General features: G+C 44.9%; 4 protein-coding genes and 1 long non-coding RNA gene across 6 annotated transcripts; 2 read left to right on the top strand and 3 right to left on the bottom strand.

Annotated features, from left to right (window-relative positions):
* Nucleotides 1-1,823: 1,823 nt before the first annotated feature.
* LOC134293335 (uncharacterized) lies at nucleotides 1,824-12,983 on the bottom strand. 2 transcript variants are annotated; one of them, XR_010000313.1, is made up of 3 exons: nucleotides 12,235-12,983; nucleotides 8,592-8,778; nucleotides 1,824-8,142 (listed from the first exon to the last, which is right to left on the bottom strand). It is a non-coding gene; the product is annotated as an uncharacterized LOC134293335 (long non-coding RNA). The 2 variants fall into 2 exon arrangements; XR_010000312.1 differs by lacking the exon at nucleotides 12,235-12,983 and adding an exon at nucleotides 9,549-9,862.
* A 1,109-nt stretch (nucleotides 12,984-14,092) lies between these two features.
* Nucleotides 14,093-24,929, bottom strand: ncf1 (neutrophil cytosolic factor 1). The gene is made up of 11 exons (XM_062960620.1): nucleotides 24,338-24,929; nucleotides 22,707-22,787; nucleotides 21,857-21,932; nucleotides 21,576-21,741; nucleotides 18,861-18,916; nucleotides 18,426-18,548; nucleotides 17,406-17,513; nucleotides 17,194-17,311; nucleotides 16,438-16,548; nucleotides 15,975-16,120; nucleotides 14,093-15,612 (listed from the first exon to the last, which is right to left on the bottom strand). The coding sequence occupies exons 1-11, from the start codon at nucleotides 24,413-24,415 to the stop codon at nucleotides 15,491-15,493; spliced, it is 1,185 nt and encodes a 394-aa protein (XP_062816690.1). The 5' UTR covers nucleotides 24,416-24,929; the 3' UTR covers nucleotides 14,093-15,490.
* Nucleotides 24,930-28,262: 3,333 nt separating this feature from the next.
* On the bottom strand, nucleotides 28,263-33,720 carry LOC103282656 (putative methyltransferase DDB_G0268948). Its single transcript, XM_062960621.1, has 6 exons — nucleotides 33,388-33,720; nucleotides 30,729-30,886; nucleotides 30,364-30,577; nucleotides 29,958-30,058; nucleotides 28,956-29,093; nucleotides 28,263-28,508 (listed from the first exon to the last, which is right to left on the bottom strand). The coding sequence occupies exons 1-6, from the start codon at nucleotides 33,703-33,705 to the stop codon at nucleotides 28,394-28,396; spliced, it is 1,044 nt and encodes a 347-aa protein (XP_062816691.1). The 5' UTR covers nucleotides 33,706-33,720; the 3' UTR covers nucleotides 28,263-28,393.
* Nucleotides 33,721-37,551: 3,831 nt separating this feature from the next.
* Nucleotides 37,552-42,952, top strand: upk3bl2 (uroplakin 3B like 2). The gene is made up of 5 exons (XM_062960299.1): nucleotides 37,552-37,711; nucleotides 38,746-38,895; nucleotides 41,373-41,681; nucleotides 42,471-42,600; nucleotides 42,736-42,952. The coding sequence occupies exons 1-5, from the start codon at nucleotides 37,651-37,653 to the stop codon at nucleotides 42,839-42,841; spliced, it is 756 nt and encodes a 251-aa protein (XP_062816369.1). The 5' UTR covers nucleotides 37,552-37,650; the 3' UTR covers nucleotides 42,842-42,952.
* Nucleotides 42,953-46,996: 4,044 nt separating this feature from the next.
* zzef1 (zinc finger ZZ-type and EF-hand domain containing 1) lies at nucleotides 46,997-105,091 on the top strand. The gene is made up of 55 exons (XM_062959730.1): nucleotides 46,997-47,506; nucleotides 51,940-52,087; nucleotides 52,983-53,177; nucleotides 53,384-53,555; nucleotides 55,028-55,227; nucleotides 57,315-57,525; nucleotides 57,656-57,772; nucleotides 60,030-60,208; nucleotides 60,281-60,379; nucleotides 60,847-60,938; nucleotides 61,570-61,721; nucleotides 61,874-61,985; nucleotides 62,139-62,354; nucleotides 63,778-63,878; nucleotides 65,054-65,235; nucleotides 67,025-67,155; nucleotides 67,556-67,626; nucleotides 69,253-69,367; nucleotides 70,596-70,755; nucleotides 71,307-71,428; nucleotides 71,517-71,642; nucleotides 72,312-72,478; nucleotides 72,637-72,718; nucleotides 73,335-73,539; nucleotides 74,037-74,161; nucleotides 75,178-75,418; nucleotides 76,466-76,545; nucleotides 77,323-77,416; nucleotides 77,699-78,179; nucleotides 80,109-80,273; nucleotides 80,845-80,964; nucleotides 81,745-81,906; nucleotides 82,147-82,276; nucleotides 82,994-83,132; nucleotides 84,447-84,612; nucleotides 84,773-85,038; nucleotides 85,325-85,491; nucleotides 86,168-86,288; nucleotides 86,410-86,528; nucleotides 87,384-87,667; nucleotides 88,788-88,962; nucleotides 89,408-89,540; nucleotides 89,999-90,204; nucleotides 91,600-91,719; nucleotides 91,839-92,018; nucleotides 92,858-92,958; nucleotides 93,229-93,364; nucleotides 94,948-95,331; nucleotides 96,849-96,992; nucleotides 98,001-98,169; nucleotides 98,271-98,369; nucleotides 99,220-99,385; nucleotides 100,442-100,592; nucleotides 100,837-100,908; nucleotides 102,673-105,091. The coding sequence occupies exons 1-55, from the start codon at nucleotides 47,096-47,098 to the stop codon at nucleotides 102,745-102,747; spliced, it is 8,937 nt and encodes a 2,978-aa protein (XP_062815800.1). The 5' UTR covers nucleotides 46,997-47,095; the 3' UTR covers nucleotides 102,748-105,091.
* Nucleotides 105,092-112,500: the final 7,409 nt, after the last annotated feature.

The following is a 112,500-nucleotide window of genomic DNA, read 5'->3' on the forward strand; positions in this document are numbered from 1 at the left end:
ATTTTAATACATCGGAATATTATTATCAGTATTATATTATATGCATATACATTATAATATTAGTACAGCACAATATAAGCATTATATATTATTATATTGTACTATATTGCAATATTATTAGTAATATTACATTTAATAAAATTATACAATTATAAAAGTGTATTATTATTATTAAATTGTATTGCATCGGAATATTATCAATATTATATGTATATACATTATAATATTAGTACAGCACAATGTAAGCATTATATATTATTATATTGTACTATAGGACTATATTGCAATATTATTAGTAATATTACATGTAATATATATAATTATAATACCGTATTATTATTATTATTCTATTGTATTACATCGGAATATTATCAATATTATATGTGTATACAGTATATGATGAGTATAGTATAATATGAGTATTCTCTATTATTCTATTGTGAAATTGATACAGGAGACATGATGGACAGGTGTCTTCCTGGTCCCGCCTTCTTCCTTCTGGTCTACTTTTTTACTTTCTCAAACCTATTAGTAGAAATAATTTCTAAGCCGAAGCGCCGGCGTTGTCCGTAGACACCTCCAGGGTCATGTGGCCACTGGCACGACGGCATGGAGCGCCGTTGCCTTCCCGCTGGAGCGGTACCTATTGATCTACTCACACTCTGGAGGTTGGTGCTCACCTCCATTTATTTTTTTTAAATCATTTTTATTGAAAACTTTTTTTTGATACATAATTATTTTTAAAAAAAGGTCAGGAAAAAAGAAGAGGCCTGGGCGAACTTGGGACTCCAACTCCCACAATGCCTAGCAGCCAGCCTACGGGTTGGGAAGAGTCCCAAACTCCGGCAGGCAGGGAGGGCGCGCAGGCCAAGGGGGTTTTCCTGCCTGGGATTCCTTCCCCGCCTTGGCCTGCAAACGTCCGGGCAGGGAAGGGAGGCAGGCGCGGCCTCACGCCCAACCCCGGCTCGGTTTGGAAGGCCACGCTCCCGGCGCCCTTCCTCCTCCTCCCGGGCCTTGGCGACGAAGCCTCGACGGACCCGGGTCACCGTGGAAACGCCGCCCCGAACGCCTCTGACCGGGCCGGGCCGCCATCTTGCCGCCCTGTGACGGAGCTTCCGGTGACGCCGAGGAGGCCGCGCAGGCGCAGAAGGGAGGGAGAGGGATGCCTGTCGTGGGCGGGGCCACGTTCGCTCTCATAGGGAGCAGGCTGCGCAGGCGCATAAAGGGATGCCTGTAGTGGGCGGGGCCACGTTCGCTCTCATACGGAGCAGGCCGCGCAGGCGCATAAAGGGATGCCTGTAGTGGGCGGGGCCACGTTCGCTCTCATATGGAGCAGGCCGCACAGGCGCATAAAGGGATGCCTGCAGTGGGCGGGGCCACGTTCGCTCTCATACGGAGCAGGCCGCGCAGGCGCATAAAGGGATGCCTGCAGTGGGCGGGGCCAAGTTCGCTCTCATACGGAGCAGGCCGCGCAGGCGCATAAAGGGATGCCTGCAGTGGGCGGGGCCACGTTCGCTCTCATACGGAGCAGGCCGCGCAGGCGCATAAAGGGATGCCTGCAGTGGGCGGGGCCACGTTCGCTCTCATAGGGAGCAGCCCGCGCAGGCGCATAAAGGGATGCCTGTAGTGGGCGGGCCACGTTCCCTCGAATCGGGAGCAGGCCGCGCAGGCGCAGGAGTGTCTGCAGTGCCTTTTCTGTTGCATGCTTGCTGTGGGGCAGAGTGCTGGGCTTGGTGGTCCCTGTGTAGACTTGCCCACGGCTGCATGGGACAGGAAAGGCCCTGCAGACTCATCCTGCCAGAGAAGTCAACCATGAACCAACCTGGACACAGAATATTTATTTATTTATGACAGTATTTCTTCCCAAACCTTCTCACCCAATAAGGGGAGACTCAGGGTGGCTTACAAATAGAAAATACACATATAAACAATTACAATGACATTTCAATCCAATTTAAAATTCAGTGACATTAAAACTTTCATAAAATTATTATTATTAAGGCAAAAATTCAATGCCTTATTATACAAAGCAAAAAAAACATAACATAAAATCAATAGGAACAATCAACATATAAATACACTTTAGTGCCATGTAGGCAGAGTTAAATACTCTTTGGCACTTGCCAGAGGTACTTGGGGTGCAAGAAAATTATATATAATAAATATTATAAATAATAATAATAATACAAAATAATACTTTATTTTTATATTCCCTCTCCCATCTCCCCCAGGAGGACTCGGGGTGGCTCACATGGGAAACAAGCCCAATGACAGATGTAATAAACACTCATACATTAAAAATATAAACAATATAAACAATTAAACCATATAACAGCATATCAGAACAATGAGTCTGAGCATAGTACAATATATATATATAGAGGCAAAAATTATACAGGTACTTTATTTGTAAAAACAAGGTCAGGTGTATAAAATGCAGTAACATAAACTGTCCTGTAATCTAGATGTTTAATGCTGTCAAATATTGAACGTTGTGCCTTTGAATAATAACCAGAACACACTTTTTTGGGAAGAGTTTTATTCTTGAAAGCTGACATCGTTGGAAAGGGGTCGACCTCAGCAGCTCCGAAAAGGCAAGGCGTCCTGCTCTCCGCTCTCTCTCTGGGATCTCCGTCCGTCCGTCCTTGGCTCTTGTCCAGGAGGAGCCCCTCCCTCGGGGATTTTGGAGACATGGAACAAGGGAGAAAAGAGGGGTCAGGAGGGCTGAACCCAGGGGAGCATCTCGCTTTTGGGGGGCTCTTGGGAACGACGGGAGCAAAGCCACCGCTTTACGCACGTGGCTTTTCCTCCTGCTAAGAGGAGAGGATCCCCTGTCACCAGGCATTTGTGGGGGTCCCTGGGGGGGTGGCCCTGCACGGAGACAAGGGGGGGGGGTCCTGGGCCCCACGTTTGCATTCAGAAACAGGCTCCCGTGCGCCAGACCTTTGCGTGAGGAACGCGGCTGCCCCTGGGAGGGAGGGCCGTCCGTTGGCCCTGGGCGGATGGTGGGGGGCTTTCCTATGCCGTCGGATGGGGGCAGAGCGGGGGCCAAGCCCGGTACCACAGGGAGGCCTCTGGGGGCCCGGGCGGGGGGCTCCCAGCACAGGGCAGGGGCCGGGGGGCCGGGGGGGCCGGAGCCCTTCTTCCCACGGGAGGCCCGGAGGCCCCCTCCCACTTGGTTCTTGCCAACAGGCAAAAACAGTCCTATTTAAAAGCCTAGCCTGCCCTGGTTAGAACTGGGTTAGTAGGGTTAGCGGTTAGTGCAGGGATTAATCTGAGCTACTACATATCCCGGGGACGTTTTAAAATGCCCGTGACGTGGGCTGAGAGCGGCCCCTCGGGTCCCCAGGGGGGTGCCAAGGCCGGGCCCCCGCTCTCCCCCCAGCCGTGACCCCCTGCCTGTGCAGGGAGACCCCCCCCCACGACCTGCCCAGGGCAAAGGGAGGACCCGTCCGTCACCGAGTGGGGCCTCAACGCCACGCACAAGGGGAGCCGTGGGTGGTGTTCCTTGCGCAAAGGCCTAGCGCACTGCTCTTGAATGCAAAGGCCTAGGAGCCTGCTCTTGAATGCAAAGGTAGGCGTTAAATGCCTGGTCTAACATTAATGACAGGGGATCTCAGTGGGGGGGCCCTCTCCATCAGTGGGGGGCCCCTCCCCCTAGCAACAACATACTACTATATAACATACTAATATTGTGCTAGGATAATAATAGACTCTATTGTATATTAATGTCATATTGATACTAATATGAATAAATAATATGAACATACATACTACTATATAACATAATAACATTGTGCTAGGATAATAATATACTCTATTGCAGGGGTCCCCAAACCTTTTAAACAGGGAGCCAGTTCACGATCCTTCAGACCATTGCAGGGCCAGACTATAGTTGGCCACCAAGCAATAATAATAATTAATAATAATAATAATAATAATAATAATAATAATGAGGGTTGGAAGGGTTGGCCATTGAGTCCAATCCCTTTCTGCCTTTGTGCACCGAAAGCACAAGCAAAGCACCCCTGACAGATGGCCACCCAGCCTCAATGCTAATAATAATAATAATAATAATAATAATAATAATAATAATAATAATAATAATAATAAGGGTTGTGCTGTGGGGGCCGGATAAATGGCTTCGATGGGCCGCATCCCGCACACGGGCCTTAGTTTGGGGACCCCTGCTCTATTGTATATTAATGTAATATTGATACTAATATGAATAACTAATATTAACATCTAATGACTAATACTGACATCTAATAATTAAGATGCTCCTCCCCTAATAACATGCTATTCTAATTTTTATATACAGTAGAGTCTCACTTATCCAACACTCGCTTATCCAACATTCTGGATTATCCAACGCATTTTTGTAGACAATGTTTTCAAGACATCATGATATTTTGGTACTAAATTCATAAATACAGTAATTACTACATAGCATTACTGCATATTGAACTACTTTTTCTGTCAAATTTGTTGTATAACATGATGATTTGGTGCTTAATTTGTAAAATCATAAACTAATTTGATGTTTAATAGGCTTTTCCTTAATCCCTCCTTATTATCCAACATATTCGCTTATCCAACATTCTGCTGGCCCGTTTATGTTGGATAAATGAGACTCTACTGTGTGTGTGTGTATATATATATATATATATATATATATATATATATATATATATAAATAATTTAATATATAATAATTACAACATATTGTATATACATATATTCATAATATTATATTGTAATACGATATACTAATAATACAATATAATAATATTAATTATATATTATATTTTGCATGTAATATTACTAATAATACTACCATATATTGATATAGTACAATATAGTAATTTATTGCCAGTATTGTACTATGCTAATAATATAATATTGTATGTAAATTTAATTTTTAAGCCGTTCTGTGTTCCCTTCGGGGTGAGAAGGGCAGCATATAAATCTAATAAATAAATAAAGAAATAAAGAAATAAAGCAATATAATACTAACAATGATACAATAATATTAATTACATATTATATTTTAAATGTAATATTGGTAACAATATTTCTATATAGTGGTATAGTGCAATGTAGTAATATATAATGCTAATATTGTGCTATGCTAATGAGATAGTGTATGTAAATATAACTTGTAAGCCGCTCTGAGTCCCCTTTAAGGGAAAAGAGGGCGGGGTATAAATGTAGTAAATAAATAAATACATAAATCTCTTTTTACCAGGCTTCAAATTAATAATATGGGGTCCCTTCATGCCTGGCTATGCAGTCATTGAGAATAAGGCTGGACCCCATAGGCCTGCATTGAGGTTAAGATTCTGCCAGGCATCCTATTAAAAATGGAGGGTCCCTCCCCTTACGTTAACCAGAGGGGATCTCCTTTATCCAACAAGAGAGGTTCCCACCTGCTAGGTTTGGCTTTAAACGCAGCGGGTCCCTCAGAAGCCTGGTTTTAAATTAATTGCAAACCTCCTTTAACGAGGGTTTGCCTTACAAATAGAGTTTTCCACGTGCCAGGCCCTTTTTATCAAGGTTGGCCCGGGCTGTGGCGCAGGCGGGAGAGCAAGCCAGCTGCAATTATAACTGCAATGAATCACTCTGACCAGGAGGTCATGAGTTCGAGACCCGCTCGGAGCTTATGTTTGTTTGTCTTTGTTCTATGTTAAAAGGCACTGAATGTTTGCCTATATGTGTCATGTGATCCGCCCTGAGTCCCCTTTGGGGTGAGAAAGAAGGGCGGAATAGAAATGCTGTCAATAAATAATAAATAAAAGGGGCTCCACGTATACCTTGAATGGGTTCTCTTTGCGAGCGCTTGGCCGGAAGCCCCAAACTGCTTCAAGGCATTTACAATGGCCAATTGCCGGAGTGGGAGTCCCCGATCTATTGGGGGGAGAGTCCCTGAGGGCCCCCAGCTGTATATGCGTGTGTGTGTGTGTCATGTGTGTGTGTGCAAAGCAGCCGTGGAGGTTGGAAGGAACGTCTCACCTGGCTTTAGGGCTCCGCTGTAGGAATCTCCTTCCCGGAATCTTCTTCTTACCTGTGTAGCAGATGCTTTCCAAACAGGAAGGATCCCTCTCGGCCGATGGGAGACGGTGTCCGGCAGGAGCCCTCCGGGAGTCCAGGCACATGAAACGGGAGAGAAAAGAGAAGGTCTATACCTGACTTTTCATGAAAAAAGAATAGGGTATCTCCCCAGGCAGGCCTTAAGGGCTAAAAGAACCAGGGATCTCCCCACGGTTGGCCTTAAGGGTTAAAAGAACCAGGGATCTCCCCACGGTTGGCCTTCAGGGTTAAAAGAACCAGGGATCTCCCCACGGTTGGCCTTAAGGGTTAAAAGAACCAGGGATCTCCACATCGCCTGGCATTACCTTAAAGAATAGGAGATCTCTATAGGCCAGGCCACCTTAGTTTAACAAAAGGGGATCTCTATAGGCCAGGCCACCTTAGTTTAACAAAAGGAGATCTCTATAGGCCAGGCCACCTTAGTTTAACAACAAGAGATCTCTATAGGCCAGGCCACCTTAGTTTAACAAAAGGAGATCTCTATAGGCCAGGCCACCTTAGTTTAACAACAAGAGATCTCTATAGGCCAGGCCACCTTAGTTTAACAAAAGGAGATCCCTATAGGCCAGGCCACCTTAGTTTAAGAACAAGAGATCTCTATAGGCCAGGCCACCTTAGTTTAACAAAAGGAGATCTCTATAGGCCAGGCCACCTTAGTTTAACAAAAGGGGATCTCTATAGGCCAGGCCACCTTAGTTTAACAAAAGGAGATCTCTATAGGCCAGGCCACCTTAGTTTAACAACAAGAGATCTCTATAGGCCAGGCCACCTTAGTTTAACAAAAGGAGATCCCTATAGGCCAGGCCACCTTAGTTTAAGAACAAGAGATCTCTATAGGCCAGGCCACCTTAGTTTAACAAAAGGAGATCTCTATAGGCCAGGCCACCTTAGTTTAACAAAAGGGGATCTCTATAGGCCAGGCCGCCTTAGTTTCTGGATAGGAGATCTCTATAGGCCAGGCCACCTTAGTTTAACAAAAGGGGATCTCTATAGGCCAGGCCGCCTTAGTTTCTGGATAGGAGATCTCTATAGGCCAGGCCACCTTAGTTTAACAAAAGGGGATCTCTATAGGCCAAGCCGCCTTAGTTTCTGGATAGGAGATCTCTATAGGCCTTACTTTAAGAATAGAGGATCCCCTTTAACCAGGCTTTAATTAGGAACAGAGGTCCCCTGGGTGGGTGGCCTTACATAAATAAAAGGGGGTCCCTACATGCCTATGTTTGCAGTCAAAAACCAGGTTCTCCATGTTCTGGCGGCCACGGCTGGCCTCCCCTTGTGTGTGGCGCCGAAGCTCCGCCCGGGGAGGGAGGGGGCGTCCGTTGGCCCTGGGCGGACGATATACAGGCGGCAGGGGTCATGGGTTGGGGGAGAGCGGGGGGCCCAGCCCTGGCACCGTGGGGGGCACACTGAGGGCCCCAGGGGCTGCTCTCAGGACACCTTGCGGGCATTTTGAATGTCCTTCTAGGGGAGCCCTTCTATGGGGGGCCAGGAGGCCCCCTTCCCTCCCAGCTTGGTTCTTGCCAGCAGGCAAAACACAGTCCTATTTAAAAGGCCAGGCTGCCCTAGTTAGAATGGTGTTAGTAGGGTTAGTAGGTGAGTTAAGGTATTAATATTTTTATTTCTAGCCACTGTCTAAGTTTAAGGGAGCTTTTAAAATGCCCGTAAGGTGTGCTGCTCCCCGCGGTGCCAGGGCCGGGCCCCCCGCTGCCCCCCAAGCTGTGGCCCCTACGGCTTGTATAGGAAAACCCCCATCATCTGCCTAGAACAAAGGGAGGACCCGTCCGTTCCCGAGTGGGAAACTTCGATGCCACACACGAGGGGAACCGTGTTCTTCATGCAAAAGCCTAGCACACAGGTAGCCTGTTTTTTATTGCAAAGATAGACATTAAATGCCTAGCCTGACACCCATTACCCTGACAATGACCTTTTTGGGGGGGCGGGCGGTGTCCTTGCGAGAGTGTCTTCAAGCATCTTCTGTCTTCTGTCTCTTCGACCTTTTGTGTATATATATATATATATAATTTTCAGCATAGCATGTTATGGGTCTTAAGGCTGGAAATAAATCAGATTGGTAAAAAAAATGCCATTATTATTCTACTCATTTCCTCTGGAAAGCTGTGTGAATTTTCAAAAATGTTGCCATGTGTTGTCAAAGGCTTTCATGGCCGGAATCACTGGGTTGTTGTGAGTTTCTGGGCTGCCACCTCAAAAAGCAGGGCCAGCTAACACCTCCAAACACAGGATTCCCCCAGGCAGGAAGCAGCCAGGCCTTGAAACTGCAGGCCATTCAATGCTAATCAAGGTGGCCAATAGCAGCATTCACATCGGCCTCCAACAGACAAGAGTTCTTTCTCCCACCCTGGACATTTCGCAGATATATAAAAACTTCACCAGCAATCTATGGTTTCCTGCCATAGATGTGGGCGAAACGTCAGGAGAGAATGCTTCTGGAAACCAATTATTATTTCAGATTATAATAAATAAAATGCAACAATATTCACCTGGTCCCTGCAGAAAAAGCTGTGCTAATTTTCAAAAGTTTTGCCTTTGTTTCTCCCTTCCGTTTCACAAGGCTTGGCCATTTCTGAGGTAAAGTCTGAGATGACAATCTCTTAATAAATAAAATTGGCATTTTCTTCTTTCTATTTCACAAGGCTTTTCTGAGGTAAAGGTTCGATAAAGAAAATTCTGAAATAATAAGGAAATATACATGAATAAAGTGAAAAGAAGTTATCCAGATGACAGAAAAAACATATTCTGAGGTAAAATTTATTGCTCAGAGTAAAGCCACCTGGCTCTTTATGGCCCTTTATGGGTCTTAAGGCTGGAAATAAATCAAATGGTGTAAATTTCCAAAAATGTTGTTCTTTGTCTTTCTCTGGACAAAAGTTTTGTAATTTTTGAGGTGATAGAATAATAAACTATTCATCAATAAAGCAGGTATTTCCACAAATATTTGTATAATTTTTTGGGTGAATATTTTATTTCAATGTATGTGAATGTTTCCATGATTGTTTTTTTCTGAATACGTTTGTGAATATTTTTATGAATATTTTTGTGAATATTTTTCCCCAAATACTTTGCTTATTTTGGGCAAATGTTTCTGCAAATATTTTTTATGATTATGTTTGTCAATATTTTAATGATTTTGTAAATATTTCAGTGAACATTTTTTCCAACTGTATCTTCTCTCTTACTAGAGAAAGGCTTTGTGACGAGGTGATTTCTGAGGCAAAACCTCATGGAAGTCTTAATAAATGAAATAATTTCCTTCTTTCTGTTTCACAAAGCCTTTATCCACCTTTATCTGGAGAAAGACCTGGTGCTATTTGAGGCCGCTTTTGAAAATTTAAGACCAGAGTAATATAATAAAACAGGCCTTTCCTCCTGTTTGTATTTCACTTTTGAGGGGATTCCTGAGGTAATGAAAGAACCCCCAAAACAACAAGGAAACCAACCTAAAATCGAGTGGGAGAGAGAGGGTCGTCTGGACGGGAAGAAAAGCCTTTCCTGAGGTAAAAGTGACTCCCAAAAGGAGAGAGAGAGAGCCCGCCCTTCCCGGCCTGTCTCCTCGGGGCCTTCCTTCCAGCCACGGCTCTTCCCTCCTTCCCAGCCCGGCCTGAACCACGGCTGCCAGGCCAGGCGCCCTTCTCTCTCTCTCTCTCTCTCTCTCTCTCGGAGGGAAAGGAAACGCCTGGGCGCCAAACGAGGCCCCGTTTCCTGAGGTAAATTAACGGCTGAGGCGCCAAGAAGAAGCCCCGCCTCCACCACGGCCGCCTTTTCGGCCTTGGTCCCACCCCTCCTCCCTCCCTCTGCCGCCGCCCGATTGGACGATTCTCCCGCACGTCACAGGCTCAGAGAGGGCTTCGCCAATTTGGGCGGGAAAGCAGGGAGCTGCTCGACGCATGCGCACTCCCTTGTCATCTAAAATATAGACAGTAGTCTCACTTATCCAACGTTCTGGATTATGCAACACATTTTTATAGTCAACGTTTTCAATATATCGTGATATTTTGGTGCTAAATTCATAAATAAAGTAATTACAACATAACATTACTGCGTATTGAACTGCTTTTTCTGTCAAATTTGTTGTAAAACGTGATGTTTTGGGGCTTAATTTGTAAAATCATAACCTATTTTGATGTTTAATAGGCTTTTCCTTAATCCCTCCTCATTATCCAACATATTCGCTTATCCAACGTTCTGCCAGCCCGTTTATGTTGGATAAGTGAGACTCTACTGTACTTTTTCTGTCAAATTTGTTGTAAAACGTGATGTTTTGGGGCTTAATTTGTAAAATCATAACCTATTTTGATGTTTAATAGGTTTTTCTTAATCTCTCCTCATTATCCAACATATTCGCTTATCCAACGTTCTGTCGGCCCGTTTATGTTGGATAAGTGAGACTCTACTGTACTTTTTCTGTCAAATTTGTTGTAAAACGTGATGTTTTGGGGCTTAATTTGTAAAATCATAACCTATTTTGATGTTTAATAGGCTTTTCCTTAATCCCTCCTCATTATCCAACATATTCGCTTATCCAACGTTCTGCCAGCCCGTTTATGTTGGATAAGTGAGACTCTACTGTACTTTTTCTGTCAAATTTGTTGTAAAACGTGATGTTTTGGGGCTTAATTTGTAAAATCATAACCTATTTTGATGTTTAATAGGTTTTTCTTAATCTCTCCTCATTATCCAACATATTCGCTTATCCAACGTTCTGTCGGCCCGTTTATGTTGGATAAGTGAGACTCTACTGTACTTTTTCTGTCAAATTTGTTGTAAAACGTGATGTTTTGGGGCTTAATTTGTAAAATCATAACCTATTTTGATGTTTAATAGGCTTTTCCTTAATCCCTCCTCATTATCCAACATATTCGCTTATCCAACGTTCTGCCAGCCCGTTTATGTTGGATAAGTGAGACTCTACTGTACTTTTTCTGTCAAATTTGTTGTAAAACGTGATGTTTTGGGGCTTAATTTGTAAAATCATAACCTATTTTGATGTTTAATAGGTTTTTCTTAATCTCTCCTCATTATCCAACATATTCGCTTATCCAACGTTCTGTTGGCCCGTTTGTGTTGGATAAGTGAGACTCTACTGTACTTTTTCTGTCAAATTTGTTGTAAAACGTGATGTTTTGGGGCTTAATTTGTAAAATCATAACCTATTTTGATGTTTAATAGGCTTTTCCTTAATCCCTCCTCATTATCCAACATATTCGCTTATCCAACGTTCTGCCGGCCCGTTTGTGTTGGATAAGTGAGACTCTACTGTACTTTTTCTGTCAAATTTGTTGTAAAACGTGATGTTTTGGGGCTTAATTTGTAAAATCATAACCTATTTTGATGTTTAATAGGTTTTTCTTAATCTCTCCTCATTATCCAACATATTCGCTTATCCAACGTTCTGTTGGCCCGTTTGTGTTGGATAAGTGAGACTCTACTGTACTTTTTCTGTCAAATTTGTTGTAAAACGTGATGTTTTGGGGCTTAATTTGTAAAATCATAACCTATTTTGATGTTTAATAGGCTTTTCCTTAATCCCTCCTCATTATCCAACATATTCGCTTATCCAACGTTCTGTCGGCCCGTTTGTGTTGGATAAGTGAGACTCTACTGTACTTTTTCTGTCAAATTTGTTGTAAAACGTGATGTTTTGGGGCTTAATTTGTAAAATCATAACCTATTTTGATGTTTAATAGGCTTTTCCTTAATCCCTCCTTATTATCCAACATATTCGCTTATCCAACGTTCTGCCGGCCCGTTTGTGTTGGATAAGTGAGACTCTACTGTAATTTTTCTGTCAAATTTGTTGTAAAACGTGATGTTTTGGGGCTTAATTTGTAAAATCATAACCTATTTTGATGTTTAATAGGCTTTTCCTTAATCCCTCCTCATTATCCAACATATTCGGCCCGTTTGTGTTGGATAAGTGAGACTCTACTGTATATAAAAGCTTCACCAGCAATCTATGGTTTCTTGCCATAGATGTGGGCAAAACGTCAGGAGAGAATGCTTCTGGAACATAGCCATACAGCCCAGAAAACTCACAACACAACCCAAAAATTTAGCCTTTTTTTTCTTCTTCTCTGGAAAAGACCTTGTAATTTTTTTTGGTTTGATATAATAAAGTATTATTACCTAAAATAGAAATTGTTTTATATTTCACGAGGCTTTGCCGTTTCTGAGGTAAAAGTTTGAGGTAAAGAAAGAAATTACTAAAATAATCAGGAAACAGACACAAATAAAGTGAAAAGATCTGGATTGCTTGAGGTAAAAGTTGTGGCTGAAAGAAATGTGGCTCTTCTGGCTCCATGAGGGTCTTTGGCAAGAAATAAACCAGATTATAATAAATCAAACGCAACACTATTTATCTCGTCCCTTCAGAATAAGCTGTGCTAATTTTCAAAAGTTTTGCCTTTGTTTTTCCCTTCCGTTTCACAAGGCTTGGCCATTTCTGAGGTAAAGTTTGAAATGACAATCTCTTAATAAATAAAATTGGCATTTTCTTCTTTCTATTTCACAAGGCTTTTATGAGGTAAAGGTTCGATAAAGAAATTCCTGAAATAATAGGGAAACGTACATGAATAAAGTGAAAAGAAGTTCTCCAGATGACAGGAAAAACATATTCTGAGGTAAAACTTATTGCTCAGAGTAAAGCCACCTGGCTCTTTATGGCCCTTTGTGGGTCTTAAGGCTGGAAATAAATCAAATGGTGTAAATTTCCTAAAATGTTGTTCTTTGTCTTTCTCTGGACAAAGTTTTGTCATTTTTGAGGAGACAGGATATTAAAGTCTTCATCAACAAAGCAGGTATTATCTTCTATGTCGCCAGGAGAAATGGCACAGCTGAGGCAAGTGTGACAACTGAAGAGCCAAGAAGAAGCCCCGCCTCCCAATCCGGCCGCCTTTTTGGCCTTGGTCCCACCCCTTCCCCCTGGGCCGCCTCCCGATTGGACGATTCTCCCGCACGTCACAGGCTCAGACAGGGCTTCTCAAAATTGGGCGGGAAAGCAGGGAGCTGCTCAACGCATGCGCACTCCGTTGTCATCTAAAATATAGGTTAGCCTGCCAATCCGGCCGCCTTTTTGGCCTTGGTCCCACCCCTTTTCCCTGTGCCGCCTCCCGATTGGACGATTCTCCCGCACGTCACAGGCTCAGACAGGGCTTCTCAAAATTGGGCGGGACAGCAGGGAGCTGCTCGACGCATGCGCACTCCGTTGTCATCTAAAATATATGTTAGCCTGCCAATCCGGCCGCCTTTTTGGCCTTGGTCCCACCCCTTTTCCCTGTGCCGCCTCCCGATTGGACGATTCTCCCGCACGTCACAGGCTCAGACAGGGCTTCTCAAAATTGGGCGGGACAGCAGGGAGCTGCTCGACGCATGCGCACTCCGTTGTCATCTAAAATATATGTTAGCCTGCCAATCCGGCCGCCTTTTTGGCCTTGGTCCCACCCCTTCTCCCTGTGCCGCCTCCCGATTGGACGATTCTCCCGCACGTCACAGGCTCAGACAGGGCTTCTCAAAATTGGGCGGGAAAGCAGGGAGCTGCTCGACGCATGCGCACTCCGTTGTCATCTAAAATATGTTAGCCTGCCAATCCGGCCGCCTTTTTGGCCTTGGTCCCACCCCTTCTCCCTGGGCCGCCTCCCGATTGGACGATTCTCCCGCACGTCACAGGCTCAGACAGGGTTTCGCCGAATTGGGCGGGACAGCAGGGAGCTGCTCGACGCATGCGCTCTCCGTTTTCATCTAAAATATATATTATATATACTGCAACTTATGATATAGCACAGTATATTATGTAATACTAATCCTATAATATACCGGTGGTGTATGATATACATCGTGTTATAATACTATAGTGCAATATATATAATAATATAAAATAATTGGGTTGCTGTACCAGAAGCATCCTCTCCTGACGTTTCGCCCACATCTCTGGCAGGCATCCTCAGAGGTTGGGAAGTCTGTTGGAAACGAGGCAAGAGGGGTCCGATTTATCTCTTGATAAAATGTTTATTTTGTCCATTTTGGTTACAAGTGAGTTTGTGGCCCAGATCATATCGATTCTGGACCACGATTCGTGTCTATATTTGAATAAAACGTATAATCTCTTGTAGTTGGGTTTTTGATTATTTTTAGTCTATGTACACGTAAGAAAACTTCAATAAAAGCATTTTAATAATAATAATAATAATAATAATAATAGTAATAATAATATTGAATGGAGAGGGCATCCTCCTCCTCCTCCTCCTCCTCCCTCTCCATTGAGGGCAATGCGGGGAATTTTCCAGTCCGCCTGCAATGCGCGCCTTTCACCACTGGATGGAGACAAACACACACAGCGGCTTATTCCCTATTCATTTTCTCTCCGCCTGCAATGCGCGCCTTTCACCACTGGATGGAGACAAACACACACAACGGCTTATTCCCTATTCATTTTCTCTCCGCCTGCAATGCGCGCCTTTCACCACTGGATGGAGACAAACACACACAGCGGCTTATTCCCTATTCATTTTCTCTCCGCCTGCAATGCGCGCCTTTCACCACTGGATGGAGACAAACACACACAGCGGCTTATTCCCTATTCATTTTCTCTCCGCCTGCAATGCGCGCCTTTCACCACTGGATGGAGACAAACACACACAGCGGCTTATTCCCTATTCATTTTCTCTCCGCCTGCAATGCGCGCCTTTCACCACTGGATGGAGACAAACACACACAGCGGCTCAAAAACCATTGACTCTCACTTATCCAACACTCGCTTATCCAACGTTCTGGATTATCCAACGCATTTTTGTAGTCAACGTTTTCAATACATTGTGATATTTTGGTGCTAAATTTATAAATACAGTAATTCCTACATAGCATTACTACGTATTGAACTACCTTTTCTGTCAAATTTGTTGTATAACATGATGTTTGGGTGCTTAATTTGTAAGATCATAACCTAATTTGATGTTTAATAGGCTTTTCCTTAATCCCTCCTTATTATCCAACATATTCGCTTATCCAACATTCTGCCGGCCCGTTTATGTTGGATAAGTGAGACTCTAGTGTACAACAATCTCTGGGACCTCTTGCAGTTTCTACGCTGATTTCTCTCTATTGTAGTTTCAATGTAGTCACAAATAATGAATATAATAATAATAATAATAATAATAATAATAATAATATAATAGTAATAATATACTACCATAATAATAGAATAATATTGATTATATATATTGGATAAGTTTATGTTGGATAAGTGAGACTATTGTGTGTATATATATATATATATATATATAATATCATTCTATTATTATGCGCAATATAGAAGATAGAAGATTATAGATCTAGATTGTTATTATGGCTGCCGGGTTCTTTGTCCTTGGAGGCCGTCCTCCCGTCCTCACTTGACCCTGCTCTTGGTGCTCTCGGAGCAGCGGGTCAGGATCAGGTCTTTGCTGGGCCGCGGAGGGATGGCCGGCTGGGCCTTGGGCTGCTTCCCGTCCTCCCTCTCGTCCTTCTCCACTGGAAGGGAAGAAAAGGCGAGGTTGGACTTCCCAGAGGAGAGACAGACAGACAGACAGACAGAGAGAAAAGCTTCCACACCATGGGTTGAAGAAGAGAACTTCCAGAGACACTTGGGAGAGAGATGAAACTTTGCAGAAAGGGTTGTTGCAGAAAGGGAGTCACTTTTCAAGGATAGCAGGGCATCAGGACACAACGGGTTAGATAGTAGTCTGCGCCATGGCATCACAGAGTTGGAGGAGACCCCAAGGGCCACCCAGCCCACCCGCTTCTGCCATGCAAGAAAAGCCCCATCGAAGCACTCCCAACAGAGGCCCGCCCACCCACCCACCCTCTCTCTGTTGACTGATGGTGCCACTCACAGATCGCACCGCCTTTGTTCAGGAGGTTGTTGCCTCTCAGCCTCTTCCGGCTCTGCATGTATTTCACGCTGTTTCGCCTGTACGTCTCCTGGCTGATCTGCTTGCGGCTCTGGCTGTGGATGCTCTTGATGTTTCGGATGGTGGATCTGCCAAGACAGAGAGAGAGAAAGAGAGAGAGAGAGAGAGATTCCTTAACCCAACCGTCAAGCCCAGCTCACTGTTTACCTAAGCAGTTCGAAGCCTGGTTGGGGTGAGCACCTGACCGTCAAGCCCAGCTCACTGTTTACCTAAGCAGTTCGGAGTGTTGTTGTTGTTGAGTATGGATGTGAGTGAAAGCTGAGTGTATGTGGTTTCTCCTTTTGTCTGTGAAACCAATATCGTGATTATAAGACCCAGTCCTGGGGTCTGTGTGTCCCCTTCTATCGTCCTCTTTCCCACGGATACCAAACGCACAGGCACCGACCTTCGTGGTGGGGCGGCCTTGTTCCTCAGCTGGTGGTTGTTCTCCGGGGCCTTCTCCTCGCCCGCTTTCTGCAGGTACATGGAGGGATAGTAGCCGGTGGCCTCGTCCTTCCTGCAATTTAGGGAAGCGCATGGCTTTACTTCCAAACAAAAAGAAAACAGCAGTCTCCCAGGTGGCCATGCTGATTGCGTGTCTTGATCTCCGATCTTATGACATCTCCGGACACAGAGCAAGCGCTGACAAAGAACAGATGCCATCCATAAAACGGGCCAGCCATAAAACCTCAATTGCCCTCTGGTATGTGGGAGCCCCTACATAAATGGGCCAAAGAGAAGGTTCTGGTATTCTGTACAATAAAACCTGTTATGTCATGATCTCCAATCTGTGACATCTCCGGTCGGCTGACAAAGAACAGATGCCAGCCATAAAACCTCAATGACCCTCTGATATGTGAGAGCCCCTATATAAATGGGCCAAAGAGAAGGTTCTGGTATTCGGTACAATAAAACCTGTTATGTCATGATCTCCAATCTGTGACATCTCTGGTCGGCTGACAAAGAACAGATGCCTGCCATAAAACCTCAATGACCCTCTGGTATGTGAGAGCCCCTATATAAATGGGCCAAAGAGAAGGTTCTGGTATTCGGTACAATAAAACCTGTTGGAATCTACCAGCGTGTCTTGGTGCTCTTTCCTTTGGGAGACTGACCCACAGCACAACTGGGAGAAGAGAGCCCGACAAGAAGGGACCCTCACCTGACGACCCACCACCCGTCCAGCAGTTTGTGGATGACTTCGATGGTCTCTCCTTCCTTGAGCGAGATCTCGTCCTCCTGGGCAGCCGTGTAGCCTTTGCGGACGACGTGGAGCTCGCCTTGGGAGAAAGCAAGGAAACAACAGCTCAGGTCCAGGGCTCGCTTTCTGGGCTCCTTCGTAATCATTGGCCCAAACAGAGGCAGTCGGGTTACCCGCGTAATTGGGCTCCTGCTCTTCGGACTCGTCGGGGCCGTCCATCGGTTCCAGGTAGGCAGCAGGGACCCAACCACGTCTGTTCTTTTGCTGACAGAACCACCAGCCTGGAAAGGAAGCACGGGAGTTGGGCCATAAAGACGAAATGGTATGAAAGGTGCACGGCTGGAGTCTGACGAAAACACTTCCCAAATGTCTAGGACTGTGTGATGTATTATTATTATTATTATTATTATTATTATTATTATTATTATTTGTCCTGATGTCTTGCTCCTGGGCTGCAAGGATCAGGCCTTCTGTCTCCTTCTTCAGGGTCCCATTCGTGAGCCAGAGCCAGGTCTTCTCCTTCTCAGCTTTTCCTTCAATTTTGTCAAGGAACTTTCCCTGCAATGTTTTGTGGTGCCAGCTGTCAGCTCTAGTTTGTAGTGCGGTTTTCTTGTACTGATTCTGCTCTAGTTTGTAGTGCGGTTTTCTTGTACTGATTCTGCTCTAGTTTGTAGTGCGGTTTTCTTGTACTGATTCTGCTCTAGTTTGTAGTGCGGGTTTCTTGTACTGATTCTGCTCTAGTTTGTAGTGCGGTTTTCTTGTACTGATTCTGCTCTAGTTTGTAGTGCGGGTTTCTTGTACTGATTCTGCTCTAGTTTGTAGTGCGGTTTTCTTGTACTGATTCTGCTCTAGTTTGTAGTGCGGTTTTCTTGTACTGATTCTGCTCTAGTTTGTAGTGCGGTTTTCTTGTACTGATTCTGCTCTAGTTTGTAGTGCGGTTTTCTTGTACTGATTCTGCTCTAGTTTGTAGTGCGTTTTTCTTGTACTGGTTTCTTGTCTGCTGTGCTTTGAGGAGTTTCTGATTTTTGATTATTATTATTATTATTATATACATGAGATATACTATCGTAGATTTGGAAGGGACCCCCAAGGCCCCTCCAGTCCAGCCCCGTTCTTAACTGCCATTCGTTTGTAAGTCTCATGAGACTCAGGCGTTACGGAGCAGACCCCCACCGCTCTCTCTCGCTTCTTACCGCTCTCGCTCTTCTCCACAACGTCCACGGCGTCCCCCGCCTTGACCCCCATCTCGGTGCTGGAGCTCTTCTCGTAGTCTGCAATCGCCCGGTAGGTCTGCAGGATGATGGGCCCTGTGATGTCTATAAGAGGAGGAGGAGGAGGAGGAGGAGGAGCAATAAATCACTACTAACCGAGAGGTGATGAGTTCGAAGCCAGCCTGGGTCGGGTTGAGCTCCTGACCTTTAATAGCCTAGCTCGCTGTTGACCTAAGCAGTTCGAAAGACAGTTGCGTCTGTCAAGCAGGAAATTTAGGTACCGCTTTATGCGGGGAGGCTAATTTAACTAATTTACGACCCAAGCTTAAGAAATCCTATCAGTTTGGGGTTCAAAGGATGCAAATTCCTGCTTCTAGTCCTGATGGCAATCTGCCAATTAAGGATCCACGTCCTTACCTTCTGCGATCTTCTTGGAGTCCTTGGGCATTAAATAGGTCTCTGGCTTCTTGAGGCTAAGAAGACAAAAGCAGACGACGAGGAGAGCCCACAAAATGAGCCTGTGGCAAGCAGTGGCACGTTTTCTATAATCCACAATATGTCGTAATTCTATACTCTACCCGCTTTGTCCTCAATTGAATTCCATTGCTACAAACTTAGGGTGCATCCCCACTGAGGATTTAATGAAGTTTGACACCACTTTAAGCTCAATTGTTTGCAATTGTTGGGAGTTGCAGTTTTGCAAGGTCTTTAGCCAAACAGCAACTCTCCAAAATGAGCATTTAAATATTCAGGAAAAAAATGTTCACTGAAATATTTACAAAATCATTAAAATATTCACAAACATAATCATAAAAAAATATTTGCAGAAATATTTGCCAAAAATAAGCATTTAAATATTCAGGAAAAAAATGTTCACCGAAATATTTGCAAAATCATTAAAATATTCACAAACATAATCATAAAAAATATTTGCAGAAATATTTGCCAAAAATAAGCATTTAAATATTCAGGAAAAAATGTTCACTGAAATATTTGCAAAATCATTAAAATATTCACAAACATAATCATAAAAAAATATTTGCAGAAATATTTGCCAAAAATAAGCAAAGTATTTGGGGGAAAAAATTCACAAAAATATTCAGAAAAATAATCATTCACAAACTATTCACAAATGTATTCAGAAAAAAACAATCATGAAAACATTCACAAACATTGAAATAAAATATTCACAAAATACTCGCAAAATATTCACCCAAAAAATCATACAAATATTTGCGGAAATATTTGCCAAAAATAAGCAAAATATTTGGAAAAAATATTCACAAATATATGCACAAAAATATTCAGAAGAAATAATCATGAAAATATTCACAAACATTAACATAAAAATATTCACAAAAATCATTAAAACGTTCACAAAACTTGTAAAAATATTCACAGAAATATCCACCAAAATAAGCAAAACATTCAGAAAAATATTCATAATTATATGCACAAAAATATTCAGAAAAAAACCATGAAAATATTCACAAAATATTCAGAAAAAAATATTCACAAAAATCATTAAAATATTCAGAAAAACAATCATAAAAATATTTGGAGAAAGATTCACCAAAAATGTTCACAAAAATAATCATAAAATATTCAAAAATAATCATAAAAATATTCACAAAAAATCTTATATACCGTATATACTCGAGTATAAGCTGACCCGAATATAAGCCGAGGCACCTAATTACCACAAAAAAACTGGGAAAACATTGACTCCAGTATAAGCCGAGGGTGGTAAATTTCAGAAATAAAAACAGATACCAATAAAATTACATTAATTGAGGCATCCGTAGGTCAAATGTTTTTGAATATTTACATCAAGCTCAAATTTAAGAGAAGACTGTCCAACTCTTTTCAAATCATTATTCTCACCTTCTTCAATATAAATGTGCTTATAATAATAATAAATACAAGAAAATAATACAAGTCATAATAAACAGAGTAGAATAATAAATGTAATAATAATAATAATAATAATAATAAGAAGAAGAAGATCAGAGTGAAATAATAAATGTATTAATAATAATAATAATAAAACAGAATAATACATGTAATAATAATAATAATAATAATAAATACAGGAAAATAATACAAGTCATAATAAACAGAGTAGAATAATAAATGTAATAATAATAATAATAATAATAAGAAGAAGAAGATCAGAGTGAAATAATAAATGTATAATAATAATAATAATACATGTAATAATAATAATAAATACAGGAAAATAATACAAGTCATAATTAACAGAGTAGAATAATAAATGTGATGATAATAATAATAAGATCAGAGTGAAATAATACATGTATTAATAATAATAGTAATAAAACAGAGTAAAATAAACGTAATAGTAGCAACAATAACAGAGAAAAATAATAAATGTAATAATAAGAGAGAAAAATAATAAATGTGATAATACCAATAATATAGAGAAAAATAATAAATGTAATAATAAGAGAGAAAAATAATACATGTAATAATAATAATAATAATAATAATAATAATAATAATAATAAATACAGGAAAATAATACAAGTCATAATAAACAGAGTAGAATAATAAATGTAATAATAAGAAGAAGAAGAAAAAGAAGAAGATCAGAGTGAAATAATAAATGTATTAATAATAATAGTAATAAAACAGAGTAAAATAAACGTAATAGTAGCAACAATAACAGAGAAAAATAATAAATGTAATAATAAGAGAGAAAAATAATAAATGTGATAATACCAATAATATAGAGAAAAATAATAAATGTAATAATAAGAGAGAAAAATAATACATGTAATAATAATAATAATAATAATAATAATAATAATAATAATAATAATAATAATAAATACAGGAAAATAATACGTCATAATAAATGTTCACAAAAATCATCATAAAATATTCAAAAAAATAATCATAAAAATATTGACAAAAAATCTTATATATTTGGAAAAATATTTACTCAAATAATCAGAAAAAAATATTTGCAGAAATATTAATAAAATATGAATATCCCTCCCGGGGCTCCATAGCTTACAGCAGGGAAAGTGGTGTGGAACCGCATTGATTTGAGAGTGTAGATGGCCCGCGTGACACCCGCCTGTTCTCCCAGTGCAAACCAGTACTCACTGGCCTGTGTTGGGAGGATTGAGGTCGTCCGGTCTGACTTTGAAGAAACCCAGGACGAGTTCGCACCGGGAGATCTTGCGCGGGAGGTTGATGAGGGCCGAGAAGTACTCGGAGAGAGTGTTCTGCCTGTTCTGGGTGGATCGCTGGCTGTCAATCCACTTTGGTGCTGGAATGACAGACAGCGAGAAGGACACGCGGGACCGATGTGGGTTAGAACTTGCCTACGAGTCAAAAGCATATTCACAATGAATGGCAAAGGGCCCGGCAATGGGCCCGCTCACCTGGTAAGTGTGGAATGATCCGATTCTCGATATTAATATCCCCGGATTCAATCGGGAACATCTCCTTCAAGGTTTTCTAACGAGGGGACGGAAGAGAAACACGTTCTTTAAAAACTAGGTTAAAGTCATGGGAGGAATGTGAGTTAGCCATGCGTGTGTTTCGCCCTGGCAAATAACAATATAAGCCTGGTTGGCTTATATTTGGGTCAGCTTATACTCGAGAATATATATTTTTCCTCTATCGCGTGGCCACCACGTGGTTTCGTCATGAGTTCGAGCCAGCCCGGGTCGGATTGAGTCCCCGACCATTAATAGCCTAGCTCGCTGTTGACCTAAGCAGCTCAAGAGACAGTTGCACCTGTTGAGTAGGAAATCTCGGTACCGCTTTATGTGGGGAGGCTAACTTAACCAATTTACGACACCATAAAAATAGTCCAGCAGTGTTTGGAATGAGGAAGTACTCCATCAAGGGCTCGGGTCATTCTATTATTATTCTCTTATTACTACTAAAAGAACGCTTCCAAAACTATGCTATATGTGTGTGTGTGTGTGTGGTTTTTTTGTGGATTGACATATCTTTGTCCCTAAGAGTTCAAAGAGATACCAAAGGTACATCAGTCTAACAACTGAGACACCTAACTGCCTTGCATGAATGCCATTTTCCCAAAAAGTTTATGGCATCATTTTTTCCAAAAGTTTTATGATTTCTAACTAGGTTATGGCTTTTCAAAGACTGTAATTTCTCCCAAAAGTCATGGAGATTTCCATTTTCCGAAATTCAACTTTCCTTCGCCCTTATCGTGGCAGCTGCAATGGCAACCCTACAAGTTGGGCTCACGTTTCTACTTACATGGAACTCGTATATCTCGGTGAACTTCCGATAGACGACTTTTTCGGTGAGATCGTGCCATTTCACCAGAAACATGTAAACCTGGCAAGAAGAATGAATGGACATTCAAAGCAGAATTAATGGACGTTCACCCGCAAGGTTGCCGTGATGTCTTTTCTCGTGCTCATTTATTTATTTATTACAATATTACCTTAATACTTTATAATTATTACCTTAATATTACCTTAACTACCACCAATTCCTCAATATTTTATTTCCCAGACCACCAGACTTTGCCACAGCAACGCCTGGCCGGGCACAGCTAGTCTATATCTATATATATATAAAAGAGTGATGGCATCACGGCGACCCACAAAACAACAAAACGACACATCCCAGAAACTCTAAACTTGGCAGCACAACCCCTCATCCATGCCTCTACGTTCATACAACAAAAAGAAAAAGAAAGTAAACTCCTAATTAGAGGGAGAGGAAGAATTGTTTTTATCCAATTGCTGCCAGTTAAAAGGCTAAGCTCTGCCCACTTGGTCTCCTAGCAACCCACTCAGCCCAGGGGACAGGCAGAGTTAGGCCTCACTTAGGCCTCTTCCCCACTGCCTATAAAATACAAATTATCTGATTTTAACTGGATTGTATGGCAATGTAGACTCAAGGCCCTTCCACACAGCTCTATAACCCATTTATAATCTTATATTATCTGCTTTGAACTGGATTATCTTGACTCCACACTACCATATAATCCACTTCAGTGTGCATTTTATACAGCTGTGTAGAAGGGGCCTCATATAATCCACTTCTAAGCAGATAATATAAGATACTTTATTTTCCATACCACCAGACTTCGCCACAGCAACACGTGGCCGGGCACAGCTAGTTTATATATATACAAGCTGTGCCCGGCCACGCGTTGCTGTGGCAAAGTGGTGGTGGTATTGGTTAAAAAGTGTTGTGTGATTTTTATTTGACGTTATTTGTATTTTTTTAATTAATTTTATTGTAAGTTATATTTTTATTTATTATATTTTATTATTTTCTTGCATTATTTTTAGTTATTTTCTGTTATTATAGTATTTTATTTTATTAATTTTAGTGTTTTTAATTATTTTTTATTGGGTTGCTAGGAGACCAAATTGGAGGAGCTTAGCCTTCTAACTGGCAGCAATTGGATAAAAGCAATTATTCCTCTCTCTCTAATTAGGACTTTATTTTTCTTTTCTTTTTGTTGTATCAACCTAGAGGCGTGGATGATGGGTTGTGTTATCAAATTTCGAGGTTGGGGGGCCTGTAGTTTTGTTGTTTTGTGGGTCGCCGTGATGCCATGACTCTTTTATATATATAGATATATATATATTGGATAAAAGCAATTATTCCTCTCTCTCTAATTGGGACTTTATTTTTGTTTTCTTTTTGTTGTATCAACCTAGAGGCGTGGATGATGGGTTGTGTTGTCAAATTTCGAGGTTGGGGGGCCTGTAGTTTTGTTGTTTTGTGGGTCGCCGTGATGCCATTACTCTTTTATATATATAGATAGATTATTATATTTATATTTATTTATTTATTATTGAGTATATTTTTAAAAATGAGTATCCCAACCACCACTACCACCACGGCATGAAGTTCCAGGTACTCACATAGTGTTGACTTGGGAGAAACCTCTTCTCAAAGCCAAGAAGCTCAATGTGTCGGATGTAGGCTCCCCGGTCACCCATGACGGCCTTTCCCGGTGCTTTTGGTCCCTCTTGCTCTCTCTCCCGCTCGGTGTTTCTCTCCGTCTCGGTCTCTTCAGAAGTCAAGCGGACACGGCGCTTTTATCTCCGGCAAAAAGGGAAGTGCGATTTCCCTGCGCTCCTTTCCTTCCTCTTCTTCTTTCTCTCGTTTGGCCCATTTGCTCCTCTGTCCGTTTCACCTGCATCTGTGGCCACGGGAGTCAAGCAAGAAGCGACCACGTTCACCCTCCTCCGGGCCTCTTAAGGGGACTTCTCATTCCCTCCAAAAATTCCCCAGAACTATTGCAAGTGGCCCTGAAACGGCCCCACAGGGAACCAAGGCCAGGCCACTTCCATGCAGATGCCCTCACTTATGGACTACGCCAGGGAGGGCCAACCTAGGACACGCGTGTCAGCACTGACACGCCTAGCCGTTTTTGCATGCAGATTGATTGGATGACTATGTCTTTTGTGGCCAAATTTGGTGTGATTTGGTCCAGTGGTTTTGTTGTTTACTCCATGGGAATTATGAAATATATATGTGTGTGTGTGTGTGTGTGTGTGTGTGTATATATATATATATATATATATATATATACACACACACACACACACACACACACACACACACACACACACACTAGCTGTGCCCGGTCACCCATTGCTGTGGCAAAGTATGGTAGTATGGGAAATAAAGTATTGAGGAATTGGTGGTAGTTAAGGTAAAGGGTCCCCTGGGCTGAGTGGGTTGCTAGGAGACCAAGTGAGCAGAGCTTAGCCTTCTAACTGGCAGCAATTGGATAAAAACAATTATTGCTCTCCCTCTAATTAGGACTTTATTTTTCTTTTCTTTTTGTTGTATCAACTTAGAGGCATGGATGAGGGGTTGTGCTGTCAATTTTCGAGCTTGTGGGGTGTTTACTTTTGTTGTTTTGTCCACTGCCATGATGCCATCACTCTTTTATATATATAGATCTATATATATAAAAGAGTGATGGGATCCTGGCACCGAGCAAAACAACAAAACTAAACACCCCCCAACCTCGAAATTTCACAACACAATCCATCATCCACGCCTCGAGGTTGAAACCACAAAATATCATGTCACGAACCTCCACAGGGCCTAAAAAAACCCAAAACCGGAGCTATTCCGTGCAATTCCAATGGGCCACAGCAACGCGTGCAATACTAAAAAGTGCAATACCAAAGGATTCGTTGGGACCGTTGTGATTTCTCCTAATGTTTTGCAGCTGTAGAAAGCAACATCACATCACACTAAAGCAATGACCGAAGGCAACAAGTGAATTTCCAAGGGAGTGACAATGAGCCACTTTCCAGGGACAGGGATGAGCCACAAGTGACAGTTGAGTTGCGCAATCCCTCCTGGAGTTGTGTTTCCCACATTGCACGGCCTGGTGTCGTAATGAAAGGAATATTAGTCGTGGCAACTGAGAACAGGAAACACTAAACATGGTGGGGTTTTTCTATAATAAAAGAAACAAAGCAAAACAAAACACACCCATAAAGTTGCCAGGGAGACATTAATCTTGAGCTGGGGATTAAAATAGAGGGTGTAGTTTAAGTGAACATACTCAAAAAAGAGAAAATTTAACGTGATGGTCAAAGTCCATGCTTTGGAAGGTCCCTCGATCTTATTAGTCTAATAAATAAAATAAAATAAAATAAAATAAAATAAAATAAAATAAAATTGTATTATGTTGCTTTAATTTTGTCCTTATGTTGTTTCTCTCTCCACGGGGAGATGGTATAAATAAAGTTGTTATTATTATTATTATTATTATTATTATTATTATTATTATTATTATTATTATTATTCCTTGCATAGTTTTTCCAGTATACCTCACAACCTCTGAGGGTGCCTGAAATAAATGTGGGTGAAACGTCAGGAGAGAATGCTTCTGGAACAGACAGCCCTGTGATTCCGGCCATGAAAGCGTTTGACAACAATGTTTTTTTTTTAATATTCATGTTGGAAACCGCTTTGAGTCCTCTCGGGGAGACGGAGCTGTATATAATTAAAGTTTTATTTATTACATGATATGCAACTGCAAATAGTTTTGTTGTGATTTCCTATAACCCATCGCTCCCATTTGCACAGTTGCATTTATTTCTGAGTCTGAGTCCTAATTGCATGAATCAAGCCGCAACCGAAAGAGACGTGTTTACGGACACGGATGTCTTGCGTAAGGAACTGTAACTTCTCTTTTCGGCACCAAAAACATTGCGGTCGCGGCATTTCAAGCTCAGCACCGAGTCCCTGAAAGCGCGGAAACTCCGTCCTTCCTCTGGGCCTTTTCTCGTTTTATCATTTATTATAGAAATTCTGAGCAAGAACGCAGGACGACATGCCGGGAAACCAAAACAACGTCCTCTCGTTTCCTGTTATTATTCAACCGGGGTTCGCACTCAGGAAGCGCACGGTTTTGTGGGGTTTTGTAAAGAGAAATAAATGTCCACGTTTCTAGAAGAAACATCAAAGAATCCAGGGAGTTGGTTCTGCAATCAGAAAGTCAGAATTACTCAATACTGGGCGGAGGATTGAGGGAGAGTCCGAGATCCAGAAACCCGGGAATGACTCTGGAAGAAAGAATTCAGATTTATTTTTTCTATTTTTAAAAAAATTTTGGAAGTTTTTTTATTGTTATTATTATTTGAGAAAAAGTTATAATTATATATACAATACTAGCTTTGCCCGGCCACGCGTTGCTGTGGCTTATGGGAATCCTTTGTTGGCCAGATGGAATAGCAGTGAATAGCCTTGCAGTCTCAAAGCCTGGCTGTTTTCTGGAGTAGCTGGATCTGTTTGTTGTATGAATGTAGAGGCATGGATGAGGGGTTGTGCTGCCACGCCTCTACGTTCAGACAACAAAAAGAAAAGAAAAATAAAGTCCTAATTAGAGGGAGAGGAATAATTGTTTTTATCCAATTGCTGCCAGTTAGAAGGCTAAGCTCCACCCTCTTGGTCTCCTAGCAACCCACTCAGCCCAGGGGACAGGCAGAGTTAGGCCTCACTTAGGCCTCTTCCACACTGCCTATAAAATACAGATTATCTGATTTTAACTGGATTAGATGGCAGTGTAGACTCAAGGCCCTTCCACACAGCTATATCACCCATTTATAATGGACGTCATGTCCGGGGGAAACCTTGACCCTTGACCTGAACTACCACCAATTCCTCAAGACTTTATTTCCCAGACCACCGGACTTTGCCACAGCAACGCGTGGCCGGGCGCAGCTAGTGTTTTATAATTTCTTTATTGTTTGATGTTTTATTGTTTTAACATATAGGTATTATGTTTGCAGTATCAGTATGCGGCTGTGGATTTTGTGGCGGTTGTTTCCGGTCTGGATTTCCCCCGTTTTCAGAGTGTTGCTCTTTACTGACCATCCTGATTGGAGAGTTTGTTTTTAAAGACTGGGAGCCAGATATTGTGTTCATTCTCAGTTTCCTCCTTTCTGTTGAACTTGTCCACCTGCTTCTTGTGTGTTTCAGGGGCTTCTCTGTGTTGCCTGACGTGCTTGTCGTTAGCGTGGTGCAGCCTTTCCGTCTTCTCAAATAATACTCTGTGTCCGGGTTGGTTCGCCAGGGGCTCTGCTCTGCCCGACTTCTCTGCTTGGATTCGTCTGCAGGGCCTTGATTATAGATTCATGATGCAGGAGTCCGGGGGGGGGGGGGGGGGGCAAAGGTGAGCTTCCCAAGGTCTCCACCGGGGGCAGCAGAGAGTCTGCACTGGACACGTCGCTGCCTGGTGGCCCTTCTGCAAATGCAAACGTTCTGCCCTTTCAGAGATTTCCCCGCACAGAACCCACAAGGAAATGACAGCCAGACTCCAAAGCAAACACCGTGTATTTCCATTCCCTTGGCTGTGGTCCCGGCGCAAAGCAAGGCACGGATTGGCGTGGCTGCCTTCCCCTTTGGTCCCGGAGGGAGGGCGACGCGGTCAGGAACGGGGATCGTGGTCAGGAACGGGGATCGTGGTCAGGAACGGGGCCGCGGGAGGCCAGGATGCACACCTGCCGGTTCCAGAACTCCAGCCGGGCCTCCGGGGAAGCCTCTCCCATCGCCTCCAGGACCCTGGGAGGGGAGAAGGAGGAGGAGGAAGGAAGAAGGGCCCGAGAACTGGACGGGACCCCCGAGGCTGTCCAGACTGACCCCCTCTCTGCCGTACGGAAAGGCACCACCCCATCCCTCCCGGCAGAGGGCCACCCAGCCTCTGAATATAATAATAATAATAATAATAATAATAATAATAATAATAATAATAATAATAATAATAATATAAAATAATAATATAAAATATAATAATAATAATAATAATAATAATAATAATAATATAAATTAATAACAATAATATGCTAAAGTTGGAAGGGACCCCCGAGGCTGTCCAGACTGACCCCCTTTCTGCCGTACGGAAAGGCACCACCCGATCCCTCCCGGCAGAGGGCCACCCAGCCTCTGCATAAAATAATAATAATAGTAATATCCTAGAACGGGAAGGGATGGCAAGGGCGGGCAGCTCACCTCTCCTGGAGGCGCTGCACCTGGGCTTGGGCCTCCTCCGGGCGGTCCTTCAGGAAGGCCTGGAACATGGAGAAGGACTGGACGTAGCCCACCAGCTCGGCCACGCTCATGGGGACCTTGTCCACGATGTCGGTGATCCTGGCGGGACAGGGCGGGAGGAGCGTCAGGGCCGCCGGGACAGGGAGCTTTGGCTTTTTTTCCCATTTTGGGGTATAAATAAACCTCATCACCATCATATAAAAAACTAATAATAAAGTCTCATACTAATAATGGATACATAGTCTAATATAGATACATAGATACATAGTATAATACTCATAATGGATATATCGTTACTTTGAGTTTCCTTGTAGAGAGGAAATAATAATAACAACATTTTATTCATGTCTGGAGCGACTTAAGAAACTGCAAGTCGCTTCTGGTGTGAGAGAATTGGCAAGGACGTTGCCTGGATGTTTTTTGATGGGAGGCTTCTCTCATGTCCCCGCACGGGGAGCTGGAGCTGACAGACGGGAACTCACCCCGCTTCTTGGATTCGAACTGCAGACCTTTCGGTCGCAGTCCTGCCGTCACAAAGGTTCAACCCACTGCGCCACCAGGGGCTCGAATAATCTACACACATAATAAAAGTGAAAATCTCCTCTACGAACAGGCTGTAGTTCCCAGTGCTGAGGAGCCACCGAGTCTCTCCCTCCCAGGACATTGCAGGTTACGGCGAGCACATCCCAGGGTTCCTTTCTCTCCCCATTTGCATGACCCAGCCCACTGCCTCTCCCTTAACCCTTTCCTATTATTTTCTATGGCACACAGCAAACAGAGGGATTGATCAGCAACTATACCTGCAATCTAAGAGCACTCTCAACCCCACCAACGATGGACCTGGAACTCACTTGGCACACAGACCCAACATGGCCAACTGGGAATACTGGGGGAGTTTTGGGAGGGTTGACCCAAGGTTAGGAAGATGGGAAGGAAAGAAACGGACGGGCCGGGTGGTCTCACCGCTCTTTGCTCGGGAAGGGCACGGCCTCAAAGATCTCTTCGTAGTCGCCGACAACCAGGCGGACTTTGTCGCTCATGTACGGCGTGAGCAGGTCCCGGAACTGCGAGGAAGAGACAGACAGAGAGATGATGGGAGTTGCAGCTCACTCACATCCAGAGAAACTTGGCATACAAGTAATATCAGAGTTTGGCTCAGCAAGATGGGAGTTGTGGTTGGGGGCAATGACAGGGGATGATGGGAGTTGTAGTTCACTCACATCCAGAGGAACTTGGCACACAAGTAATATTGGAATTTGGCTCAGCAAGATGGGAGTTGTGGTTGGGGCAATGACAGGGGATGATGGGAGTTGTAGTCCACCCACCCCCTTGAAGCCTCCTTCCTGGGCAAATCCCGCTCCGGACTCGCCTCTTGGAAGATGCGTGTGAGCTCCTGGTCGCGGTCCCGGAAGTGCAGGCGCATGTCGAGGGTGTTGGTGGTCAGGACCAGGCAGCCGGAGGGCGCGAGGACACGCTCCGCCTCACGCATGAACCGCGGGATGTCGAACCAATGCGCCGCCGTGAAGGAGGTCAACACGTCCACCGACCCGTCCGCAACGGGCAGCTCCTCCGCCGGGCAGGCCCTGAGCGAGGGCGAGAAGGAGCCCGTGTAAGTGTAGAAATAACAGTAAACACGCATCCTATGTGCTCATGTAGAACCATGAGGCAAGAACAACCATCTATGTGCAGGTCTCAGTCTAGGGACAGGAGCCAAGCTCTGTACGAGGTACTCACAGGAAGGAGACGTTGTCCGGGTGTGGGGCCTGCTGCGCCTCCTCCACCTGGGCCGGGCTGACGTCCGTCCCCACCACCTTCTGGAAGCGCGAGGCCAGCAGGAGGGTCCCTTGGCCGGAGCCACAGCCCACGTCCAGCGCCAGGCCGAAGGCACCCGCCTGGACACGGAGGGAATGGGAGTTGCAGGACATTGCAGGTTACGGCGAGCACATCCCAGGGTTCCTTCCTCTCTCCATTTGCATGACCCCGCCCACTGCCTCTCCCTTAACCCTTTCCCAGTGCTGAGGAGCCACCAAGTCACTCCCTCCAAGGACATTGCAGGTTACGGCGAGCACATCCCAGGGTTCCTTCCTCTCTCCATTTGCATGACCCCGCCCACTGCCTCTCCCTTAACCCTTTCCCAGTGCTGAGGAGCCACCAAGTCACTCCCTCCAAGGACATTGCAGGTTACGGCGAGCACATCCCAGGGTTCCTTCCTCTCTCCATTTGCATGACCCCGCCCACTGCCTCTCCCTTAACCCTTTCCCAGTGCTGAGGAGCCACCAAGTCACTCCCTCCAAGGACATTGCAGGTTACGGCGAGCACATCCCAGGGTTCCTTCCTCTCTCCATTTGCATGACCCCGCCCACTGCCTCTCCCTTAACCCTTTCCCAGTGCTGAGGAGCCACCAAGTCACTCCCTCCAAGGACATTGCAGGTTACGGCGAGCACATCCCAGGGTTCCTTCCTCTCCCCATTTGCATGACCCCGCCCACTGCCTCTCCCTTAACCCTTTCCCAGTGCTGAGGAGCCACCAAGTCACTCCCTCCAAGGACATTGCAAGTTACGGCGAGCACATCCCAGGGTTCCTTCCTCTCCCCATTTGCATGACCCCGCCCACTGCCTCTCCTTTAACCCTTTCCTACCCTTTCCTAGGGCACACAGCAACTGAACATACTAGAGAGAGAAATTTGGGGAGAATTCACCATGATTTATAAGAGTTGTAGAGACTGGCATGTATAGTTCACCTGCAACCTAAGAGCACTCGGAACCCACCAACAATGGACCTGGAATTCACTTGCCACACAGACCCAACGTTGCCAACTTTGCATACTGATGGACTTTGGGGTGATTGACCTTTAATTCTGGGGAGCTATATAATTATATAATAATTGTATGTAGGAGAAAACAATATAGTTATAATTGTATTATATTAAGATGACATTATTGTATTATATAACTAGCTTGGGTACCTGGCGCTGCCTGTTCGGGTTATTTGAGAAGGGCCTTGTTTGTTTTTTGATAAAGGTAAAGTAAAGGTAAAGGCTTTCCCCTTGGCACTAAGGGTACTCGAGTATGACTCTGTGGGTCGGTGCTCACCTTCATTTCTAAGCTGAAGTGCTGCCGTTGTCCGTAGACGTCTCCAAGGTCATGACTGCATGGAGTGCCGTTACCTTCCCACTGGCGCAGTACCTATTGATCTACTCACATTTGCATGTTTTCAAACTGCTAACTTGGCAGAAGCTGGGGCTAACAGCAGGAGCTCACCCTGCTCTCGGGATTCGAACCGCCGACCTTTTGGTCAGCAAAGTGCCGCTACTTGCACTACCTATTGATCTACTCACATGTGCATGTTTTGGAAGTGCTAGGTTGGCAAAAGCAGGGGCTAACAGCGGGAGCTCACTCCGCTCCCCAGATTTGAACCTGAGACCTTTCGGCCAAGCAAGTTCAGCAGCCCAGCGGATTAACTCGCTGCACCATAATAATATTATATAATTATAATTATAATTTAATAATACTAAAATACTAACTCGCTGCACCATAATAATATTATATAATTATAATTATAATATAACAATATAATATCAAAATACTAACTCGCCATAATATTTTTATATAATTATAACAATATAATATGAAAATACTAACTCGCTGCACCATAATAATATTATATAATTATAATATAGTAATATTAAAATACTAACTCGCTGCACTATAATAGTATTACATAATTATAATTATAATTTAATAATACTAAAATACTAACTCGCTGCACTATAATAATATTATATAATTATAATTATAATTTAATAATACTAAAATACTAACTCGCTGCACCATAATAATATTATATAATTATAATATAATAATATAATACTAAAATACTAACTCGCTGCACCATAATAATATTATATAATTATAATTATAATATAACAATATAATATCAAAATACTAACTTGCTGGACCATAATAATATAATTATAATTTAATAATATAATATTAAAATACTAACTCGCTGCACCATAATATTATTATATAGTTATAATTATAAAATTATATTATAATATAATTAATAATATATAATAATATATAATAATAATATATTATAATATTATATTATAATATATTATAATTATAATAGGTAGGATGCTGTAATGTTGTCGTAACTGTATTATAATAGGATGACCTTATCATATTGTTCAATTATATAATTTGAATGCCACTAACTATAATATAACCACAACGTGACACAGTGGCAACTCTATTATACCATCATAAATATAACTATAGTATAATTATAGTATAATGATAGAAACAAGGTTCCCCCTGCCTTGAGGCTGGCTTGCCCACCTGCCTGCCCCGTTGCCAGGCGGGGGGAGTCTGCCTGGCAACAGCCTCACCTTTCTGTCCAGATAGGAGAACACGGCCTTCTGCAGGGCTTCCTGGGGCGTGAAGCGGTACTTCTGGTAGACCCGCGCGTGGTCCTTCCCCTCGAACATGCGGGTCGCCATCCTGCCTGCCTGCCTGCCTGCCTTCCTTGTTCCTTCCCGGGGCGAACGACAGATCTCCGTGGCGCCTCCCCCTCCACGACTCCTCCCGGAAGGGATCGAGAGGCTGCAGAGCCGGGCGCCGCCGCCAGAGGCCGCTGTTGAGTGGCAGCCGCAGCGGCAGCAGCAGCGGGCGCCGCCTTGTTTACAGCCGCCGCACTGGGTTTGCATCTACACCTGGCCGGGTTAACGCGGTTTCATCCCGCTGTAACTTTCCCCTGCTCCGTGCCATGCATACCTAACAACTGTAGCTCCCTCTTGAGCAGGGAGGGAGCTTGTTCAACCGCAACATTCCCTGGGAATAGGGAATATATAAACTGCATTGATTCTTGTTCTGCTTGGAATTGTTTATGTTTACTCCTAAACATTTATGTTTATGTTTATTCCTAGGAAAGCCTTAAAGACATGGTTGTGCACGCAAGCTTTTAATGAATGAGAACATGGGTTTTACATGACCTGTACGAAGACTTATTGAGGATTCTGGATGAATGGATTTTAATCTTGCACATTCTTAAAATTTTATATACAGTAGAGTCTCACTTATCCAACACTCGCTTATCCAACGTTCTGGATTATCCAAGGCGTTTTTGTAGTCAATGTTTTCAATATATCGTGATTTTTTGGTGCTAAATTCGTAAATACAGTAGAGTCTCACTTATCCAACACTCGCTTATCCAACGTTCTGGATTATCCAAGGCGTTTTTGTAGTCAATGTTTTCAATATATCGTGATTTTTTGGTGCTAAATTCGTAAATACAGTAATTACTACATAGCATTACTGTGTATTGAACTACAGTAGAGTCTCGCTTATCCAACATTCTGGATTATCCAACGCATTTTTGTAGTCAACGTTTTCAATATATCATGATATTTTGGTGCTAAATTCGTAAATACAGCAATTACTACATAGCATTACTGTGTATTGAACTACAGTAGAGTCTCACTTATCCAACACTCGCTTATCCAACGTTCTGGATTATCCAAGGCGTTTTTGTAGTCAATGTTTTCAATATATCATGATATTTTGGTGCTAAATTCGTAAATACAGTAGAGTCTCACTTATCCAACACTCACTTATCCAACGTTCTGGATTATCCAAGGCGTTTTTGTAGTCAATGTTTTCAATATATCATGATTTTTTGGTGCTAAATTCGTAAATACAGTAGAGTCTCACTTATCCAACACTCGCTTATCCAACGTTCTGGATTATCCAAGGCGTTTTTGTAGTCAATGTTTTCAATATATCATGATATTTTGGTGCTAAATTCGTAAATACAGTAGAGTCTCACTTATCCAACACTCACTTATCCAACGTTCTGGATTATCCAAGGCGTTTTTGTAGTCAATGTTTTCAATATATCATGATATTTTGGTGCTAAATTCGTAAATACAGTAGAGTCTCACTTATCCAACACTTGCTTATCCAATGTTCTGGATTATCCAAGGCGTTTTTGTAGTCAATGTTTTCAATATATCATGATATTTTGGTGCTAAATTCGTAAATACAGTAGAGTCTCACTTATCCAACACTCGCTTATCCAACGTTCTGGATTATCCAAGGCGTTTTTGTAGTCAATGTTTTCAATATATCATGATATTTTGGTGCTAAATTCGTAAATACAGTAGAGTCTCACTTATCCAACACTCACTTATCCAACGTTCTGGATTATCCAAGGCGTTTTTGTAGTCAATGTTTTCAATATATCATGATATTTTGGTGCTAAATTCGTAAATACAGTAATTACTATATAGCATTACTGCATATTGAACTACTTTTTCTGCCAAATTTGTTGTCTAACATGATGTTTTGGTGTTTAATTTGTAAAATCATAACCTAATTTGATGTTTAATAGGCTTTTCCTTAATCTCTCCTTATTATCCAACATATTCACTTATCCAACGTTCTGCCGGCCCATTTATGTCGGATAAGTGAGACTCTGCTGTAATGTGATTTTATTTTGTAATGGTATCTGTTTTATATGAATTGTTGTTTTTACCTTGTTTTTAGGCATTGAAGAGTTGTACTTGACTGACACCCAGAGAGCACTGTGAACCCAAGCAATGATGGATCTGGGCCACACTTCCGTGATATCACCTCCCATTCCAAAACAGCCCAATGACCCGGGCAAGCTCGTCCAAAAGAGACCTGCCGCCCTCGTCTGCCTTGCAGACCCAGGCTTGTCAGAACGAGGTCCCTGTTCCTGCCGGCCTCCCCGTGGGGCTTCCTCAGGGTGTGTTTGTGGCAAGGCTGTGGTTTCGGTGGGTGCGGCTGCACTTGCGCCTCCCGAGGCGGCACCAAAGGGAGCGGCACAGGCGGGTGACTCAGGCGGGAATCCAAGGCCGGGAGGAGCCCGTCCACATGCATTCGCCCCAGGAGATCAGGAGCCGCGAGAAGCCAGGAGCCTTGTGAGTTCAGTAGCTGCACAGGACCAGTAGCTGCACGAGTCCAGTAGCCACACGAGTCCAGTAACCGCATGACTCCGACAGCTGCGTGAGTTCAGTAGCTGCACAAGTTCAGTAGCCACACGAGTCCAATAGCCACATTTAAATAGACACATGAGTCCAGTAGCCATGCAAGTCCTGTAGCTGCGCAGGACCAGTAGCCATGCAAGTCCAGTAGCCACACAAATCCAATAGCCTCATGAGTTCAGTAGCTGCAAGAGTCCAGTAGCCACATGAATCCAATAGCCTCACGAGTCCAGTAGCTGCACAAGGGCAGTAGCCGCATGAGTTCAGTAGCCGCATGAGTTCAGTAGCCGCTTGAGTTCAGTAACCGCGTGACTCTGACAGCTGTGTGAGTTCAGTAGCTACACAAGTTCAGTAGCCACATTTAAATAGACACATGAATCCAGTAGTTGTGCGAGTCCTGTAGCTGCACAGGACCAGTAGCTGCACGAGTCCAGTAGCCACATGAATCCAGTAACCGCGTGACTCCGACAGCAGTGTGAGTTCAGTAGCTGCACAAGGGCAGTAGCAGCATGAGTTCAGTAGCCACACGAGTCCAATAGACACATTTAAATAGACACATGAATCCAGTAGCCGTGCGAATCTGGTAGCTGCGCAGGACCAGTAGCTGCACAAGTCCAGTAGCTGCACGAGACCAGTAGCCACATGAATCCAGTAACTGCATGACTCCAACAGCTGCACGAGTTCAGTAGCCACATGGGTCCAATAGCCACATTTAAATAGACACACGAGTCCAGTAGCCGTGCGAGTCCAGTAGCTGTGCAGGACCAGTAGCTGCACAAGTCCAGTAGCCACATGAATCCAATAGCCACATGAGTTCAGTAGCTGCACGAGTCCAATAGCCACATTTAAATAGACGCATGAGTCCAGTAGCCGTGTGAGTCCAGTAACTGTACAGGACCAGTAGCTGCACAAGTCCAGTAGCCACATGAATCCAATAGCCACATGAGTTCAGTAGCTGCACGAGTCCAATAGCCACATTTAAATAGACGCATGAGTCCAGTAGCCGTGTGAGTCCAGTAACTGTACAGGACCAGTAGCTGCACAAGTCCAGTAGCCACATGAATCCAATAGCCTCATGAATCCAATAGCCGCATGAATCTAATAGCCTTATCACTCGCAGTCCTTATCACAGTCTACCAGGCAGGTCAACTATTTCAGGTCTTATTAGCAACTTTTAATTACAATTCCAGCAAGCAGGTAGTTCATGGTTTGCAGGCCTTAATATCAGAATGGTGTCTCCAGAATTACTAGCTCACATCCATTCCTCTCATTCATGCCCACACATAATAAATCCAAATTTTGGTCACATAAAAAACCCGTATTGTAGAATCATAGGAGTGACCCCGCAAAGAGCCTCCAGTGATAGAATGACCGCAGGACCATCACCGGGCAGGAATGCCAGGCCAGGTGTGACTTTTCTGGCTCACGCTCCACTGATCCCCAAACGGGCCAGACCTGTTCTCCGCTTTGCCCCTCAACGCAGGGCGGAGGGAGGGAGGGAGGGAGGGAGGGAGGGAGGGGGCGGGGAAGGACCCAGGATGAGCAGGTGTCGGGAAGCGGGCGAGCCCCGAGGGAGGGCGGGGTTGGCGGGGAACAGTTTTCCTCGGCACCCCATTCGGACGGGACGCAGGCAACGCGGGCGCAGGGATGGCGGGAGTCTCCGTGCTCCTCTTGCTGGGCCTGGCGCTCACGCCCGCGGCTGAGATAGGTACGTACCTACGCCTTGGCCTTTCCCAGACGGACATCTAGGATGGACTCCGGAACGGATGCAGATTGAATTGCAGTGGGGTTGGGTTGGGGTTGAGGGTGAGCATGAGGTTGAGGTGGAGGCTGGGGTTGGGGTTGAGGTTGAGGTTGAGGTTGGGCTGGGTGGCCCGATGGCCTCGTCCACCTCGTCCAATTATGTCCCATTGCAACCCTACTGGACTCCCATTGTGGTCCTACCTGGATTAGAAGTCCCATTGGAGTCCCATTGTGGTCCTACCTGGATTAGAAGTCCCATTGGAGTCCCATTGTGGTCCTACCTGGATTAGAAGTCCCATTGGAGTCCCATTGTGGTCCTACCTGGATTAGAAGTCCCATTGGAGTCCCATTGTGGTCCTACCTGGATTAGAAGTCCCATTGGAGTCCCATTGTGGTCCTACCTGGATTAGAAGTCCCATTGGAGTCCCATTGTGGTCCTACCTGGATTAGAAGTCCCATTGGAGTCCCATTGTGGTCCTACCTGGATTAGAAGTCCCATTGGAGTCCCATTGTGGTCCTACCTGGATTAGAAGTCCCATTGGAGTCCCATTGTGGTCCTACCTGGATTAGAAGTCCCATTGGAGTCCCATTGTGGTCCTACCTGGATTAGAAGTCCCATTGGAGTCCCATTGTGGTCCTACCTGGATTAGAAGTCCCATTGGAGTCCCATTGTGGTCCTACCTGGATTAGAAGTCCCATTGGAGTCCCATTGTGGTCCTACCTGGATTAGAAGTCCCATTGGAGTCCCATTGTGGTCCTACCTGGATTAGAAGTCCCATTGGAGTCCCATTGTGGTCCTACCTGGATTAGAAGTCCCATTGGAGTCCCATTGTGGTCCTACCTGGATTACAAGTAGCAGGTTGACATGAATTGTAGTGGGGTTGGGTTAGGGTTGAGGTTGGAGTTGAGGTTGAGGTTGAGGTTGAGGTTGAGTTGTGCTGGGTGGCCCGATGTCGACACGTGCCTGTGCATCCTGATGGGCTTTGCCTTCTTCTCCAGTGTCCGTGAACTACACCCCACGCCTGGCTTCTGAGAATCTGGGAGGGAAGGTCACCGCCTCGACCTTCACCCTGGACCAGCCGCGCTGCGTTTTCAATGACGTGGTCAATGCCACGGACGGGATCTGGCTGCTGGTTGCCCGCAGCGACGGTAAGTGGCATCCTATTGTTTGCATGATGCCAACTGGCCACCCCATCGTTTATAGGATGCCAAATGGGTATCTCACCATTGAGATTGTGGCGTCCTATCATTTACGTGATGCCAAATGGGCATCCCATGGTTTAGATTATGGTATCAAATAATATACATGCTTCATTTGTCCACCGGTGACACCGAACCCTTGGTGGAGTACTTCCTCATTCCCGTGGCTCATAATGTGCACCTTGCTTATCCACTATTGCAACCTCATTGTTTTTAATACTGCGTTGTGTTTTTTCAGTTATTGTGTATATCTTATTATTGGTTATTGCTATTGTTCTTTGATGTTTCATAATTTATCATTGCGATTTTATTTATTTATTTGCAGCATTTATATTCCGCCCTTCTTTCTCACCCCGAAGGGGACTCACATGACACATATAAGGCAAACATTCAATGCCTTGACATAGAACAAAGACAGAGACAAACGCAGGCTCCGAGCTGGCCTCGAACTCATGACCTCTTGGTCAGAGTGATAAGTTGCAGCTGGCTGCAGCTGGCTGCTTATCAGCCTGCGACACAGCCCGGGTGGGATATAAATAAACTTATTATTATTATTATTATTATTATTATTATTATTATTATTATTTTCCGCATGTAAATTAGTTAAATTAGCCTCCCCGCATAAAGCGGTACCTAAATTCTCTACTCGACAGATGCCGCTGTCTTTCGGGCTGCTGAGGTCAACAGTGAGCTAGGCTATTCCTGGTGGGGGGCTCATGGCTTTGAAGGCACGACTTCTCGGTCGTGGGGCTCCTTCCGTGGCCCCGGGACGGAGGGTGACCTTCTCCGACTTCTCGGTCGTGGGGCTCCTTCCGTGGCCCCGGGACGGAGGGTGACCTTCTCCGACTTCTCGGTCGTGGGGCTCCTTCCGTGGCCCCGGGACGGAGGGTGACCTTCTCCGACTTCTCGGTCGTGGGGCTCCTTCCGTGGCCCCGGGACGGAGGGTGACCTTCTCCGACTTCTCGGTCGTGGGGCTCCTTCCGTGGCCCCGGGACGGAGGGTGACCTTCTCCGACTTCTCGGTCGTGGGGCTCCTTCCGTGGCCCCGGGACGGAGGGTGACCTTCTCCGACTTCTCGGTCGTGGGGCTCCTTCCGTGGCCCCGGGACGGAGGGTGACCTTCTCCGACTTCTCGGTCGTGGGGCTCCTTCCGTGGCCCCGGGACGGAGGGTGACCTTCTCCGACTTCTCGGTCGTGGGGCTCCTTCCGTGGCCCCGGGACGGAGGGTGACCTTCTCCGACTTCTCGGTCGTGGGGCTCCTTCCGTGGCCCCGGGACGGAGGGTGACCTTCTCCGACTTCTCGGTCGTGGGGCTCCTTCCGTGGCCCCGGGACGGAGGGTGACCTTCTCCGACTTCTCGGTCGTGGGGCTCCTTCCGTGGCCCCGGGACGGAGGGTGACCTTCTCCGACTTCTCGGTCGTGGGGCTCCTTCCGTGGCCCCGGGACGGAGGGTGACCTTCTCCGACTTCTCGGTCGTGGGGCTCCTTCCGTGGCCCCGGGACGGAGGGTGACCTTCTCCGACTTCTCGGTCGTGGGGCTCCTTCCGTGGCCCCGGGACGGAGGGTGACCTTCTCCGACTTCTCGGTCGTGGGGCTCCTTCCGTGGCCCCGGGACGGAGGGTGACCTTCTCCGACTTCTCGGTCGTGGGGCTCCTTCCGTGGCCCCGGGACGGAGGGTGACCTTCTCCGACTTCTCGGTCGTGGGGCTCCTTCCGTGGCCCCGGGACGGAGGGTGACCTTCTCCGACTTCTCGGTCGTGGGGCTCCTTCCGTGGCCCCGGGACGGAGGGTGACCTTCTCCGACTTCTCGGTCGTGGGGCTCCTTCCGTGGCCCCGGGACGGAGGGTGACCTTCTCCGACTTCTCGGTCGTGGGGCTCCTTCCGTGGCCCCGGGACGGAGGGTGACCTTCTCCGACTTCTCGGTCGTGGGGCTCCTTCCGTGGCCCCGGGACGGAGGGTGACCTTCTCCGACTTCTCGGTCGTGGGGCTCCTTCCGTGGCCCCGGGACGGAGGGTGACCTTCTCCGACTTCTCGGTCGTGGGGCTCCTTCCGTGGCCCCGGGACGGAGGGTGACCTTCTCCGACTTCTCGGTCGTGGGGCTCCTTCCGTGGCCCCGGGACGGAGGGTGACCTTCTCCGACTTCTCGGCCGTGGGGCTCCTTCCGTGGCCCCGGGACGGAGGGTGACCTTCTCCGACTTCTCGGCCGTGGGGCTCCTTCCGTGGCCCCGGGACGGAGGGTGACCTTCTCCGACTTCTCGGCCGTGGGGCTCCTTCCGTGGCCCCGGGACGGAGGGTGACCTTCTCCGACTTCTCGGCCGTGGGGCTCCTTCCGTGGCCCCGGGACGGAGGGTGACCTTCTCCGACTTCTCGGCCGTGGGGCTCCTTCCGTGGCCCCGGGACGGAGGGTGACCTTCTCCCGCTTCCTCCGCAGCCGCCAGGAACTTCACCCGGCCGGGCTCCCCAAGCGAGCTGCCCTTCCAGGACCTGGAGAAGAACGGCTTGTACCTGACGCTGAACACGGCCCCGGCCAGCTACCCGTGCCCGGAGCCGGGCGCAGCAGGGGGGCCGCTGACCGTCCTGCGGGTGGGCAACGAAGTCCAGTGCGCCTCCAACCGTGCGAGGCCAGACTGCAACGGGCCGCTGCCCAGACCGGGGCCCTACCGGGTCAAGTTCCTGGCCATCAACCCCGACGGGGTGACGGCGGAGTCGGAGTGGTCGGAGGAGATCGCCCTGGTCCAAGGTAACTGGCAACGGCCGGGCCCTGGAGAGATTCGTGGCGGGGTCTTCCTTGCGGGTGGGTCTTCCTAGAAGGATAGAATCCTAGAATCGTAGAGTTGGAAGAGACCTCATGGGCCCTCCAGTCCAACCCCATTCTGCCAAGAAGCAGGAAATCGCATTCAAAGCACCCCCGGCAGATGGCCATCCAGCCTCTGCTTCAAAGCCTCCACCACAGTCCGCGGCAGAGAGTTCCACTGCTGAACAGCCCTTCTCACAGTGAGGAAGTTCTTCCTGATGTCCAGGCGGAATCTCCTTCCTTTCCTGTAGTTTGAAGCCCTTGTTCCCTTGCGTCCTGGTCTGCAGTGAAAACAAGCTCCTTCCCTCCTCCCTGTGGCTTCCCCTCCCGTCTTCATCCCTGGCCCTCCTCATGTCTCCTCTCAGCCTTCTCTTCTGCAGGCTAAACATGCCCAGCTCTTTAAGCCGCTCCTCATAGGGATTCTTGTTCTCCAGACCCTTAATCATTTTAGTCGCCCTCTTCCTCTGGACGCTTCCCAGCTTAGAGTCAACCTCTCCCTTCCATTGAGATGCCCAGAATGGGACGCAGTGTGATTCCAGGTAACGTGGTCTGACCAAGGCAGAAGAGAGCAAGGGGTTAGGGTTCTGGATGGATCTCGATGCTTGTCCACTGCTTGTAAGAGACTAGGTTTAGGGTCTCCTTGTGGAGGGAGAAAGAGGAGGATAAATACACACTATCGTAATAATATGAATCCTAACAATCGGTCGAACGGGATGACCTGCCTTTCCTCTGCAGCGCAGAGCCCGGAAACCATTGACGTGTCTCCGGGGCGGAGGAGCGCCTCGGCCATCGCCATCGCCTCCCTCCTCTCCATCCTCTGCGCCGTCTTGCTGGCCGCCCTGATCGCCGCCCTGGTCTACAAATAGTACGTAGAGGCGTAAACAGTGAGCTGGGCTTGGCGGTCGGGGGCTCACCCCGACCGGGCTTCGGTTGGCAGATCTTGCTACTGCGGGGGATTTAAACCCGGGCCTGACCCGATCTCGGCTCCCTCTCCCCGCAGCACCGACGCCTGCGGCAAGCAAGGCGTGGTCACCCTCCGGGACCCGGCCACCATCACGCGCTACACCACGCACCACATCTACGACCAGCCGGGACAGAAGCTGTGAGGCACGTCTCGTCGCGGAGCGTCCGGGGAGCTTTGGCCGTCCCTGCGCTGTTTGGCAAAAAGGCTTCTGTTTGCATTCAATAAACACCCAAGTGGTTCAGAGCACAAGGTTTCATGGGTTGGAGGATCCCTCTTGTCCTTTGCTCTTTTTTGGGTGTCAGGAGCAACTTGAGAAACTGTAGGTCGCTTCTGGTGGTATTATTATTATTATTATTAATAATAATAATAATAATAATAATAATAATAATAACTTTATTCTTATACCCCGCCCCATCTCCCTGAAGGGACTCAGGGCGGCTTACATGGGGCCATGCCCAGACACAACAGTATAAAAGCAGATGCAAAACAATAAGCAAATCAATCAACAATAAAACATCAACATGGATAGTCATAAAAAGGTCAACATACAAAATAAAATGTTAAAATCATGGGTTGAATTCACGGATCTGGGCCAAAGTGCAGAATTGGCTGTCTGCAAGGACGTTGCTGGATGTTTTGACGTTTTTACCATCCTTGTGGGAGGCTTCTCTCATGTCCCCGCATGGAGCTGGAGCTGAGAGAGGGAGCTCATCCGCACTCTCCCCAGGTTGGATTCGAACCTGGCTGCCTTCAGATTAGCAACCCAACCTTCAAGTCACAAGGCTTTAACCCACTACACCAATGGGGGCTCCATTATTATTATTATTATTATTAATAATAATAATAATAATAATAATAATAGCCAGCATATCTATTTTGTTTGCTGTGTCATACAATAAAATAATAATAATAATAATAATAATAATAATAATAATAATAATAATAATAATAATAGTAATAATAATAATAATCAGCCGCTCTCAGGACCTCAAGATTGAACTTCAAAGACTCTGGCAGAAACCAGTGCAGGTGGTCCCGGTGGTGATGGGCACACTGGGTGCCGTGCCAAAAGATCTCAGCCGGCATTTGGAAACAATAGACATTGACAAAATTATGATCTGCCAACTGCAAAAGGCCACCCTGCTGGGATCTGCATGCATCATCCGAAAATACATCACACAGTCCTAGACACTTGGGAAGTGTTCGACTTGGGATTTTGTGATACGAAATCCAGCATATCTATCTTGTTTGCTGTGTCATATAATAATAATAATAATAATAATAATAATAATAATAATAATAATACATCACACAGTCCTAGACACTTGGGAAGTGTTCGACTTGTGATTCTGTGATACGAAATCCAGCATATCTATCTTGTTTGCTGTGTCATAATAAAATAATAATATATCACACAGTCCTTCATCCGTTCATCCAATATCCTTGTGCTTTAGCCATAAATCAGTCCAGGTCGTCTTTGTCATTTATTCATTAAAAGCCTGAGCACATAGCCATGTTTTTAAGGCTTTTCTAAAGCTCAAAACTTTATTTTTATAAAGGGACTCGGGATGGCTAACACGGGGCCAAGCCCAGGTAATGACACCAAAAGAGGATAAAATACATACATTGTACAAAACAGACAAAATAATACACAATTGTCCAATGGGTTTACAATTTACACCCTTCGCACTTTGGCCCAGATGCCCTTGTTTAACCCTTGTTCCGTTTCTTAATTATGTTCTACTATGTTCATCCTTGTTTTTTGCTATTTTATTATGTCACTGTGGACAATTGTGTACGGGTAAAGTGCTAAATACGTCAGACATCGTGATTGTGATGTGGGCGAAACGTCAGGAGGGAATGCTTCTGGAACATGGCCACAAAGCCTGGAAAATGCACAACCATCCAGTGATTCTGGCCATGAAAGCCTTCGACAATTGTACAATTAAACAGGAAATAACGCTCTCAAACCAGGAAAGAAACGCCGTGACTTGTTTACTTGCAGGAACTTATTTAGCTTCTTCCTTATTTTAGCTTTAGGACTTCTTAAAATGACTGAAAACTTTATTTTTACCTTCCTTTGGAGAACAAAGTCCCTTACGTTTGCTTATCTACCATCTCCTCGTACATTTATCTTTTTTTCCTGGGCGTTTTGCTAATCACCAGGCAGCAGGCCAAGCGCCTTTTGAATCTTATCAGTTGGCAGATTGCCTGGGGGGAAAAAATCTGGCTGCTTTGTGGTTTTAAAAATATATATATAGGAAAAGGGAAGAGTAAGCCAGACTGAGAAACTTTAAAAAAATCTCTGGGTTGCTGTGAATTTTCAGGGCGGTCTGGCCACGTTCCAGAAGCAGCACTCTCTCCTGACGTTTGCCCCACATCTACGGCAGGCATCCTCAGAGGTTGTGAGGTCTGTTGGAGGCAAGTGTGAATGTTGCCATTGGCCACCTTGATTAGCATTCAATGGCCTTACAGCTACAAATAATAATAATAATAATAATAATAATTTTATTCTTGTACCCCGCCTCTATCTCCCCGCAGGGACTCAGGGCGGCTTACAAATGCAAAGGAGTATACATACAAAAACATCAAATACCGAAAACGCCCAAATGAAAAATTAAAACATACGATTAAAATCAAACCATTAATAAGACCAAGTTAAAACTTATCAACAAAGCCTGACTGCTTCCTGCCTGGGGGAATCCTTTGTTGGGAGGTGTTAGCTGGCCGTGGTTGTTTCCCGTCTAGGAAGCATGGAAATGAACAAAATGTGGATATCTGTATTTTTTTCAAAAAACTCTTAAAATCAGGCCAGTAAATAAAGAAGATCACTCTGAAAAGAGGGGAATCCCAGCCATGAAAAAATCAGGGCCAGCTCACACCTCCCAATTTAATAATAATAATAATAATAATAATAATAATAATAATCCAGCATATCTATCTTGTTTACCAACGTCGTTGTGTCAATAATAGTAATAATAATAATAATAATAATAATAATAATAATAATAATAACAACTTTATTTTTATATCCTGTTCCCATCTCCCCAAGGGGACTCGGGGCGGCTTACATGGGGACAAGCCCATTAAAACACAATCCATAATTTTAAATCAACCTAAAACAATAAAAACAGTATAAAACAGCATATCAGGTCCTTAGAACCTGGGCATGGTACGAAATGTGTAGGGATGAGCTAATAATAATAATAATAATAATAATAATAAAACTTTATTTATATACCACTCCATCTCCTCGAGAGGACTCAGGGCGGTTGTCAATTGTCAACAAACACCATACAACGAAGTTAAACGTAGTAAACATAATAAACAACATCATAAGGCAGAACCAAAACAATTCTATTAAAAGCAGGCATAGAATTACAAATCCAAATCAACATATATATATATATATGCACCAAGAATTCAACCAAGGATTCCCTCTCAGGCAGGAAGCAGCCAGGCTTTGAAGCTGCAAGGCCATTCAATGCTAATCAAGGTGGCCAAGGGCAGGCAAGAGTTCTCTCTTTCTTTCTTTCTTTCTTTCTTTCTCCCACCCTGGACATCATTCCACAGGGAGATATATAAAGCCCACTGGCCTTGTTTCCAACAGACCTCACTAACTCTGAGGACGCCTGCCATAGATGAGGGCGAAACGTCAGGAGAGAATGCTTCTGGAACCCGGTGATTCCGGCCTAGAAAGCCTTGGACCACAGAACTTTCCTCTTGATTGAAAACTCCTTAATCAAGAAATATTGAAAATTCGGGGTCCCCTGGCGCCCCCTTCTGTCTCAAACAACACCTCGCTTTGCGGCGGGGCTTTGCGACACCCGAGGGGAAAGCCCAACAGGAGAGGGGCGTGGCTTCAGTTTACACGCCTTCTCAAGGGGGCGGGGCTTTGTGCTTATTATTCAAGGGGCGTGGCTTCATCTTCCTAGCCTTTTTTCCTGGAGGCGGGGCTTTTTGAGGGCCCAGGGGGCGTGGCTTCACTTTCCACGCCTCTCCCTGGAGGCGGGTCTTTGTGCTTATTATTCAAGGGGCGTGGCTTCATCTTCCTAGCCTTTTTTTTCCTGGAGGCGGGGCTTTTTGAGGGTCCAGGGGGCGTGGCTTCACTTTCCGTGCTTATTATTCAAGGGGCGTGGCTTCATCTTCCTAGCCTTTTTTCCTGGAGGCGGGGCTTTTCGAGGCCCAGGGGGCGTGGCTTCACTTCCCACGCCTTCTCGCCCAAGGGAGCGGCGCCTCTCGCTTTGCGGCGGGGCTTTGCGACACCCGAGGCGGAAGTTCCGTGAGGGGAAAGCCCAACGGGTCTCGCTTTGCGGCGGGGCTTTGCGACCTCCCGAGGCGGAAGTGGTTGTGTGGTGGTGAGGAGAAGGCCTGTGGCGGAGGAGGCGGCGCCGGGATGGGGAGCGCGGGGAGCCGGGCCGAGGACGAGGAGGACGAGGAGGCGGAGGAGGGCGAGGCCGGAGCAGCAGGAGGAGCAGGCGCGGAGCTGCCGGCCGAGGCCTCTCCCGCGGGCCCGGCCCTGGCGGCCTCTGCCCCGGGCGCGGTGCCGGCGGCGGCGGTGCTGCTGGGCCAGGCCCGCCTGCGCGAGGAGGCCGCCGCCCGCCTGCGCCTCTCCGCGGGCCCCGCGCCGCCCCGCGCCCGCCACCACGCCGCCCTGGCCCGCTGCCTGGAGGAGTGCCTGGCCCGCGGGGAGCGCGCCGTCTCCCGGCAGCACCTGGCCCACGCCCTGCGCGCCGCCGCCGACGCCCCGCAGCCCCACGAGCACGAGCCGCGCCCCCGCGCCCACGACCAGGACGAGGAGGAGGAGGTGGGTATTATGGTTATTATCCTTATTATTGTGTTCACGAAGGAAGGCTTTCAGGGCCGGAAGTGAGTTTTCCAGGCTGCCTGGCCATGTCCCAGAAGCATGCTCTCCTGACGTTTCGCCCACATCTATGGCTCACAGTTTGCGGCTGGCGGGGATGACAGACAGGGCCTTTTCCGTAGTGGCTCCCCGCCTATGGAAAGCCCTCCCATATTATTATTATTATTATTATTATTATTATTATTATTATTATTAATGTGTTCACGAAGGAAGGCTTTCAGGGCCAGAAGTGAGTTTTCCAGGCTGCCTGGCCATGTCCCAGAAGCATGCTCTTCTGACGTTTCGCCCACATCTATGGCTCACAGTTTGCGGCTGGCGGGGATGACAGACAGGGCCTTTTCCGTAGTGGCTCCCCGCCTATGGAAAGCCCTCCCATATTATTATTATTTTATTTTTGTACCCCGCCACCATCTCCCCAGAGGGACTCCAGATATAAAACAAGCATACAGTGGTATTAAATACAAAAAAAACCACACAAAAATAAAATTAAAAGGCATAAAATAAAATCACCATCATTGTAACACACATGATAAAACACAGCAATAGAATCATAAAATGAGCTGGGCAAAGTGAAACGTGTAAACATGAAGGAAGTTAAGGTGCTATGGCTATGTCAAAAATGATGTCAGGCAGGCTCCCTCCCAACTATCCTTCCGTAGGAAAGTTAAGACCTGGCTGTGGGACCAGGCCTTTGATTAATAACAGCAGCATCGATTATAATAATAATAATAATAACTTTATTTTTATATCCCGTCCCATCACATGGGGCGAAGCCCAACAACATACAATAAAATACAGCAGTATAAAATAAACAATATAAAACATAACAATATAAAATATATAGCATATTCTTCTGAGAAAAAGCTTTTATCCTAGAGTGGTGGCTGCAATGAATTCTGTGGTTTCAGACTGATGTGTCATTAGGGGTTATGCAGTAGCAATTAAAATGTGGAAGGATGGGTGCTTTGTTTCTTAATTTGTACATATATGATGTGATGGGGATGGCATTTATTTTCATTGTATAATGTACAATGACAATAGAGTTATTCTGTCTTCTATGAAAACTGGGACATATGTGGTCAAAATGGCAAGGGTTATTACCATCCTAGAACTCAATGTCAACAGTCATCAGACTCGAAACGCGCCAATTGTGTATTTATATGCATATTTTTTTATCAATGTTTTATTGTATTTAATTTTAACTGATTGAATTGTTTGTAATATTTTTATATTGCATTTTATTGTAAGCCGCCCTGAGTCCCCAATATACTTATATATTGTATAAGTTTATATACAATATATAAATATTATATATTGTAATAAATAAATAATAAATAAATATGGCAGGTGTCCTCAGAGGGTCATTTTATATTTATTTTATTTATTTTATTTATATACTGCTCTTCTCCCTCATGGGGAACCCAGAGCGGTCTTACACAATGGCAGAATTAGATGTCACATATATTTATTTATTTTATTTATTTGTTTGTTACATTTACAATACATTTACATTTATAATTCAACATGTGGTAAAACCAAACATAAAACACAATTAGAAGCCAGTATCCAAATCAAATTAAAACAATAAAAACCATGTGACCATTACAACAGGGGCAGTTTCGAGCCAAAGTCAGAGCCAGTATTAAAAAAAATCCGAAATCAGAACAGTAAATAAGGAGCAGCACTCTGAAAATAGAATTCCAGACAGAAATCAATCAGGGGCAGCGGACGACTCTGAACAAAGGATTCCCCCAGGGCAGGAGGTGAAGCTAGCAATGCCATTAATGCTAATCAAGGTGATTAATTTCAACATTCATGCCAGCCTCCAACAGACAAGAGTTCTTTCCCCCGCCCTGGACCTTCCACAGATATATAAACCTTCGTTGCTTAGTTTCTCCATATACCTCACAACCTCTGAGGATGCCTGCCATAGATGTGGGCAAAACGTCAGGAGAGAATGCTTCTGGAACATGGCCATACATATAAATATGTATAAATATAAATACACACACACACACACACACACATATATATGTATGTATATATATACAGTAGAGTCTCACTTATCCAAGCCTCGCTTATCCAATGTTCTGGATTATCCAACGCATTTTTGTAGTCAATGTTTTCAAAACCTCATGATATTTTGGTGCTAAATTCGTACATACAGTAATTACAACATAACATTACTGCATATTGAACTACTTTTTCTGTCAAATTTGTTGTACAACATGATGTTTTGGTGCTTAATTTGTAAACTCATAACCTAATTTGATGTTTAATAGGCTTTTCCTTAATCCCTCCTTATTATCCAACATATTCACTTATCCAACGTTCTGCCGGCCTGTTTATGTTGAATAAGTGAGACTATACTGTATATAAATACTGTAAATAAATAAAATAAAAATACAGCCTGGAAAATATACAACAACCCTGCCTGTAGGTTGTTTTGCACGATGGGTTTGTCTTTGCTGATAAACGCTGCTCGGAAAGGGAGGTGGGTTATGTCTTGGCCTCAAAGGTCAGAAATGACTGTACATACACTCGCTCCCTGGCCGAAAGGCACCAGGGTGGAGTTTGGTTACATTGCTTTTCCAAACAGCGCACCTTCACAGAGATCATTGTGGGCCTTGTTTGTTGTGTGAGGTTGTCATTCAGTCTGGAAAATCAACAAAAAAGTATTTCAAGGGAGCTTCCGTGTGAGCGAGAGGACGAAGGGCGGGGACTTTGTCTCTAATTACCTTTTGTGCCTGTCATGTTGCCAGGGAAAGGGACAGTCAAAGTGTAAACACCTCTTTTTTCAGTTGTCACAAATGGCATGTGTGCTTTTAGACTGTGCTCAATGTGGCATGAGTGCTGTTTCAGGAAAAAAAAACCTCTGCAAAACCCATGAAAAAGTGGCCACAAGAGATGTCCGCTCCGTTTAAATATTTATATTAAGGAGGGAGAGGAAGGAGTGCGTTTTGGAGTCAAGATTGTTTGTTAGCCAATGTAGTAGGTTGTTTGTAAATCCAATGTAGTTACTGTATATACTCGAGTATAAGCCTAGTTTTTCAGCCCTTCTTTTAAGACTGAAAAAGCCCCCCTCGGCTTATACTCGGGTGAGGGTCCTGGTTGCCTTATATTTGGGTCAGCTTATACTCGAGAATATATGGTAAATTTATTATTTTTCTCTATTATTATTGGTATTATTTATTATTTTTCTCTATTGTTGCTACTATTACATTTATTTTACTCTATTATTATTATTATTATTAATAATAATAATAATACATTTATTATTTCAATCTGATATTATTGTTACTGCATTTATTATTTTACTCTATTATTATTGGTATTACAGTAGAGTCTCACTTATCCAAGCTAAACGGGCCGGCAGAAGCTTGGATAAGCGAATATCTTGGATAATAAGGAGGGATTAAGGAAAAGCCTATTAAACATCAAATTAGGTTATGATTTTGCAAATTAAGCACCAAAACATCATGTTAGACAACAAATTTGACAGAAAAAGTAGTTCAATATGCAGTAATGTTATGTTGTAATTACTGTATTCATGAATTTAGCACCAAAATATCATGATATATTGAAAACATTGACTACAAAAATGGCTTGGATAATCCAGAGGCTTGGATAAGTGAGACTCTACTGTATTACATTTATTATTTTTCTCTATTATTGTTGCTACTATTACATTTATTTTGCTCTATTTTTATTATTATTAATACATTTATTATTTCACTCTGATCTTATTATTATTATTGCATTTATTATCTTCCTGTATTTATTATAACATGTATTATTTTCCTGTATTTATTATTATTATTATTGTTTTTATTGTTCTGCTGATTTTGCGTTGTAATGCATATTATCATTTATTGTATTGTTCAATATGTTATGATTTGTTGTTCTTTTTGTATTCTGTTATATTGTATTGTTCTGGGCATGGCCCCATGTAAGCCGCCCCGAGTCCCCATTGGGAAGATGGTGGCAGGGTATAAATAAAGTTTATTATTATCATTATTACATGTGTTATTTTACTCTATTGTTATTAAAAGGATACATAAGCACATTTACATTGAAGAAGATGAGAATAATGATTTGATCAGAGTTGGACAGTCTTATCTTAAATTTGAGCTTGATGTAAATATTCAAAAACATTTAACCTAATGTAATTTTATTGGTAAGTATTTTTATTTCTGAAATTGACCACCTTCGGCTTATACTGGAGTCAATGATTTCCCAGTTTCCTTGTGGTAAAATGAGGTGCCTCGGCTTATATTCGGGTCGGCTTATACTCGAGTATATACGGTACATAGAATCTGCATAACATTTTTGGTGTCAGAAGTGGGATATTATTAACCCTCTGTTGTTTGTCGCAGGCCTTTGCCCAGTTCGACACGGAGGGCGATGGCATGGTGGATGTGGAGAACATGCTGGAGATGCTCAAGAGCTCCGCCGCCGGCGGCAGTCTTCACGGGGAGCTCAGCCACGTGATCCGGCAGCTCCAGGCGTGTTCACTTGTCCCAGGTAAGGACAGGGCGGCAGGGCTCGTGAACTGACCCAATTGTACTTGGTGGCTGATTGATTGATTTACTGCTGTATTAACTCTTGTTTTATTGTCTTACTGTGAATTGCATTGGTGGCTGTTTGATATTATTACTATTGATATTATTACTTGTTGTATAAACCTTTGTTTTAACTTCTGCAGTATCATCTTCTTGTGTTTTAAACTGTGTGTATTGTTTATGTGTTTGAGCTGTTACTTTTGTAACATTGTGAGCCGCCCCGAGTCCCCACGGGGAGATGGTGGCGGGGTATAAATAAAGATTATTATTATTATTTTGTATATTGTTCAATATATTTCTGCTGTTGTTTTTGTAAATTGTGCTAGTTGGGCCTTGCCCCATGTGAGCCGCCCTGGGTCCCCATGGGGAGATGGTGGCGGGGTATAAATAAAGTTTTATTATTATTATTATTATTTTGTATATTGTTCAATGTATTTCTGCTGTTGTTTTTGTAAATTGTGCTACTTGGGCCTTGCCCCATGTGAGTCGCCCTGAGTCCCCGTGAGGAAATGGTGGCGGGGTATAAATAAAGTTTTTTTATTATTTTATTATGACACAAAATAAAAATGAAGATATTATTATTATTATTATTATTATTATTAATCACAAGTCGAACACTTCCCAAGTGTCCAGGACTGTGTGATGTATATTATTATTATTATTATTATTATTATTAATTTATTTTATTGCATGACACAGCAAACAAGATAGATATGCTGGATTTCATATCACAAAATCACAAGTCGAACACTTCCCATTGTCTAGGACTGTGTGATGTATTATTATTATTATTATTACTACTATGGATGACCCTCCAGTCTGAGCACCTTTCTCTCTCTCTCCCTGTCTCTTTCTAGGTTTTATAGACATATTTTCAGAATCCAACGAGCGCCTTAGCCATCACGCTTCCACGATCCTGCGGTTCCTGCGCCGGCACCGTATTGCCAGCACTGCCATCCCGTATCCCGTCTTGGAATACTTCAACAACATTTGCACTATGCGTTCGGCGGTCCTGAAGGATTCTTTAGACCGGATGCTCCTCAAAGAAAAGGGTATAACTATATATATATATATATATATATATATATATATATATATCGCTTAGCTTTCTCCCGCCTTGCTTCTGTTGATTTGTGTAAATGTTAAACATTGATGGAACAAGCACCGGTGCAGGTTGTCCGAGGGCTGGAAGACCCCCAGAGCTCGAAGTCACAAGAATGTCTCCTGTCTTGACTCCTTCTTTCTGATTCTTTGGCAGAGTGTCCCGGTGACTTGAGTGGGAACCAGGAGTTGGACAAATTCAAATCCGTTTCAAAGTGCTACACTCACATAGAAACGTCCTCCAACTCTGAGGATATCGACAAAATGACAAACGGAGAGACTTCCTCCTACTGGCAGTCCGACGGAAGCGCCCGGTTGCATTGGATACGGTAAGTGGGGGGCTCCAAGAATAATAATAACAACAACAACAACAATAATAATAGTACATTTTATTTGTTACCCGCCTCTCCTAACGGCTCGAGGCGGGCTACGACAAAATCATAACTTATCAACATAAAATACACACAGTAGAGTCTCGGTTATCTGACTTCCGCTCATCCGACACTCCAGCCGACCTCACCACCTCCTGGGTGTAGGCGAAACATTAGGAGAGAGTGCTGCTGGGACATAATAATAATAATAATAATAATAATAATAATAATAATATATTTATTTATTACAGCATTTATATTCCGCCCTTCTTTCTCACCCTGAAGGGGACTCAGGGCGGATCACATTGCACATATAGGCAAACATTCAATGCCTTTTAACATAGAACAAAGACAAGACAAACATAGGCTCCGAGCGGGCCTCGAACTCATGACCTCCTGGTTAGAGTGATTCATCGCAGTGATTCATTGCAGCTGCTCTCCAGCCTGCGCCACAGCCTGAGCCCATATAATAGAATAATAATAATAATAATAATTTTATTCTTGTACCCCTCCTCTATCCCCCCCAGGGACTCAGGGTGGCTTACAAATGCAAAAGAGTATACATACAAAAACATCAAACGCACAAATGAAAAATTAAAACATACGATTAAAATCAAACCATCAATAAGACAAAGTGAAAACACATCAATAAAAACATAAGGATGGGCTGATCAAAGTGCACTAAGTGAGACTTGTAAACATGGAGGAAGTTAAAAGTGCTATAAGAATACGTTCCTTCTTCCTCCCACCCTGGACATCATTCCACAAAGAGAGATATGTATATATATATATATAGAGAGAGAGAGAGAAATCCTCCACTGAATGCCTAGTTTCCAACAGACCTCACCCATCTCATAGGTGTAGGTGAAACATCAGGAGAGAGTGCTGCTGGGAGATAAGAATACGTTCCTTCTTCCTCCCGCCCTGGACATCATTCCACAAAGAGATATAAATATATATATATATAGAGAGAGAGAAATCCTCCACTGAATGCCTAGTTTCCAACAGACCTCACCACCTCCTGGGTGCAGGCGAAACATCAGGAGAGAGTGCTGCTGGGAGATAAGAATACGTTCCTTCTTCCTCCCGCCCTGGACATCATTCCACAAAGAGATATAAATATATATATATATAGAGAGAGAGAGACATCCTCCACTGAATGCCTAGTTTCCAACTGACCTCACCACCTCCTGGGTGCAGGTGAAACATCAGGAGAGAGTGCTGCTGGGACATAATCACAAGATATCAACATAAAATACACACAGTAGAGTCTCGGTTATCTGACTTCCGCTCATCCGACACTCCAGCCGACCTCACCACCTCCTGGGTGCAGGCGAAACATCAGGAGAGAGTGCTGCTGGGAGATAAGAATACGCTTTTTCTTCCTCCCGCCATGTCTTTGCTTGTCTCTGTCCTCCTCCTCCCCTCAGGCTGAAGATGAAGCCGGACGTGGTCCTGAGGCACCTCTCGATCGCGGTCGCGGCCAACGACCAGAGCTACATGCCGCAGCAAGTGACGGTCTCGGTGGGCAGGACGGCCAGCAACCTCCAGGAGGTCCGCGATGTTCACATTCCCAGCAATGTTACTGGATATGTGACGTTGTTGGAAAACGCTAACATTAGTCAGATGTGTGAGTCCATAACAACACAATTGGTGTTTCTTCTTCTTTTCCTGGAAAGATAAAATATTTTGACTGTATGGCTTGGAAGGGAAGGAAACTGGAAACTGGAAACATTGCATTAACATCTGCATCAGAGGAAATGCTCCCTTAGCAGTCTTTCTCCTTGGGGATTGCAGCTGTTTTTATTATTGTTATTATTATTATTATTATTATTTTATTATGACACAGCAAACAAGATAGATATGCTGGATTTCGTATCACAAAATCACAAGTCGAACATTTCCCAAGTGTCTAGGACTGTGTGATGTATTATTATTATTATTATTATTATTATTATTATTATTATTTTATTGTGACACAGCAAACAAGATAGATATGCTGGATTTCATACTGTATCATATTATTATTATTATTATTAGTATGACACAGCAAACAAGATAGATAAGCTGGATTTCATATCACAAAATCACAAGTCGAACATTTCCCAAGTGTCTAGGACTGTGTGATGTATTATTATTATTATTATTATTATTATTATTATTATTATTATTATTTTATTGTGACACAGCAAACAAGATAGATATGCTGGATTTCATACTGTATCATATTATTATTATTATTATTATTATTATTATTATTATTATTATTATTATTGTATGACACAGCAAACAAGATAGATATGCTGGATTTCATACTGTATCATATTATTATTATTATTATTATTATTATTATTATTATTATTATTATTATTTTATTATGACACAGCAAACAAGATAGATATGCTGGATTTCGTATCACAAAATCACAAGTCGAACACTTCCCAAGTGTCTAGGACTGTGTGATGTATTTTCGGATGATGCGTGTAATCCCAGTCGGGTGGCCTTTTGCAGTTGGCGGATCATGATTTTGTCAATGCCTATTGTTTCCAAATGCTGGCTGAGTGCCGGTTCTTGGCACGGCACTCGGTGTGCCCATCACCACCGGGACCACCTGCACTGGTTTCTGCCAGTGTCTTTGCAGTTCAGTCTTGAGGTCCTGATAGCGGCTGAGTTTTTCCTGTCCTGAAAGCTCGAAAGACAGTTGCATCTCTCGAGTAGGAAATTTAGGTACCGCTTTATGCAGGGAGGCTAATTTGACTTAATTTACGACACCATAAAAACTTCCAGCGGTGTGTGGAAAAGGAATGAGGAAGCACTCCCATTAAGGACTTGGTGTCACAGTGGGTGACGAAGCAGCAGTTGCCCCCCCGTTGCCGGAACTGAGCAGACTCTCACGAAGCCGGAAGCTGGAAAATGTTAAATTGCCTCTGTGCCTGTCTCCAAGGTCATTTACCTGGCCCCCGCCCTCAGTTTTATAATATAATATTTTTATATCAGTTTTAATAATATATTATATTGTATATACATATAATATTGATAATAATCTTATGTTATACAATATAATACTAATAGTAATACCATATAATAATATTAATTATATGTTATTTATTAGATATTATATAATAGTATAGTGGTATAGTTCAATATAGTAATATATAATGCTAATATTGTGTTATGCTAATAATATAATATATTGCATGTACATACAGCTGCTCTGAGTCCCCTTCGGGGTGAGAAGGGTGGGATATAAATGTAGTAAATAAATGCAGTAAATAAATATTTTATTTTAGACTTAGGCTCAGCCAAAGTCTGACATGACTTGAAGGCACACAACAACAACAACAACAATCCTAATTAACTTGACTATCTCATTGGCTAGTAGCAGGCCCACACTTTCCATTGAAATCCTAATAGGTTTATGTTGGTTAAAATTGTTTTCATTTTTAAATATTGTATTTGTCGTTGTTGTTGTTGCTGCACTACAAATAAGACATGTGCAGTATGCATAGGAATTTGTTTGTGTTTTTTTTCAAATGACAATTCGGCCCCTCACAAGTCTGAAGGATTGTGGACTGGACTGGCCCTCTGCTTAAAAAGTTTGGGGACCCCTGTTGTATGGCATGGAGTGTTTGCTGTGTATATGTGCCCTTTGGGGTGAGAAAGGAGGGCGGGACATAAATCCTGCCCATCAATGAGCGAATCTCTCTTTTTTGGCAGACGTGCAGATCAACATCAAGCGCTGCCTGAGCGACGGCTGCGACACCCGCATCCACGGCCTGCGGGCGGTGGGCTTCCAGCGGGTGCGGAAGGGCGGGGTCTCGGTCTGCGACGCCTCGGCCATCTGGTGCTGGTCGCTGCTGACCTCCCTGGTGACCGCCTCCACCCAGACCAGCCCGCCCATCGTCCACGCCATCCTGCAGAACACGCAGTGAGCCCCCTCCCCTCCCTCCTCGTCTCAGCCGGGGCCTCCGGGGCCGTCCCCCGGATGGGGGGGCTTGGCTTTGGGGTTGTGCTCCCCACGCTTCCCCGAACCCAGACCCTCCTCTCCTCTCCCCCAGGAAGGCCCTGCAGCACATGCCGCCCCTCTCTCTCTCGCCCGGCTCCACCGACTTCTCCCGTTTCTTGTCTCCCAACGTCTTGGAAGAAGTGGACAGCTTCCTCCTGGGCATCACCAGGTATTTATTTACTTCTTCACTTATTTATTTACAGTATTTACATTCCGCCCTTCTTTCTCGCCCCGAAGGGGACTCAGGGCGGATCACATCTATCTACAGTAGAGTCTCACTTATCCAACGTAAACGGGCCAGCAGAACGTTGGATAAGCGAATATGTTGGATAATAAGGAGAGATTAAGGAAAAGCCTATTAAACATCAAATTAGGTTATGATTTTACAAAATTAAACACCAAAACATCATGTTATACAACAAATTTGACAGAAAAAGTAGTTCAATACGCAGTAATGCTATGTAGTAATTACTGTATTTACGAATTTAGCACCAAAATATCATGATATATTGAAAACATGGACTACAAAAATGCGTTGGATAATCCAGAACGTTGGATAAGTGAGACTCTACTGTATTTATATTCCGCCCTTCTTTCTCGCCCCGAAGGGGACTCAGGGCGGATCACATCTATCTATATATATATAAAAGGGTCATGAAATTCTGGCCTAGGACAAAACAACAAAACTACACATGCCAGAAACACTAAACTTGACAACACAACCCCTCATCCACGCCTCTACGTTCAGACAACAAAAAGAAAAGAAAAATAAAGTCCTACTTAGAGGGAGAGGAAGAATTGTTTTTATCCAATTGCTGCCAGTTAGAAGGCTAAGCTCCGCCCACTTGGTCTCCTAGCAACCCACTCAGCCCAGGGGACAGACAGAGTTAGGCCTCACTTAGGCCTCTTCCACACTGCCTATGAAATACAGATTATCTGATTTTAACTGGATTATATGGCAGTGTAGACTCAAGGCCCTTCCACACAGCTATATAACCCATTTAGAATCTTATATTATCTGCTTTGAACTGGATTATCTGGACTCCACACTGACATATAATCCACTTCAGTGTGCATTTTATACAGCTGTGAAGAAGGGGCCTCATATAATCCAGTTCTAAGCAGATAATATAAGATTATAAATATACAGTAGTCTCACTTATCCAACATAAACAGGCCGGCACCTTGACCCTTTACTTTAACTACCACCAATTCCTCAATACTTTATTTCCCATACCACCAGACTTCGCCAGGCACAGCTAGTAGTAATATATAATGCTTATATTGTGCTATGATAATAATATAATACATTGTATGTAAATATAACTTGTGAGCCGCCCTGAGTCCCCTTCAGGGTGAGAAGGGCGGGATAGAAATGTTGCTAATGAATGAATAAATATTTATATTCCACCCTTCCTTCTAACTTCAGAGGGGACTCAGGGCAGATCACAATGCACATATAATAATAATAATAATAATAATAATAATAATAATAATAATAATAATAATAATAATAAGTTTATTTGTATCCCGCCTCCATCTCCCCCGAAGGGGACTCGGGGCGGCTCACAGAAATATCATACAAAAACAATGACAATATACAATACATCAACAAACAATAGCATGCGCCAGTAGTAGCATTTACACATTAACCAGACAATTAAAAAAACACTTAATGTCTAAATGCTACTACTGGTGCATGTTATTGTTCGTTATTGCAACCTCATTGTTTTTAATTTGATGTTGTGTTTTTTTGCCTATTGTGTATATTTTATTATTGTTTTTTGTTGTTGTCCTTTGATGTTTCATATTTTATCATTGCTTGTATTTTGATTTTGCTGTAAGTCGCCCCGAGTCCCCTTTGGGGGAGATGGAGGCGGGATATAAATAAACGTATTATTATTATTATTATTATTATTATTATTATTATTATTATTCATTATTATTTGTATTAACTTTAAGGTAGAGTCTCGGTGATCTGACATAAATGGGTGGGCAGTATGTTGAATATTATTATTATTATTATTATTATTATTATTATTATTATTATGTATTGCATATTGTAATTGCAATATATACATGGCAAACATTCAGTGCCATTATTAGACCTATGACATATAGACACAGAGGCAATTTTAACATTTTCCATCTTCCGGCTTCGATTCAAGCCACAGGGGAAGCTACTGCTTCACCTTCCACTATGTGACACCGAGTCATTGACGGAGTACTTCCTCATTCTTCTGCATGCTGCTGGAAGTTTTTATGGTGTTGTAAATTACTTAAATTAGCCTCCCCGCATAAAGCGGTACCTAAATTTTCTGCTATCTTTTGAGCTGCATAAGTCAACAGTGAGCTAGGCTCTTAAATGGTCGAGAGCTCGATCCTGAGCCTGAGCCCCAGACGCCTTCCTCTGTCTCCTTCTCCAGCCACTACGTGACCCCAGAGGTGGAGCTGACCTTGCTGGCCTTCTCCTTGGCCCGAGGGAGCGTCTCCAAAGTGCTGAGCGCCCTCTGCGCCATCGCCGACCACCCCGAGACCCCCTACCAGGCCGCTCCCCTGACCGCCTCCATGGCCGCCGTCCGGCAGAAGCTGCTCTACAAATACGGTGAGTGTCCGTCCGGGTGGGTTTCCGTCCCCGCCGAGGGCCATCGGTCTCAGTCCTCGTCTGCTTTTGCAGGAGCGTCCTTACGGCTGACCCTGCAAGCCTGCGACGTCAAGGGGAAGGAGGACACGTCTGGGCCCGAAAACCTCCTGGTGGAGCCCTGGACCGGGGACGGTAAGTGCTAAGGTGGGATTTGTGTCTTGATAGGGTTTAAATGAAATTTGTGTCTTGCCTGCATTGCATACTGATTGCATCATCCAAAGTATACTATAGTCTGGAAAGAGTTAATTACTAAGAAGATGTGATGGCTGGAACTGGGGAGTATCCAGACACAAGTGTGTGTGCATTGCTGATTGCATTCTGTTCTGAGTGAGTGTCAAGTCCTGTGTTCGTTTGCAAGTCTGTTTGTCTTGATTATTACTGCATATAATAAAATTTTGTATATAGTTTTACTAACGTCTCTGGGCGTCTCTTTGTTCTGCGTTCCACTGACCCCATCCAATTGCTGCTGCGCTGTGTAAATTTCTCTGACAGTAAGCACTCAGGGTCATCCGGACTGCACCCCAAACGCCTGTCTGTCTGTCCAGATCTCTGAAATGTGTTGCAGGGTGAGTTCATGAGTCTTGTGTTTCTGTTCGAAGGCTTCCTGACGGAGACCGGGAAGAGAAGGGCCAGCGTCATCCTCGCCAGCGGGACGGAAGCAGCCTTGCAGGTCACGCAGATCAGGATCAAGGTCTGGATTGAGCCTCTCCATAGTAGCAGTAGTAGTAGTAGTAATAATAATAATAATTACACAAGGCATCGAGAGAGAAAGGTGGGGTAGAAATGATGATGATAATGATGATGATAATAATTGAAAAGGTCTCAAGGGGAAATAATAATTGAAATGATGATAATAATAATCCCAACAACAATAACAGCAACAACAGTAGACAAGATCTCAGGGAGAAAGGTGAGGTACAAATAATGGTAATAATAATAACAACAATGGTGTCATCAAAATAATAATAATAGTAATAATAATGAAACCCAGCATGTCTATCTTGTTTGCTGTGTCATAATAAAATAATAATAATAATAATAATAATATACATCACACAGTCCTAGACACTTGGGAAGTGTTTGACTTGTGATTTTGTGATACGAAATCCAGCATATCTGTCTTGTTTGCTGTGTCATAATAAAATAATAATAATAATAATAATAATAATAATAATAATAATAATAATAATATACATCACACACTCCTAGACACTTGGGAAGTGTTCGACTTGTGATTTTGCTAAATGACGTTGGGTTTGCGGGTCCCTTCCGTGGCGTGTGTGTTGTGCTTTGGCCACAGCTTTGCTCTCCTCTCCTCTCAGGTCCGGAGGGGAGCCATCGGGGCCCGGTGCGGGTTGGTCTTTGCCTACAACGACCCCTCGTCCGAGAAGTTTCACGCAGAAGGACACTTCAAGCGGTTCGAGAGCTACGACAAGTGGAAGCTGGAAGACTTCCGGGAGTTTTTGAAGAACAGGTAAAGTCTGAAGGCCTCTTTTTTGTTCTCGCTCAGCATTGCCTTCACAGATAATGTGTTTCCATACATACCTTTTATAGAACTGCAAGTGCAAAAGGGTCAGAGATTGACATTGAAAGTAAATGCCTAGCCAGCTGTGTTTGTCTTTTCAGGAGCGGCGCTCCCTCGGACGAGCTGGGAGAAGACGACCCGGTGGGCTGGTTTGAGGCGGAGGAGGAGTGGGACGAGGTGGAGGTGAAGGTGCAGCCGTGCCGCGTTGCCCAGGTGAGGCCGCTCAGCCCGCCCGTCCCGATCCGCACGAGCTCCGACGGACAGGGAACCGAGCGCAAGGAGTGTCCGCGGTGCTCCTTTGTCCCAGGGAGGGCCCGGCAGCCCGGCTGATGCCTCCTCCTCCGCCTGTGTCTCCCTCCCGTCCAGTTCCTGATGGTGAAGTTCCTGTGCCCGCGGCAAGAGAAGGCGGAGCGGCTGGGCGTGCAAGGCCTGTGCGCCCTGGGCTACCTGCGGCCCCCCTCGCCCCAGCCCGGACGCAGCCTGGCCTGCCTGCACTGCCCCCGCCCGGAAGGGGCCACCCTCTGCGGGGTCACCCTCCTCCTCAGGACACTCGCCTTCGTCCAGCAGCTCGCGCAGGACCTGGTGAGTTGGAAACACTCTTCGCTTAAACAAAAACAAAGGTCGAGGTTTCCCCTGACGTTAAGTCCAGTCGTGTCGGACTCTGGGAGTTGGGCTCATCTCCGTTTCCAAGCCAAAGAGCCAGCATTGTCCGTAGACACCTCCAAGGTCATGTGGCCATTGGCATGACTGCATGGGGCACCATTACCTTCCCGCTGGAGCAGTACCTATTGATCTACTCACACTCTGGGGGTTGGGGCTCATCTCCATTTATAAGCCAAAGAGCCGGCGTTGTCCGTAGACACCTCCAAGGTCATGTGGCCATTGGCATGACTGCATGGGGCACCATTACCTTCCCGCTGGAGCAGTACCTATTGATCTACTCACACTCTGGGGGTTGGGGCTCATCTCCATTTCTAAGCCAAAGAACCAGCGTTGTCGGTAGACACCTCCAAGGTCATGTGGCCATAGGCATGACTGCATGGAACTGCTGAACGTGTAGACCAAAAAATCATAGGTTCAAATCCGGGGAGCATTGTGAGCTCCCGCTGTTAGCCCCAGCTTTTAATAATAATAATAATAATAATAATAAAACTTTATTTATACCCCACCACCATCTCCCCCCAGGGACTCCGGCTCACATGGGGCAAAGCCCAACTAGCACAATTTACAAAAACAACAGCATAAATACATTGAACAATATATAAAAAATAAAATAATAATAATAATAATAATAATAATAATAATAAAACTTTATTTATACCCCACCACCATCTCCCCACGGGGACTCCGGCTCACATGGGGCCAGGCCCAACTAGCACAATTTACAAAAACAACAGCATAAATACATTGAACAATATACAAAAAATAAAATAATAATAATAATAATAATAATAATAATAATAATAATAATAATAATAAAACTTTATTTATACCCCACCACCATCTCCCCACGGGGACTCCGGCTCACATGGGGCCAGGCCCAACTAGCACAATTTACAAAAACAACGGCATAAATACATTGAACAATATACAAAAAATAATAAAACACAGTAAGACAATAAAACAAGAGTTAATACAGCAGCAAATCAATCAACCTAGCAGTTTGAAAACATGCAAATGGAAGTAGATGAATAGATACTGCTCGGGTGGGAAGGTGACGTCACTCCATGCAGTCTTGCCAGTGACCTTGGAGGTGTCTAAGGACAACGCCGGCTCTTTAGCTTAGAAATGGAGATGAGACCAATTGCAGAGTTGGACACGACTAGGCTTAACGTCGGGGAAAACCTTTGCCTTTCCCTTCTTTGTGGAAGGGAGCTGAAGCAGCCGGTCTGATCTTTCCACATTCCCAGTCTGGAAAGGAAGATTGATCTCTGCCCTTCGGCCCAGTTTTGTTCCCTGGAAGGAACCCTTGGGTCGAACCCTTTTGCAACTTTCTTGCCTCCAGGTTCAGAAGAAGGAAAGCGGCCTCCGCTACAGACCCTACCTGGACTTTTCAGGCCTGGACTTGAAGCTCTTCTGGAATTTCTATCGCAAACTGCTTGACAAGTAGGTCCTCAACCGTTGCTTTAACGGAAGCACGTTACACAAAACTGCCGCCGGGCTCAGCGTAGAATGAGATGCGTTTTGCATTTCGATTGGGGCCCCGCCCCCAAGGTATCTCACTCCAATAATCGTCCTGGGCCGAAGCATTTTGGGGAGGGGGTGCCCAACCCGCCCTGCAGGCCCAGAGATTTTAGGGTTCTTGGGAGTCTTTGAAATGGAGTCTGATTGGGCCTCTGTCAGGAGGGATCGGATAGTATCTTCCTGCTTGGCGGAAGGGGTGGACTGGATGGCCCCTTGGGGTCCCTTCCAACCTTGGGATTGTATTATTATTAATAATAATAATATACCTTCCAACTCTGGAATTCCTATTATTATTATTATTATTATCATCATCATTATTTTCATTATTATTATTAATGATCCTTCCAACTCTGGAATTCTTTTAATAATAACAGTAATAATATTAATAATAATAATAATTTTACTGCTACTCCTACTAAGTGGGGGCTGGATGGGCATCTGTCAGGAGGGATTAGATGGTGTCTTCCTGTCTGGCAGAAGGGGGATGGACTAGATAGCCCTTGCAGTCCCTTCCAACTCAGATTCTATTATTATTATTATCATCATCATCATTATTTTTGTTATTATTATTAATATTTCTTCCAACTCTGGAATTCTTTTAATATTAACAGTAATAATACTAATTATAATAATAGTATTCCTACTAGTCCTGGTAAGTGGGGGCCGGATGGGCCTCTGTCGGGAGGGATCGGGTGGTATTTTCCTGCTTGGCATGAGTGGTATGGACTAGTTGGCCACTCGGGGTCCTTTCCAACTCTGGAATTCTACTACTACTACTACTACTACTAATAATAATAATAATAAATTTTACTGCTACTCCTACTAAGTGGGGGCTGGGTGGGCCTCTGTCAGGAGAGATCGGATGGTATTTTCCTGCATGTCAGGAGTGGTATGGACTAGTTGGCCCCTTGGGGTCCTTTCCAACTCTGGGATTCTACTACTACTACTAATAATAATAATAATGTTACTGCTCCTCCTACTAAGTGGGGTCTGGGTGGGCCTCTGTCGGGAGGGCTCTGCCAAGAAGCGGGGAACGGCCCCTCCGAAGCGCCTTCTAGCGGCTGTCTCTTTCCTCCTCCTCCTCTGCCCTCCCGCAGCCCCCGGCAGGAGTGTGTGGAGGGCCAGGCCCTGCTGCTGCGCCTCCTCCGGAGCTGCTTCTCGGCACTTCCCTCCCCGGACGGGGCCCCCGAGTCCCAGGCGGCAGCCGAGGCCGGAACCCCGAGTGCGGATCCCGGCGACAGGCAGGCCGCGGAGGAGCTCCACCGGCACCTCTGCCAGGGTGAGTCTGTCCCGACAGAGGGAATTCCCAATGGGCAAGCTTTTGCACTTGGTGTGTCAGAATTCACCAAAAAACCTAGCATGACTTGGCTGGTGTGTCACTTCGAGAAAGAAAACCCATAATTTCACAATATATATAGTTTAAATAATAATAATAATAATAATAATAATAATAATAATAATAATAATAATAATAAGAAGAAGAAGAAGAAGAAGAAGAAGTTTATTTATATCCCGCCTCCATCTCCCCCGAAGGGGACTCGGAGCGGCTCACAGCAAAATCAGATACAACACAATGATAAAATAAAATATGAAACATCAAAGAACAATAATAAAAACCAATAATGATATATACACAGCAGCCGAAGGGGAAAACAACAACAACAACAACAACACGGTATTAAAACATCGAGTTAAAAACAATGAGGTTGCATAGCGGATAAGCAAGGTGCACATTATGACTTGCAAATTTTAAATAGATAAAGTGCAATAGATTCATTTAAAATCACATCGGGTAGGGAGGAGCCCTGAATTAATATCAAGTAATCAGGAAAAGAGCGACTAGTAGCAAAAATATATAATTGTAATATAGAACTGTATATCCCAGGGTGATAAAACAGCCCTTGTCTCTGCCCCAAAAGTTCATCAAGTCAGCAAATGTTTGTAAACAGATGTAAACATTTCCCTTATCACTATCACCGTTCTTATCACGGTCAACTATTTCAGCTCTCATTAGCAACTTTTCATTACAGTTCAGCAAGCAGGCAGTTAGTCATTGCAGGCCTTAATATTTTTAAATGGTGCCTCCAAAATCTAGCTCTCATTCCTTCCTCCCATCCTATAACATATCTTTGCCCAGCTCATTTTATGTTTTTATTGCTGTGTTTTTCATGTGTTTTATAATGACTGTGATTTTTTTTAAATGCCTTTTAAATTTGTTTGCGTGTTTTTGTAAAACTGTATACTGTATGCTGGTTTTATATCTGTGAGCCGCCCCGAGTCCCTCTGGGGAGATGGAGGCGGGGTACAAAAATAAAATTATTATTATTATTACAGTAGAGTCTCACTTATCCAAGCCTTGCTTATCCAAGTTTCTGGATTATCCAAGCCATTTTTGTAGTCAATGTTTTCAATATATCGTATTTTGGTGCTAAATTCATAAATACAGTGATTGCAACATAGCATTACTGCATATTGAACTACTTTTTCCGTCAAATGTGTTGTCTAACATGATGTTTTGGTGCTTAATTTGTAAAATCATAACCTAATTTGATGTTTAATAGGCTTTTCCTTAATCCCTCCTTATTATCCAAGATATTCACTTATCCAAGCTTCTGCCGGCCCGTTTAGCTTGGATAAGTGAGACTCTACTGTATAATATAATATTAGTATAGTATAATATTATATATTATTATAGCATTAAATTGATACAGGAGACATGGTGGAAAGATGGAAATAATAATAATATTATGGTAGTACTGTATTATTAATATGGCTGTCATCAGGAGGGAGACCCAGACTATTCCTGATTCTAAAGGGGTCGGATTACATTATATAATGATATAGTACAATATAGTAATTTAATACTAGTATTATACTATGCTAAATGCATGTAAATATTATTTGTAAGCCGCTCTGAGTCCCCTTTGGGGTGAGAAGGGCGGGATATAAATGTAGTCAATAAATAAATAATCCTTCCATTCAGTCCATTCATACCCACAATGCAGATGTCTCAGATCCGCACGTGATAGTTTCGTAACCCGTCTGGGCTTGTTTCTTTCTTTTCCTAGTTGTGGACGGTGACAGTGAGCTCCCGTCACTCCAGGCCTTGAAGCAGGAGGTGACGGACACCTTGCTCAACGGGGCCGCCATCTTCTTCCCCCAAAGACGGATCCGGCGGGAGCAGCTCTTTGCAATGTTGGTGGGTTTGCGGGAATGGCCACGGAAACACTTTCCGTCACTCTGGTCACTGGGTTTTGGAAAAATTGGCTTGTTGTGGAAACAAGGATTTGGAGGGCAGCTTCAGTGTAGATGTGTGTATATCTATCTATATATATAAAAGGGTAGTGACGTTCCGGACTAGGACAAAACAACAAAACTACACATCCCAGAAACACTAAACTTGTCAGCACAACCCCTATATAACCCAGAATGCCAAGGCAGGATAATCCACAGTATCTGCTTTGAACTGCATTATCTTGAGTCCACACTGCCATATAATCCAGTTGAGTGTGGATTAAATTAAAAGCAAACCTGCAGAACTTCTCTTGTCTGTAACTTGCTGTCTGCCTGTATAAGCAATCTCTGTTTTTTTTTTTTAGAAGAACATCACAGAACAGGAGCACAAGCCGTCGGTGCAGCTCACGTTCAGGTCCCTCTGCGCATATTTCAGGTAATATTTCAGATCGCATTGCGCGTTCTCTCGAGGGGGCCTCGGTGTCCGTTGTTTCCTTTCCAGCTCTGAGCCCAGAGCTCAGTTTGGTGCTTCATGGAGCCTGCAGCTTTGGGCGGCTTCAGGACAGATCACAACGCACATAGACAAGGCAAACATTCAATGCCATTAGACATACGACATATATAGACAGACACAGAGGCAATTTAGCATTTTCCAGCTTTTGGCTTCATGAGGGTATGCTCGATTCCGGCCGCTTCACCGTCCACTTGTGACACCGAGCCCTTCATGGAGTACTTCCTCATTCCTTTCTGCACGCTGCTGGAGGGTTTTATGGTGCCATAAATAATGGTGCATAAAGCGGTACCTGGAATTTCCTCCTTGACAGAAGCAACTGTCTTTCGAGCTGCTTAGGTCAATGATTCTATTGCACTTTTATCTATTTACGAATCTGTTACTCATAATGTGCACCTTGCTTATCCACTATTGTAACCTCATTGTTTTTAATTTGATGTTTTAATTCTGTGTTGTGTGTGTGTGTGTGTTTTTTACCTATTGTGTATATTTTATTATTGGTTTTTGTTTTTGTCCTTTGATGTGTCATATTTTATCATTGCTTGTATTTTTTTTTAACAGGCTAAAAAAAATACTTTATTTGTTCATTTCTTGCACTTGAAGTACTCTTCGATGACATCTTTAGCCTGAGATTCTTTGTATTTTTTATATATCATTTTTATATATATTTTATATATCATTTATATATCATTGCTTGTATTTTGATTTTGCTGTAAGCCACCCCGAGTCCCCTTCAGGGGAGATGGAGGCGGGATATAAATAAAATTATTATTATTATTATTATTATTATTATTATTATTATTATTATTAACAGCAAACTAGGCTATTAATGGCCGGGAGCTCAATCCGACCCGGGCTTCGATCTCATGACCACTTGGTCAGGAGTGATTTATTGCAGCTGGCTACTAACCAGCTGCACCACAGCCCGGCCCGACCATTTATGCACACGTGTTTGTGTTTTAGATTTATTTATTTATTTATTTGCTACATTTATATGCCGCCCTTCTCACCCCGAAGGGGACTCAGAGCGGCTTACAAATTAAATTTACATACAATATTATATTATTTGCATAGTACAATACTGGCAATAAATTACTATATCGTACTGTACAAATATATTGTAATATTATTAGTAATATGACATGTAAAATATAATATATAATTAATATTATTCTATTGTATTATTAGTATTCTATTGTATTACAATGTCTGTTTGTATTGTTGCTTTTATTGTTGTTTTTATTGTTTTTATTGTTATTTTAAAGCCAAGTGTATTGTTTTAATCTATTTTTGTAAACCGCTCCGAGCCAAACTGGGAGTAGCGGTATATAAGTCTAATAAATAATTAAATAAATAAATTATGAGTATTATATGTATATACAATATGTTATAATTATTATAATTATAACTTTGAGTCATTAGTTATAATTATAACTTTGAGTCATTAGTTCTACCACAGTGGTCCAGTTTGTTGTGTGTGTGTGTGTATATCTTGTTCTTTTATTCATTTAAAAATAAGGTTAAATAGTAATATTTTTTTAAATTTCTCAGCGATCAAGATCCGGGGGGGCTTCTGTTACTCGCAGACAAAGGGACGTCTGCCGAAGTTGACATCGATCAAGTGCTGTCGGTGATGGAGACGCTCCTGATGGTGATGTCAAGAGAGGTGGTTGTTGTTGTTGTTGTTGTTGTTGTTTCCATGAGAAATGGGTGCTGCCTATTGTCCTTATCGCACTATATTATTGTAGTGTTTGAACCGCCATGGCAAGCTCCCAAGCATCCCCCCTTACTCTGAAAACCTCACAAGATCCCACAGCATGTTTCCGTGGTACCGTATATACTCGAGTATAAGCCGACCCGAATATAAGCCGAGGCACCTAATTTTACCACCAAAAAACTGGGAAAACATTGACTCCAGTATAAGCCGAGATACCAATAAAATTACATTAATTGAGGCATCCGTAGTTTAAATGTTTTTGAATCTTTACATCAAACTGTAATTTAAGATATGAGTGTCCAACTCTGATTAAATCATTATTTTCATCTTTTTCAGTGTAAATGTGTTTATGTATCCTTTTAATAATAATAGAGTGAAATAATAAATGTAGTAGTAATAATAATAATAATAAATGCAGTAAAATAATAGAGTAAAATAATAAATGTATTAATAAAAATAAAAATAGAGTAAAATAAATGTAAAAGTAACAACACTAATAGAGTAAAATAATAAATGTAATAATAATAATAGAGCAAAATAATAAATGTAACAATTCCAATAATAGAGAAAAATAATAAATATACCATATATACCAGACTTGTGTTTGATATATCTGTTTTAACATTTTATCTTGTAAGATTGTCCTTTTCGATTGTTTTACCGATATTGTTGATTTATTGTTGTAAATTTGTGTTTTTGTTTTGATTTTATATTGTGATGTTGGGCAAGGCCCCATGTGAGCCGCCCCGAGTCCCTTCGGGGAGATGGGGCGGGGTACAAGAATAAATTATTATTATTATTATTATTACTCGAGTATATACAGTCATTAAAGCGGAATCATCGCCCTATTGCGTTGCAGTGCGGTGACACGGTGTGCGTCCTGGGCCCTGTAACAAACCCCTTGTGTCACAATTCCGGGGCTCTGGCAGAAGTGAACCAAAACAAACAGCTTGTGATAAACTATTTAATTCAAGCATCACTTAGTGTCTGGCGATTTTCAAAGTCCCCATGTAAAACGTAAAGATCGCACTCCGCCACAGAATCAAAACAAAACAGATGCCGGTACAAGAAGACGCCGTAGTCCAGTGGTCAAATGCCGAACCAATTCCCGGTGTCTTGGAATGATCTGCCGGCTGTTTTTCCTCCCTGAACCCTGTTTTTCTTCCTTTCTCGGCAGTGCGAAATGCTGGCGCTGGGGGCGGCCCAGCCGGACTCGGGCCCCGTGCTCTCCTCCTTGTTCTGGTCGGTGCAGGGCAGCCTCCTCTCCTGGTGCTACTTGCAGATGAAGGGCAGCCAGGCCGCCCCCAAGAAGCTGGCCGCAGACATCCTGACCAAGTGTAAGACTCTGCCACAACGGCCTTCCTTCGCCGGAAACAATAGCCCTTCGAGCAGTGGTTCTTGACCTTCCAAATGCAGCGGCCCCTATACGTCTCATATAGATAAATGAGTCTGCCCCAGTAAATTTGCCGCCTCTCTCCTCCGTTTCCAACAATGGGGGCGTTTTGGCTCCGCTGCAGGAAGGGAGACGGGGGAAGAGCTGAGGGCACAAGCGGGGACTTTACTGGGGCAGACCTTTTCAAACTCATTTATCTACATGAGACGTGCCTAGATTTCAATGGGGATTACGTGAGATGGTAGTATTGGGATGTGTCTTTCAGCTGCATATGGTAAATGATTTATCCTATACTTTGTCCTTTTTAAAATCCAAAACGTAACCTACTTTGTGGATAGCCCTCGTATAAGGCTGTTGGGAGGGCTCGGGCTGTTTCTTCCTGGACTGGATGCCCTCTGGGGGTCTCTTCCGGTGGAGGTTTCTGGGCTGGGGGGGGGGGCTTTGGTGGGCTCTAACTCGCTCCCTCAAGGCCCCTTTGCCCCTTCCTCTCCCCAGACGTGCGGCAGTTCCTGTCCAGCGCCACGGCCGTTCTGGAGCCGCTCCTGGCCGAGCACGGCGGGAAGAGCCTGGAGGAGGCCCTGGGCAGCTCCGTCTTCTCCCTGGTGTCCCGACAGCTGGTGAGCGCCAGGCGGGCCCCCCCTCCCTGTCCCGGGGCTTTCTCCCTCTCGGCCTGTGGTGACCTTTGGCCCTGTTCCCTCCCTCCAGATGACCTTCCTGCAGGACTTCTGCGCCTTGGACGTCCCCCACCGGACTCTCCTGCAGGACGTCAGCACATTGACCCCGCTGCTGAAGGAGCTCTCGCTGGGGCCGGGAGAGGGAGCTCCCCATCAGGTAAGACACACTGGGCTCCTTCCCCTCCCCCCCCCAAAACAAATTTATTTATTTATTTATTTACAGTATTTATATTCCGCCCTTCTTTCTCACCCCGAAGGGGACTCAGGGCAGATCACATTATATAATAATAATATTATTATTATTATGCTGGGCCTACAAGTCATGGAGCGTTTGATGGCTCATAGGCCTGGCTTTGCAGGGCCTACAATTGAGCGTTCGGCACTCGACTGCAGGCCCTGTGAGCTGGGCCTGCAAGTCATGGAGCGTTTGATGGCTCATAGGCCTGGCTTTGCAGGGCCTACAATTGAGTGTTCGGCACTCGACTGCAGGCCCTGTGAGCTGGGCCTACAGTACATTGAGTGCTTGATGTTTGTAGGCCCGGCAGGCAGGGCCTATGAGTATTGAGCGCCCGGCGCTTGGCTGAAGGCTCTGCAAGCCAGGGTCTACAGCCAAGCGACAAACATCAGCCGACCAAATGCCTACCGTTTTTTAAAATTCGTTTCACTGTTTCATTTGTTCCCATGGGATTGTACCGTTCTGTGGTACAAAACCACGACTGAAACAGATGAAACAGGATTCGAGCCCAACCCTAATAGCAATACTAATAATTGTGATGATGCTGATGAGTGTCACTCTGTCTGTCCTTTGTTCTCTCCCCGGCACCAGATGGGCCTGGAGGGCTTGCAGCAGGAGCAGCCGGTGGTGCTGCGGGTGTGGACCGTGGAGTCTCCCCACAACTACGACAACAACTGCCACGACTTCACCGTCTTCCTTTGCCCGGGGGCCACGTACTTCGAGGTGGAGTTCGACGACCGATGCGAAACAGAGAGGAGGTAACTCCGGAGTAGCGGCGGTGGCGGCGGCACTCCTTCACCCTTATTATTATTATTATTATTATTATTATTATTATTATTATTATTAATCACCCTTGTATTTCCCGCTTTTCGAGGAAATTATCCAATGCTCTCCCTTGACAAATGTGTCTTCCTAGGTACGATTATCTGGAATTTACGGATGCCAGAGGCGGGAAAACGCGCTACGACACCAAAGTGGGGACCGACAAGTGGCCCAAGGTGAGTGGGTTTAGCAAAGGCAAAAGTTAAAGGTATCAGAAAAATAGGCCCGGGCTGTGGCGCAGGCTGGAAAGCAAGCCAGCTGCAACGAATCAACAAATCACTCTGACCAAGAGGTCATGAGTTCGAGGCCAGCCCGGTGCCTGTGTCTTGTCTCTGTCTCTGTTCTATGTCAAGGCATTGGATGTTTGCCTTTATGTGTGCAATGTGATCCGCCCTGAGTCCCCTTCGGGGTGAGAAAGAAGGGCGGGATAGAAATACTGTAAATAAATAATAAATAAATAAAAATATGCCTGGAGCTCCCTCTTTCCTGGAGAATGGCAAGATGCGTCCTCCCAGGAGGAGCCAAAAGGCAGAAGAGCAAAGGGAAGGGTGGCCACAGCCTAGGCGCAAACCAGGGAGGAAGTTGCCTCGTACCACAAAGAGATTGCATTGCTACGTCAAGAAATACGGGAGGAGATAGTAGCAAACCGGGAGAGAGGAGTGGAGACAGAAAGCCCTTGTCAATTGTCCTGTTTTGGGTCCCAGTCCTGGGAGAAAAGCAGGGTATCAACGATGACGACAGTGACGACAAGGGTGTCCTTGTTGAAATGCTGTTGTTTTGCGTTCTGTGCAGAAAGTGACCTTCAAGGCCGGCCCGCGGCTGCAGTTCCTCTTCCACTCGGACAGCAGCAACAACGAGTGGGGCTACCGCTTCTGCGTGACGGCCTACGGCCTGCCGGACCTGGAGGTCTCGTGGGGCCTGGACCTCCACCTCCTGGTGGCCCGCCTCATGGGCCGCCTGGCCGCCCACAGCATGGCCCTCCACCACCAACACCACGGTGAGGGGGAGCGCTCCCCAGCTGGTCCTAGGGGGGGCGGGGGGCACCTTGGAGCTGGAGAGGAACGCCCACAAGTTACAAACGTCTGACTTCTCACCCTGAAACATTCCTTCTCACCCCAAAGGCAAGCATTCAGTGCCATTATTAGGCATGCAACATATATAGACAGACACAGAGGCAATTTAACATTTTCCCAGCTTCCAGCTTCATGAGGGTATGCTTGATTCCGGCCACAGGGGGAGCGGCCGCTGCACCGTCCACTTGTGGCACCGAGTCCTTGATGGAGTACTTCCTCATTCCTTTCCGCACACTGCTGGAATGTTTTTTTTATGTTGTCATAAATTAGTTAAATCAGCCTTCCCGTACTTATAATTCCCACTTAAGAGCAACCCCACAGAGCCGATCTTGTTCGTCTCTTGAGGACTGCCCGTCCTAGACGGAGCCAAATGCCGTTCTGACCGGCCGCTCTCTCTCTCTCTCTCTCTCTCCCGAGGCAGGAAACGAAGCCGATCTGCTTCCGGCGAAGGTGACGGCGGTGCTGAGCTCCCCGCTGTGGAAGCCGGTCTTCCGGCACCGGATGTGTTCGGAGCAGGACGCGGCAGAGAGCGGGCCCAGCCAAGAGGTAGGTGGGGTCCGGACCCCTCTCCGGCATTTTCCGTCCCGTGGGAACCTGTACTCTGTGTGTGTGTGTGTGTGTGTGTGTTATATATATTATTACTACTATGAGTCAATTCTGTATCTGTTTGGTATACATTTTGTCATATTTATATATGTGTAGTTACATATTTACTTATTTATTTATATTTATATGGATAAGTATAATATGAATATATAAACACACACACATATATAAATATGAGAAAAGGTATACCAAACAGTTACAGAATTGACATGTAGTAGCAATAGAATAAAAAAACGAATGGTGAGAGGAGGTCTGGAGAAAAAAATATTCAAATCACTTTATGTTATGATTTGATAAGGTCATGTGATATACAGTAGAGTCTCACTTATCCAACGTTCTGGATTATCCAGCGCAATTTTGTAGTCAATGTTTTCAATACATCGTGATATTTTGGTGCTAAATTCGTAAATATAGTAATTACTGCATACCATTAATGTGTAATGAACTACTTTTTCAGTCAAATTTGCTGAATAACATGATGTTTTGGTGCTGAATTTGTCAAATCATAACCTAATGTGATGTTTAATAGTCTTTTCCTTAATACCTCCTTATGATCCAACATATTCGCTTATCCAACATTCTACCGGCCCGTTTATATTGGATAAGTGAGACTCTACTGTGTGTGTGTGTGTGTGTGTGTGTGTATATATATATATATATATTCTATTACTACTATGTGTCAATTCTGTATCTGTTTGGTATACGTTTTGTCATCATATTTATATATGTGTGGTTACATATTTACTTATTTATTTATATTTATATGGATAAGTGTATATAAATAATATAAATAAATGAAAATATAAACACACACATATATATAATTATGAGAAAAGGTATACCAAACAGTTACAGAATTGACACGTAGTAGCAATAGAATAAAAAAACTATGTCCTTTGTGTGTGGGAAAACCACAACCCCCCTAATCCGGCCCCGTTTGGCTGCTCTTCTCCCAGGCTTCTGTCTCCGAGGCCAGTGACTGCCGCCAGTTCCTCCTGGACTTCTCCAAGTCAGACCCCGGCCAGGCGTTTTCTGGGCCAAACTCTGAGCTTTTCGAGGGTCTCGCGCAGGCGTGCAGAAAGCCGGCCCCCAAGACGGATATCGTGGCCGGCTCCACCGTGGACCAGGCCATCCAGTCCGCCTTTGCCGCTTTGGTCTACCTCTCCCCAGACCTGTTTGAGAAGCTGCAGACCTACGGTAACCACTAACTCCACCTTCGTGACTCTCTCTCTGCTTGTTTCTTTATCGCGTCAGAAGAGAACCGAGGGTACAAGTTGAAATGTATTTGAAAACACAAAGTTAAATAATAATAATAATAATATCTTGGCATGAAACTGTTATTCCAACTTGCCAGAGACTCTGCATCTCGTGGTGACTGCCACTTTTGGACTCTTGCTTGCTGAGGTGTTCCTCTGAGTCTCTCTGTAGATCTTAGGAAGCTATTGGGCGGTGATGGCACAGTCGTCAGCATAGATGAAACTGTGATTCCAACTTCACCAGAGACTCTGCATCTCGTGGTGACTGCCACTTTTGGACTCTCGCTTGCTGAGGTGTTCCTCTGAGTCTCTCTGTAGATCTTAGGAAGCTCTTGGGCGGTGATGGCACGATCGTCAGCATAGATGAAACTGTTATTCCAACTTGCCAGAGACACTGCATCTCGCGGTGCCTGCCACTTTTGGACTCTCACTTGCTGAGGTGTTCCTCTGAGTCTCTCTGTAGATCTTAGGAAGCTCTTGGGCGGTGATGGCACGATCATCAGCATAGATGAAACTGTTATTCCAACTTGCCAGAGACACTGCATCTCGCGGTGCCTGCCACTTTTGGACTCTCGCATGCTGAGGTGTTCCTCTGAGTCTCTCTGTAGATCTTAGGAAGCTCTTGGGCGGTGATGGCACGATCATCAGCATAGATGAAACTGTTATTCCAACTTGCCAGAGACACTGCATCTCGCGGTGCCTGCCACTTTTGGACTCTCGCATGCTGAGGTGTTCCTCTGAGTCTCTCTGTAGATCTTAGGAAGCTCTTGGGCGGTGATGGCACGATCGTCAGCATAGATGAAACTGTTATTCCAACTTGCCAGAGACACTGCATCTCGCGGTGCCTGCCACTTTTGGACTCTCGCTTGCTGAGGTGTTCCTCTGAGTATCTCTGTAGATCTTAGGAAGCTCTTGGGTGGTGATGGCTTCTCTGTGTCGTCTGACATGAGAGTTGTTGGAGTGGCATTTCTGTGTTTTGTGTTCACAGTCAACAGCGGAGGCCAGATGCCCCTGAGCGAAGAGTTTGCCCAAGTGTACTCCGTGGCCGACGGGATCCGGATATGGATGGTAAGCTCCCGTCCCCTCCTTTGGCCTCGGGAACCATCGCCCACGGCACGATTCAGTGGGTGCGGGGAATCAGGGCGGCTTAGAAAAATTGGCAAAATTTAATACCCAAAAATGCAACCATAAAAGCAAAACAATACATATAGATCCATTAATAACATTGTTAAAACACATTATAAAAACCTTAAAAATGTCAGAGTATTAGCAGCGCAGCAGTAGTTGGATGGAATCAGTGGAGCGCAGAAGAAAGAGACACTCAGAGACGTTGGTAAAACTATTTACAAAGTTTTACTGAATCAACATAAACGGACGACAGATGAACACAGGACTCGACTCAAGGCAGACAGATCTCGACAGAACGCAGAACTGAACTGATGCAAGCAATATGCACACACACTTGTGTCTGGATACTCCCTAGTTCCAGCCACACATCAAGGTCACCACAGCATCTTAGCAATTAACTCTTTCCAGACTATGGTACATACAGGATGATGCAATCAGTTGCACTACAGGCAAAACACAAATTGCATTTAAACACTATCAATACACAAATCCCACATTAACAAAAAACCTATATATAATTAATTCCATTCGTCCAAGATCCTCACGCCCACACATATTTATATTTCGTTGATCAAATCTGCACATCCCATTTTCGTGACGAGTCCCCTGAGAAGGGCGGCGTAAAAGTATAGTAAATAAATAAATAGTAAATAGTGATGGAGGAGGGTGGTTTCGAAAGGGCTCTCCGCACACTTAACAAAGAAATTGTTTCCACAGCTAGAGATGAAGCAGAAGTTTCTGATGGACCAAGGCAGCGACGGGGAGGAGAGGCCGGGCGGAGAGGTGGACCAGGTCAGCCCGGAAACGCTCGGTAAGGGTTCCCTTGCGCGGTTGTGGGAAGGGAGCCCAACAACAACAACACTGTGTTGTCGAAGGCTTTCATGGCCGGGATCACAGGGTTGTTGTATGTCTTTCGGGCTGTGTGGCCATGTTCCAGAAGCATTCTCTCCTGACGTTTCGCCATAGATGTGGGCGAAACGTCAGGAGAGAATGCTTCTGGAACATGGCCACACAGCCCGAAAGACATACAACAACCCAACAACAACACTCTTCTGAAGTGGGTTTGCCACATGTGTGCTACTTTCCCTTTCAGCCCAGCAGTGCATCCAGAAGAGCCGCCTGCTGCTGAGCTTCCTTCCGGAGCGGAGGGCGGGGCCAGTGGAGGCGGGGTGGGCGGCGCAGGCGGAGGCGGGGGGCCGGTGCCCGAGGGAGGGGCCCCGCCGGACCAGCTCGCTGCTGGAGGCCGACTTCCAGCCCTCGACGGACTCCTCGTCTCCGGCGCCGCCTCCCTCCGGATGGCCCGGCTTCCCCTTCCCCGGGGAGCCCAAGAGGACGCCCCCGCCCCAGGCCGTAGTGCCCCCCGCGGTAGTGCCGCCCCCGCCCTCGCCACCCCCGGAGGCCCCCTCGCCGCCCTCCACGCCCACCCGCAAGCCGCCCTTCAGCCGCGGGAGGCTCCGCCTGCTCTCCTTCCGCTCCATGGAGGAGTCCCGCCCGGCGCCCAGCATCAAGGAGAAGCACCCCATCCTCAAGCACGCCCTGGACTTCATCAAGGACCAGTCGCTCTCCCACCAAAGGTGAGCCCCCCCTGGGCTTCGCTCCCTCCAGAAGGGAGGATCCCGCACGAGACAAATGGGAACGTCCTGAATGGAAGGGCGGGCTCTCATCTGCCAGTCAATGGGTGCACCAGAGTGGTTCTAAGGGTGATAGCTCTTACTATTTATTTCTATATGTGTACAGGATTATTATTATTATTATTATTATTTTATTCTTGTATCCCACCTCTATCTCTATGTAATAATAATAATAATAATAATAATAATAATAATAATAATAATAATAATAATTAACCCTAATATACATCACACAGTCCTAGACACTTGGGAAGTGTTCGACTTGTGATTTTGTGATATGAAATCCAGCATGTCTATCTTGTTTCCTGTGTCATAATAATAATAATAATAATAATAATAATAATAATAAAAATAATTAACCCTAATATATATCACACAGTCCTAGACACTTGGGAAGTGTTTGACTTGGGATTTTGTGATATGAAATCCAGCATGTCTATCTTGTTTCCTGTGTCATAATAATAATAATAATAATAATAATAATAATAATAATAATAATATTCTTGTACCCCGCCTCTATCTCCCTGCAGGGACTCAGGGCGGCTTACAAATGCAAAAGAGTATACATACAAAAAACATCAAATACTGAAAACACACGAATGAAAAATTAAAACATACGATTAAAATGAAACCATTAATAAGACAAAGTTGGAAACACAGCAATAAAACATAAGTGCACTAAGTGAGACTTGTAACCATGGAGGAAGTTAAAAGTGCTATAAGAACATGGGGGAGAACCCAAAAGTGAGTTGAACCCTGAGGCTATATAGAGAAATTACCCATGCAGATGTGACCGATCAAGGATAACAATTTTTACAAGAATTTAACATTCAAGAGGGTGGGACTTATTCAAAAGCCTGTGTGAACAGCCAAGTTTTCAGGCTTTTCCTAAACCCTTCCAAGGTGGCAGCTAGCCGAAGGTTACGAACAAGAGACCTCTGGGGGCTGCCTGTTCACATATTAAAACATATCAACTTTTCCCTCAATTTTGTCACGGACCTGTTCATGCAATGCTTTGTTGTGCCAGCTGTCAGCACTAGTTTGTAGTGCTGTTTTCTTGTACTGATTCTTTGCCTGCTGTGCAAGCAATCCAAGCAGGTTCTTCATTATCTTTACATATTCTGCCAGGGCATGTTATTCTTTTTCGACTGCTTGTTTCACTTGGAAAAGTCCTCTGCCAACAGACCATCTAGGCAGATATATTATTATTATTATTAAAATAGAAACAAATACAGTAGAGTCTCATTTATCCAACATTCGCTTATCCAAAGTTCTGAATTATCCAACGCATTTTTGTAGTCAATGTTTTCAATAAATCGTGATATTTTGGTGCTAAATTCGTAAATACAGTAACTACTACATAGCGTTATTTCGTATTGAACTACTTTTTCTGTCAAATTTGTTGTATAACATGATGTCTTGGTGCTTAATTTGTAAAATCATAACCTAATTTGATGTTTAATAAGCTTTTCCTTAATCCCTCCTTATTATCCAAGATAATTCGCTTATCCAATGTTCTGCCGGCCCGTTTAGCTTGGATAAGCGAGACTCTACTGTATTTATTTTTATATGTGTACAGGAATTCCCAAGGTTACAAACGAGACCTCTGGGGGCTGCCTGTTCACATATTAAAACATATCAACTTTTCCTTCAATTTTGTCACGGACCTGTCCTTGCAATGCTTTGTTGTGCCAGCTGTCTGCACTAGTTTGTAGTGCGGTTTTCTTGTACTGATTCTTTGCCTGCTGTGCAAGCCATCCAAGCAGGTTCTTCACTTTCCTTTACATTTCCGAGTGCTTGTTTCACTTTGAGAAAAGCATGATCTTTGAGAGAAGAGCCCAAACCCTGTGTGTGCTTCCTCCCTCCTCGTAGCGTGCTGAGGGTGCTGGCGATGCGCAAGGCGCAGGCGCAGAACGTGCTGGAGGTGCTGAGGATGACCCTGCGCTGCCTGGAGGCCTTGGGCCGCCCCCACTGCTTCGCCCCGCCCTGCGTGGCCTTCCTCCTGGAGCTCCTCGCCTCCCACAAAGACTTCACCACGTAAGCCTGCGTGGAGACGGAAAGAATAGCCGTTGGGTCTGGAATTCCCGTTTTCAGAGTGTGGCTCTTTATTTACTGCCCTGATTGTAGAGTTTTATAATGCTGGAGTTTTCTGTAATTTAAGCCTAATTTTATAGGTTGTTTTTTTAATGGAAAGACTGGCTGACTATGTCTTTTGTGGCCAAATTTGGTGTGATTTGGTCCACTGGTTTTGTTGTTTACTCCATGGGAATTACGCAAATTACATGTTTTATACAGATAGATATATACACAATTTTCTGCAATTTGGACCTAATTTATATCGTTTTTTAATGGAAAGACACAGTTTGGATGATTATGTCATTTGTGGCCAAATTTGGTGTGAATTGGTCCAGTGGTTTTATTGTTTACTCCATGGGAATTACGCATACATGACAGTGTATTTCTATGAAATACATATATGTTAAAATACACAGAATGGAGATTTTCACCTACAGGAAGCACAGGGTTTAAAATTCATGCGAAATGTGACCAGGCTGGTCTTAGCACGGCAACGTGGATTTATGTCTGATTCCTCCGCCCTTTTTTCCAGCCATTTGGGACACTTGGAAGGCTGTGGGGCGAAGCTACACCGGGAAATACGGGCCTCGTACCACCAGCTGCTTCTCTTTCTGGTCAAGGCGCTGAAAGGATTCGACAACCTTCGCGACAAGTACGGGCTTCACTTACTTACTTCCCAAGCGTGCGAGATTATTACTCCGTTCTTTCTATCAATATGGAATATGGTTGGGGGATGTTGCACTTCAAAATATGACAGCCAGAAAAAGACGCTGTGAAGTAATTGGGGTTGTTGAATAACAACAACAACAACAACAACAACAATAATAATAGTCCCAACGGGGTCTCAGGGCGGATCACATCGCATAATATACATGGCAAACATTCAGTGCCATTAGTCATACGACATATAGACAGACACAGAGGCAATTTGTTAAATTGCCTCTGTGTCTGTCTATATGTTGTATGTCTAATGGCACTGAATGTTTCCCAGCTTCCGCTTTCCTGAGGATATGCTCGATTCTGGTCACGGGGGGAGCTGTCGCTTCATTGTCCACTTGTGACACCGAGTCCTTGGTGGTAGTACTTCCTCATACCTTTCCACACGCTGCTGGATGTTTTTGTGGTGTTGTAAATTAGTTAAATTAGCCTCCCTAAATTTTCTACTGCTTAGGTCAACAGCGAGCTAGGCTATTAATGGTCGGGAGCTCAGTCCGACCCGGACTTGGATCCCATGACCTCTTGATCAGTAGTAACATACAATATACATATATATATATATACATACATACATACACACACACACACACATATATATATATGTATACACACATACACACACACATTAGTGTTGTTACCCTCCTCTCTTTGTTTTCTAACGGCACTGCCCTGGTTTGTCTCCCCTGTCTGTCTCCCTGTCTGTCTGTCTGTCCAGATCGCTGCTCCCGGCCTTGTCCTGCGTCCAGACGTGCCTCCTCCACCTCCTGGACATGGGCTGGGAGCCGAGCGACCTGTCCTTCTTTGTTGACATCCAGCTGCCGCGCCTCCTGCTCACCGTCTCCCAGGAGAACATCGGCTCCCACCTCACGGCCTCCCGGTAAGTCCGTCTCTCCCAAAGGAGGCTTCGTCTCATCGTTCGCCTACAGTCAAAGAGCCCCTTGAAGCCCACCAGCCATAGAATTGGGCCAGACTTCCCACACAGAACCCCCAGGACCAATTTTGTGAGATAAAGAGATCTTAATGAACTGCTTCCTGCACGGTCAGCCAGGGAGGCCTGTCCCGTGTTTGCCTGTCGGTTCTTGCCTCAGGCCCTGCTCTCCTGCCTTTCCCCCCGCAGTCAATGGAGCGAAGAAGAGGAAATGTCCGACTACAAGCAGAACTCGGAGTGGATGGACGAGTGCCAGGAAGGGGTCTTTGAGATCTGGTTCGACAAGATCAGCCAAGCCGATCCGGAGAAGCAGCGAAAGGTTGGCGCAGGGGGGGGGGGGGGAGGGGGACGGCGGGGCGACGGCCTGGCCCATCACCAACACTGACCAGTCTGCCGAGCCTGCGAACCAGCATGAGATTTCAAGTCCTGAAACTGAAGGCAAAGGCCACACTCCAGAGAGGGACTTAGACTTGTCCCGGGAATCGGGTTCACAGGAGGAAGAGTCTGGTGGGGAGGTTAATGAGCTGATAGATAGGAGACTTCGCTTTAGTAATTTCCGAAACAAAAAGTTTACTCTCAACATATATAATCATATGAACAGTTGCATTGACGCACACAGTGTCCTTTGAGAGAGATTCAAATAGTCCTTCGGAAATACCAGGTGGGGAGGTTAATGAGCTGATAGATAGGAGACTTCGCTTTAGTAATTTCCGAAACAAAGTTTACTCTTTTAAGTGCAGAGCGACATATATAATCATATGGATAGTCGCATTGACGCACGCAATGTCCTTTGAGAGAGATTCAAATAGTCCTTAGGAGATGCCTGTTGGGGAGGTTAATGAGCTGAGAGATAGGAGACTTGATGCTACTTTTCTACCTTGAATCTTCTGGATTGTTTCTTACATTTAGACTTTGACATTTTTACTATTTTTGCTGAACTGTGTCTATGTATGTATGTACATATATGTATGTGTGTGTGTGTGTGTGTATATATATATATAAACCCAACGCCGGCCGGTCTCCTTCCCCGTTGCAGATGCACATGTTCATTGCCCGCTACTGCGACCTGCTGCGCGTGGACTTCTCCTGCAACGGCTGCGACGAGATCTCGCCCTGGCACCGCTACCGCTGCCTGAGCTGCAACGACATGGACCTCTGCAAGGCCTGCTTTTTGGGTAAGGCGCATGCAACAAGAGGAGTGCACGCGGTCATAGAGTCTCTGCCTAGGCCAATGATGGGCAACCTTTGGCGCTTGGTGTGTCAAAATTCACTAAAAAAACTAGCATGACTTGGGTGGTGTGTCACTTTGAGAAAAAAACCATAATTTCGCAATATGTATAGTTTAAATAACAAAAATATGTAATTGTAATATATAACTGTATTCAATAAATCAAAAACTATTTACTACCATTATTTCCATGTACAACAATCTATGCTACCTCTTGCCGTTTCCATGCCAATTTCTCTCTATTCTAGTTTCAATGTAGTCATGAATAATGAATAATATAATAATAATAGTAATAATATGATAATATACTACAATAATAATAGAATAATAATAGAAATTACATGTATATACAGTAGAGTCTCACTTATCCAAGCCTCGCTTATCCAAGCCTCTGGATAATCCAAGCCATTTTTGTAGTCAATGTTTTCAATATATCATGATATTTTGGTGCTAAATTCGTAAATACAGTAATTACAACATAACATTACTGCATACTGAACTGCTTTTTCTGTCAAATTTGTTGTAAAACATGATGTTTTGGTGCTTAATTTGTAAAATCATAACCTAATTTGATGTTTAATAGGCTTTTTCTTAATGCCTCCTTATTATCCAAGATATTCGCTTATCCAAGCTTCTGGCTGCCCATTTAGCTTGGATAAGTGAGACTCTACTGTGTGTGTGTGTGTGTGTGTGTGTGTGTGTGTGTGTGTATATATATATAAATGTAATGTGCATAATTCCCATGGAGTAAACAACAAAACCACTGGACCAAATCACACCAAATTTGGCCACAAAAGACATTAGTCATCCAATCAATCTGCAGGCGGCAGCGTGTCAGCAAAAATGGCTAGGCGTGTCAGTGCTGACACGCGTGTCATAGGTTGGCCATCACAGGTCTAGTCTGAACGTCCAATGGAGTCTCAAAGCTGTTTCTCCTGACGTCACAACTGTACAGTTTCTGCATTGAAAGTCTAATGGCTTCTGCCTTTCTCAAACGGAGTCTGAGTCCTGAATAGTCCCAGTTCTGATCCCACAACAAAGAGTTCGGGAAAACTGCGTACCAATACACACATAGACAATACAGTTAGTAATCTCAATTGTATACATAACACATCTAGGTGTACAGTAACCAATCTCATATATATAAGGAATAACTAGTGGAGGCCTGAAGAAGGTTGCTATTTCCAACAAGAGACGTCATGCCGTTCGGAGGCCACGACTCCAGGCCCATAACCAAGTGCGCGTCTCCCCTTCCCTGCAGGCGGGGTGCGGCCGGAGGGCCACGAAGCCCACCACGAGATGGTGCACATGGCGCACACCTGCGGGCAGTGCCGGGGCGTCATCGTGGGCCAGCGCGCGCACTGCGACGTGTGCCAGGACTTGGACCTCTGCTTCGGCTGCTACTCCACAAAGAAGCCCCCCGACAGGTAGGTACAAGAGCCCAGAGTCAGCCACTGATTGGGGTTCCGGGTTTTAGCCTGCCACTTTTGGACTCTGGCTTGCTGAGGGTCTTGGGAAGCTGTTGGGCAGTGACTGAATCCTAGATGGCGTGATGCTTCTCTCTCTGTGTCTCTGTCTCTGTTGCAGCCACCTGCCCAGCCACAGCGTCACGCTGCACCCCACGCTCACCGTCCGGGCCAGCGAGCGCCACCGGCCCATCCAGCCCTACCTTCACAACTATTCCTGGCTGCTCTTCTCGGCCCTGGCCCTCTACAGCGCAGACCTGGCCGGGGGCGGGGGTCCGGCGGAGGGAGAGCCCCCCGACCCGCAGGCCGTCTCCTCCGCCCGGGCCCTGCGGCAGGAATTCCTGGAGCTGCTCGGAGATTGCCTGGTGAAAGCGCAGCCGGGGAAAGGTAGCTTGAGTCCCGCCTTTTGGTCCCGGGGGCCACTAGGGCAAGCCCACGTGCGCCTGTCTCTTGTAGGGACGTGTGTCATAGAATGATAGAGTTGGGAGGGACCCCAAGGGCCATCCAGTCCACCCTCTTCTGCCCACCCCTCCCAGCAATTCCCAAAAGCGCCCTCGGGGGTGCCGTTCTGTTCCATCCTGTTGCACCGTTATTCTCTACAAGGGATCGTGGTTGGCTGAAGCCCGGCGTGTCCCTTTCCCGTCAACGTTTTGCCTTCTCCCCATACGCGCAGGTCTGAAAGGTCCCACCTTGCTCTCCATGTTGCCCGAAGGCGAAAACTTTGACGAAAACGCGGCCCCGTCGGTTGGCGCTTCCGCAGACACTGAGACGCAACACTTTGCAAACGAGGACGTGGTGGGAAGCCTCCTGGCGACGCCTGCGCCTTTCGAACATTGCAACGTAAATCCCGCCACGGAGATCCCGGCCTGATCTCTTTTCCTGCCTTTGCTGTCCTGAGTGACTGTAACAATATATATCTATACTAGCTGCGCCCGGCCACGCGTTGCTGTGGCGAAGTATGGTGGTATGGGAAATAAAGTATTGAGGAATTGGTGGTAGTTAAGGTAAAGGGTCCCCTGGGCTGAGTAGGTTGCTAGGAGACCAAGTGAGCGGAGCTTAGCCTTCTAACTGGCAGCAATTGGATAAAAACAATTATTCCTCTCCCTCTAATTAGGAATTTATTTTTCTTTTCTTTTTGTTGTATCAACCTAGAGGCATGGATGAGGGGTTGTGATGTCAATTTTCGAGGTTGTGGGGTGTTTACTTTTGTTGTTTTGTCCGCTGCCGTGATGCCATTATTCTTTTATATATATAGATATATAAAAGAGTGATGGCATCACGGCGACCCACAAAACAACAAAACTACAGGCCCCCCAACCTCAAAATTTGACAGCACAACCCCTCATCCAGCAACGCGTGGCCGGGCACAGCTAGTATGTATATATAGATATATATATGACTTAAGGAATGTCCCTGTTCCGACTTCTTCTCCGTACCTTTGGGAATAGAAACACTTGTAAATCCGATGCCTGCGAATAACTCGGTGTCAACGTTGGCTGTTCTTTCTTCTTCGCAGGGAAACGGGAAGGACACCCTGGACGAACGGGACCCAGACAGTCGGAAGGGAGTGAGCGGCGCTTCCAATGGACTTCCGCCCACGAAGAAGGCCACGTCCTGTTCCGAATCCCTGTCTCCAGGTAAAGGGACGTCCTCGTTTCTCCAAACAGTACAAGTGGTTCTTGTGTCCGTCTCTGTCCCCGGTTCAGAATGGGAAGTAGTCGCGAGCTGTGCTCAGCCGCTTCCCTTCCTGTGTTTCAGGCGCCGACGATTTCGCCGACAGGGCAAAGGCGGCATCCGTGCAAGAGGCCCTCTTTGCCGAATGCTCCCAGAAGAGGATCCTGGGCCTCCTGGCGGCCATGTTGCCTCGCCTGAAACCGGTAAGGAGCGCTCCACAAACCGGTGAGGGGGTGGGTGCCTTGGACTACAATTCCCAGCATAACACAGTGTGTTAAGAGTCACACCTGCTGTCTTAACGTGGTGAGATGCATTCCACCCTGGGTCTGTGTAAAGGACTAAGAACGACTAAGGTGATATATGATCACAGATTCTCTGTTCCTTACCAGGACACAGACTACATTAAATAAGTCACTAAACTTATTTTAAACCAACTCAAAATGAACAATTGAGTCTCCCTGATCCCCTCAACCTAGGATCAATCTTCCCTGTGCCTCATCAGAGCACAGATTGAATCCCCTTTTTTAAAAAACTCTGCACTTCTTCAACAAAACGGCAGTTGGCTCCGCCTACTTCTCCATGGCAACCAGCCTCTGAGTGCTGAGACGCAATAACTGTAATACTTACCTTTTTAAAACACAAACACACAATTAAACATAACATCTGTAAACCAAAAAATCGTACTTCATTACAGCCTGCGTATTCAGCCTCAGACTAGCCAAGCGCAAGGGCAGGTGTCTTTCCTGTGCCTGGTTGTGATCCCCAGGTTGTGCCAATCAGCTTTCGTACAATGTTATTTCTAGCGCCCACGTTTTGCTTGAGAGTCAAGCAGTGCTTCTTGTGAGTCAGGGCACGGTACAGAGTGACTCGCAGGTGTGTTGTTGTGCTGCACTGCTCCAGAAGTGCAGAGTTTTTAAAAAAGGGGTTCAGTCTGTGCTCTGATGAGGCACAGGGAAGACTGATCATAGGCTGAGGGGACCAGGGAGACTGTATTCCTTCCCAGATCATCCTTAAAGTGAAAGGCACACCCTCCCTCTCTCCCTTTGTTCTCTTTGCAGGGCCCGGGGACGCTGCCGCTGCCCGGCCTGGACGTGGTCCTGCCGCTCCTCTTCCAGGAGGTGATCTCCAACGCCGGGCGCCTGAACGAGGCCTACCACCTGGCGCTGGGGCTGCTGGGGCAGGTGGTACGGAGGCTGCCCCCGGCGGAGGTGGACGCGACCCTGGGCAAGGTCTTCTCGGCCAAGCACGGCCCCGCCGCGGCCGGAGAGGGACCCTCGGCCGCCCCCCACGGCTGGAAGACCACCCACCTGCTCTTCAGCCTCGGAGCCGCCTGCCTGGACAGGTACCTCATCGGTGTTTGTCCCTGAGTTAGCAATGCCGTTTCCTAATTGGTCCTCTCTTAAATACATGGGGAGAGTGGGTTTGTGGTTTATTCATTCTGTCGCTTCTGATTCTTCGTGACCTCCTGCACCGCCCAGGCCAGAGCTCCCTGTCGGCCGTCAAGGCCACCCGCAGCTCCATCAAGGCAGACTGTATATACGTAAAACTATAATATTCCATTATTCTTATTATGTTGATTGTGACGGGTGCCTCGGGCTGTGCATTAAATAATAATAATATGAAATAATAATACTGATGATATGTAATATTATCATCATCATTTAATTACTTATTAATTGCCCTCCATCCAAGATGCTCTAGGCGATTTACAAGATAAAATTGTTAAGGATAATATGAGTGTCTTCCCCATTCCTGTGGTCCCAGCCCCATTATTCTGAACCAGGAGTCACTTGTAAGTGTATATAATTGTATATATAATAATAATAATAATAATAATAATAATAATAATAATAATAATATAATAATATGTAATAATATAATATAATTCAATAATAATAATATAAAATAATACTGATGATATATTATGTAAGGTTCCTATCCCTTCCTGTGGTCCCAGCCCCATTGTTCTGAACTGGGAGTGGGATGTTTGTAACTCAGTGGGATGTTTGTAACTCAGGGACTGGCTCTATGTGTATATATATGTGTGTGTGTGTGTGTGTGTTTATATATGGTTAAAGGTATTACATATATATATATAATATGTATTACATATATATATGTGTGTGTGTGTAATAATACAACTTATTATTATTATATTTTTATTAGTAGTCATAGTATTATAATTGGAGCCCCCAATGGCGCAGCGGATTAAAACACTGAGCTGCCTTACTTGCTGACCAAAAGGTCAGCAGTTCAAATCCAGGGAGCGGGGTGAGCTCCTACTGTTGGCCCCAGCTCCTGCCAACCTAGCATTTCAAAAATATGCCAATGTGAGTAGATCAATAGGCACCGCTGCTATTAGCGGGAAGGTAACGGCGCTCCATGTAGTCATGCCTATGTAACTCGGGAGCTGCCTATATATATCATGATAGTATTTTATTGTGATGTGTGTGTGGTTGCAGCCGCCTGGGCCTGGACTGGGCCTGCATCCTGGCCGAGGCCCTGGGCGCCCTGGGCGCCTCCCCGCAGTGGCACGGCGTGGTCTCGTCCTTCACGGAGCACTGCGTGAGGCAGCTGCCCTTCCAGCTGAAGCACACCAACCTCTTCGCCTTGCTGGTCCTGGTCGGCTTCCCAGAGGTGAGTGGTGCCAAACCTGGGCAGGTTGTAGAATCATAGAATCGTAGAATAGTAGAATTGGAAGAGAACTCATGGGCCATCCAGTCTAACCCCCCGCCAAGTAGCAGGAAATGAAGGGATTCCTCTGTTAGGGATTCCTCTGAGTTGGAATCAGAGGAGGAGGTCTTGCAGGTGCCCACATTTCAGGAAAGGTGAAAGGAATCCGAGCAGAGACACAATTCAGCTAGAACAGGAGGAGGGAGCCCAAAGGAGTGAAGGGATTTGGGGAAAGATAACATTGCGAGACATCGCCGGGATGGGACTGTAAAACTCACAATGCATGGCACCTTTGCTAATCTCACCGCTTCTAGTCTTTGTTTGGGAAGTTGAAGAGGCTAGAGATATTGGGGCACTGACTGCATGTCAACACGGACCGACCGTGTTTTCTTTTATTCTGCGGCGCCAGGTCTTGTGCACGGGAAGCCGGGCGGCATACGTGGACGTGGCCAACGAGGCCCACGACGTGGTCGTCCTCAAGCACTTTGCGGAGAAGGACCGGGCGGTGATCGTGGACGTCAAAACGCGGAAGCGGAAAGCAGGTGGGCCCCCGGTTTCCCACGTCTCGAATGTTCGGTGGTCCCATTACATCTCTCTCTGGATGTGGGTGGACTACAAATCCTATCACCCTCTGTCATTTTCCCCACAACCCTGGCCAGTATTGAAAGTTGGTTATGATGTGCCATAGCAACATGCTATGCTATATATATATGTGTGTGTATATAATTTATAATAAATTTATAATAATTTATCAATATATAATATATTGTATATACATATAATATTCATAATAATATTATAATGTAATACAATATTATACTAATAATACAATATAATAATATTAATTATATATTACAAATTAAATGTAATATTACTAATAATCTATATATATAAAAGGGTAAGGAGTGGGAGGAGCTGTCTGGGTAATGTTTGCAAAGTCAAACACATGAAGCAGAGCCCGGGTTGTGATGTGACCGAAACCACGTCTGTGTCTTCCCAGTGAAGGACATCCAGCTGGTTCAGCCCTGCGGCCGGGACGACGACAACAGCGGGGAGCCCGAGGGCCACCTGCGGCCGTACGTCCGGCACTTTGTGTCCATCGCTTGCCACCTTCTCCAGAGCGGCGTGGACAGCGGCTCCGCGGAGGCGGTGGAGGCCACGTGGGTCTTGTCCCTGGTCCTGAAAGGCCTCTACCAGACGCTGAAGGTACGTGGATCTAACATTGCCCCTCCCTCCAGTCCTGCCTGATTGGTTGAATAAAATGAGAAGTTGTTTAGGAACTGGAAATGGGCGGAGCCAAAGTGACAGTTAGAAGGAGGAGGAATCAACGTTCTTTTTTACTTAGTCAGGTTTTGGACTCCAGTGAGCGAAGTTAGGTTTGGAAAGTCAGTGAGTTAGAGGTAGTTTTGAAGTTGGGAACTGTGTTTTTAAAAGGAAGCCTCTTTGAGGAAAATATAGAACGAAAGGTTAATAATAATAATAATAATAATAATAATAATAAGTTCTGGAACACAACACACCAGACATCACAGCTGTGGAAAAGAAAAAGGTTTGGATCATTGATGCCGCTCTCAGGACCTCAAGATTGAAGACTCTGGCAGAAACCAGTGCAGGTGGTCCCGGTGGTGATGGGCACACTGGGTGCCGTGCCAAAAGATCTCAGCCGGCATTTGGAAACAATAGGCATTGACAAAATCACGATCTGCCAACTGCAAAAGGCCACCGGACTGGGATCTGCACGCATCATCCGAACATACATCACACAGTTCTAGACACTTGGGAAGTGTTCGACTTGTGATTTTGTGATACGAAATCCAGCATATCTATCTTGTTTGATGTGTCATAATAAAATAATAATAATAATAATAAGTTTATTTATATATTGCACAAGATTTCCCTAGCCTAAAATGATACATTTTAATATATTGGTTTTATGGTTCCCGTCCCCTTGATCTGGTCATGTAAGTGTGATTTATTGTTGTAATTGTATTGTTTTACTTTGTTTAATAATGTGTATTATGTTGTTATGTAATGTTTGTTTTTGCTTTTATGACTGTAAACCGCCCTGAGTCCCATCCGGGAGATAGGGCGGTATATAAATAAAGTTTTATTATTATTATTTATTATTATTATCCCGCCTCCATCTCCCCCGAAGGGGACTCGGGGTGGTTTACAGCAAAATCAAAATACAAGCAATGATAAAATATGAAACATCAAAGGACAAAAACAAAAACCAATTAATAATAAAATATACACAATAAGTGAAAAAACACAAAACAGAATTAAAACATCAAATTAAAACAATGAGGTTGCAATAGTGGATAAGCAAGGTGCTTATAAATTTTTTAATGCCTTTTAAATTTATTTGTGTGTTTTTGTATTTGATATTATTATATGCTGGTTTTATATCTGTAAGCCACCCCGAGTCCCTCTGGGGAGATGGTGGCAGGGTACAAAAATAAAATTATTATTATTATTATTATTAGTATTAGTATTATTATAATAAATAACACTACAGTAATGGGAGGCAAACAGTTGTCTCTCTGAGATGTAACGTGCCGTGGTAGTAACGCTGGGTTTTGTCTTCTTTCTTCCCGGCAGACGCAGGCCTTTGAAGAAATACGGACAGCCTTCCTCCAGACGGGTTTGCTGAAACTGTTGGTGAAGAAGTGCAGCAAAGGGACCGGCTTCAGCAAGACCTGGCTCCTCCGGGACCTGGAGGTAAGGCGGTGGAGGTTTGCCACGTCTCTGCGCATTGCGATCCGCCCTGAGAGAAGGAAGGACGGGATATAAACACAAGTGCGGAGAGAGAGATCTCCCCCTCCTTGGTCCCCTTGCAGATCCTGTCCATGATGCTCTACTCCTGCAAGAAGCAGGCGGGATCCCTGGCGGAGGAGCACAAGGAGGAAGAGCCGGATCCGGAGCGGGATCCGGACCAGGCCGCCGCCGCCACGGGGGCCACGCAAGGCCGCCTCGACCCTCTGGAAGGCCTGGACGAAACCACCAAGATCTGCTTCCTGGTATTTCTTTTCATTTGATTTCGTTCCTCCTCGTCATGATGCAGAGCCAGGGGGGTCGGGGTGCGTGTTGGGTGGGTTTCTTCAAACACCGTCGATCATCCGCTCCGGACCAGCACCCTGGTGGGTTGGTGAACTTCTGCCCTCACCAGTTCCCCCAAAGTCAGACTCCAAGACATCTGCAGTCTGAAGTTCAAACATCTATTTAATATTTACAGAGATACAGTAGAGTCTCACTTACCCAACACTCGCTTATCCAACGTTCTGGATTATCCAACACATTTTTGTAGTCAATGTTTTCAATACATTGTGATATTTTGGTGCTAAATTCTTTGCCCAGCTCAGTGTTTTTCATGTGTTTTATAATGATTGTGACTTTTTTATGCCTTTTAAATTTATTTGTGTGTTTTTTGTATTTGACATTTGTATTTGATATCACTGTATGCTGGTTTTATATCTGTGAGCCGCCCCGAGCTCCTCTGGGGCGGGGTAAAAAAATAAAATTATTATTATTATTATTATTATTATTATTATTATTATTATTATTAAATTCATAAATACAGTAATTACTATAGTATTACTGTGTATTGAACGACAGTAGAGTCTCACTTATCCAACATTCTGGATTATCCAACGCATTTTTGTACTCAATGTTTTCAATACATTGTGATATTTTGGTGCTAAATTCGTAAATACAGTAATTACTATAGAGCATTACTGCGTATTGAACTACTTTTTCTGTCAAATTTGTTGTATGACATGATGTTTTGGTGCATAATTTGTAAAATCATAAAATAAAATTATTATTATTATTATTATTATTATTATTGTTATTATTATAGATGACGCACGATGCCCTGGATGCCCCCCTGCACATCCTCCGGGCCATGTACGAGCTGCAGATGAAGCGGAGGGATTCCTTCTTCTTGGAGGTTCAGAAGAGGTAAAGAAGGGCCTGTCCTTGATCAGGGCTGGATGGAGAATGTTGTGTTGATTGTTGGCTGGGATTCTGGCTCTCAGAAAGGAAGCTTGGCCTCTTCTCCTGTTTATTTTTGCATCTTGCAAATGAACACCTGTCCAGCCCAAGGGAAAAGCTCAGATTTCTGCAAACCCAGATTTTAACTCCCAAAGCAAAAGCAGGAAATGGCTTCTGGAATAGGCAAATGTGCATGCAAATGGCAGTGCTTTGACTGCGAAATATTTCTCTTCGAAGGTTCGACGGCGACGTGGTGACGACGGACGAGAGGATCCGGACGCTGGCGCAGAAGTGGCAGCCGGGCAAGCGCCTCCGCCCCGAGGAACACGGCAACAAGGCCCTCGACACCGACATGGTCATCGTGCCCGGCCTGGTGAGCGCTCCCGGAACGTGGCCAAGGCGGCCCAGAAAACTCACAGCAACCCAGTGACCCCGGCCATGGAAGCCATGGCCTTACATTCATTCGTTAGTGCAGATGTATATGAATGACATTTCAGCCAACGAGGGATTTCCCCAGGCAGGAAGCGGCCAGGCTTTGAAGCTGCAAGGCAACATGAAAGCCTTTGACATCACAACTTTGTTTGTGTGGCTGCCACAAACTCGGTTTAATTGGTTGAGACTCAGTGATGAAAAACCCGAGCCAGATGTGCCTCTTCGCTTTCCACAGCACTGCTGGTCACAGCTGACCTCCAGTTAGCGCGCTCAAGGGCCGGGGCTTCCCAGTTCTCTCTCAGTGCCTGTGCCACAGTTTTTAATTAATTAATTAATTAATTAATTAAGGTTAGCTCCTTCCCTGCCCATTTTCCACCGGGAATTGAAAACATGGTTGTTCCAGAATGAATAGGCCCAACAGAGCTGTCTTCAGAATACTTCTTTTATGTTTTAAAAGCGTATGGCACTTTATCTCTGATACTCATTTCCTGAAGGCGGAAGCATGAGGTTTTTGGACAAATGGATCTAATTTACATATGTTTTAATTTTTATAATGTACTAGTTGTGCCCGGCCACGCGTTGCTGTGGCGAAGTCTGGTGGTATGGGAAATAAAGTATCTTATATTATCTGCTTAGAACTGGATTATATGAGGCCCCTTCTTCACAGCTTTATAAAATGCACACTGAAGTGGATTATATGGCAGTGTGGAGTCCAGATAATCCAGTTCAAAGCAGATAATACAAGATTATAAATGGGTTCTATAGCTGTGTGGAAGGGCCTTGAGTCTACACTGCCATATAATCCAGTGCAAATTAGATAATCTGTGAGGCCTAACTCTGCCTGTCCCCTGGGCTGAGTAGGTTGCTAGGAGACCAAGTGGGTGGAGCTTAGCCTTCTAACTGGCAGCAATTGGATAAAAACAATTCTTCCTCTCCCTCTAATCAGGACTTTATTTTTCTTTTCTTTTTGTTGTATGAACGTAGAGGCATGGATGATGGGTTGTGCTGCCAAGTTTAGTGTTTCTGGGATGTGTAGTTTTGTTGTTTTGTCCTAGGCCGAAATTTCATTACCCTTTTATATATATAGACTAGCTTTGCCCGGCCATGTGTTGCTGTGGCTTATGGGAATCCTTTGTCGGCCTTGTGGAATAGCAGGGAATAGCCTTGCAGTCTCAAAGCCTGACCGTTTTCTGGAGTAGCTGGAGCTGTTTGTTGTATGAACATAGAGGCATGGATGAGGGGTTGTGCTGCCAAGTTTAGTGTTTCTGCGATGTGTAGTTTTGTTGTTTTGTCCTACGCCGGAACGTCACTACCTTTTTATATATATAGATGAGACGTGCCTAGATTTCAGTGGGGATTACGTGAGATTGTAGTATTGGGGTGTGTCTTTCAGCTGCATATGGTAAATGATTTCTCCTATATTTTTTAAAATCCAAAACGTAACCTACTTTGCGGCTAGCCCTGGCACAAACCCTGGAGCTGTGCCGGGTGTCAGTGCCTGATCTCCGCTCTCTGTGTCCGCAGTCCAAGCCGGCCCCGTGCGCCTCCGCCTCGGAGGAGTCCAGCCCGGTCACGCAGAAGCTGATCTCCAGCACCGAGGCCGACCTGCGGCTGAGCTACGCCAAGCAGCGCCGCGCCAAGAGCGCCGTCCTGCTGCGCAAGGAGCTGGAGCCCTCGCCCTCGCCCTCTCCGCGCCGGGGGGGCCCGCGGGGGGCCCGGGGCTTCCTGTACCGGCTGCACAAGGCCACCGCCGTCCTCTACGCCCGGCACAGCCTGGCCCTGCTCCTGGCCCAGTGGCCCCCCCAGGACCCCCTGGGGCCCGAGATGCTGGAGCTCAGCGGGCCCGCCCACATGGCCTACATCCTGGACATGCTCCTCCAGCTCGAGGAGAAGACCCTCTGCGAGAAGGTGAGATCCGCCTCTTTCCCACGCACCACTGAGCGTCGCTGCCTGTCACACTTTCTGGGTTGATGGCCAGCCTATGACACGCGTGTCAGCACTGACATGCCTAGCCATTTTTGCTGACACGCTGCCGCATGCAGATTGATTGGATGACTTATGTCTTTTGTGGCCAAATTTGGTGTGATTTGGTCCAGTGGGTTTGTTGTTTACTCCATGGGAATTACGCACAATACATTTTTATATAGATAGATATATATACTAGCTGTGCCCTGCCACGTGTTGCTGTGGCTAGGACTTAATTTTTCGTTTCTTTTTGTTGTATGAACGTAGAGGCATGGATGAGAGGTTGTGCTGTCAATTTTCGAGGTTGTGGGGTGTTTAGTTGTTTTGTCCGGTGCCGTGATTCCATTACCCTTTTATATATATATAGATATAGATATATATATACTAGCTGTGCCCGGCCACACGTTGCTGTGGCAAAGTGGTGGTGGTATTGGTTAAAAATTGTTGTATAATTTTTATTTGACGTTATTTGCATTTTTAAATTAATTTTATTGTAAGTTATATTTTTATTTATTATATTTTATTATTTTCTTGTAGTTATTTTCTGTTATTATAGTATTTTATTGTATCAATTTTTTAGTGTTTTTTATTATTTTTAATTGGGTTACTAGGAGACCAAGTTGGAGGAGCTTAGCCTTCTAACTGGCAGCAATTGGATAAAAGCAATTATTCCTCTCTCTCAAATTAGGACTTTATTTTTCTTTTCTTTTTGTTGTATCAACCTAGAAGCGTGGATGATGGGTTGTGTTGTCAAATTTCGAGGTTGGGGGGCCTGTAGTTTTGTTGTTTTGTGTGTCGCCGCGATGCCATCACTCTTTTATATATATAGATACATACACACACACACTAAAGTCTCACTTATCCAAGCTAAACAGGCTTGGATAAGCGAATATCTTGAACAATAAGGAGGCATTAAGGAAAAACCTATTAAACATCAAATTAGGTTATGATTTTACAAATGAAGCACCAAAACATCATGTTATACAACAAATATACAACAGTAGAGTCTCACTTATCCAAGCTTCGCTTATCCAAGCTTCTGGATTATCCAAGCCTTTTTTGTCATTGTAACAATGATTTCAATATATCGTGATATTTTGGTGCTAAATTCGTAAATACAGTAATTGCAACATAACATGACTGCGTATTGAACTACTTTTTCTGTCAAATTTGTTGTATAAGGGCTGAAAAACTCGGCTTATCTTCGAGTATATACGGTACTTAGTCATTGCAAGCCTTAATATTGAACGGTGTCTCCAGAATTATTAGCTCTCATTCATTCATCTTTCATTCAGTTCATTCAAACCATATATTCGTATTTTCATGACGACATATATTTCATGACATGGGGACCTACAGATTCAGAGCCACTGGTCGGTGGTCCTCAACCTTCCCAATGCTGTGACCCCTTAATACTTGTGGTGTGATGCATGGTGTGATGCGTGTTGTTGTTCCCGCAGATCCTGCTGAAGGTGCTGCGCAGCTGCGACGAGGGCATGCTGTCGACCATGGCGCTGACGGCCTGCCAGTTCATGGAGGAGCCCGGGGTGGCCGTCCAGGCGCGGGAGTCCCAGCACCCCTACAACAACAACACCAACTTCGAGGTAACCGGCCCCGCCGCTTCGGAGGAGGGAGCGGCAGGAGCCCCACTAGCAGGGTCCCAACATGGGCCCAGAGTGTGATGCGGCCGCGAAAAAGGCCAAGGCGATCCTAGGCTGCATCCTCTAGACTGAGGAGTCTTGTATCCAACAGGAGTCTTGTATCTTCTGGATATCACATAGATCTATATCTATGAGAGTTATCCACAAAGTAGATTACGTTTTGGAATTAAAAATGAACAAAGTATAGGAGAAAACAGTTGAAAGCCAGACCCAAATACCACTTCTCAACAGAGTCGCCATTCAAATCTAGGCACTTACCATAGCAATGAATGAGCTTGGCAACTCCTTCCCCACCAAACTGCCGCTTGCGCCCTCAAAACATATAGGAGGAAACATTTACCATATGCAGTTGAAAGCCAGACCCAAATACCACTTCTCAGCATAGTCACCATTCAAATCTAGGCACTTACCATAGCGATGAATGAGCTTGGCAACTCCTTCCCCACAAAACTCTGCCACTTGCGTCCTCAATGCAGCGTTTTGGCAACGCTGCGTAGCTGCGGAAAGGGGTGGCCGGCTGGTTGAGGGCGCAAGCGGCAGAATTTAGTGGGGAAGGAGTTGCCAAGCTCATTCATCGCTATGAGAAGTGCTTAGATTTGAATGGCGACTACGTGAGATGTGGCATTTGGGTCTGGCTTCCAACTGCATATGGTAAATGTTTTCTCCTATACGTTTTGAGGGCGCAAGCGGCAGAGTTTTGTGGGGAAGGAGTTGCCAAGCTCATTCATCACTGTGAGAAGGCCTAGATTTGAATGGTGACCATGCTGGTATTTGGGTGTGGCTTTCAACTGCATATGGTAAATGTTTTCTCCTATACTTTGTTCGTTTTTAAGTCAAAAACGTAACCTACTTTGTGGATAGCCCTCGTATATGGACTTGCTTGTTGGTTCTGTGCTCAACCGTGCCTCCTTCTCTCTCTCTCTCTCTCTCTCTCTCTCTCTCTTCTGTCAGGACAAGGTCCACATCCCGGGCGCCATCTACCTCTCGGTCAAGTTCGACCCGCAGTGCAACACGGAGGAGGGCTGCGACGAGCTGGTGGTGTCCAGCAGCGGGGACTTTGCCCACGACCGGCACACCTTCAGTGGGCCTCCCCACAAGTGGGCCGACTTCGAGCTCCCAGGTAGAGGACGGCGGCCGCCCCTCCTTGGGGGCCTCCCCACGCTGGGGCCGCCCCGGGAGCCCCTCCCCGAATGAGCACCGTTCCCTCTCGCCCCTTGACAGGAGACACCCTGCACTACCGCTTCACCAGCGACATGAGCAACACCGAGTGGGGGTACAAGTTCACGGTCACGGCCGGGCACCTGGGCCGCTTCCAGACAGGTGAGCCCTGGCCCAAGCAGGCTGGACTAGATGCCCCCCCCCCCGGGTCCCTTCCAACTCTAGGACTCTATCCTTCCATTATTATTATTATTATTATTATTATTATTATTATTATTATTATTATTAAGCAGAGGCTGGAGGGCCATCTGTTGGGTGGGCTTTGATTGCCCCTTTCCTAGCCTGGCCGAAGCAGGTTGGACTAGATGGCCCCCCCGGGGTCCCTTCCAACTCTAGGACTCTATAGTTACATCATCATCATCATCATTATTATTATTATTAAGCAGATGCTGCAGGGTCATCTGTCGGGAGGGCCAAAGCCTGTCTTAGGATCGGTTTTGGTTTTTTTTAAATACAAATTTTTATTTTTTTAAATACAAAAAATACATACCATAGACAAACAAAACATTTACAATTCCCACCACCAACACGAGGATTGTTTTCCTTTTACATATTAATTTCTTTGTGAGACAATCTTTATATCTTTACCTTTATCTATTTTCATCCTTATATACTAGATAACATTTGTATCTTATTTCTTATGGCTTGATTTCCAGATTGATTCATGACATAGTTCTTTACCCTTGTCCTTCTTTCTTCCATTTCTCTTGTTCTATTTTCATTAGTTTTTACAACGTTTAGTTTCACATTCATAATTTCAAATTCCATTTGTTCCACCATATATTGGTACCATTTACTTACTGACCATTTTGATTTAAACTTGATAAAAAGAAAGGTAAACCTGTCTTAGGATCGTGTTGGCCTTGGTAGCTGCTCCACGACCCCTTTGGCTCAGCGCACTGGGGCGGCTTTGCCAACGGCCACGCGTGTGTGTGTGTGTGTTGCGTTGCAGGCTTTGAGATCCTGAAGCAGATGCTGTCGGAGGAGAGGGCGGTCCCGCACATCCCGCTGGGCGAAGTCTGGGCGTGGCAGGTGGGCGTGGCCTGCCGGCAGACGGGGCACCAGCGCCTCAAGGCCCTCCACTTGCTCCTACGCATCGTCCAGCGCTGCGGCCGCGGGTGAGCGGGGCACAACATGAATTCATGTAACCGTTCACGTTGTCGTATGCATGTTTCTAGCACCGAACGGCTGCCTATTTACAAGGCCGCGCTGAGATCCCTCGGGGTGAGACGGGCAGGATGTAAATATAATAATACAATATTGTACAACACGTATTTTATAATATTATTATATTATAAGTATTATAATTATTTTATTAGAATGATTTTATTATAATTATTTCATTATAATTATTTCATTTTATTATAATCATTTTATTATATTTATTATATTATAATCATTTTATTATAATAATTATTTTATTATAATTTTATTATTATAATTATTTATTTTATTATAATTATTTTACTTCATTATAATTATTTCATTTTATTATAATCATTTTATTACAATCATTTTATTATAATAATTATTTTATTATAATTTTATCATTATAATTATTTATTTTATTCTAATTATTATTATACTTATTTTATTTTATTATACTTATTTTATTTTATTATAATTATTATACTCATTTTATTGTAATCATTTTATCATTATAATTATTTATTTTATTATTATTGTACTTATTTTATTTTATTATACTTATTTTATTTTACTATACTTATTTTATTACAATCATTTTATTGTAATCTTTTATTATAATTATTTTATTATAATTTTTATTATTATAATTATTTGATTTTGTTACAATTATATTTATTTTATTTTATTATAATTATTTTATTATAATCATTTTATTGTCGTCTTTTATTATTATAATTATTTTATTATAATTTTATTATTATAATTATTTGATTTTATTACAATTATATTTATTTTATTATAATCATTTTATTATAATCATTTTATTGTCGTCTTTTATTATTATAATTATTTTATTATAATTTTTATTATTATAATTATTTGATTTTATTACAATTATATTTATTATATTGTAACAAGCCGTGCCCGGCCACGTGTTGCTGTAGCGTAGTCTGGTGGAGTTCCGAATACGTCCTTCCTATCAGATACTGACCTTACGATTCCTCCTCCTCCTTGTCCGGGTGCAGGGACTGCGACCTGGCCTTGCTGCGCCCGCTGTGGCGGCTGTTTGGCTGCCTGGAGAGCGGCCTCCGTCACGAGGCGTCCAAGCCGGGCCTCCTCCTCCCGCTCCACCGGGCCCTGACCGAGCTCTTCTTCGTGGCCGAGAGCAAAGCCCGCGTAAGTCCTCGTGGTGGTCATGCCTTTTGTGTACGTACGGGCTGCCTCTCCCGGGGGCTCAGATCGGGGGGGGCGCAGCATCGTACCCCGCCATGGCCTTCGTGCCTTCGCCCCGTTCTCTCGGGCGCTGCTTCTTGCCTTTGGATAGGCATCCCGGAGTTACAAACCTCCATTCCCCGTCCCCTTCCTCCCCGTGTTTTCTCTTGCTGGGTCTCCCGTGACGTTTCCCCGCTTCCGCTTCCAGGACCTGGGCTCCCTGCAGGACTACTTGCTTGCCTTAAACACGGACGACCACCTCCACCACTGCACCGCACAGGTAACACGCCAGCCCAGCCGTTGCTTTATTATTACAGTAGAGTCTCACTTATCCAAGCTAAACGGGCTGGCAGAAGCTTGGATAAGCGAATATCTTGGATAATAAGGAGCCTATGAAACATCCAATTAGGTGATGATTTTACAAATTAAACATCAAAACATCATGTTATACAACAAATTTGACAGAAAAAGTAGTTCAGCACGCAGTAATGTTATGTTGTAATGACTGTATTTACGAATTTAGCACCAAATATGACGATATATTGAAAACATTGACTACAAAAATGGCTTGGATTATCCAGAGGCTTGGATAAGTGAGGCTTGGATGAGTGAGACTCTACTGTATTTATTATTTATCTACAATGTTTATATTCTGCCCTTCTTTCTCACCCCGAAGGGGACTCAGGGCGGATCACATGATCTACACACACAGGGCAAACATTCAATGCCCATAAACACATCAAACAGACAGAGACAGACGCAGAGGCCATTTAACCTTCTCCTGAAGGGATGTTCGATTCTGGCCACAGGGGGGAGCAGCTGCTTCATCATCCACTCTGACGGCACTTCCTCATTCCAACCTTGTAAATTAGTTAAACTTGCCTCCCCACTTTTTTATAAGTGGTACCTTATTTCCTACTTGATAGATGCAACTATCTTTCGGGTTGCTAGGTCAGCAACGAGCAGGGGCTATTTTTTTATTTTTAATTGACGGGTGCCTCGAACTCATGACCTCATGGTCAGAGTGATTTATTGCAGCTGCTCAACAGCCTGCGCCACAGCCCGGCCCCTTTTTTAGGGGCCGGGCTTTAGGCCGTTCCCTTTTTTGGGAGAGGATATAGCCTTGGATAATAGCGTGCGAGGGCCAGATCCACATTGTTGTCACTTCCAGGACTGGAGTGATATTCATAAGGTTTCATGTAACTGTGTTGTTAGACTGAAGAGCCATGTCTTTGAACTGCCAAGGACAAAAATATATTGGGCTAGCAGAGGATGGTTGTTTCTTTAAAATTGTAATTGCAGTTGTCCTTGCCCAAAACATAGACGCTCCCTTTAAAAAACCTTTTAGTTTAAAAGATGCACTCAGAGATAAAAAAAGCATGATTTGAAAAATAGCAGATCTTGTTTACTCATAAACATCTTGTATTAATTCACCATCCAGGCACATTTATTACAGATAGGATGTAGCGTCTCTGTGTTGAGGTGGATGCATGTATGTGTCCAGAGTGGAGGTGGAATTGGATGCATGTATGTGCCCAGACTTCAGTGGAGGTGGATGTATGTATGTGCCCAGAGTTCAGTGGAAGTGGATGCATGTATGTGTCCAGACCTGAGTGGAGGTGGATGTATGTATGTACCCAGACTTCAGTGGAGGTGGATGCATGTATGTGTCCAGACCTGAGTGGAGGTGGATGCATGTATGTGCCCAGAGTTCAGTGGAGTGGATGCATGTATGTGTCCAGAGTGGAGGTGGAATTGGATGCATGTATGTGCCCAGAGTTCAGTGGAGGTGGATGCATGTATGTGTCCAGAGTTCAGTGGAAGTGGATGCATGTATGTGTCCAGACCTGAGTGGAGGTGGATGCATGTATGTGCCCAGACTTGAGTGGAGGTGGATGCATGTTGCTATTAGGACTCCAATAGAGAAGTGTGCTTGTGGACTTCCGTGAGTGCAGTGATACATGAAGATTGTGGACCGTCCCTTCCACGTTGATCTCCTTTCCCGTTCTTTCTTTCTCTCCCTCTCTTTTCTCCCCGCACGCAGGCCCTGCAAAACATTGCCGCGATCAGCCTTGCCATTAACTACCCCAACAAATCGACCGGCCCTTGGAACGTTTAGTCTCCGTCGGACGGTTTCTCTCCCGGGGAGTCCCGGCCAGGAGGACGATGGGGAACGAACGGGGCCTCTTTCCCGCCTTGGGGGTGTGGATGCCGGACCCAGAAACCCAAACGTATCCGCCCGAAGCGTCTTCCGTGGCCGGAGGCGACGGAGGAAGGATTGGTGGGGTTGCGGCTGAGACCAAAAACTTGCCGTCTTCCTTTTTCCTTTTTTTGGCGTCCCATCACTTTCGTCTCCATCCAATTTCAACACTTGCAGCCTGGAAAGAAAACGTACGTTTTTTCGGACGTGTGCAGAAGCGCGAGTCAACAACAGTACATGGTCAGGACTTGTTTCTCGTCGTACGTTTTTTCGGACGTGTGCGGAAGCCGAGGAGCTCCGTCTCAGGGGAAGGCGGAAGCCCGTCTGTGTCCGGACTGGGCTCCGACTTGAACTCGATTGCAAGCGCTCAGCCGTTCGTCCCGCTTGGCTTCCCGGAACAATAATTCGCAACTGCTTCTTCTGAAGTCGAAAGGGATTGCTGGCCATGTTTCTTCTGCCAAACTCCCTGAAGGAGGAGTTTTCTACGAACCTGCCGAAGCCGAGAGAGAAGGCTACACAATCCGATCGGGCCTTGTTTTTGTTGTTAATTCATTCTGTCGCTTCCGACTCTTTGTGACCTCATGGACCGTCCCACGCCAGAGCTCAGTTCAGCCGTCAGTGGATAGGAAGGAATTGAATGTTCGATGCTGGAAGAAGCACGGCTCTTGAGATAGGAATCAGCAGGATTCTGTGTTGCTGGGTTGCTGTGAGTCTTTGGGGCTGTATAGCCATGTTCCAGCCCAAAAGACTCCCAGCAACCCAGTGATTTCGGCCATGAAAGCCTTCGACAATACAGGAAGGCTACTGTTTCATTTTCGAAGGCTCGCAGAAGTCTCTTGTTGGGTGCCACGGGATTCCCGGGAACGAAGAAAGTCCCGTTGTCGTTATTGCAAGTCTTGCGGGACCCGTCTGAGCGCCTTTCCCTTCTGTCTTCAAAACTTCAGGAATCCCGCCGTGTCCTGGCTTCCCTCCTCCTGGGCTTTGGCGTGACGCATGGCCAGGTGCATGGGTTTCCTGGTCGGGCAAAAGCCTTTGTTCCTGGGTTGCTCTTCCCATTCCTCCTTGTCGTCGGAAGAATTGCAAGAAGAAGCAGAAGAAGGGCTGGACTGAGTTTACCGCAGAGTTTCAGAGGCGAGACACAGATTGGCTAAACCAGGCCTGGGCCATCATTTGGCCCTCCGGGTGTTTGGGACTCCAACTCCCACAATTCCTAACCGCCGGTGATTTCGGCCATGAAAGCCTTCGACAATACAGGAAGGATACTGTTTCGTTTTCGAAGGCTCGCGGAAGTCTCTTGTTGGGTGGCACGGGATTCTCGGGAACGAAGAAAGTCCCGTTGTCATTATTGCAAGTCTTGCGGGACCCATCTGAGCGCCTTTCCCTTCTGCCTTCAAACCCTCAGGACTCCTGGCTTCCCTCCTCCTGGGCTTTGGTGTGACGCATGGCCAGGCAAATGGGTACTCCCAGGCCTTCCTCCCGACCCTCCGCGCGAGCTTTCCTGGGTGTCTGGAAGCCTTCATTTTTGGACGGCACGGTATTCCCGGGAAAGAAGAAAGCAACGTCATCGTTGTCATTGCAAGTGCTGTGAGACTTGCCCGAGTGCCCTTCCCTTCTCCTGCCTTCAAACCTTCAGGACTCCAGCCGCGTCCTGGCTTCCCTCCTGGGTTTTGGCGTGACGCATGGCCAGGCACACGGGTGCTCCCAGGCCTTCCTCTTGACTCCTCCGCACGTGCTTTCCTGGTCGGACGAAAGCCTTTGTTCCTGGGTTGCTCTTCCTATTCCTCCTCCTTGGAAGAATTGCAAGAAGAAGAAGCAGCAGAAGAAGGGCTGGACTGAGTTTACTGCAGAGTTTTAGAGGCGAGACGCAGATTGGCTAAACCAGGCCTGTTTGGGTGTTTGGGACTCCAACTCCCACAATCCCTAACCGCCGGTGATTCCGGCCATGAAAGCCTTCGACGATATGATCTATATCTGCTCGATGAAGGAACCACAATCACTGTTCTCTCCCGCCCGCTTCTGTTGCTCAACATTTTTTCCGGGTTTATTTTCTTTTTTGATCCGTCGTTTTGGAAAACGTCGTTTTGGCACGAATCACATTTGGTTTGACATTTTTTTACGGGAAGAGCCGCCCCTTTCGATTTATTTCTGTTTGGTTTCGGCGCGGTATTGAAAATAAAAGAGAGGATGTGATATATGCCGCGGATATATATGCAAATGAAGAGATATATTGTAAAAAGAAGAATCTATTAAAAATGAAAGCGCAGCGGTGCGTGTCTGATCATTTGAGCAACAAAAAGCAAATGAGGATTTCCCAGATTTCCATCAGATCAGAGTTGTAGTTCACCCTTATCCATCCAGCAATGGATCTGGATCAAACTTAAGTGATATTACCTCGTATCCCAAAACAAACCATGCCTTCTTCAAAGAATCTGGGCACCGCCGGGTCCCCAAGCTAGTACTCAATGAAATACAACAACAGAATAATTTTATATATATACTAGCTGTGCCCGGCCACGCGTTGCTGTGGCATTGTCTGTTTGTGTCTGTATTTTATAGGCAGTGTGGAAGAGGCCTAAGTGAGGCCTAACTTTGCCTGTCCCCTGGGCTGAGTGGGTTGCTAGGAAACCAAGTGGGCAGAGCTTAGCCTTCTAACTGGCAGCAATTGGATAAAAACAATTATTGCTCTCCCTCTAATTAGGACTTTATTTTTCTTTTCTTTTTGTTGTATCAACCTAGAGGCATGGATGAGGGGTTGTGCTGTCAATTTTTGAGGTTGTGCGGTGTTTAGTTTTGTTGTTTTGTCGGTCGGCAGGATTCCATCACTCTTTTATATATATTGATATATACTAGCTGCGCCCGACCACGTGTTGCTGTGGCGAAGTGTGGTGGTCTGGGAAATAAAGTATTGAGGAATTGGTGGTAGTTAAGGTAAAGGGTCAAGGTTTTCCCTTGACGTTAAGTCCAGTTGTGTCCGACTGCACACTGAAGTGGATTATATGGCAGTGTGGAGTCAAGATAATCCAGTTCAAAGCAGATAATAGAAGATTATAAATAAATATAAATAAGATAATAAATAAATAGCTGTGTGGAAGGCCTTGAGTCTACACTACCATATAATCCAGTTCAAATCAGATAATCTGTATTTTATAGACAGTGTGGAAGAGGCCTAAGTGAGGCCTAACTCTGCCTGTCCCCTGGGCTGAGTGGGTTGCTAGGAGACCAAGTGCCTTCTAACTGGCAGCAATTGGATAAAAACAATTATTCCTCTCCCTCTAATTAGGACTTTATTTGTCTTTTTGTTGTATGAACGTAGAGGCATGGATGAGGGGTTGTGCTGCCAAGTTTAGTGTTTCTGGGGTGTTAGTTTTGTTGTTTTGTCCTAGGCCGAGATGTCACTACTCTTTTATATATATAGATATGCAGTTGAATACACTTTTTCCATGTGTTTAGGATAGAGCCAATTAGGAAAGGACATTTGCAACCTGGGAACAAAAAAATTGCCGCCTGGAGACTTTAGAGCCGGTTCCAAACAAACTGTAAATCAATCGCCGCAGGAACTGGGCAGAACCCGTTAACGGGCCGAGCTTTGGAAAGAGTTCTCTCCCGATCCCGCAACAAACAATACGGCATTGTTTGGGAAAGGCGGCCGGGCCGGACCCGCCAAGGCTGGGACAGGAAGCCCTGAGTCCGTGATAAAGAGAGCCCGGTCCTTGGGAAAAAGCAGAGTCCAGTTCTGGATTAGCTATAGATTAGCCTTGCAGCTTCAAAGCCTGGCTGCTCCCTGCCTGGGGGGAATCCTTTGTCGGGAGGTGTTGGGTTTATGTATCTCGCCCAAGTTTGCCCATGCCTGATGTAGACGCAGCTTTGTGGAAGCTCCTTCGGGTTGCTCTCTCGACCTGCTGCATATTTAATCCTGTTTGGAACGAACCCTGGGTGGCTTCTTTAAAGTTCGGACTAAAGCCTTCGTTTCCCGGTTCCTGCCCCCGTTCAATAAAGACCTACTGGTTTGGCTCCCTTTCCCATTTCTCGGCATGTTAGCAGAGAGGGTTGCCAAGGCAACACTTCCATGAAAGAAAAACACGGCTTGGGATCATGAATCACGGGTGCCTATATATACATATGTGTGAATGAATGTGTGCCAAGAAATGGATGAAACCTGTTCCCTTTGCAAAAGCTCTTCCTTGTATGCAATGCTCAGGTGCAGCCACAAGGGGGCAGTCTATAGATAGAAAGGATCAGCTATTGGAGTCTAGGGAAGAATACATGCCATGCTCAGTCTATAGATAGAAAGGATCAGCTATTGGAGTCCAGGGAATTAATGTATGCAATGCTCAGTTGGAGCCACAAGAGGGCAGTCTAGAGATAGAAAGGATCAGCTATTGGTCTCTATGGATTAATATAGGCATTGCTCAGTCTATAGATTGAAAGGATCAGTTCCCGGTCTCTGGGAATATATTAGTGCAGCAAACATGCCTCTAGCTGTGTATAGGTATGTACCAACCCACCAACACACATGCTTTGACTTGTATATATAGAATCTAGAGATTACATATCGATCTGAATTAAATGAGTAGGTTAACTCAGGTAGCTCTGATGCCAACTGGGGCCATTGGTCTCCCTCTTTGACCCTTACTGGGACCATTAAACGCTCCCATCTGTTTCTTTTAATTGCTCAGCTCGACCTGGCTTGGTTTGCATCCCGTTTCGAGAGAATGGAGGGGATTTGCATGAAGCCAAACGAAAGCGGAGAGATGGGAAGGCAAGGCCGCGCTTGAAGGCCCCGCAATCAGGAAAAAGCCTCTTTCTTCCTTAGCAACGAGTCAAGGCAACGCAGCCACCCGTACGAAAACAACCCTTGTTCTGCCTGCGTGGATTTTGAGATGGAAACCCAGATTGGAGGGCTTGGAAAGGGTTCCAATAATGAGCAGCGCCACGGCCCAGCCAGGTCACGACTAGGATAGGCACACAAACCGGGCGAAACCCCGGGCCCCGAAGGCAAGGCGGCCTAACCGGGATTGTTGGGCTGCCTTTGTGCCACGTGGCCTAACCCTTGCAGGTTTGTGATCCCACCAGTGAGGCATAAGTTCCAATGGATCCTTTGGGCCACATGGTTGTGCCTCTGTTTGTAGTCTGTCTGTGCAATTTTCTTACAGCAGCTGAGGATATGTTCCATGGTTTTGTCGGTTTCCTTGCACAGTCTGCATTTTGGGTCATCAGCTGATTTTTCGATCTTGGCCTGAATTGCCTTTGTTCTGATGGCTTGCTCCTGGGCTGCAAGGATCAGGCCTTCTGTCTCCTTCTTCAGGGTCCCATTCGTGAGCCAGAGCCAGGTCTTCTTCTTGTCAGCTTTTCCTTCAATTTTGTCAAGGAACTGTCCATGCAATGTTTTATGGTGCCAGCTGTCAGCTCTAGTTTGTAGTGCGGTTTTCTTGTACTGATTCTGCTCTAGTTTGTAGTGCAGTTTTCTTGTACTGATTTTTTTGTCTGCTGTGCTTTGAGGAGTTTCTGATTTTTGACTTCAATCAAAGCAGGTTCTTCACCTTGCTTTACATATTCTGCCAGGGCATGTTGTTATTATTATTATTATTATTATTATTTACAGTATTTATATTCTGCCCTTCTTTCTTACCCCGAAGGGGACTCAGGGCGGATCACAATGCACATAGACATGGCAAACGTTCAATGCCATTAGACATACGACATATATAGACAGACACAGAGGCAATTTAACATTTTCTGGCTTCATGTTTATACTCTGCTTTTCTCTCTGCAAGGAGACTCAAAGCGCTTACATGAAGAGCAATGGCTCCTCCTCTTTGTCCTGGAGAAGAACGGGTTCTGTCCTGGGCCTGTTTCCATCACTTCAACCTGAGTCTCCTGGAACCACAAAAAGTGAAATGCAAAGATAGGATGAGTGCGACCCGGTGGCAGCGAAAAAGGCCAATGCGATCCCAAGCGGCACCCAGAGCTGCCCATACTCCTCCTCTTCCTTTGCAGCCTGATCTGCTTTGGGCTTGGCTCTCATTCGGAGGCCAATGCTCTTCTTATGATTGCTAGACCCGATAATTAATGAAGCCTTTGTTTGGACGAGAGGCCGAGACGTGTTTGCCAAAGGCCCGGGCGCTGGACTCCGGCCGTGCCTTCCCTGCACCTGCCTCCTGGCCCTCTGCGGGGAGGGCTTGGGTGGTGGCCAAACGGGGTGGACTGGATGGCCGTTGGGGCCCCGTCCAGCTCTGGGAATTGGCCGGCGGCAGCCTGGTCTCCTGCAGGGACTGGTCTGGCTGCCAAGGCTCCTGGTTGAGCCCAAGCTAATCCCGTAAGTGCTCACATGGAAGGAGCGAGGTGTTCTTGGGCTTCCTGGGCCGCCTGGCAGCAGATCCCTCCCGACGGAGGCCCTGGCCGCACGGGCTGCGAGTGACCCCCAAGGGCAAGGGGGGGGGAGAAAGAGGGAGGGATGGAGAGATGGATAGGTAGAGAGAGAGAGAGAGATGGACAGATGATGGAGGGATGGATGGAGGGATGGGTGCATAGGTAGAGATGGAGATGGAAGGATGATAGATGGATAAGTAGAGAGACGGAGATGGAGGGATGGGTAGGTAGAGAGGGAGATGGACAGATGATGGATGGATTGGTAAGTAGAAAGATGGAGATGGAGGGATGGATGGAGGGATAGTTAGGTAGAGAGATGGACAGATGATGGATGGATGGATGGATAGGTAGAGAGAGAGATGGACAGATGATGGAGGGATGGATTGGTAAGTAGAAAGATGGAGATGGAGGGATGGATGGAGGGATAGATGGATAGGTAGAGAGAGAGATGGACAGATGATGGAGGGATGGGTGCATAGGTAGAGATGGAGATGGAAGGATGATAGATGGATAAGTAGAGAGACGGAGATGGAGAGAAAGATGGAGGGATGGGTAGGTAGAGAGAGAGATGGACAGATGATGGATGGATTGGTAAGTAGAAAGATGGAGATGGAGGGATAGATGGATAGATGGATGGATAGTTAGGTAGAGAGATGGACAAATGATGGATGGATGGATGGATGGATAGGTAGAGAGATGGACAGATGATGGAGGGATGGATGGATGGATTGGTAAGTAGAAAGATGGAGATGGAGGGATGGATGGAGGGATGGATGGATAGGTAGAGAGAGAGATGGACAGATGATGGAGGGATGGATGGATAGGTAGAGAGAGAGATGGACAGATGATGGAGGGATGGATGGAGGGATAGATGGATGGATGGATAGATGGATGGATGGATAGATGGATAGGTAGAAAGAGAAATGGACAGATGATGGAGGGATGGATGGATGGATGGATTGGTAAGTAGAAAGATGGAGATGGAGGGATGGATGGATGGATAAGTAGAGAGAGAGATGGACAGATGATGGATGGAGGGATGGAGAGACAGATGGCGGGAGGGGTGGAGACCCAACTGTTTAATATATTGTTTCCCAAGCCTTCCTGTTTCCACTGCAGATTTGCTCCCTTGTCCTTCAGTATATTCTATACCTTTCTCCCATATTTTCCAAAAAAGATTCCTTTCCCAGCCTGACTCCCTCCTCGTGCCAATTTGTAATTTATGGCGTTGCATCCCACACTTCTTTGTCCCGATCTTCGGTCCAACTTTTATCTGTGATCGGCCTTGCAGCGCTGTGTCCCTGCTGAGTCACGGCTGGCAGCCGGACACCACAGCCGCCAGTCACCCTGGGATGATTGACGGCCGGTCCTCTTGTGGCGGAGCCAAAGCCCAAAGGGAGGCTGCTCCGAGAGCTCCTCTTTTCTGGGATTTGTAGCGTTGTCAAACTACAACTCCCAGGATTAATAGGTTAATTTTCCCCTGGCTGAAAATATCTTTGCTTTCCAGCCGTGTCCCTTTCCGCCCTTCGGCCCCCTCGATGTTTACGTGACGCCCGACGAAAACAGAGGAAAAAGTCGGCGGGAAACCCCTCCGTCCGTCTCGGCTCCGGAAAAACCAAACCGAAGGGAAGCCGCGTAAGTCTGCTCTGAAGATAAACAAGAGCCTGAATAAGAACAGAGATCTTTCCATGACACTCCAAGGGCCCTCCAGAACTATTTATTTTTGTATTTGTTTATTTACAGTATTTATATTCCGTCGTTCTTTCTCAACCCAAAGGCAAACGTTCAATGCCGTTATTAGACATACAACATATATAGACAGACACAGAGGCAATTTAACATTTCCCAGCTTCAGGAGGGTTATACTCGATTCCGGCCACAAGGGGGAGCGGCCACCTCACTGTCCACATGTGACACCGAGTCCTTGGTGGTAGTACTTCCTCATTCCTGGAAGTTTTATGATATCGTAAATTAGTTAAATTATACAGTATTTCTATTCAGCCCTTCACATAGACATGGCAAACATTCAATGCCATTATTAGACATATGACATATTATAGACAGACACAGAGGCAATTTAACATTTTCCAGCTTCTTGAGGGTAGGCTCAGTTCCAGCCAGTTGTGACACCGAGTCCTTGGTGGTAGTACTTCTTCATTCCTGGAAGTTTTATGATATCGTAAATTAGTTAAATTATACAGTATTTCTATTCAGCCCTTCACATAGACATGGCAAACATTCAATGCCATTATTAGACATATGACATATTATAGACAGACACAGAGGCAATTTAACATTTTCCAGCTTCTTGAGGGTAGGCTCAATTCCAGCCAGTTGTGACACCGAGTCCTTGGTGGTAGTACTTCTTCATTCCTGGAAGTTTTATGATATCGTAAATTAGTTAAATTATACAGTATTTCTATTCAGCCCTTCACATAGACATGGCAAACATTCAATGCCATTATTAGACATATGACATATTATAGACAGACACAGAGGCAATTTAACATTTTCCAGCTTCTTGAGGGTAGGCTCAGTTCCAGCCAGTTGTGACACCGAGTCCTTGGTGGTAGTACTTCTTCATTCCTGGAAGTTTTATGATATCGTAAATTAGTTAAATTATACAGTATTTCTATTCAGCCCTTCACATAGACATGGCAAACATTCAATGCCATTATTAGACATATGACATATTATAGACAGACACAGAGGCAATTTAACATTTTCCAGCTTCTTGAGGGTAGGCTCAATTCCAGCCAGTTGTGACACCGAGTCCTTGGTGGTAGTACTTCCTTGTTCCTTTCCGCACGCTGCTGGAAGTTTTTAATGGTGCCGTAAATTAGTTAAATTAGCCTCCCCGCATAAAGCAGTACCTAAATTTCCTGCTCGACAGATGCAACTGTCTTTCGGGCTGCTTAGGTCAACAGCAAGCTAGGTTATTAAATGGTTGGGAGCTCAATCCGACCCGAGCTTTGATCTCATGACCCCTTGTTCATTAGTGATTTATTTATTTCAATTATTTATACCCCGCCCTTCTCACCCGAGGGGACTCGGCTGCAACTTTATTGCAGCTGGCTACTAACCAGCTGTGCCACGGCCCGTCCCATAGTTGCCAAATTTGGTCCAGTGAATAAAAATACATCTGGCATATCAGATATTTACATTACAATTGATACAATTATGAACTAGGAACGAAAATAATTGTATGGTTGGGGGTCCACAACAAACAGTTGCATCTGTCAAGTAGAAAATGTAGGTACCGCTTTATGCGGGGAGGCTAATTTAACTAATTTACGGCACCAT

This window comes from Anolis carolinensis, unplaced genomic scaffold, assembly GCF_035594765.1.
Source record: "Anolis carolinensis isolate JA03-04 unplaced genomic scaffold, rAnoCar3.1.pri scaffold_7, whole genome shotgun sequence".
NCBI lineage: Eukaryota > Metazoa > Chordata > Lepidosauria > Squamata > Dactyloidae > Anolis > Anolis carolinensis.

Excerpts from the sequence above, each read along its gene's own strand:
- LOC103282656 (XM_062960621.1), bottom strand. The coding sequence starts at position 33,705 with ATGCAAACCCAGTGCGGCGGCTGTAAACAAGGCGGCGCCCGCTGCTGC. Across the intron at positions 30,887-33,387 it reads TCTCCTATCTGGACAGAAAG|GCGGGTGCCTTCGGCCTGGC; the intron begins GTGAGGCTGTTG and ends CTCCGTGTCCAG. Across the intron at positions 28,509-28,955 it reads GTGCAGCGCCTCCAGGAGAG|GGTCCTGGAGGCGATGGGAG; the intron begins GTGAGCTGCCCG and ends CTCCCCTCCCAG.
- ncf1 (XM_062960620.1), bottom strand. The coding sequence starts at position 24,415 with ATGGGTGACCGGGGAGCCTACATCCGACACATTGAGCTTCTTGGCTTT. Across the intron at positions 22,788-24,337 it reads TTCTCCCAAGTCAACACTAT|GTTTACATGTTTCTGGTGAA; the intron begins GTGAGTACCTGG and ends TCTTCTTGCCAG. Across the intron at positions 15,613-15,974 it reads GAACAAAGGCGGTGCGATCT|TGGAGAAGGACGAGAGGGAG; the intron begins GTGAGTGGCACC and ends CTTCCCTTCCAG.
- upk3bl2 (XM_062960299.1), top strand. The coding sequence starts at position 37,651 with ATGGCGGGAGTCTCCGTGCTCCTCTTGCTGGGCCTGGCGCTCACGCCC. Across the intron at positions 37,712-38,745 it reads CACGCCCGCGGCTGAGATAG|TGTCCGTGAACTACACCCCA; the intron begins GTACGTACCTAC and ends CTTCTTCTCCAG. Across the intron at positions 41,682-42,470 it reads GGAGATCGCCCTGGTCCAAG|CGCAGAGCCCGGAAACCATT; the intron begins GTAACTGGCAAC and ends TTTCCTCTGCAG.
- zzef1 (XM_062959730.1), top strand. The coding sequence starts at position 47,096 with ATGGGGAGCGCGGGGAGCCGGGCCGAGGACGAGGAGGACGAGGAGGCG. Across the intron at positions 62,355-63,777 it reads AGCAGCTCGCGCAGGACCTG|GTTCAGAAGAAGGAAAGCGG; the intron begins GTGAGTTGGAAA and ends TCTTGCCTCCAG. Across the intron at positions 84,613-84,772 it reads ACAAAGAAGCCCCCCGACAG|CCACCTGCCCAGCCACAGCG; the intron begins GTAGGTACAAGA and ends TCTCTGTTGCAG.